General features: G+C 43.8%; 1 protein-coding gene and 1 non-coding gene across 10 annotated transcripts; both read left to right on the forward strand.

The window, feature by feature from the left end:
• Positions 1-5,409: 5,409 nt before the first annotated feature.
• Positions 5,410-88,069, forward strand: EIF4G2 (eukaryotic translation initiation factor 4 gamma 2). Of its 9 annotated transcripts, none has more exons than XM_053264722.1 (22): positions 5,410-5,436; positions 75,381-75,488; positions 76,366-76,431; positions 77,312-77,437; positions 78,404-78,506; positions 79,665-79,796; positions 79,886-79,952; positions 80,039-80,190; positions 80,996-81,106; positions 81,459-81,542; positions 81,647-81,745; positions 81,869-82,037; positions 82,152-82,312; positions 82,722-82,835; positions 83,337-83,462; positions 84,038-84,142; positions 84,226-84,441; positions 84,665-84,923; positions 85,457-85,661; positions 85,942-86,153; positions 86,882-87,003; positions 87,258-88,069. In XM_053264722.1, exons 8-22 carry the CDS (start codon positions 80,107-80,109, stop codon positions 87,321-87,323), a joined length of 2,133 nt encoding a protein of 710 aa, XP_053120697.1. In that variant the 5' UTR covers positions 5,410-5,436; positions 75,381-75,488; positions 76,366-76,431; positions 77,312-77,437; positions 78,404-78,506; positions 79,665-79,796; positions 79,886-79,952; positions 80,039-80,106; the 3' UTR covers positions 87,324-88,069. The 9 variants fall into 9 exon arrangements, with proteins under 9 accessions (XP_053120697.1, XP_053120658.1, XP_053120661.1 ...); XM_053264683.1 differs by lacking the exon at positions 5,410-5,436 and adding an exon at positions 48,083-48,165; XM_053264686.1 differs by lacking the exon at positions 5,410-5,436 and adding an exon at positions 48,083-48,165 and having other exon boundaries at positions 81,896-82,037.
• Positions 82,875-83,059, forward strand: LOC128341395 (small nucleolar RNA SNORD97). Its single transcript, XR_008314399.1, has one exon. It is a non-coding gene; the product is annotated as a small nucleolar RNA SNORD97 (small nucleolar RNA).
• Positions 88,070-144,179: the final 56,110 nt, after the last annotated feature.

Here is a 144,179-nt window from a genome sequence, read left to right on the forward strand (position 1 = left end):
CTTGTCTTTAAAAAGACAAGTCTTTTAAGCAAAAGATTTTGCTTAAAAAGCAAAGTAGGAAGTAATGGTGTAGAACAGGGTTTCTTAACCTTTGGACCTCAGGTGTTGTTGGACTACAACTCCCATCATCCTCATCCACAAAGGCTATGTCTGGGGATGATGGGAGTTGTAGTCCAACAACATCTGGGGGCCCAAGGTTAAGAAACCCTGGTGTAGAAGACACATACTAGATAGGACAGCTTTCCCTCTTACTTCAGTGAACAGCTGGGTACAGCTGCTGGGTAGGATGGAGCCCTCCTGCCCAGCGGGAACCTTGCACACCATCTCTTCCTTGTGTCCTACCTTGCTTTTTACTCAAACATGTTTGCAAAACAAGAGCGCACACAGCTCCTGAACATGGGTAGGATACTTATTTTACCCACCTACCATATATGGCTTGCTCCTCAGTTAGATAGCAAACATGTTCAGCATTTCAATACACACACTTCCTCAATTATTTTCAAATGTGATGAGGTGCACTCCATTCCTGACCACCAGAGCCATGACAGAAAACTATTTATTCCTTCTTCACATGGGCTTCCAAAGAAAGCATCTCTACTGATCACAGACACACAAGACAATGTACAAACCCAGCATCCAAAGAATTTTGCCCTTACATCCCAGCATGTACACAGCAGAAGAAGAAAAAACATCAGATTTGGTCTGGCATTACTTAGTGTAATATAGAACCTTGCTAAGGTTACAGTATAAACATCAAAGCAATATTTAAAATTTCAGCATATTTGGCATACCAACAAGCAACTAGCTATGCCTCCCTTGACACAATAGAACACTCTCTCAGACACATGCTTGTGTGACTATGGCAAATGTGACTGTGAGATGTACTCAAAAGAAATGGGACAAGAGGGGGTGCTCCCTTCTGACCCAAACTCTAGGTCACAACAGCAATATTGAGGATATGGAGGTTATTCCACATCAGCTTTGGTTCCGTTCTGAGCCCAGGAGATGAGCTATGTTAAATTCTACTGTATCTATGTTTATCTTTAACCTATTACTCCAACTGCACACAAGGTGCAGTTGGAGGACTCTATATTGGAGCTCCTGCTTAACACAATCTGGTTTTAAAAGACGCAACAGCATCTGCTGGCAAATTTTGAAAAGCCTTTTTGCTCAGCTACTGAAAGAAGCAGGGACAGCTATTGGGACTGTCTACCACTGTCCTGGGAACACGCCATCAGAGAAAACCAATGGGTAAATATTGGGGAGAGAATTTGTTGGATTGGAATGGAATCATTTGTTGGATGATTTAGGACATGGTCTCCAGAAGATGATTGTGGGATTTAATGAGCTAAAACACGCCTATGAGGTATCTCTGAAGGTGGCCAAAGCCTGTACTGCAACTGATATTATGTGCTTTATTTACAATATTAAGAAATACAACCATTATTATGTATTAGGCTTAGCAATTGTATGTACTAGCTTGCTCGTTTTTGTTATTGGCATTTGCTGTATGTTCAGGAAGAGGCAGCAGGGGCCAGCCACCATTGTCATGACACCTCCACCCCCTCCTCCTCACACTCCAGTAAAAGCTCAGAGTGTGTGCCTTGACCCCAGGATCAAAAGCCCATGAGAAGGGGATTATGTTACGGCCAGCATGGCCAAAGTTAGTGGACTGGACACAGAATTTGGTTCAGAACTCAGGCCTATTTCCAAGAGCAATGTTCCTTCCGCTCAGAGAAACACTGATGCAAGGCCTCACTCAACTCTGAGTGAAATGATTAACTCCTAGGAGACAAGCTGGAAGCTAATCTTTTACTTCCTGTGACAGAATGCTTACCATGTTGATGTCACCTATATTGTTTTGCCTTAGTCAAATGCATTGATTAACGAGCCTCAAACATGTATCCTTTTGCTGTTGCTTTGAACATTCTTTTTTATAATTACACACTAGGTAGATGTACAATAGAAGTAATTTAATTGCCGTCTCACACATATAGCTTCACTTCTTCCTTCTTAAACAAACCTTTTTGACCTAACACTTTTTGGAGCAAGAGGCGCTAGAAGCCTGCCTCTTAGGCAAAGACAGACCAACAACTTAAGAAATGCAGATGTTTGGAGAACAAATGGAGGAACCAATTGCTTCCTGACAACAAAAAGACAGTATGCAGAGGATGTCACTCTGAACTAAAGACTAACAAAGAAACAGTCTTTGTCATGAGAAGGATGTTTTATGACGTTTTATGATAAGAGTGACTGAGACATTTGAGATCCATGATGGAAACTGCTATCTTTAAAGAACTCCTAGTGCAGATCTATAGGATCCAGCTGCTATAAAAAGGGGTCCGAGACATGGCAAATCAGCAAGCTTTGCTTAACCAGCAGATCTTTGCTTAAGAGCGATCCCCAGAGTTAGCTGCAAAAGCCGCGAGGCTAAAGCAGGAATTGGACATGGACAAGGGACTGTCTGTGACTTCTGCTGTGTAGTGAGAAGTCAAGACTACCCAGCCATGGTGCTCGCTCGCTCTCTGCCTTGCTCTGAGTATCTACCACCAGCCTGATTGACTGCTTGAAGGCTGCATCATTCCCAAGCCTAGCAACGAACAAGTCCTTTGAAGCCTTCTCCATGAAACTGGTGAGATGCCTATTCAACAGCTCAGTCTGCTCCCTCCTCCCTACTAATCACTGCCATCCACTTTCCTAAGCCCTCCCTTCTTTCTTCTCTCTGTTTCTCTCTAGAATGTTTTTATTAGGATTTGCTAAACAGCTGTAATTACTGACTGCACATGCATGCCAACACATTGGATAGTCAGGCACATTGCACTACCCTTTGAATCAGAAACATATTTAATTTGGATGATCTGTTTGAATTTTGTCTGGATGAGCAACTTTCTATAATAAAGCCCATTGAACTTTCTGAGTGTGTTTTCCTCTGTCTCTGTTTGCGTGCTCAGATCATACATGGTCTCCATCTCCAAGAACCAATTCAGTTTATGTATTATGACTTTGCCTCTTTCCCTCGCACTCGCATATACAGAGTGCGAAACCAGGTGTAGTTCACAACACAGTATGGTGTGTTAGGAGTTAGGAATGTTTCTTGAGACTTGTCCAGAACTTAGAACCAATGTGTGGTTATTTCTATATCCCTTGGTTATTACTTTATTCCCTGATATAGGAATAAGACAGGTGAAAACTGGATCTACACCCAGAGGCGCTCTTACCCCTATGCTTTGGGGCTGAAGTCCAGGGCCTCCACAGTCTCTGGGGGTCCCCAAATCATCTTTAGCCTGTCCCAGGTGGTGTGGTCACCCAGCAGAGTATGATGATACTTAATTTGTGGGGGCGGGGTGGTGGTGGTGGTCCAAAAGCCTTTAAGTCCAGTCTCCAAAATTACCTAGGTGCACCTCTGTCTCTACCATCTCATCCCAAATGGTGGCAATCCCTGTACTGTGGATGCGAGTTAAACAATTAACTAGAACAAGGAATTGTCTCATTTCAGATCCTTCTAATGTTTAATAAAGTTGTGACTCTTACTAAACCCAAGATCTTCTGACTTATCTCCTTATTTCTGGGTCCATGCACAACTACATTTTCTAAATACAACCTGTTTGTTTTTCAATGTGAAGAAGTTTTAAATCATGCAATAAATTGTTACTGACGGCTAATTATTAATTTTTGTCATAGCTATAGGACATTTAAGTTATAGTTGTCATTGCAACAACCTTGTAGTAGGTTAAACTAAGGTGAGTAAGACTAAGGAATAATGTCCTTGCTGAAAGCTAATGACCAAGCTTCAACATGACAACATTCTACATGGAAGTCACTTTCATGTAGTAATTTGCAGGAATTTCATATGTCGATTGTCTTGCCTGCAGGTTGGTTAAGGCTTCCCAGCATGTGTACAAGCAGCAATTTATACAAATGTAGGATCATCATGCATGATAATCTGTATGCATGGTCCATGCAAAGTTCTTAACACATAATTTACTTCCAATTTACTTCTATTTAAGAATTATATCTTATATGAATGAATCCTCCTGAGTAGGGATTTGTATTGAGTTTCAAATATTAAAATCCAGCACTCTAACCAATGTGCCATTTACATCATTAGGATAATTTGTGTTTGTTATATGGGTTTATCCTGTTCCAACGAAGGAACAGAGGAGAGCCACCCACAACCATGAAAACACAGCAGTTCTGCATTTCCAGACCAGCCACACACAACTGAGTAGGTGTGCTATTCTGTGTGTATGAAAGCAGGACACTCTAGAGAAAACTTGGGCTTGTTTTATTTTTTAATGGAAGGCACATCAAATGTGATTTGGATTGTTTGAAACAGCTTCTGCTTCCTCTTTGACACTCCAGTGAACAGTCTGAAGATAGTGACTTCATAATTTGTGACACCATGGCAGTGACTATGATGTCAAGAATACCTCACTGCTGAGTTAACCAGGAAGAGAGGATAGGCTGGAAAGGAAAGATTAAGACATTCATGGGAATTAGCCTAAGTGGCTGGAGAGAAATCAGAGTGAAGCATAACTGAACGGTAAGCTGCCATAACATCATTACATTTGAATGACAGTTGCTTCCTGTGTTATGTTTCAGCTGTGATATACTGATTAATCATGTGCAGTATGAGCAGACTAACAGCTTCTGGGGATCTGATTATTTACAACATGAAGCTAAAAATATAGGTTGAGAGGAGACATGTTAAGGCTGTTCACATGAGCATACCCAAGGCCTAAGAGGGCTGCTTGTGTGAAGCACAGGGACCATGGTCAAGCCCGGCGCTGCCCCAACAGGAACCCAGGAATTTTCACTGGGCTGTAACCCTTCCACTGGGGCTCCCAGTCATGTGAATGCTCCAACTGCCAGCAGCCTGAGCAGACGCAGATCTTGAGGGAGAATCCCTCAATGCACTGCGCTTCTTGCATGGTGTATTGTGGAATTTCTGGAGCCCAGACAGCGTTTCCCCAGCCTCCAGAATGCTGCACCACTCGCTGCTTCAGCAAGTGTATGTATGTGGTGGCACATGAATGGGAGCAAGAGGATTGTGCAGGGGTCATGTGCACAAGCTTATTGAGTGGTGGGGTTTTTTGTGTGTATGTGTGTTTTTAAAATCTGTTTCCAGCAGTCTTTCAGTAGGTACAGAAGTGTCATTCTGCCACTTATCAAGGAACATCGGAACTAATTAAGATAAATGCAAATTGCTTTGGCTTGCCAGAAATGGCACGCATTCAGCATGTTTTCTAGCATACGCAGGAAGACTCATGCAGTTTTCAGATAAAGATGAAGCCCTAGTTTTATTTACACAAAATTGTCCTATGAAACTGGGTCAGGAATAGCATAAACAAGCAAGCATACATAAATATTATTTCCCCTCACTGCTCCCTATGGCCCTTAGGACTACCTGCCCAGGCCAGAAGAGTACCTTCAAAGGTAAGGAAAATGACAGTGTTTTTTCTAATGTTGCCACCATTGTGCTCTCTTCTCCTTTGTCATTCCAATCTTTAAAGTATACTTGCTATTTGCATACAGAGCCTAAGAAAATACGTAACTGCACAACTCCACTACAGACCAAAGACTTTCTGTGCTATCCCCTTGTAGGGATGTGCAATTCAATTCATGTGAGGATTGATTCATCCCAAATCGGGGCAGTTTGCATGATTCTAACATGAATCAAAATAAATAAATAGAATAGAAGTCTATTATATAGTAGCCCTGATTCGACACAAATCAATTTGTAAGATTCGAGCAGCCATTTTGGTGGGCTTTTCCTCCATGTTGGGGTTGGTTTTGTGGCACTGGCTTCCAATTGGCTTGAGATCTCCTTGCTTCTTGGTTGGCTGTTATCATTCAAACCAAGTGTTGTCATGGGCAACTGTGCCCTCATTGGCTGGGGGGAGGGGGAATAAAAAGGAGGGAATTTCAACATATTTTCAAAGGTTCTGGGAGGCAAAGAGAGCTCTTAGTGTGTCATCAGGAAAGGAGGAAGGAAGCATTCAAGGAAGCTTTGATTTTGTGGTTTTCTTTTTTCTGTGCTGAGTATAATATGCTCTGCTATTGCTGCAGTATTAACTGTCTGGTTTTGCTGGATCTCAGATTGTCAGAGGCAGAACTTAGCTGCCTGCCTTCCCTGAGCTGTGGTTTGGACTGTTTGAGATACTGTGCTGTGGCGAGAAATGGACAGTGGCAGCTCAGCTTGCTCACTCTCTTTGTAATATTTTCTTGGTGATCACTGTGAGATGAGCTCCATGTCTGGCCTTGAGAGACCAACTTGTGCTTCACACTGCTCTGATCTGCTCTGCAATCTGCATTGCAAGGTGTACTCACTCAGTCAAATGTGGCTGAAAATGTTGATGTAGTTGAGATTATGGCTATGCTTGCTGCTGCTAAAAGTGCTGCTGTGGCAGCTGTCGCAATGTTAGACAGTAAGGATGGAGTTCATAATTGTGTGAGAGAGAGCATATTGTGACAATAATGTTACTGCAGCACAGACACTGTGGCTGGCAGTAGATTCTGGGTCAGTGATCCTTTTTTGTTGGTTTTTTTGGCTATCTTTGGACTGTGTGTTTGGCAAAATGTGTTGTTCTGTGTTGAGAGTCACAGTGTGTGCTTCTGTTCTGCAGTCTTGTTTTTCAAGGCAAGGTTGCAAAATGTTTCCACTCTGTTTGTTTCACCTATAGGGGACAATGGAGAACTCAAATAACCCCATTGTTACTTATGGGTAGGTCCTAGGGACACCAAAGTGGGTTGGGTGGTGCAGCATGATGGGTACTATCTACTACCCAACCCACAAAAGAAATGGGCAAGTGGGCAAAAATTTAAATTGCCCACTTGCCCATTTCTTTTGTGGGTTGGTGGTAGGTAGCAACCATCATGCCCTACCACCCAACCCACTTTGGTGTCCCTAGAATCCACCCATGGGGAACAATGAGTGATTAGAGTTCTCCATTGTTCCCAAAGGGTGAATCATGAATGTTTTGTAAATTTTCAAATTGATTCTTCAGATCAGCCAACCACTGCTGGCTGGTTTGATGAATCAATTCAAAAATCTGGTTCAAGGAAACAATTCAAATTTTTGTGATTTAATTTAAGGTTGAATCAAATTGTGCACACATCTATCCCCTTGCAGTGGAACCTGGCCCTCTTGCGCAATGTGCAAGAACTCTTTCACTGCCTCAAACAAAATCCAGTTCTGATGACTGGAGCACTAATTTCCAGATTCCAGGATGTAGGACTATTTCAATAAGGAATGTGCTTATATCAGTTTATGAAATGAAAGAAGCATCCTTGACAGGAGAGAGGAGGCTCTTTTTAGTATGTTTCATAGATCTTTCCCTGAAAATTTGTGCAGAAAGCCATTGCTTTATCTATGGGTTTTTTCTCCCTTTGACGGGTTGATTGAAATGCCAACCTCTTGATTCTGATGTAGTTTGGGTAATGTATTCCTGCTGTTGCTTGAGAATTACTGAGTGGCCTCTGTAGAAATAACTCAACATGAAAACACATTTTCCTTCTCATTTTTTAACATAGCTGTGCCAAGCAAGAAGTGTCCATTATGGAAGGTTTCTGGCAACATTCTTATCAGTAGACTGCTACATGATATAACAGAGCATGCCTTCGGGCAGAACTATAACAGACGTGCTCAACAGACGGCAAATGTGATTAAGTCCTTCTATTACTCTAGAGGTGCCTTTTTCGTACCTGCGGCTATAAAATTGTTGAAGGCCAAGATATATCCCCAAATTCTTTATGGGGCGCAGATTGGTCCTCTGGAAAATTTCTCTCAGCTTGAAACAGTACAAACTAAATTCCTGAGGGCTATTTTTCAAGTACCCAGGGGTACAGCAAATGCCGTCCTTCGTAGAGAAGCAGGGATCACCACTCTGAAAGCAAAAGTATGGTTTTGCATAATTAAATTTTGGTTAAGCCTGGTCTTCTTTCCGGCTGGTCTTGCCCCTTTAGTGTTATAAGACAGTTTCATTTCCAAATGGAAATCAGCTCTGAAATTAAAATTGCATCACTTGGGCACGTCTCAAGAAGATCTTATTGGGCGAGGATTCGAGCAGGCGCTTTGCTTTGTGAAGCAACAGTTCCAAGATATAGATTTGCAGGAGGAGATTGACTGAAGTGCTGTCAAGTCGGTGTCGACTCAGTGACCACATAGATAGATTCTCTCCAGAATGATCTGTCTTCAACTTGGCCTTTAAGGTCTCTCAGTGGTGCATTCATTGTTGTCATAATCGAGTCCATCCACCTTGCTGCTGGTTGTCCTCTTCTTCTCGTTCCTTCAACTTTCCCCAGCATTATGGACTTCTCAAGGGAGCTGGGTTTTCGCATAATGTGTCCAAAATATGATAGTTTGAGCCTAGTCATTTGTGCCTCAAATGAAAATACTGGATTGATTTGTTCTATGATCCATTTGTTTGTTTTCCTGTCTGTCCATGGTATCCTCAAAAGTCTTCTCCAGCACCAAAGTTAAAGACATCAAGTAAAAGACATCAAGTAAAAACACATAAAACCAAGTAAAAAGCATAAAGTAAAAATACATAAAACACATGAAATCACAACACACCAAAAATAAACTAAAAATTCAAAAAAAGTACAAAACAAAACTTAAATTAAAAAATGAGTCAGTTTTAAAAATCAAATTTAAAAAACAAATTTAACAGGTCTGTGTGAACAGATGAGGTCTTTACCTGGCATCTAAAAGAACAAAGAGTTGATGCCAGGTGAACCTCACTGGAGAGGCTGTTCCGTAAGTGGAATGCAACCACTAAAAATGCCCTCTCCTATAGTTTGAAAGGTGATTTTCACATACCTTATAGGCTCTTCTGTCGACTATAATTTATCTCCATACAACTAAATTAATTACTGGACCTTCTAAAATAGCCCAGAAATGTGTGCTCAAGTTTCAAGTTTTATTAGAATGATTTCAGATTATAAATGTCATGCAATTAAAATGATGACAGCATAATAAAAATAGATTTGAGATTTTTTTTAACACAGACACTATTTTGAGCATTACTCTGTGGAGAAGCTAGGTAAAATGGGATGGTGGAAGATATGTTTTCAGAAGGAATGCAAAGCCTGGCACAGGAAGAGGGATTTTTAAAAGTTAGGGAGATGTAGAGAGGATGGGTTCAGAGTGAGAGAGAAAGTAGCTTGGGAATGACAGAGTGATGAAACCATGCGTGAATGTGCAAAGTGTTTGCTATCCTCTATAATTATATGGTAGAGTGTGATCCCATGCCGCCCGTGTCTTTCTTGCCCGTTCTGGGCATGCGCGGAGCGCATGCCCAGAATGGACGAGAAAGATACGGCCGCCCAGACACGGCGGCCATGATGAGCGGGGAGAAGCAGCGGCCGAGGAGAAGCGGCCGCCACGAAGCCGGGCGGAGGAAAGAGGCGGAGGGGGAAGCTGGCTGAGGCAGCGGCAAAGCCGCGGCCTCGAGCCAAAGCTGGACGGGGTGGAGGCCGACATGTGGGAACCAGGAGGGGGCCAGGAGGGGAAGTCGCCGGAGGCAAGCCGGCAGCCGCTTCGGCAGCAGACATGAGCCAGCAGCCGCAGCGCCGACGGAGGCCAGCCGGGGAGGCGGGAAGCCGGAAAGGGGAGGCCGGCGGTGGAGGGGGGCCCTTGCCCGGCCGGGGAGACCAGCCGCGGCATGGAGGCTGGCGGCGGCGGGAGGGGGAATGACAACAGGGGGCCCGGAGCACACAACTCCCCTAGCACCCATTAATTTAATGGGCCAAAAATAACTAGTATGTTATAAAGACAGACAGAGGTCATTCACATGACTGGGGTGGTGGGCGGAGGGGAAAGGCTTACCTTCTCCCCAGACAAGCAAGTGGTCTTGCTAGGAACGCAGATTGCGCTCACAGATGATCCATGCTGCATGGTGCAGTGTGGAGGCCGGGATGATGCATCCCACTCTCCAGATATCCCATAATGTGCGCTGCATTGGGGGATTCCCCCAGGAGATGGGTGCTTGAGGTGCCCATCTCTGTGTCCAATGGGGCTCAACATAGCCAGTGGACACACAATCCCAGAGCCTGGGTTAAGGGCTCACACAAGCCCTTAACCCCGGCTAAAAGCCAAGTTTCAAAGAGGGGCTAGGCAGCACTGCCCAGCGGGGATCGGGTCTAATCCCAGCAGTTCTCATGTGCAGTTTAACCCAGGCTGAGCTTCCCTAGGCTGCACATGAGAACAGTCTCAGCATATAAAAGCAGTGTATATACAATGTCGTCCATTCTTGTGGATAGAACACTGGCTGTACTAGACTAGAGGATATAAGTTTTCCCACAGCCCTATTCAGACATTGTGTTGCACTAGATGTTTGTACAATTGTACATATTTTTGTGTGAATGGCTGTGCCTGCATTAATTTTAAACGTGAACCTGGGTATAGGCCCTTCAAATGCAGAGGTGTAACGGGGGGAAACGGCGCCCAGGGCAAGCTCTGCCCCTGTAATTGCACCCGCCCCGCCCCCACCCACCCCACATACCTGCGCCCCCCTGGGCTGGCCGGAGTGAGTGCGTTGGTGGCGGGCGGCGGCAGGAGTGAGCGCGGCGGTGGCGCCTCGCAGTTGGGAAGCGACGCCGGGCCAGGCAGCAGGCCTCGGCGTCGCTCTGCTGCACTGGGCGATCCGCCACTGCCCGCCACCGCTGCACTTGGCAAACCACCACCTGCCACTGCTGCACTCGGCAATCCGCCGCCGTCCGCCACCGCCGCACTCGGCGATCCGCCACCACCCACCACCGCTGCGCTCACTCCCGCCGCTGCCCGCCACCGCAACGCACGATCTGGGGGGGGAGGTCGGGGGGCATGCCACTTTTTGGCGCCCCCCATGTGACCCACCAGAGTGGCGCCCAGGGCACGTGCCCTGCCTGCCCCCCCTATCGTTATGCCCCTGTTCAAATGCATGGTACAGGCAGGAACTGTAACGTGAATTACTGAACCTGTGTACAGAGCTGTACCTGTGTGCACTGTACACTTGTATGAGTGTTCAACATAATGTCTGAATAGGGCTTATGTTGAAGCATATTTTGGGAGCCCCACACCAGGAGATAGGTTTCCTAAAACTTTATTTATTTATTTATTTATTCATTCATTCATTCATTCATTCATTCTATTTCTATACCACCCTTCCAAAAATGGCTCAAAGCGGTTTACACAGAGAAATAAAAAATAAATAAGATGGATCCCTGTCCCCAAAGGGCTCACAGAAACATAAGATAGACACCAGCAACATGTTATTTCTTTGTGTGGAGTGTGATCCAGTTTTTTAATGTACTGGTTTTTTAGTGATTTGTGGAACTTCAGTCATAATTATAGCATAATGCTTACAGGGGTAAACTGATATAGCACTATTGTATCACTTGGTTTGGAGGAGTGACTTGTTATATGATCAGGGATGGTATACAGCCCGCCCCAGCCCTTATTCTCATTACTGGCTACCTTTCCGCCATCCTCTGTTTCAAAAAACCATCTCTTTGCTAGGGAGTTCCAAGAGTTAGGTCAGCCCCATTATAGTTTCATGACAAAATGAGGTGATATTAATAAAATGTTTTATCCAATTATGTCTTGGAAATTATAGCAAGACTATAGTTTAGAGAGCCTGGAGGGGAGATTTCTTTATCTACCCCAGCCGCAGCAGGTAAGGAGAGCACTGCTAATCAATATTGTCTGGAAACATGGAGTTAATATTGTCTGGAAACATAGAGTTTCTCAATAAAGTAGTTTATTTAGGGAATCCATCAGGGAGATAGATAAGGCCTACATGCCTTGCTGCTAGCTACATACAGGAAGAGGGGAAGGGAAAAGATGGAAGTCTTTCTCTCCAGGTGAGAGAATAAAAACTGAGACTATCAGTCTAACAAAGGGAAAGTAGAGTAGAGAAAGCATAGTCAAAGAGGGAATTTCCTTGCTCAGTATCTCTACCCCAGTGCCCCTAGTGGTCAATAAGGTTGCTGATGCTAAGAGTCAATGGCATCAGGAGCTGCATCTCCAACAAGACTGTAGTTTCATAAGGGAAAACTTGAAAAATTCATGTTTTTAACTGAAATACAGAGTACTAGCCAACCCCGCACAGAGCATCTGTGCGCTCTTTGGGGCCAGCAGTTACCTCTTCCCCCCTACCTTCTGTCCCAGTCTCCACTTCCAGACCCAGCCACCTTCTTCCCCCCTTTCTCCCCCCACCTCTTGAGCCTTGCTTCTGCAGCTGGGCCCACCGCTGCCTCTGGCCTCTGCAGCCAGGCCTGCCGCTGCCGCGGCAACCAATCCTCCTGGGTGTGCCTCAGCCAATCAGGCCCATCCGCCACCCAGCCACTCAGCTGTGCGCTGGGATGCACATTCCAAGGCACACCCAGGAGAATTAATATAATAGATGTGCAGCTTGATGCCCACATTTTGCTTTTGATGGGGAAACAAGTTAAATTGACAAGACTTTCCTCCCTTCACCCAAAGTGGCATTGACCAAAAAAGGTCAATTTCACCTTCATATTTATTTGTTTCTTTTGCATTAGGCAAAGTTATACACCCGTAACAATTGTACTTTTATGGGGGACGGGGGGAGTGGGCTGTCAAAGTAGTGGAGGGATCATCAGTGGCCACTTAAAGGGGGGTGATTTGGGACATAAAAATGGCAGTGTTTCACCCACCCAACCCAGTGTCACACTCCTGGTACAAATTGGAGACCCCTGCAGTTAATAATCATTGATAAAAAAAATACCACTTTCAGGTTAAGCGTCTTCTAAAAAGGGGTTTAATGACACATGAAAGTTTGGCCCTCACTTTCATTTTTAATGGGAACGTCCTGCCAGCCATTGATGATGTCCACCACTGTCCATGGCAGTAAGCACTCTTTGTAGGGAAAGGGGTGGCTGATTGAAATTCCCCTGGCAGTTGCAGTGGCAACAGGTACTCTGGTTGTGTGGAGGGTATACTTTCCCCAGCACAGCAATCTCTTCTAGATGAAGTAATGTATTCAAGGGACTACATATCACACAATCAGAATTTGTATAGCATTAGCAAAAGAAAGTGTGTTTTGTGTTATCCACAAGAATATATAAACAGCCATCCATGCATATTTCATTTGTCCACCTAATCCCAGACATGCCAGCTTTTATTTGTCCCATTTGTCCCAGCTTTTTACCATGAAATTTGTTTTCTTGCCTAGCTGAATTGTTCAACATCAGCTGAGAAAGGCCCATAAGAGTTTTCCAGGGGGGAACAATGTGTAAATCCTAGATGTAACCAATAAAAATAATCCTACCAGTGCATGCCCATTCCTTTCCTCATGCTATTCCACACTGTTTTAAGTATATTGCTTATAGTAAAGCTTTTATTTTTGTATTTTTATTGAGGTGCTTAATGTCATTACAAATTAACTAATGTTATGTTATATCTTGTAATATTTGAAGATAAACTATGAGCAGTCTAATCCTATACATGTGCATTCAGAAGTCAATCCGACTTTGTTCAATGGGACTTCTTCCCAGCTATAAGGATGTGCGAACCAGCTTGAGGTTGAGCCGGTTCACCATCAAACTGGGCCAGCTTGGAGACAGTTCAAGGTTCAAATAGTAAAAATAAATACATTTTAAAACAAAAACAAAAACCCCTCACCAGTGGCTTCCAGTGGGTGCTGCTGCAGCCGCAGGGAGTCTCCAAAGGTTCCCTTTCCCCCTGCTGGCCTCCCCCCCAGTTTTCTTCAGGTCATTTAGGCCCATTTTCGGGCCTTTGGGGGCCTCTCCCAGCTCGCAGCGGCCGTTTTAAAGGCCACTGCACATGTACACTGGTTATTTACGAGCCCAGACTTGAACCAAACCAGCCAAACTGGTTTTGTGCACACCCCTACCCCATCTAAGCATGTGTAGTAGGATTGGAGCATAAGTAAGTCAAGTGTCACAGCTGCTATGAACTAGTACTGGTTGTCTTCTTGAATTTCCTCTTCTGGAATTTAAACAGCACAATCTGTATTTCTTTTGCTTGTAAACCCAGGAATGAAAATGTTTAGAGCAAGTACTTGTAGGTTCCAGTATGCACCTACAATTATTTAATTCAGTGATGGCAAGCTTCTGAATGCTCAAGGGACAGAGTTGCAGTCTTCCATTGCACATGAGCAAAGGGGAATAAGATGACATGTGTGAAGCTGCAGAGAAGAGGATGGTGCAGGGCCCTTAAAATTGTGGCGAGGGGGAGCGGATCTGGCTTGGTTCACCAGCTGACCACCCTGACTTGCATCCTCAGCCTCCTAGGGCTGGCAGGTTGCAGTCCAGTGGATTTGCATGTCCCGTCAACAGTTTCAGTCAATGGACAGCATGACTTATATGCCTCCATTTCTCTCCTAAATTCTTTCCCAAATGCTGTGCATTAAATTGCTCCAGTAACTGGAATCAATTTGATGTATGTCCTACCAGACATTTTTCATCAGATTGAGTCCAGTGAAAAAATTGCCCTATCATGCCTGATTGGCACAATCCAATCAGATTCAATAAAAGGGTGGCTGATATACCCTATATCTTCAAAAACCTGCCTTCTTAATAGGCAGCAGGAGGAGTACTGTTTATACACACGGCTTTGTTCCCCAGCAGCTGACCAATAAGGCACAATTGCATTACATTCTGTTATGGAATGACCTAGTGCATTACTAGGAGAAATAATAGCCAGCTCCAAAGTCAGGCTGATGCACTTCTTAGTAATTGATTTTGCCAATGCACAGCCATACCAGTTACATCATCCATCCTTTCTTCTCACAAGTTATGGGGCAAAACAAGAGTCCTGCTTGCTCCATGAGAAAGAATAATGGTGAGTCAAGACACCAGGAGGAGATGTGGGGAAAGCTCTAGCTTTTTTTGCTCAGACCTGAGAGAGACAGAGGCAGAGGCAGAGAGAAATGTTCTCTGGATTTTGTCCAGGCTGCTATTCAGACTAAAGTTTGTTTGTTTTTTTCAAATGGCTGTCAGGCTTATAGCATTTGCTTTTTGGCTAGTCCAGGAAATTCATCCCCTTTACTTTGCAGTCCACAAGTGACAAAAGCAAACTGATGCTGGTAGAAAAACATAAGGAAGGGTGTAGCCATTAATGGTTTTGAGGACATTGGCAGAGAGAGATGCATTTGTTATCCAAGAGGCTTTTGTATGTTATGCTGTGTGACACCCAACAACACAAAATGCCTACATGATGGAACATCATATTTCCAGTGAATTCCCAGGACACATATTGTCATCTTGAGTAGCTCCAGTCAGTTCAAATATCTACCATAGTATAAGACAGCAAATTGGTGTGGCATAAATGGGCAAAATGTCCACACTCATTATATACAACAAGCAGAGCAGTGGGAGTTATTTGGTCCTGGAAATGTAGATCAAATTGTTTTTCTCTTTCCTCCTCCCTGTCATATCCCCCATCTCTTCTCTATATAACCCTAACTGCTAGCCTGCCTTCCTCTCCCCATTCCCAATCTGACCTCCTAGTGTCCTACCCATAACCTTTGCTCCTGCTCCAAGAATGTAGAATATCCAAATTTTACAGCAGGTTTATGCAACTTATGATCTCTCAAGCTTAACACACCCCACTAGTTAATAACTGTGAACAGCCAATCTCCCTATTGTTGAAATACTGGTCATACAGCAAAAACAAAAGGATTATCAAGCCCCTGTTAGACCACCATACAAGACTGGTGGACTACATTTAGTGTAGTAAGTTAAAGTAAAGTATGCTGTTGAGTTGGTGTCAACTCCTGGTGACCACAGAGCCCTGTGGTTATCTTTGGTAGGAGGGGTTTACCATTGCCATCTCCCATGCAGTATGAGATTATGAGGTGTTTCCCTATATTGTCTGGGATATATATATATATATATATATATATATATATATATATATATATATATATACACACACACACACACACACACACACACACACACACACACACACATATATATATATATATATATATATATATATATATGGAGAGAGAGAGAGAGAGCGCCTGGGAAACATACCAGCAGGAATTCAAGCCAGCAACCTCTGGCTTGCTAGTCAAGTCATTTCCCTGCTGCACCAGTTGTAAAAATCTGTTCTACAAACAAAATGAAGAGTTTTTGCTCCTGAATTGTTCATAAACACAAACCCACAGCACACACTCTCTCTTGCTCTCACACACACCCCAATTCAGTTTAAGTCCATGAGTTCATTAGATCCTAAGCACTATGAAAAATGTCAGGAATAAGGCTATTAAGGTTTTTCCATCCTCTGTTCGGTAGAACAGCATATAACAGCATCTCATGCAGACTTGGCTCTCTCCTGTCAGAAGAAGAAGCAGGGCTGTCCTTAGCGTGGGGTGACCGGGGCAATTGCCCCGAGCCCCACACTAGCACAGGCCCCATTCTGGGCACACCACAGTGCAGCCTGCCCTTCTCTCTCCCCAGTCCCAGCCACTTATCTTTCCCATGCGCAGCCCAGCCGGAGCCAATCTTTTGTGTCTGTGTGCAGCTTGAAAGGCTCCCAGGCAAGCTGCTAGAGCTCCCTCTCTTCCCGCCTCTCAGCTGTTCGGTGGGTGGAGCTTCCAGAGGGGCCTACCTGAAGCCTGAAGCTTAGGAAAGAAACAAGAAGGCAGGCAGGCAGGCAGTGTCCAGCACCAGAGCTCTCTGTAGACCCTCTGCCCAGCCCAGCCCTAGTAATGGAGGTATGATGTGATTTCCTTTTTGTGGTTATCTCCCCCCGCCTTGAATATTTAGGGATTGGCTTGCCATAGGGCTTTGGTATTGAGTTGAGATGTAGGTCAGGGTGGGAGGAATATGTATATTTAAATTGAAGTGGATTGGACAAATTGTTGGTTTTTAATTTTTTCTTTAATTTTAAAAACCCATCCAAAAAGTCCTATAATTGGCTTGTTTCATGGCAGAAAATTACAAAAATGTCTGGAACGGAAGCCCCCCCCCCCCTCCAACCATAGACCATCATTCCACCCCCATATGGAAGAATCTGCCCTTTGCCTTCATTTAAAAAGGGTAAAACGCCCCTTTCTGCCCCAGCCTTTAGATCACCTGTCCTGGAATGACTTGGCATAGGGGGTTGGTATTGAGCAGAGATGTAGGGCAGGGTGGGAGGAATATGTATATTTAAATTGAAGTGGATTGGCCAAATTGCTAGTTTTTTTAAAAAAACACCCATACAAAAAGTCCTATAAGTGGCTTGTTTCATGGCAGAAAATTACAAAAACTTCTGGAACAAACAAAATATTGTTTGTTTGTTTGTTTGTTTGTTTATGAATGCACTATGCTCAAGTTGATTTGCAACCCAGAAGTTCTGAGAACTGTGAAGCATGTGTTGTGCTTTTTTATTTTTATTTATTTAGAAATGCATTATATGTCCAAGCTGGTTGGATGTGTCCAAAAACCACACTCACACGATTTACACTGTATGTCAACAATCAGTATGATTCTGTAATGGTATGAAATGTTAAGGAGGCCCCTCACATGCTGATTCACCCCCAGCCCCACACACCCCTAGGGATGGCCCTGACCAGTGACCATATTCTATCATTATTGATGATACAAGCTATTGAAATGCATCAGGGCCAGTTCCAGGCTTCAAGGGCCCTTTATAAATTGACCTTCCTCAGGCCTCCTGCCTGAGAGGGCCTTGAGAGAGTCACTCCACCACCAAATTCCACTCATATGCAAGCACTTGAAAATACAGGAAAACTACCATGAATGCTGAATGCAAATATGTTAACTGTTCCAGCATAATATTTGGAGCATTTAAAGAAAGGCCTCTTATTACCTGCTGTTGTAGTGTAGATTTGCAAATGGGAGACCCAAATTGAAACTAGTAATGAGCAATCTCCACATCTCGCTGCGATACATTTGGCTTGGCACACAGAGCTATTTTTTTTAAAATGGAAAATAGCTTGATTAATTCCATGCCACAGCCTATCACAGGGCCCATTCATAGTAGTAACTTTGAGTCAGAGAAAAACATAAACTGAGGAGGCAGGGCCAGCACTAACCCCAGCTCTGGATCATGAAAGCAAGCCAGAATCAGAGGAGGAAGGACCCTGCATCATGACACCAGCTCTAGATCATAACATCCAAGAGAACCCCAGGGCTGGGGTCCTTCAAAGAGGCTCTCTCGGGGCCTGGGCTCCCTAGGGCAGTACCTGTAGAATCTGAGCCCACTACACAGCTGGCCTCTTCCATACCACCTACCTACCCCTCCCTCTTGCTCGCTCTCTCGTACATGCACACGCACACACACACACACCAGTGTCTATATGCCAGCCAGAGGCACTCTTACCCCTGGACTTTGGGGCATATGCCAGAACCAACAAGCTTGGTGGGAGCAGGCAGAGTGGAGGAGGAGGTGTCAGACTCCAGAAGACTGCCTCTTTCAGAGTTCCCCACTCCAGTCAAGAAAGTGGAGCCCAGGAGGGGCAGTCAGCGTTCAGAAGTACTTAGGGGCTCACTGAACAGTGTTGAGTCAACGTGTTCTGTTGGACCTCTCCAAGTTCCTGCAGTCCTACCTTGCTTGGAACCTGGAAAGGACACCAGCTTATACACTGATATGCTCCTCCAAATCACATCACTGTGAGCACAGTGGGGCTTTCAGTCCATTATCCCATCCTCCTTGAGCCTGCATGGTTGGAGGCAGGCAACTTTTGCTGCTGCTGCTGCTTTTCAGTTCAGTTTATTGCGGTCTTTGATCAAATACACAATCCAGATCAAATAAATCTACCCTGAGGGTAGATACCAATATAAACACATATATGCATATACATATAAAAATCAGTTACATAGAAGATTGAGATAAAAAAAATAGGATAAAACAAAATTTAAAAGAAAAAAAGGGACGATTAAAATTGACCGTTTCTGACACACCATGAGCGGATTTTAATCGCAGCCATACAGAATGTGCCTACTGAGTTCAAGACATAAGTGTGTTTATCAGAAAGAAATAAGTTTATATCAGATTTATCCAAATTGTCCCTGCCTCTCTTTTGCTCCACCTGTATCTTTGCTTGCTCCCTCTCCCACCTTCTCTCCCTCCCTGGCACTTGAAACCCTGGTATGGCAGGACTGCAAGCAGCAAGGATGCTGGGAAATACAGTTCTTCAGCATCTCTGACACCTACAACATTGCTGTAGCAGCACTTCATGTGTTAAAGAAAGAGAGACTGTTCCTGCCATTGGCACAGCCACAAATAGATATGTGGAAGTGAGATCCTTTTTGAAGTATCTGTGCTACTGCTTTTCCCATGGCTGTGCATAAGGTTCAGTACCTGCATATGTTCAAATTGGGTCAATACCTTGTAATCTATGCTATCAGGCAGGTTGGAAGAAGGAAAGTATAGACACAACCTTAGTAAGAGTGCATAGGCAGAGCTTAACTCCTGAAAAATAATGATCTCTGAGTTCAAAGTATGACATAGAACTGTGACAGTTATATGGTTTGTTATAGGCAGCAATTTAGAAATACTGAACGTATGGTGGAGTATGGGTTTAGCATCTGTACAATGTAATATGTGACACTAGGAAAAGGCAGACTTGTTAGGTATCCTGTAATATAAAGCATCCTTCAATAAAAATGCATCTTGCAAGTGGTGCTATGGCAATGTCATAGTGTTACCACCTTCCACAGTGATAACATCCCATGAAAGGTTATATTGAAACTGGCTTTGAGGTAATCATGTTATTGGATTGTGCTTCTCTATTTGAATTGCATTACTTCAGCAAAATTTGCACAATAGGGGCATATCTCTCCCTTGAAGTAGGAAAACTTATTAATTACTTTCAATCAAGTGTTTTCATGACTCATCACAATAATACTCTGTAAATATATCCAAGCAAATCCAAGTCAAACCTAAATCACCTCCAAGGAATTACGGAACATTATTATCTGAAACTAATTAGCACTTGGTTTTGTAGCCTTCTGGTGCTAGAATTCTGATGAGCATTCCTCTGAGGCAGAGGGGTTGGGGATTTCTTGCTAGATGCCTCCGTCTCTAAACAGAAACAAGACTTTAAATGATTAACCATTTACGTCTGTGCCCAATGTAGCTCGATTCCTTTCATGAATCTGTACACCACAGGGATAATGAGCTGCCTGGAAACGCCTGAGGCATTTCACATATAACAACATTTCCTCATTTTTATTTATTTATTGTGGTTGAGAGACTAGGGCACAATGGTTACAGTGTACTGTAATTGGAATCTTTCTTATTTCGTTCATAATGGCTCAGTTGTTACATTAAAACAAAACTTCACACACACACACACGGAGCAGATCAGTGCTATTTTTCTTTCTTGGATGGAATATAAATTGGGCCATGAGTATCGAGAAAAGCCCAACAACAACAATAACAACACTCAACATACCTTCAAGAATTTCTCCTTCAGAAGATGATCTCATTTATAACAGTACTCATTTTTAATATCTTTACTGTGTGTTTTTTCAACTCCTAAAACTATCTCACTTGGTGCCTAACGCACAAATTGTATTCTCTGCAAGACAATTATCTGCATGCTTCAGGAGTAAGTCCCATTGTGTTCTATGGGGCTTGCTTCCAAATGGGTGAGTGTACATAGGAATGCTGACTTAGATCACTGCGAGCGCTCCGCAAACCCGGACTATCTGCTCATGAGTAGCTGTGGTGCGGCTCCACACCACGGCTACTCACAAGTAGACCCCCGACTGGGAGGCGAAAAACCACCTCCCGGCTCCGGGGGTCTCCCCAATATGCCCTGTGCGCTCGCGGCCCCCGCTCCCCCCAGCCCCTGCCGGCTCCATCAACTGTGTGGGAGGCCAATCCGGCCGCCCAGGGCTCCCTGCTCGGTCGTCTGCGGGGAGAGTGGGCTGAGCCCGCTCTCCCCGCAGTTTTGCAGAAAGCGGGTCTCACGGATCATGAGACCTGCCTCATTAACTTTCTGGACACTGCCAGGAAACCATTGGACAACCAAATAAAGCCACCAGGTACATTAAGCCTACTGATCATTATACCCTGCCCCCAGGCACCTTGCTAGAACCCACAGTATGATCCATTATCTAAAATCAAGCCCTGCAATTATATATCTCCAATCCCTCAGACAGAGAAACACTCCTGAAGGGCTTACCAGAGGTATTCTTGAACCTATTGGGGTTCAATGGTAGATAACAGTCAGGCTAATACCCAGAGTAGTTCTACTATAATACAGACACAGAAGGTTAGAACTAGGGATGTGCATGAAATGGATTTTGTGTTCTGTTTTGAACTCAAGATGAAATGCAAACAGCTGAAACAATTCATCGAAAACAGCAGTCGAGCCGGCTGTTTCGATGAAGCAAACTCAAAATTGTTTCAAGTGTTTTGGAATAGGGAACAATGGGGAGACTCAAAACACCCCATTGTTCCCCATGGGTAGCTCCTAGGAACAAAGCAGGTGGTGTGTTTGGGCATGATGGGTGCTACCTACCACCCAACCCACAAAAGAAAAGGTAAAGCAAGTAATTTTAAACATATTTTAACCTTTCCCCCAACCTCAATTTTTAACCTTAACCCCAAACCCACAAAGTTACATTTTTAACCTTTCTCCCATCCCCAAATCCTATGGGAGTTTGGAGAAAAGGTTGAAAACTTGGTTAAAATCAGAGGGGAAGGGCCAAGATGGTGACAACTCATGAGCTCCAGCTTCAAAACTGGATTTCCACCACAGAAGCGGAAATTCTCAAGCAGAAATTTCACAAATCTCAACCATGAGCAAGAAAAGGAAAAATAGGAACAGCTCAAATGACCAGCCAGCCAAGGCAGGGAAGCAGATGAGGATTGACTCCTTTCTTTCCACCAACGGAGCTGCGACTACAACCTTCACAATCCCTATGAAGAACAGATATAAATCTGTTAAATAGATTGTAGTCACAGCTCCATTGGTGGGAAGGAAGGAGCTGCTTCCCTGGGCATGGAGAACCCTCCCTTATCCCCCAAGGATTCTCGTACAAGGAAAACTGCATTACATCAGGCATCTCTCTTGCCATCTAAGAACTCTGGCCCAGAAAACCCCCAGGAGCAGAGAGACAGGAAATCCAAGAGGGCCAGACATCCCCCTCAGCACCTCTGTGAACTGCTACAAGAATACTTAGGCAATGCCTGCCTCCTAACTGCAAAAACCGTAATTCAAATTTTGGAACACCTAAACACAATAAGAATGAAGTATATAAGCTTAGCCATACCTTTGATGCACTAATAATAAGAGGCAACAGTGGAGAGGAAAGCCTAAGTATGACCCAGAAAGCTATGCTCTGCAACACATAGCAAAAAAGAACTGAAGAAGAAGAAGGACAAGAACAACAACAACAACAACTGCCCAGGGACTTCTTTGAATGGGACAGTATATAATAAATAAATAAATAGGCAGCTCCCTCTCCAGCTCTTGATGGGGTCCCAACCGAATCTCTGCATAAGACGCAACACCCCAAGAGCTGCAGTTGTCACACGCAAGCCCCAAGGACTTGAGGAAAGGGGATTCATGCCAACCATTTACCTCACTACCTCAAGATACAGATACAGCTATGCCAAAGATAGAGATCCCTACATCACACACCCAATCTCAAGAGCCCCAGCTGCCACATGGATTCCCCAAGGACCCTACGGTGGTGCCTGTATGCCCACCATCATCCTCACTGTCATGAGAGCAGCAGTCGCCCAATGCATCCCCCAGAGTTCTGTCAGAACTGCAAGACCAGCAGTTGGCCAACATGTCCCCTGAAAGATCTTCAGAGCTGTCTGCACCAGAAACCACCAGAGATATTTCCCACCCTGGCTCCACAGCCTCAGGCATCCAACCTATCACACCCCAAGACCCCCCACTGGGAATCTTTACACAGATCTCTGCCAACATAACTACAGAATGACGCTCAAAAGACCAACATAAGGTCTCCTTCCTGACCTGGAATGTGGTAGGTGGGCACTCCAGCTGCAAGGACATCTCCTTCAAAGACTTCAACTCCAGATAAGATATCATAGTGGTATAGGAAACCTCAGGCCTGTAGCCAGCCTCAAAATTTAGGGGAGGGAGGATTGCAGAAGTTGGAGGAGGCAGGTTATAAAATGTTCAGTTAAAATAGTCAGTGAGGCTGGGGAGGAAAGAGAATTTTTTGATGTGGCACGTACACACCATGCCACCAGCTGGCTATGGGCCTGGGAAACCTGGACAGCTGAGGATTTCACACTCAACTTCAGGCTTCAGTTCATACTCATTGGGAGCAGAAGCCAGTGTGGTAAAAGGCAAACCTAAAGGTGGACTGGGAGTACTAGTCTCCAGCACTCTGTGCACAATATCAACAAGATTCTCCTCATTTGATCAACACACTATTGCTGTAACAATCCACTTTAGTCACTGTACCCTGCTAGTAATCAACATCTACCTACCTACTGGCCCAAATGGCCAACTGACTGAACCTCCACATCCTAAACAGCTCCCTCGAAAATGACCAACCTGCTGAATTTTCCTTCTGGGCCAGAAGCAGGATGAGTGTCACCAATTATGTACTCATCTCTAGAAATCCAATTCACAGACTGTTTTGAGGTCATCCCCCAATTTGACAGTGACCATTTCCCAATCTCCCTGTGACTAAATCCTTTCATTCAGCAGCCCCACACTGAGACTCTATACCACCCACAAATCTTACCAGCAAGAAGAGCTTGCTACATCAGATGGTCCCCCCAACTGGACAAAGCAATAGCAGAACAATTCACTTCAGAACATTTCCAGTGCATCTGCCTCTCCCTGCTCTCGGCAGAATCCTCCAACTGAATCCTAGAGAGCTACAGCTACCTAGTGCAAGAACTACAAAAGTATCTCACGAAAACACTCCTCACCTCAAGCAGCACCTGCGCCACTTGAAACCATGGTTTGACTCTGAATGCATTGAAGCAAAAGAAAAGGGGAAAAAACATGCTCATTACCAACGACAATGCCTACAAAGCAAATGCAGGATCTTTGTCTGCACAAGACCTCCTTAAGCAGAAGAGGCAATACAAACAACTTCTAAAACACAAGAAAAGAGACTCCATGAAAGACACCTGGACATGTCTCATCCAAGCAGTCAGAACCAACAACTCGGCCATATTCTGGTGCATTACCACAGATAACCACAGGAAAGGACTGACGCACTTGGACAGCTGCATTCCACCAGAGATCTGCAAAAGATATTTCAGCGAACTATAAAGAGATTAAGGAGGAGAACTTGGATGCCTTTAGTGCGATATAGAGGAGCTGCCTGCCTGGCTGCTGGTGATGCCTGCAGAGGTCAAGAACCTGATCTCCCAACTTAGACCTAGGAAGGCACCTAGAGATGACCTAATCCCACCTAAGCTAATTTAATTTAAAAAAAAAAACCCCTCAGCATAGTGGGCCTGCATTCTGGCCTCGCTGTTCACATTCATTGACAAGCACAGTCATATCCCTAGGGACTGGGGGTTAGCAGTCTTTGTTCCCATCTTCTAAACAAGGTAAGTGGGATGACCCAGCTAACTATAGACCCATCAGCCTGCTCAGCACAATCAGCAAGCTCTATGCCAGATATCTATACTGGAAACTAAGAGACTGGCTCAAACTAGAAAACCTCCTAGCGAAGGAGCAGGCCAGATTCAGGGATGGATAATCCACCATTGTTCAGTGATTAGTGCTCCAGCACCTAACTGAGATATATTCCACCCACAACACAGTCTCCCTATATGCTGCCTTCATAGACCTCAAGTCTGCATCTGATTCCATCTCGTGAGCTAAACTGTGGGGAAAATTGAAAGTCTGATCGATTGATCAGTGCTTGCTATTTCTCATTTGTACCCTTCATGACAGCATGAGCCTGAAAGTCAGATGCAACCACCAAGGTCATCTGACAAGCACTGTACCTAGCTGTAAGGGTATTAATCAAGGCTGGTTAATCAAGCAGTTAATCAAGCCCCACTGCAATTCAATGTCTACATAAATGCCATGGTGGGCCACCTAAACAACCTGGACTTTCACCCCACCCCTGCCCCCAAGCTGGCAGAGAAACACATTTCCATCCTGCTTTATGCAGGGAATCCTGGCGATTCTCTCCAGTACTCCAATAGGTCTCAGAAGAGCACTGAAGACTCCAGTGGCATAGGGAGAATGCCAGTGGCCCCTGTCCAGCCCAGGAGCAGCAGCCCCTTGCCACCCAAGCTGCACTTGGTGGTTTTCCTCGCATCCCGCACCAGGAAGGCCCATGGCAGCTATGTCACCTCAAACACCCAGAGGACACCTTCACAATCCTAAAATCCTTCCAATGGCCACTATATAGGTGCAGCCCTCAACTATTTGAAGCCATGTTGCTGGCACAACTTCTCTATGGAGTCCAACTGGGCCCCTTCTCCAACATCGCCCCTCTGGAGTTCATCCAGTCCAAATTCCTAAAGGCAGTATTCCAGGTACCCTGCTATGTCTCCAAAGCTGGCTTGCAACTGGAGGTAGGCCTGGTGAAAGTGAAAGCTAGAGTATGGCTATCCATACTCAACTACTGGCTAAGACTATCCTTCCTCCCAATAGGCTTAGCCACCTTAATACTGAAGAATGGATACCAATCCACCTGGAAGTGAACCATGCAGGCAAAACTAACATCTTTCAGACTCTCCCCGCTCCCAACTACTCTGCTTGGGCCATGAGCAGGCCAGGACACTTCACAAGCAGTGCATAATGGACACAGAGTGCCAAACTGATCTAAGCAGGGCCCCAAACCTCCCTATCGCTGAAAGCTTAAGGTATATAGTGGCACCCACTACGTACCTAGTGCAGTTAGAGGCCTTTAACCACCTTCACCTTAGCTTGCTGCAGTGGCCTTCGATCAGCTGTGTGATACAAAAAGATACCTTCCCAGAATGACTGTGCCTCTGTGACACTGCACAAGTTGAAACCATCAAGCACATCCTGCTACACTGCCTATTCTACAGAGACATCTGCAGTACCCTCATTCTCCCTCTTGCCAGGCTGCACAAGCCAATTCTACTTTTCTCTACTACTTTCCCACAGCAACCCTTTTATGACACATAATATAGCCAAGTTCTGCACAGCAGCTTACAAAATTTGCTGAGACCTGACCGCTAGCAAGAACTAACCTGGCCCGACACAGCCCATAGTACATGAACTGCCGCCCCTGCTCTTCAGACACACAGCTCTCATCTTACCATACTTTGATTAAATCTACTTTATCATATTTTAATTAAATTTTTAATCCTAATTCTTTAACTATTGTATAGCTCTTATAGACATGTTATAGATTTTACAGATCTTGTAGCTTTTATAGAGTTAGCTTTAACTATTTAACATCTATCCATCTATTTTTATTACAACTTTAAATCTAATTTTTAAAAAATATATAGCTTCTTATAGATTTTAGCTCTATGCTCAGTTTATATTCTGGCAACAATAAGATTTTAGCAATAATTTTACAGTTACTGTCTTCATAGGCTTTGACTGCTCTTGACACCATTTTTGTCATGTTTTACCTTATGCTGGTCAAAGACCATAATAAAGATTGATTAGTTGGTTGGTTGGTTAAAATTTGCCCACCTAGCCATTTCTTTTGTGGGCTGTGTGGTAGGTAGCACCTATCTTGCCCTACCACATAATCCACTTTGGTGTCCCTAGGAGCTACCCATAGGGAACAAAGGGGTCTGTCACATTACCCCATTGATCCCTATGGCCGGAACAAGCTGTACGCATAAAGTACATGCACACAAGGTTTGCATTGCAATTTGCAATGCATTTTGCAATCCTGCCTTGAAAAACACTGCAGAAGCACACAGTAGAAGGGGATCTGTCCCTCCCAACACAGAACACACATTTCAAACATGTGACCAAAAATGGCCAAAAGAAATGAATCACCGGCCCAGAATCCACTGCCAGTCACAGTGCCTGTGCTACAGTAACATCAATGGCACAAGTGGCTCTCACACACACAATTATGACTCCTTACATTACTTCCTAGCATTGCAACAACTGCCACAGTAGCACCCTTACTTAGCAGTTAGCATAGCCATAAGCTCAACTAGAGCAACTTCAGACACATTTTTTGACTGAGTACACCTTGCAATGCAGATTGCAGAGGAGACCAGAAATAGTGAGTGAAATAACAACAACAACAACAACATAGCAATACCAGGTGATAGCAGAATAGAAGAAAAAGAAATAGAAAAAAATAACAAAATACAAAGATCTACAAATTGAAATTGAAAGACTGTGGCAGAAGAAGACCAAAATAATCCCAGTGGTAATTGACGCCCTGGATGCAGTTCCAAAAGACCTTGAAGAGCACCTCAACACCATAGGGGCCACAGAAATCACCATCAGCCAATTACAAAAAGCAACTTTACTGGGAACAGCCTATATTCTGTGACGATGTCTATAATAATAACAGCAAGAACACTGATAATAAAATTCAGCCATCCTAGGTCTTTGGGAAGGACTCGATGTCTGGATAAAACAAACCAGTCAATAACACCTGTCTGACTGTATAAACAATAATAATAATAATAATAATAATAACTGATATTATTATTTTTACCTTTATATCCCGCCCTTCCTCCAAGGAGCCCAGAGCGGTGTACTACATACTTGAGTTTCTCTTTCACAACAACCCTGTGAAGTAGGGTAGACTGAGAGAGAGGTGACTGGCCCAGAGTCACCCAGCTAGTTTCATGGCTGAATGGGGATTTGAACTTGGATCTCCCCGGACATAGTCCAGCACTCTAACCACTACACCACACACACACTATCGCCAGGCTGATAACATTGCACACACTGAAGTTAAAAGAAAAATTGGAAGTGAATACATCAGGAGAGTTAGAAAAATCCTAAAGTCCAAACTCAATGATGGGAACACCATACAAGCCATAAACACTTGGGCTATACCTATTATCGGATACAGTGCAGGAATAATAGACTGGACCCAGGCAGAGCTAGAGATACTAGATCGTAAGACCAGGAAAATAATGACCATCAATCATGCTCTGCACCCCCCACAGTGACGTAGATAGGCTATACCTCCCACGCAGCTCTGGTGGAAGAGGAATGCTGCAAGTCCATCAAACAGTAGAGGAGGAGAAAAGAGGCCTTGAAGAATATATAAAGAACAGTGAAGAAGATGCACTTCAAATGGTCAACAACGAGGAACTATTCAACACCAATGAAACAAAGCAGGCCTACAAGAAAGAACAAGTCAAGAACTGAGCAGAAAAATGGAAAAATAAGTCACTGCATGGTCTATATTTGCACAATATAAGTGGAAAATCAGACATCACCAAGACCTGGAAATGGCTTAAGAATCGCAACTTGAAAAAGAAACAGAGGGTCTAATATTGGCGGTACAAGAACAGGCACTAAGAACAAATGCAATAAGAGCAAAAGTCGAAAAATCAACAACAGACAGCAAGTGCCACCTTTGTAAAGAAGCAAATGAAACTGTGGACCACCTAATCAGCTGTTGTAAAAAGATCGCACAGACTGACTACAAACAAAGGCATGACAAGGTAGCAGGGATGATACACTGGAACACCTGCAAAAAATACAAGCTACCTGTAGCCAAAAATTGGTGGGACCATAAAACTGAAAAAGTTGTAGAAAACAAAGATGCAAAAATATTATGGGACTTCCAACTACAGACAGACAAACATCTGCCACACAATACACCAGATATAACTGTAGTTGAGAAGAAAGAAAAACAAGTTAAAATAATCGACATAGCAATACCAGGGGATAGCAGAATAGAAGAAAAAGAAATAGAAAAAAATAAGAAAATACAAAGATCTACAAATTGAAATTGAAAGGCTGTGGCAGAAAAAGACCAAAATAATCCCAGTGGTAATTGGCGCCCAAGGTGCAATTCCAAAACAACTTGAAGAGCACCTCAATACCATAAGGGCCACAGAAATCATCATCAGCCAATTACAAAAGGCAACTTTACTGGGAACAGCCTATATTCTGCGACAATATCTATAACAACAGCAACAATATTGATGATAAAATTCAGCCATCCCAGGTCCTTGGGAAGGACTCGATGTCTGGATAAAACAAACCAGTCAATAACACCTATCCTATGTAAACAGCAATAATAATAATAATAATAAAATTTCTATACCACCCTTCCAAAAATGGCTCAGGGCAGTTTACACATAGAAATAATAAATAAAAACGATGGATCCCTGTCCCCAAAGGGCTCACAATCTAAAAGGAACACAAATTAGTCTAAAGGCCAGACATGGAGCTCATCACAGCAATCACCAAGAAATATTACACACAGAGAGAGAGAGACAGAGAGAACTGCAACTGTGCAACTTTTTAACTTCCTGGCAAAATTTTCAAGCAGGCCCTAAGGAGAATGTCTCTCATATAGATAAACCCCCCAATTCCAATTAGAAGTAGCTCACTACCAACAGAATATGACCATGTTGAGATACAGACCAAAAGAACCAAGTATTGCAGCAAACTCTGGTACCAGTTCTGTTCTTTCATCTATTTGCCACACTTAACTTCATCAACTGGTTCTATACTCATTCACCTGCCCTTTGTCTGATGCCCTTTATCAATGACCAAGTAACCTCCAGTGAGTGCAGAATTACAGCCACCCCCAGGGGTGGGGGACAACTCATCTGATATATCAGTAGAATTTAACTGAAGCATTAAGATCCAAGAAGGAGATATTAAATTGAGTGGTTCCTGCCCTGAATAAACACAGTATCCTTAACTCTGCACAGCAGCATGAGAGAAAAGTAAATTATGCCTGTAACTAGCTAGTCCTATAAGCTATTATATGGGAATTAAATTTAAAGTTCACAATAATAATTTCATGATATGCAAGTAGTACTCCATTTCTTGTATTTTGCCTTCCTACAAAATATTAATAATGTAGGTTGTGTATAAAGTGTATCTACTACCTGCATACTTCCATAGCTCTCGTTTAGCTAGGCACATGCCTTCTTTTAAATGCACAGAGATTACTCTTTTACTCCATTACATTGTTGCTTCAGTAACCAGGCACTCCTTCAGTGGCATGCCAGCAAGTGCAGAAATACAAAATGAAATCAATGAGGCAGAGATTAGACACAGACATAGACCGAGGCCACATTCAGATGTAACACAAAACTGGAGTTGAAGGGGCGTCCGGTTTCAATTTGTGTATATCTGAATGCATGCAACCGCAGTTTCACCCTGAAAAATGGACCCACTGTTTCCCTCTGCAGACTCCAATTTGTAGCTTCAGTTTCTTTTGAGTTTCACCACCTGTATCTCTGGTTCTGCCGGTACCAGCATTATGTCCAAACGCAGCACTGCAGTCTTACTATCTGGCAACCAGAGTTGAGGGAGAAAGCTCCTCCCTCACTCTGACTGCTATTGGCTGCCAAGCCTGTCCTTCAATCAAGAAGGAAGCCCAGACAGCCAGTCCCCCCTCTTCTCTGCAGTCTTGATGACTGCAGAGAGAGAGCTCTCCATTATGTCCGGAATTGGATGTGAGGAGAGGAGCAGAACTGCTGATCCATTGGACTTGGTTCCATTGGACCCGCGGTTCTGCTTTACATGCGAATGTGGCCAGAGTGTGTGGAGCCATTTTCCCATGGTTCAAACTCACACCACCTGGGAATATGTTTGAATTGAATAACCATGTATGCAGGGCCAAGCATACATCCCTCTGGCAGGCATTCAGATGGAAAAGAGCCATGCAGCTGGCCCCACCCATGTGATTGCAATATGCACCTAGAGCAACATAGGATCGCACCATGTGGTTCCTACATGTTTCTGAGGGGCCTTACTTGCAAGGAAGTACTTGCTGTTGTCAGATATCTGATTTAGGTCTCTGTGCCATATATAGTCAAACTTCTAACATAGTTTTCTGCTGTCACCATGCTCACCAAATTAAAAGTATTCACCACTGCTCTTCAGCTTTGTGCTCTCAGTGTTTGGCATCATGTTTAGCTATAGCAAATGTGGGCTGACTCAGATGGCAGACTCTGCTGCTCCTGCTTCAGCGTTGTACATTATCAGGAGTGCAAGAAGCATTCTAGAGGAAAGCCTCTCCTCCCTTTATGGAAAGTGTGTACGGAAACTAGCTTTCTGTCTTGCAGGTGAACTGGCAAGAGAAAGTATTTGCTGTTGCATACTGGACATTTGCACTGAAGGGATCATAGCTGCTGAAATGGCAGCCTCCCTACTCCCCACCATGAGAACCATCTGGATGAGCCCTATAAAATAAAAGAACAAACTCATTGTCTAAAGCAGAGGAGGAAAATTGCACCTTCTGGTACAGTTAGACATTCAGTTCTTTCATGCTAAAATACCAACCTAAAAATAAAAAATTAGAGTACTGCACACATGTTGCTCAAAATCAGGTTTTGCAAGACACTTTAAAACTTAGGTTAGGAGGACACCACGTGGCAGGATGGTATATGACCAAAAACTGAAATCAAAGGTCCTTTGCAAGATTTCTCCATCACTGTCCCACCGTTTAAAAACTAAATAATCAGGGTTCAAATAAATGTAACATGTTAATACAAATTAAAAAATAGTGTCAGGGCCAAGCTTATTCAAATAGTATTGTTAACTCTGAATTCAGATTCAAATAATAATTCTATTGTTTTCTCCTTTTTAAAAAAATCTGCTGGGGTTATTCAAATATAACAACAACAACAACAACTTTATTTGTTAGCCTTCCCATAACAAATTGTTCTCTAGGCGGCTCACAACAGAGGTAATAAATACAATAAAAACACATAACACATTAAATCATAACAGACCTAAAAAGGTAAAAAGAAAAAAGAAAATACAATATAAAGTAGCTTAAAAACTCATTTTAAAATTAGTTAAAAATCAGAGCAAATCTGAAAACCTGAATTTAAAAATCCAAATTTATAAAGCCTGTGTGAACAAAAAGGTCTTTACTTGGCGTCTAAAAGAACAGAGTGATGAAGCCAGGTGAACCTCACTGGGGAAGCTATTCCATAAATGGGGTGGAACCCCTGAAAAGGCCCTCTCCCTGGTAGCCACCTACCTCACCTCATTTGGCAGGGGCACCTGAAGGAGGGCCTCCAAAGAAGATCTTAAGGTATGGGTAGGAACATATCAAGCAAGGCATATGGTAACCCGGTCGCAAGCCATCCAGGGCTTTAAAGGTTAAAACCAACACTTTTAATTGGGCCTGGAAATGAACTGGGAGTCAGTGCAGCTGACGAAGCACTGGAATAATATGATCAAAACGTCCAGTCCCAGTTAATAACCTTGCAGCTCGATTTTGTACCAGCTGCATTTTCAAAGGCAGCCCCACATACAGCACTTAGCAGTAATCTAAGCGAGAGGTTACCAGAGCATGAGTAACTTTGGCTAAGCTTTCTCTGTCCAGGTAAGGTCGCAGTTGGTGTATCAGCAGAAGGTGGTAAAAGGCGCTCCAAGCCACAGAGGCCACTTGAGCCTCTAGTGACAGTGGATCAATGAGCACCCCCAGCAGGGGCGTAACTACTATTAGGCAAGGGGAGGCGGCTGCCTGGGGGGCCCCACGCCTTGAGGGCCCCCCCAGAGGCAAGTCACGTGTGAAGTAAGTGTGTGTGTGTATGTATGTGTGTGTCTGCAAGGGGGCCATTTTAAAATTTTGTCTCTGGGCCCACTCCAGCCTTGTTACACCCCTGACCCCCAGACTGCAAACCTGGTCCTTCAGGGGGAGTGCAACCCCGTCTAGAGCAGGCTGAACATCATTCACCCGGGCAGAGGAACCACTAACCAATAGTACTTCAGTCTTGTCTGTATTGTGTCTCAGCTTATTCATCCTCATCCAGTCCATTACAGTGTCCAAGCACCAATATAGGACAGTCACCACTTCACCTGCATCTGATGAAAAAGAGATACAACTAAGTGTCATCTGCATATTGATGACACCTCAAGCCAAATTTCATGATGACCTCTCCCAGCGGTTTCATGCAGATGTTAAACAGCATAGGGGAAAGAATGGAATCTTGCGGAACCCCATAGCATAACTGCCAAGGGGTTGAGCAGTAGTCCCCCAGCACCACCTTTTGGGAACAAGCCTCGAGGGAGGAATGGAACCACCTCCAAGCAGTGCCTCCCACACCCAACTCGGCCAGCCTATCGAAAAGGATACCATGGCCAATGGTATCAAAAGCCGCTGAGAGATCCAAGAGAATGAACAGGGTTGCACTTCTCCTGTCTCTCTCTCTCTCTCTCTACACAGATCATCCCACAGGGCAACAAAACAGTTTCTGTTCCAAAGCTGGGCCTGAAGCTTGATTGAAATGGATCTAGATAGTCTGTTTCCTCCAAGAGTGTCTGGAGCTGGTCAGCCATGACATGCTCAAACACCTTGCCCAGAAAGGGAATATTGGCCACAGACCTATAGCTGTTTACATCCTCTGGATCCAGACTGGGCTTTTTTAGGAGTGGAGGAATAATAGCTTGCTTCAATGACTCTTTTTTTTTTTTTTTTTTTTTGCTTTTGTGGTTTTGAAGTCTGAAAGTTTCAGAACCCAGAAAGCAAAGGAAGAAACTTAAACCTTATAAAAAGTTACTTTATGGGTGTACAAGGCTACACACCCTAATTCAGGGTTTCCCAACCTTGGAGCCTCAGATGTTGTTGGACTACAATTCCCATCATCCCCATCTGGGGGTGATGGAAGTTGCAATCCAATAACTTCTGAGGACCCAAGGTTGGGGGAAAGTAGAGGTAAAGTGTGCCATCAAGTCGATGTCGACTCCTGGCATCCACAGAGCCCTGTGGTTTTTCTATGGTAGAATACAGAAGGGGGTTTACCATTGCCAACCCTGCCCTAATTTCACCCTTCTGTGAACCTTGTTTCAGATAAAGAGACAGGATTTGGAACAAACTTTCTCTTTATTAGTGGCTCCTTTCCTACAGCCCCTGCCCTTCTTTCTCCTTCTCTTTCCTCTTTGAGCGTAGTAGGAAATGCTAGTTCCAAGAAGTAGACTACAGAAACTGCAAAGGCAGTGACGCACTTAGGTAATTTTGCCCCCCACCACCATGAGGCCCCCCTACCACAAAGCCCCCATCATAAAAAAACAACAAACCTGTGACCGCTGCACCGAATCGCTGATATTTCCCCATAATTTTAGCTGAATGTGCAAGGCAGGGGGTGGAGTTGAGCCAAGCAGAGCTCCCCCCCCGCCCCCATGGCAGTGGCAGCAGCAGGCAGAGTGGCCTCTGGGTCTGTCCATCTGGCCCGGTGGCCCTTGAGAACAGTGAGGCGCTCCAGGGCACCTGTACAGTTAGAATAGATTGTCGTAAGCCCGTGATGTCGCAGGCTTGCAATGATCTATTCCAGCAGCACAGGCGCCCTGGAGCTCCTCACAATTCTCAAGGGCCTCTAGGCTGGAGAGACAAGCCCAGTGGCTGTTCTGCCCACCATGGGGGAGGGAGGGAGGGAGGCCTGCTGCCTTGCTTAGCACACACACCACCCCCTGGTCACGCACACAGCAGGTAAAATTATGGGGGAAAGATCATGGTTTGGCACAACAGGAGAGCGGCTAGGCGGTGCAGGGTGGCAGCAGGAGGCCTCCACCCAGACCTTGGAGGCCACAGACCGGGGCCCCAAGGTCCGGGGGTAAGAGTGCCTCTGTGCAAAGGGACAAACTTCTAAAAACAAGCAACCCTAATGAGGATATACCTGCATGCTGTACTTTGGTATCTGTACCCAAGTATAAAATGTACTAGGAGAATCCACCTCAGGGGACATCTTCAAGGAACTTGTAAAGGGGAGCAGATGTTCTCATACAATGCACCTTGTTCCCATGGTCAATATGTTAGCTCATCAGTCCTTGCTGGTCCCATGCCAATACATCTGCTCCTCTGGAGTCATGTAGCCTGCAGAGCAGGATTCTCAGGTGCAACTTCGGGTGTGGGGGGGGGGCTGCTTTCTCCAGGGCCTTCCCCTGACAGCAGGCTTTACCACGGGATTAAGAGGGGTGAAATACTGTGAGTTATGGGGCATATCAGCTATTTCAAATTTGCCCAAAAACCCAACACCAAAAGTGGAACTTTTTTACCCCAGACATAAATAGGGCTAAGCGCCAATGTGCAATCAAAAACCCGGATCGTGTATGGAGTGCTCCCTGATAGCTTGCAGGGACTTAGACGTAAATCTAGACAATATGTGGACATTCACCTGCCCTTCCAAAGTAAAATTGCTGTCTGGCAGGGCTCCAGATATTTTCATATTTCACTTTCCACACTTGTGCTTTAGAAATAAAATGACAAACCAGGAGTATAGGAAGTTTCCACACAGACATGGCCAGAGGCTATCAGGTGGGAGAGAGAAACAGCAAAACATTTTCATGGAAGAAGGAAGCAGCACAAACCCAGATATCTATCTATCCATCTAGCCTGTGTGTTCACAGGTGAAAAGACTTTGGAAGAAACAAAAACCTTCCTCCTATCTAATGGCCTGATACTTAACTACACTAAAAGAGACTAAAGGTTCAAAACACCCACCACCCTGATTTTAGTGGAATGGTTCATTCTCCTTTTAAAAAAAAACTTAAAAGCAGCCACTGGGCAGGAGGGAGGTTTGGCGGGGGTGAGGCCATTTAACCATTTCTCTTGCACCATTACCAGTAGCAGTCCATACCGGTGGAGCAGGGTGGTGGTAAACAATCTGCAGGTATGGATTGTTCCCACTCACCTCTCCCCACCCCAGCTGCCATGTTATGCCTCTCTTCCTTCACTGCTGTGTTAATCCCAGGCATACGGGCTACACATTCGCTCGGGTTGGGGAACTGGGCGCATGAGCAGCCCTCACATCTGGGGATTACATGGAAGGGAGGAGGAGAAGCAGAACAAGGCAGCTGGGGTGGGGGAAAGGTAAGTGGGAATAAGCAGCACCTGCGACTGTTTACCACCACTTCCCTGCTATGGGTGCTAGCAGCCATAGTTTAAAACTTTCTCCCCAAAATTGTGGGAGGGCTTGTTCCTTCCCTTGGTATATCCTGAATATGGAGGGTCTCCTTAATTCATTTTCTGTTAGTGTGGGGTGACACTGGCATTTCACAGGTGGAATAGGGACACCTGAAACACATAGTTTGTGAAGATGCTATCCACTCCAATTCAAGTTGGCAGACGCATGAACATTTGAGGCACAAGCGGGCTAGCTTGTGAACTCCCTAACTGATTTGGACCAAATTTAGTCCAGTTATAGGACTAATAGTGATGAGTTCTCACTAGAACAACTTGTTGCTTAATTCCTTTGGTTTCACCAGAGTTTATTTTTCTGGCAGGGGCTGTATAGCCCTTTGATCAGAAGTGTGCAGTGTAAATGTGAGCATTTAGGGTCTTGCCTCTTCTATTTGTGGATGAGGGGAAGCTTGGAGTCCACCTCCTCTCCTGTCTATTTGCTCCTCTAAGTCAGTGGCGGCACCAGGAAAAAAATTGAGGGAGGGCACAGCAGGGGCAAATTCATGAACCCTCTAGGCTTCCAGGGTGGCCAACATAGACATCAGTTCCAGGAAAGCAACCTCCCAGAGTCAGGATAAATAACCTCCCAGTGGGCTTATTTATTGACCTCATCTCAGCAGCTTCCCAAAAGATATTGTGCTTTACCCCCTCTCTTTCAAGTATGAAGCTTCTTTGACTAAATTGGCTTTATTCTAAGTAAAGTATAGCACAAAAAAGTAATCTCAGCCAAAAGAGTAATAATACGTACAGTGGGCCTTATGCTGGCTGGTGGTAAATGAACTTTACTGTGAAAAATCCATGGTACCCCAGAATCCTAATTTATCTTCCCCCAGTTCTAAATATACATATATTGCTGACATATATATTTTTAACGGAGATATTAAATTCTTAACTGCTGCTGAATACATATATCAACATAGAAATGGAAAGATACAAGAAGTCAGACTGGGAGTTGATAAGGCTGCAAAGAACTGCAGGGAATTAATTAATGCTTGTAAAGGAAAGCTTAAGTATGTACAAACAAGCTTGTTGTTCCAAAGTGATCAGGTAATAGTTAGGATTGAAATAATAAGGCTAAAAGGTCTGATGAAGAAGAAATTGCTCACTGCTGAGAAAGGAGGACGACAGCACAATAAGGCAGTTCTCATGATGGTAAACTGCGTAGAACAAGTGTCCTACCCAGCAAATGCTCCCCATTTTTGATCATCTGTTAACAAAAGCTTAGGCAGGGAGAGGGGAAAGTGTGGGAGGCGAGCACAGACTCCAATGGCATTGTCCTACCCAGTCCTTTTATCCAGCATATTATCAAGGGTGGAGGAAACTCCACACAAGTGCTTCCCCCTCCTCCCATCTATGTTTTTGGTGACAGGCAACCAAAAACCGGGAACATGCACAGCTCCCAAAGCTGGGCTTGTCCCACACAGTCCACCATCACTAGAACCAACCGAATGTGTATGGAGAATCGGTAACTACGTGTTTTGGAGAGGTCATCAGTACAATTCTTTGTGGAAAGGTGCAGTGGAGCTGAGATGTACTTTATATTCATTTTGGTATCCTGTTAACAGTCATGCCACCATGTAGTCTCTCCATCACCCAGAAGTGTATGGTATAGATCCCACATCCAATCTCATCTGCCAGACATCCACTGGAGAACATGAATCAACTTCATTTGGGCAGCTGTTCACCTCCAGCTGTCACAATGACTTATTGTAAAAGACTCTTCATACTTGAACCTGTTGCAGAGCAGCACATGGGATCACTCTCACCCACAGTCCTCACCCGCTATCTGCATTTCGCATAATTTGTGACAGAGTCTATGTACATATAGAAAGTGTGGGTGCGTATGCTCTGTACGCACAATCTAGGATCCTTGAACAGACAGGGCCCCAGATCACATATACAAATCCTATGATTTTGCATGTTGTACATATGTTGGCTTTTTCTGAAATTATGCTGAATACACATAAGGGCAAGTGAGGGGCAACAGGCAGTATCCCACACACCCCTCAACATCCATGCAACATACAAGTGGATAGTCCTTTAAGTCTTTTATTCAGTTTGAAATGGGCTGCAACAACTAAAACTCGTCCAACAGCACCAAACTAGATGGAGCTCTTGATATGTCCCTAGACTGAGCTGTCACAATAGCAGGATCAAAGTTGCAGCATATGTGAGCAATTTTGCTCTCAAAGTGCTAAGCAATTATAGTGCAGCATGCCTCCAAGGGTTCCATTATTTCTCCATTAGAGCCAGGTTGGAGCAGATCCTGAACCAATCAAGAAAACCTAGCTGGATGGCATTGGGATGGTAACAGAGAAATAATGATTTCATCACTGTCATTACTGCCATAGAGTAGGCGCAGTAATATACTCTTACCCTGTGTTTGGTCAGATCCACAGTGAATTTCTGCCACTTGTCCTTGAGTTGTCTCCCTACCTGCTTCTTAGCTCTCAAATTTCTAATATATAATGGAGCTGAATGGACTCTGCCCAGAAGGAGAGGGTACTTAGGAGAGGTCATGTCAATCACTCATGCCACCACTGTGTTCCAGAGAGTGACTAAAGTATCAACAAGAACATCTGTCATGTAAGCCAGAAGCTTCCCAATCAGCCTCTGAGAGTAGACCATTCAGACAGACCCACTACCCCTGAAGAGGGAGATGGCTGCTGCCAGTCTGAACTGCAACAGGAAGTGATCCGGCCATGACAAAGGAGTCAAGAATAAATTCTCCACAACCAGAGCATCATCCTTTGAGCAAACAAACCAAGACTGTTGTGTGTCAGGCTGATGATATGACAGAGAGCCCTATAGTCACAGTGGCTACAAAGTTCTGAACTTCCTAATCAAGGCAGCCTGGCATGGATGTTGGAGACTCCCAGGATGGTGGTTCTAGGGGTCTCCAACATCGTCCAAGTCCATTTCCATCAGCTCAGGTAGAGAGATGCTCTAGACTATAGGGAAGGATGCACTGGCAGATTCCCTAATCTCTCGCAAATGCCCTACACAAAGTGCAGACACTCAAAACTGGAACCCAATTGGACAGGAAACAGAGAGGCAGATGCAATCCCTGTAGTGACCACCCCACCCCCACTTCCCTAGCCCTTTGGTCTACGCTGGTTCTTCACGGAATACCCAGATGGGTACAGCTGAGAGAAGCCAAGGCCTCCCAGCTTGTCCCCCAGGTTTCAAGCAGATCATCTTGCTTTTGACCTGTATATTGAGAAACATTATCAACATTCTTTGCCCTTCTTCCTGCCTGAGTGTCACAAGTTACAGCCTTTGCTATATATTTTCACTTTGAATCAGAGCCATCTCTGCATTTCTGCCAGAGGCGCTCTTTACCCTGGACCTCTGGGCCAAAGTGCAGGGCCTCCACAGCCCTTGGGACCCCTAAAATCCTCTTTAGTCTGTCCCAGGTGGTGTGGTCACCCCACCAAGCATGATGATGCTTAATTTGCAGAGGAGGGGGACATCCAAAGGCCTTTAGGTCCAGGCTCCAAAATTACCTAGGTGCACCTCTGCATCCCTGCACATATATCCTTTCCTCTGATTAGGGGAGACTCAGTATGCAAAACTGAAGCTGAATAGGTGATATTCATCTGCGGCACACACACAACCTACAATTATACACACAAACAGGTAGCCCAGAGAAGCCCCTTATCCCCTTCTGTACCATTATATACAATACAAATTAAACTACTCAAAAACTGACCATTTTCAGTTAATGCAAATTTTTACTGAGCAGAAAACAGCTGGAAGCTATTTGCCAAATCCTTCAGATTAGATCAGTGATGCAGGAAACCTCCTAACAATGTAAACTGAAGGGAGAGGTTCAAGAGTGCAGCTACTGTATGGATTAATGGCACAGCATGCCTAAAATAATCCCACAGAACAAAATATACTTCCAAAGAAGTTGTTATTACGGCTTGGTCTACTCAGACACCTCAGCAATAGATGTGAGCACACTAGGGCACCATTGATTGATTTACTCTAAGCTGACCCTACTGGATAAAATTCACTTCTCAAAGGATGTGTCTGCATGGGGCATTCCTAGGTGCCCAGAGACATTTATTCAGCTCTTCTGATAACTTAGTCACATGCATGCTGATCTTGGCTGACATTCATCCCCCATTCATCTACATGGCAGCTGGGGAAAATACAGGGCTGGCAAGGGCAGTACCCACTGTGTCATCCAAAGGATGCTAGGGCGCATGGCACAGTATAGTGCCATATTCTAGCTAGCATCCCTGCCTTTACAAGAGAAAACCATGTGTTTCAGCTTTAAAGCCAAAGTATTCAATTGCAAGAGAGAAACATTCCTGTGCGGACATATCCTCTGATTGCTGCTGAGCAAGCTACAGCAGCAGCAGTTCCCCTTGATGCAGGATTGTACATCTGCTGCAGGATTGCACTACATATTTGTATGCTCCCTTAGAGAGAGATATTACATAACAAGACTACACATGCAAAACTAGCATGTCAAGGAGGCTAGAACTTTTCTTCCTAATTAGATGTGTATGTATAGTGAGTTCTTATATGGAGAAATATTCAAACATTACTCCCAACTACAGCCCAAAGTGGCAGAGATGGGCAGTATCTAAAATACAAGTATTTAAAATATGTATTTTCAATACATTTACTCAGGTATTTTGTATTTTTAAAATACATTGCCGAAACCAAAATACATATCAGCCAATCTTTGCTTTGCTTTCTTGCTTCAGGAGCTGCCATTTTATTGCAAGCAGGCAGCCCATTGTCTTCCAGGCATCTTTGAGTGTGTGTGTGTATTCTGTTCTTCCCTCTCTGCCCCCTGAAGTTTGAATAGTTTTACTCGGTTGCTTACTGGTCAGCCAGCCAAGTTTGAAAATCAAAAGGAAAAGAGAGAGACTGTCCCTGTTAGTAAAATGGGAAATGAGGTGTGAGGGTGGCATGGGAGTCCGGGGGGGAGGAAGAGGGAGCAGGGGGCCCCCCACCACATTTTGGATGCAATAGAACTCCCTACCTCACAGCAAATCTGCTTTAAAGTTTCTCTGTCCTTCTAGCTGCAATGCTGTAACTAGAAACCTGACCTGACCTGAAGAGGCTGAAGTTCTTCTGGCCCAGTCTCTGTAAAATTTGCAAATTGCCTAAGGCTTAGGCAGGTCATTTTGCCGAGTAGTTTACAAATATCTCTCTATCTGTGTCCCCTATTGTTTACTGTGGCTGATGAATGGTAAAGTGTGCCATCAAGTCGATTTTGATTCCTGGTGCCCACAGAGCCCTGTGGTTTTCTTTGGTAGAATACAGGAGGGGTTTACTATTGCCTCTTCCCACGCAGTATGAGATTGTGCCTTTCAGCATCTTTCTATATCGCTGCTGCCCGATATAGTACCAGCGAGGATTTGAACCAGCAATCTTCTGCTTGTTAGTCAAGCATTTCCCCACTGCATCACTTACAGTGACTTACCTGACAAATGGTAGCAAATGTCAGTTTCTTTCCTCTCTGTGAAACAAAGCATCAGCAAGTTTATTTTTTAGAAAACTTTGTATTCAGATTGCTGGAGGTCATGCAGAGTGCTTAGCTGGCTTTCCAGTTACCTGGCTGTGGTGCAACACATTGAGGCGATTCTCATGATCACCAAGAGTGGGCAAGGAGGGCCCGGGAGGAAGGCTGCTTTTAACCTACCTTCTGCCCAGACAACCAAGCCCCATATGCAGCCAGAACTCGTTTTTCCAATCGGCTGCCACATATCCCACAATGCTTGCGCGCGGTGCATTCCCCCATCTCTATGTCTCCCCATCTCAGGATCCCCCCATCTCTCTGTCTCCATGGGCTGAACAATACCCAGCAGACACACAATACCCGGCAGCTGGGTTAAGAGTGCACTTGTACCCTTAACCTCAGCTAACAGCCGGGTTTAGTAAGAGGGTCAGGCTGCACAGGAGCACCGGGATCCGTGAGGATCCCAACACTTCACACAACCAGCCTAACCCAGGCTGGACTGCCATAGCCTGGGTTAGACTGGTTGTGAGAACAACCTCAGTATCACTGTGGGACACACAGAACAATACAGGACATCAAGCAGCCGTGCCTGCTTAGACTGGATTAAAAGCTTCTAAAGTTTTAAAAGCCATCTTTTTTCCTCACAACAGCCAGTAAAGTTGGTCACATTGAGAAAGAAAGAGACTGCCTCACAGGAGCAGATGACTCCATGTACAGTATCCCAAGTTTGCTTTCCTCCATTTTATCCTCACAACAATCCTTTGAAGCCAAAGGAGGCACGGCAGCAGGCTCTCCTTCCTAGTACTCCATTTGCTCCTCAATCTCCCACCCCACTCTGCCCCAGGGCTAATGAGAGCCACACTGCCTGCGTTGCCACAGGGGCAGCATGGCTGGCTGTAGAATGTATGCAAAGTAGAAATGTTATGTGATTGCTGTGTGGTCCAGCCACAATCCTGTGTAGTTGTCTAGAGCAGGATTTCTTAACCTGGCATTCCCAGATGTTGGACTACAACTCCCATCATCCCCAACCACAAAGACCATGGCTGGGGATGATGGAAGTTGTAGTTTAACAACATCTGGGGACTCAATGTTAGGAAACCCTGGTCTAGAGCATTTAGTCCAGGCCTGCTCAATTTAGCCCCACAGCTGTTCTTGGATTACAGCTCCCATAATCCCCAGCCACAGCAGTCAATACCCAGGTATTATGGGAGTTGTAAGCCAACATTTGCAGGAGTTGAGCAGCCCTGCTTTAGTCTATGATCTCTAAGATTACCCAGAAGCAGGGAGCTTCCTCTCTCTCTCAGCCAGTCCAAAGTAAGCAGTTCTCCCATTTGTTTTTAGTTTCCCAGTACTGCAGCCATGGGACAGCAGCTCTCTATGATGGGTTCTTGTAGTCAGATAAAAGTAACATAGCCTGGCTTTTCTAGTTAGGAAAAGCCCACATGTCTTTTCACCTAACAATCATCTTTCCCTAATTCATCAAGAAACCCTCTCCTGGAGTTTGAACAGCAATTTTGCAGTTCTCCACTTGAACTGCAAAACCCCTACAAGCTGATGAATCTCTGAGATGTCAGTTATCTTGCATGCTTGGAAGAAAAAGAAAACCTTTATAAGCCAGTGGGAATTTGGTTGTTTGAGTGACACTAGCTGGGTCCAGTTCCTGGTCCAGAACACTGCTTGCAGGCTGGCCATTTGCCAGGCAGTGCTGTGCTGGCTCGTTAACAATTATCTAGCCAGCATAGCTCTAATTGTCAAATGGCCAGTCTTCAGGCAGTGTGGTTCTCCTTAATGCTGGAGCAAGGTGGGATGGGAGAGAGAGAGAAGCAAATGGAGCTCTGGGAAGGAGAGGCAGCTGTGCCTCCCTTGGCATCTCCCCCCCCCCCCAATTAGGATGAGCTGCTCCTGCACCTGAGGCTACTGACCATGTGCTTTGTCTCCAGTGCTTTGATCATATGCTGTGAGGTGTTTTCTTATGTGAGTTTAAACTGGTTATTTCGGACCAGTTTGGAGACCAGTTTAAAATCCCATAATCCCCAGCCACAATGGCCTTCAGTCACTGTGGCTGGGTTTATGCGAATTGTACTCCAACAACATCTGGGGTACTATGTTTGAGAACCCCTGAATTATTTAATTCAAAATTGTAATCTTATGTGAGCTTGATCAGTGGTTTGATCACAAGACCTATGTGCTTTGATCACATGCTTTGGGGTGTTCTCTGACATGAGTGTACATTGGCTGTGCTAATCAGCTCCTAACATGGAAGGAAAACATCTGTCAGCTGCAGTTTACTTTAGATTTCTCTTCTGAATTATCTCTTGCATTCACAATGTTCATACATGAATACTGTCATGAGAGGGGTTTGGGGAGTTCATGTTAGTGCTTTTTCTCTTTCTCCCAGCATTACCTTTCTTCACTGCCATTGTAATGAGGTCTCTGTATAAATAAGATCTGCCTAAGTATGGATCTTCTCTACTGGAAGCATAGTATTGTACCGGGGGCGGGATGGACAAAGTCACTCTTGGGTTTTTTGAAGTTGAATAAAAATAGTTTATTAATAACAAATTCTGAAGGTCACTTAGAAAATAGGATCATTTGATTGCTTAGTTACAGGATTGTTACAGTATCATCCTCTATAATAAAAGCCTTGAGTGTGATCCCATTTCCCTGTGCCCGTGTCTTTCTCGGCCGTTCTGGGCATGCGCAGAGCGCATGCCCAGAACGTCTGAGAAAGATACGGCTGCAGAGACACGGCGGCCATGTTGGAGGAGGAGAAGCAGTGGCCGAGGCGGCGGCGGCGGAGCCTCGGCCGGAGGACACGACGCGGCCAAGAAGGCGGCGGAGCCGTGGCCGAGGCCTGGCCGCGCCGCCAAAGCCAGGCGGGGGGAAGAGGCAGCGGGGGAAGCCGGCCGAGGTGGCGGTGGAGCCGCGGCCGAGGCCTGGTGGCGCCGCCGAAGCCGGGCAAGGGGAAAAGGACCCCCCCACCCAAAACCACCACCGACGGACGGGGTGAGGAGGCGGCGGGGGAATCCGGAAAGGGGAGGCCGGCAGTGGCGGGGGCCCTTGCCCGGCCGGGGAGACCGGCCGTGGCATGGAGGCTGGCGGCAGCACGAGGGGGAATGGCGACGGGGGGCCCGGAGCGCACAACTCTCCTAGCGCCCGTTAATTTAACGGGCCTAAAATAACTAGTTACATATAACTTGGCTTTAAGACAGTTTTGGCTTTCCAGCAGTTTCCTTTCCAAACTCATATAACTAAGTTTGGAAACTCACCCCACCCCAGTGCCTCAAACCTGATCTGGTTCCCTTTACTTCCCAGCCTTCCTACCAGGCTGTGTGACAGACACCTTATCACTGTCAACCACTAGTTCTGATTGTCGCTCTCCAAAGGAGTGGCATAGGGCGAATGCCGTCGCCCCCTGTCCAGTCCGCCGCAGCTGCTGCCTCCTCCCTCACTCTGGCTGCTATTGGCCATGTGGGCTGTCCTTCAGGAAAGAAGGAAGCCTGCACAGCCAGCTCCCCCACCCTCACTGACTACAGAGAGGCTCCTCTCCCCAACATCCGAATGCAGATGGGAGAGGGAGGCGCAGAACCGATGTGGCTTTACTGGTGATTAAGGGCGTATCGCTACTCATAAGTTGATAGCCTTAGTTCATGCTACTGTGTGGGTTCTACTTATGAGTAAGGAGTCAGGGTCTATTCATGAGTAAGTGGCTGGCCTGCTCATGAGTAAGGATGAGGTCTACTCGCAACCAAGGATGCAAGATTTCTCCAAGTAAGGTTGTGGGTCTACTCACAAGTAAGAGAATGGGATGTACTTGCAAATAAAGGTGAGGTCTACTCATATGTAAGTAGGTGCATGGAGCCTCATTTCTACAGCAGCATAATATAGGAGATGATGATGATAATGATGATGATGATGATTTGATTTCTATACCACCCTTCAAAAAATGGCTCAGGGAGGTTTACATAGAGAAATAATAAATAAATAAGATGGAACCCTGTCCCCAAAGGGCTCACAATCTAAAATACAAAGTGTTTACAGCTTATATGGCACAAAAGTGAAGATGGACATCTTAACTTTCAGTTTTCACACATTAAAACTCAAAGCATCTTAATTCTCATCTTAAATCAAAGGTTTGAGAATGAATTTATGAATAATACTCAGAACTGCCGTGCTGGGCCAGAATAATAGTCTATGTGGAAGTTCAGCATTTTTGCACTTTACAACCGCAAATCAGATTACCTGGGAAGTTCACAGGCAGGCAAAGATTGCAACATTATCCCATATTAGCCCTATTCAGATCTTATTCACAGATGCTATACATACACACACACACTATGTGTATCTCCCTCTCTCTCTCTCTCTCTCTCTCCAGCGTTCTACATTCTGACAGCAGTGTACTAAAACAACAAGAAGGTCCAGGTACTGCAAGATCCATAGCAAGAAACTCTGTAGTGGGGGGATGCAGCAGATGGGAGAGATTATATGCCCGATACACAGAAAAAGCAGAGTTTGGGGAGATCTTGGAGTGGGGTCGAGTAGCCCATGTTGTTCCCTTACACTTGGTTATCTCATATATATATATATATATATATATATATATATATATATATATAAAATATAAACATACACACACACACCCCTCCATAGTGTTCTTGTGCAAGAACACTAGTACACCAGAGCAGTCTCCTTTCATAAATGGAGAAAGTAGTAGTAATAGTTCTGTGGTGTCTGGGGTAGGGGTGGTTGTGCCCTGCTGTCCTTTGAGATATCATTTTCAATGAGTTAGTGATGTGGTAGATTTCCACTAGTATTACTGCAAGAGTAACATAAGACTATCATTGGGAAATTATTATTAAAAAAAAAAAATCTCTAGGCAACAGTAAGAATGGAAAGCACTTTCATTCCAGAGGGAAGTTTCCAACCTCCAGCCCCACCTCCAATGAGACTGCAAAATGTGGTTTGGGGTTAGTGCTCCATTATAGGAGCTGGAGTTTCCCATTAATCTAGCATGCAGTTATTGTTGTGCAGGAACATTGGGATTTTAAAAAAAATATTGTGAGGGGAGGAATCTGCAGGCACCACACATGAGTACACACATACAGTATGTACTCCCCCATTCTACCTGGGGCACAGGTGAATGCACGAATTAGAAGCAGGAGACAAGATGCTCTACAACCCTATTGGCCAGAAATGAGCGTGATGGATTGGAGAGAGCCGGTTGTGTGAACAAACCAATGCTTGAAAAACCATAATCAACCATAATAAAAAGCAGCAATTTGAACAGCCCCAGTTTACTCCTATTTATGCTTATTTACATTTGCACACACATATACATGCTATATATACTCTCGTCCTAACTTACACCACTTCCTCCAACAGTTATGCCCCCAGTCTGGGAAACCTCCTGCACAATTTCCCTTTGTCTCTGTAAGTAACAAAGTTAAATGAAATATGAAAATTCAGAGAGCACCCTAAAATGCCCCTGTGGCTACAGACTTCATTCTGTAACTGGCCTACACTTCAACCTGTTCCCCAACTTGTGAATGCAAGTGCTCTAGCCCTGCATTGGGCTTGCTAGGTGCTTGGGGAAAAACTCTGTTTCTGAAGTCCTAGGCAAGTAGCAAACCCAGCTGGTTTATTTTCTAATGCTAGTGGCCTGTGTCTGGTTTGGTGAGTCAAATGCTCATCTGTTTTACAGACTATTTCTTCTTCTCCTTCCTTTCATCTCAAGAACCTGACCGAACTCACTAACTTCATTCTCCAAGTCACAAATTTCAAGATAGAGAACTAAAATTTCTCCATAAACTCTTTGTTCAAACCTTCAAATGGCCACTTCTGTGTACATACTTTATACATATTCTAATAGACAGACAACTGTGTGCACAATCTAGATGGCCAAAGCTGAAACTTCATCGTTCACAATCAAGAGCACTGACAGAACATTCAAATTCCTCTTTCCTTCCAGTTTTGTTAATCATCCTGTTTAGTTTTTATTAGATGAGCTGTGTGCAACACTGAGCAAAATACTCCTACGTCTGATATAAAAAGAGATCTGTAAAAAACACCTTTGCATAGACAAATATGGTTACATAGTCAGATATTCTACCCTTGTTAGAGTCACACTTTATCACTCAGAGCAATGATTCAACATTTGTTCCTGAATAGGCCAGAATCCCATACAGATGGCATCTCTTGAAGCAAGCATCTGTCAGCAGTGCCAGTGGAATTCACAAGTGTTTGCTCCAGACCACCCTTGTCATTTTAATAACAAATTCAGCAGCCCCAGCTGAATTGTTGTGGCGAGCAGTTCACTTTAAAAGAAGGAAGGCAGGTTTTACCTGCCCCTCCGTTGCTCCTCCACCGCCCCAGCGCGGTGCTGTTCCTATTAAGCAGCCGGGCTGTCTGTTGTGAAAAGCCACGCTGCCCAGCTGCATCTTGCTTGGGAACAGGAAGTTCCCTGTTCACAGCAGCCTGTGGGAGGCGTCGGGAAGGAAATGGCTCCTGAGCATGTGCAAACGCCATCTTGAGTGGTTAGGATAGTGTTGGTCATTCAAATGGCCTCTGCACATGTGTGGAGGCCATTTTATTGACCTTCATGCACATGCAGAGGCTCAAAACGGGCCCCAAATGGCCCTGCCTACTCCAACAGGGATGGGGCGAGTCCCTGCTACTGCCGCAGCCACCACAACCACACAGCCACCAACAGCAGCAACTTTAAGGTAAAATTTAACTCGCTTCCTGCCCTAGCTTTCTTTAGCTAAACCCCCTGGTCCCGTCCCCCCCCACCTTTACTGGTAAAGGGGAATCCTTACTGGTTTCCCCTTTACCACTATGTTCCAAGCTGGTTCAGCTCAACCCAAACCCTATTGTGTTGGCTCGCACACCCCTACTTGAGAATGCTATATGTCAAATCTCTTTTTTACCCATTAATAATTATTTTATTATTCCAGCAACGTATTTTTGAAATGAGGAAATAGAACATGCTTTACAAATAACTCCTTCAGTTTAAACAAAGTAAAATCTAGCTGCAAAATAACATCTAACTGCATGTCCCCCCAGTATCTGGTGATTGTTCCCTTCCTGTTATATGGCTGCCAATAGATCTAGCCTGGCAAGATGACTGCTGTTTTGCTATTTAGCCTCCAGGAAAGGAGCGCATATAGTTTTTCAGTCTTGATCATTAGCAGGCAGCGTTGTGTTATGACAGTGATTAACTTCATTTGCCCCCTTTGATTATTGTTGTTTTGTTTAACAGAGATCTATCAAACCAGATAATGTGCTTGCTTAAATGTTTAAAAAGAATAAACACATTATGTATCTAGGTAACCAATTCCAAGACATAATGGGAAAGCACAGTCCTGATAAATATAGTACAGCATAATTATAAAGTTTCTTAAACAGGAAAAAGAAGAAGCCCAATACATATTATAAACAAGCTTAGGGTAGTAGAAATGACAAGAAGCGGCTTCTCCACTTCCCTCTGCCTCCTTTTAACTTCCAGTTTTAACTGGGGATGTGCAAACCAGCTCAAAATTGAGCCAGTTCGGGTTTGAGCCAGTTTGGTTCGAAGGCTCAACCTTGAGCCAAACCGGACCCAGTTTGGTTCAAGCTTGAACTCAACCGGATTCAGACGATTCAGACCGGCTCGAGGCCCTACTAGTAAAGGGGAATCCACTAAGGATTCCCCTTTACAAGTAAAGGAGCAGGGGGCTTCCCTAAGCAGAGAGGGGAGTTAAAAGGACTTACAACTCATGGCGCCGGTGGCAGCACTGGCCATGGGTAGGGGTGGCGGTGGCTCCCCCTACGCCTGCTGGCCTCCTCCTGAGTCTCCAGGGCTGGCTTAGGCCCAGTTTGGGCCCTGTTTAGGCCTTCTCCTGTCCTTTTCAGGCCTCTGTGCAGGCATGGAGGCCGTTTTAGAGACCTTCGCACATGGGCTATGTGTGTGACCAGTACCTGTGTGAGTTGTACATTTTACTTCTCTCTACACTTAGGAAAGCCCCCCTGCCCCTCACCGGATTCCCCTTTACTGGCAGGGCTTCGAGCCGATCTGAACCAGTTTGATTCAAGCTCGAACCAGGGGCCAGTTTGGAGGGGGCCAAACCGAGCTGGCCCAGTTTGGGTCAGATTTAAACTGGGGGAACTGATTTTGTGCACAAACCTAGTTTTAACACAGCTGGTGACATGATACCAGTGCAATGTGCATTGCTGTTCCCCACTCACATCACTGGCTTTTGACAGCAGAGCCAGATTATGACATGCTTAGGCCCTAAACTATGTCAAGCTTGAGAGGCCCCACAGCATTACAAAACAGGTTGGAAGTTGTCCCATCACTGCGCATCACTCACACCTCTCCCTTGCTTGTCACACTGCTCATGGTTACATCTGAAGAGACAAACACTGCTTGTAACCTTGATGGCTGGTGTTGGTCTAAACTGGGCCCTGGTTTAACAAAATCTTGATATATTTTACAGTTATTTCTGCACAGGTTTATAAACTCAATATGATAAATAATTGTGCAGCCATATATGTATATTTTGTCTTATCAGAGTGATGTCTGTGTTAGATTATTTCCTCCCCTTTCTCCTTTATCTTTCAACCAATTATGTAAAACTTGAAATTTAGTCATTTTTTGGTATTCAGAGACCCCTCAAAGTGAGGCCCTAAGCTGTAGCTTAATTAGTGCCTTCTTCTTCTTTTTGTTGTTATTTGCATTTATTTTCCGCTCTTCCTCCAAGGAGCCCAGAGCAGTGTACTACATACTTACGTTTCTCCTCACAACAACCCTGTGAAGTAGGTTAGGCTGAGAGAGAAGTGACTGGCCCAGAGTCACCCAGCAAGTATTATTCCAGCACTAGTTGACAACAGCGGATGGGCAATGCACAGTGCAAGGATGTCACATGATGTGCTGCTTTATAAGGAAGAGGGGGGAAACGGGGGTAGAATAGTGGCAACCCTGTGTCTTTAGTTTAGCTCTAATAAGTGAATGCACTGGTGGGGAGGCGGAGAAGCTCCACTATTATATATGCTGCCCTATATTTTTCAAATAGTTACGCTGCTAAGCCAGAATACCACTACCAAGGGCACTATACCTGTTACTCTTAGGGATGTGCCCAAACCGGTTCGGAGGCCATGCTGAAGGCCTCCAAACCGGTCTGGTTCCGAGCCAGTCCGGCGGTCCGGCACGGAGGGGGGTTGTAGCTTTAAGGGTGGGGGAGTGGTACTTACCCCCCTCCGCCGCTCTTCCTCCTCCGGCGCTGTGGTTTGTGCAAAAGTTTCTGGGGCGGCAGCGTTCCTCCCTGCCGCCCCTGCCCCCGTCGTTAGCCTGCAAGTGCCGAAGTTAGTAACACGCATGCGCCCATTCTGCCGCGTGTGTGCACTCACCACCGCGAGCGCGCACTCCACAGACATCACACGTCGACGTGTGACGACTGTGGAGCGCGCGCGGCGGCGAATGCACACGCGCGGCAGAACGGGCACATGCGTGTTACTAACTTCGGCACTTGCAGGCTAACGACAGGGGCAGGGGCGGCAGGGAGGAACGCTGCCGCCCCAGAATCTTTATCTAAAAACACAGCCCCGGAGGGGGAAGAGCGGCGGGGGGGGGTAAGTACCACCACCCCCGCCCTTAAAGCTACAACCCCCTCCCCGTGCCAGACCGGACCAGTTCAGAGCCTTGCACATCCCTAGTCACTCTCATAGCGGAGGAAGAAGACTCATGTCTACTAGCCATGCCACCCATTGCCAACACACTCATTGGCCATGCCCCCAGACCTTGTGTATTCAGCATTTGTCTGCAAAAGGAAGTGCCAAATGTGGGGAAGACTCCATATTGCATGCTGCCTTCTGCAGACAAACAAATGTGCAGAGGCTTTGGCTTGTGACCAGTGTTCACACTGACACAGAATGGGTGGCTAGTCCCACCAAAAGATATGGTGACAGCCAATAGCCTGAATGGCTTTAAGAGAGGATTGGATGGATTTGTGGAGGACAGGTCTCTCAATGGCTGCTAGTCTGAGGGCTATAGGCCATGTCCAGCCTCAGAGGCAAGATGCCTCTAAAAATCCTTTGCAGGGGAGCAATGATGGGAGAGAGAGCATGCCCTCAGCTCTTGCTTGTGGCATCTTTCCCAGAGGCATCTGGCGGGCCACTGTGTGAATCAGGATGCTGGACTAGATGGGCCTTGGGCCTGATCCAGCAGGGCTGTTCTTATATTAGCCAATGCATTCCCATTTCCCTTCTCTCCTGCATTCAGTGAACTACAGGTACCAACTGAGTAGGGCTTCTGCTTCATGCATTTCATGCCCACTTGGACCCACTGTTTACATTTTCCCCCTTTTTTCAAAGTATACCCATGTATATATGCTAAATGGGAATAATTCTTCAAGCATCTAAGTGGGTCGTAGTCTATGAAACCTTATGCTACAATAAATGTGCTGGCTGATAGGAATGTGCATGAATCGGGTTTTGTTTTTTGTTTTTTTAAATTGATTTGTGCCTGAATCAAATCACCCTTGATTTGTTTTGCATCCAAATCTGTCCCGCCGAATCACCACAGATTTGATTTGGATTTGGATTTGAATCAATTTGGACCTCTTATAAAGGTCCTATGGGCACCAAATTTGAATAGTGGGTAGGTTCCCATGGGTGCCACTTACCACCCAAATATCAAGGCAGTGGGGCACTTGTTTTATTTTTAATGAATTTTTAGTTTTTAGTGATTTTTTATATTTCCAGCATAGGAAATAATGGGGATTCAAAGTCGCCTTATCTTAACCCTAACATGGATCCCCAGCTTTAATTTTAAAAAGGGAGGGGAGCTAATCTCTAGCCCTTTTAGAAGTGGAGTTATGGAGCAAAATGTGCAGTCACTATTTTTCAAATGTTTGGATTCTTTGGTGTATAATAACTTTTCCTCAGAATGAATCCCTATGAGCATTCATTGCACACCTTCATTTCTTCTGTTCATTTTGACTATCACTGGACAGTGCCAACTGTCAACTGCCATGTGTCAACTACACCACCATGCCCCCCCCCACACACACACTGGGTTATTCAGTTTATTTTTTAGGAATTTTTGAAGTGTTTAGATTCTTTGGTGTCTTCATCACACTCCTTCATTTCTTCTGTTCATTTTGACCCCACTGCTTTTCAGGTGGGTGTGGGCAATTAGTGGCATCCCATGTGCCAACTACCACCACTCACCTGCAAGCCACTGGATACTCAGTTTATATTTTAGGATTTTTTTAGGTGTTTAGACTCTTTGGTGTGTAATGAATCCCTATGAGGCTTCATTGAGGAAAGGTTATTAGGCACCAAAGAGTCTAAACAGTTGAAAAAATTCCTGGAACATAAACTGAATAGTACTCCCACTGCCTTGTGGGTGGGAGGGAGGTGTAGTTGGCACATGGCAGTTGACAGTTGGCACTGTCCAAAAACAATCAAAATGAATAGAAGAAATGAAGGTGTGTAATGAATCCTCATGGGGATTCATTGAGGAAATGTTATTATACACCAAAGAATCCAAACACTTGAAAAATAGTGACCACACATTTTGCTCCATAACTCCACTTCTACAAGCGCTAGAGCTTAGCTTTTTTAAAAAAAAGAAAGAAAGAAAGCTGGGAATCTGGGGAAATTAACAGGAGGAATTCAAATCTCGAATTGATTTGAATCGTATCTGGCGCAATTTTATTTGGACCCAAATCCAGCCAATGGACCACAGGGGTGATTTGTTCTGTCTTCAAATTGCCTGAATCAGCTTCATTTGGGTGCAAATCGATTTGTACTAAAATTGATTCGCACATCCCTACTGGCTGACATCCTAATTCAGAATATTGCACTAACACAAGCCTGTTGAGCTAAGTAGTTGTGCCAAGACTGGCGCTTGCATTCCAGACTTAGTGCATATTTAGCGCATTCCAAACATGTTTGTGTTTGCGCAACAACGTGTGCAACCTGTGGCATGTCTCATACATTTTGCAGCAACCTTTGTGCAAGCATGCAGTTCCAAAAGTTTCTTGATTTAGTGCAACTACCCGATTGCCTTGCACTGGTGCAACTTTGCTGTGCAAGCACAGCATTAGGGAATCAGCTGATAGTCTTTAAGGTACTACAAGACTCTTCGTTGTTTTGACACAGACACAGCTATCTCTTTGGAGGTGGCTTCTATTCTACAATCATTGATAAAGGTCTGATATAGTATCAAAACAATAAAACTTACTTGTTACATTTGAAAAAGAGAAGGCAGACAAAAATATGGAACATCTAAAAGGATTTAGTCAACTCTTGTTAATTTCAAGATAAATTATAATGGTAGAAAGTTCCAAAATGTTTCACTATAATAAATTAAATAAAAGTTTCTTAAATGGAACGGGATTTAATTGACTTAATTGTGGTTACTAACTTTAAATGCTTGTCTGAAAACAGGTTTTATTTTATCTATCTATCTATCATATTTCTATACCACCCAAAACTTGCATCTCTGGGTGGTTTAAAATGGTGTTGTCTGAGATGTATATTTGTACATTGCCTAGTTAGGGCAGGGGCACAGGTATATGCTTTACATGCAGGAGATCCCAGGTTCAGTCCCTGGCATCTCCAGGGAGGACAGTGGCAGCTGGTGGTTCCTGGGACGGGCGGGGGGGCTCTAGTGATGGGTGGAGCCACAGGTAGTGAGAGATGGAACCAATTGTGGGCAGCTGTGGACGTGGAGCCAGGACTAGGCGGGTGCCTTAGCAATAACTGGCAAAGTGCAAATTTGTAGCTAATGAGTGGGATCAAAATACAAATACACATACTAACACATAAGTTTCAACTGCTCATCAGCAGATACAGAGAAATAAGGAAAACAGTTGCTTTATACTGCTTAACAGGACTACAGTAGTGTATAGATTTGTATCTAACATGGCAGGATCAAAACACAAGTTCACATCCACAGGAAAAGAACTGTACAAGGTAAAGCACAGACCAGATACAAAAGGCTGCTTCTGTGGAGAGTAAATGCATTCTGAAGTCTCCAGGGCAGCTCTGTCTGATTATTTCAGGAAATGACTACTACTAATAATAAATAACAACAAGAAATAACTCTGAGCCAGAATGGTAAAACGGTTAGTATGCTGGACTGGACTGGGGAAATCTATGTTCAAATCCCCATGCAGCCATGAAACTCACTAGGTGGCTCTGTGACAGACACTCAGCATAACCTTCCTCATAGGGCTGTTGGGAGAATAAATGTAACAATATGTTTATTCTGGGCATAGACTATACATGTAAAAGTAAATACATGTATATAAGCCATAGGAAAAGCAGAGGCCAGCTACAAAAGTGAAGAACAAATACAAGGGCAGCTCTGCCTGCCTATTTCAAAAATCCATACATAAATAATAGAAAAAATACAGGTTTTTCAGTTATGCTTGTTGCAGCTATGAACCATCTGCTGTAACTTAGAGAATACCATGGGAAGCAAGAATGCATGGGGACACCCTCTCCCTACTCCATGCCTGCTGAACAGCTGGGTACCACTCTCTGCCCGCCTTGGGTGCCCACCGCTTAGCCTGTGTGTCCATCCTAGCAATCAGTGAATGCTTTTAATAGAGATTATTTCTTTTATCCTTGCCCAATGAACCATAACCCCCAGTGGACATATGAATGTTACAGATACTGGCCACAATCCAGAGAAAAACATGGTTATCTCTCTGAATAGCAAATGGATTTTTAACATTATTTTCCTTCCAACAGAAACCATTCCTGCACTATACCACATCCACATGGAAAGCCAATTCTGCAATTATTTGAAAAGCAGTTTTGACTCAGAAATCCATGCATATGCCCTAAAAGAACTTTCTGCCTTTTTATGCCAGTTTCTAATTTAATTAGTCCAGTCTTAAAGTTTGCTATTCTTGCCAATTTTTTATGGCACGTCATTTTGGGAATGGGCCATAATGCTTTGCATATATATCAGTTCAGAAGGCAAGGGAGAGAAAACAGAGGTTGCATTCTTCCCCTCCTAACAAACAAGCCAGCAAAAGATCAGACTTATCAACAGACAGACAGACAGGTTATCTGCTCTCTAAGCAAAATGGTGACTGGATTCTTCTGAGTAGCTAAAAGAAAAAGACTTCCCACCCTCTGGGCACTCTGATCAGCTGCCTGAGGAGTCACTCAGCCTAGTCCCTCTCTGATTGGTTTATAGGGTGGTCCTAGGACCATGTACTTTGCAAAATCAAAAGTGAGCATGCTGATTGGCTCCTGCCTTGGTAATATTAATATTTTAAAAGATTTGGGACTTTTCATTTGTTCTGTGCTACTGTTGACCACCCTCACAACTCTTAAAGCAGCAGCAAGCTGCAGACAAGAGTAGCAGGGAACAACAAAGGGAGGCAGTAGGCACACAAAATGGAGGCAGAGACAACATGGCTGACTGAGAAATTTAAGGTGAGCATCACCCATAGATAAGATCCACCCTGAGGTAGGACTATGAAAGACCCTTGTCTGAAACCCTGAAGAGGCACTGCCAGTCAGTGTAGACAATAATTGAACTAGATAGGCCAATGGTCCCGCTAATTATAATGCAGCTGCATATGCTCAATGTGATGATATGCAAGTCTGCCATTCCAGTTAGAAAACTAGACTTATTCTTCAGCTGAGAGCTCTTATTTTCTGTTACACCTGTCTTCACTTTAAGATCAAAACTGCAAAATGAAACGAGTAATGAGAATCGTTTCAACAAGCCATATGAACATCTGTGGTTGAGGTCTCCTAATTACCCATCCCCCACTTCTCCTCATTAAGATAGTGCTCAATATGCAATGGTGATCAAATTTTCCTTTCATCAGACCGGCTCCTCTTCTTCCTTTCTGCCTATTATTTCTAGCAGTTCTGTCATCATATGATGGAGCCAGATGGACTGCACAATTGTGATTTTTAAAACACACACACACACACACACACACTTTAATCACTCAAGTCCCTTTTCATAATCTTTACAGTTCAATTTTTGTTGGAGACATTTCTGTATTTAATTATTCTAATAAAGGCAATATGTGAGACAAAGCAACTCACACAAATTATATAGATAGACTTCAAAGGAAGAGTATTCTCTATTTAGGTCAAATATGTTTACTGTACATAGATCATTTAGATCAGGGAATAGCAGGTAATAGAAAATACTAGCTCGACCAGACACAGAGCATCTGCGCCTCTAGTTCTTGGCCCCTCGTTCTCAGCATTTCCCCCTCCAATGTTTTTTTTCTCTCTCGCCAGCCGCCTGGCCAACCACTTTTTCTGCCCTACCCCCACCACTTTCTTCTCCTGCTGACCACCACCACCTTCTTCACACACACCCCTACCGCTTTCCCCAGTGTTGCTTTCTTCAACCTGCACCACCACCATTTTCTTTACCCACCCAACCACCGCTTTCCCTGGTGCCGCTTTCTTCACCACCACCCCGCCACCATCTTCTTGCTTTCCCCAGCACCGCTCTCTTGCCCTTCCATCCATTTCTGACCGTTCCCCCACCCCACGGCAGCTCACTCACAAACTCTTGTCAGAGCTGCCACGCATGGGATTAGTGACAGGTACATTTAAGATAGATAGATAGATAGACTAGCTTTAACCTGCGCAGAGTATCTGCACGCTAGTATTTGATTGTTTTCCCCCCCTGCCACAACCCCCCCCCCTTAGAGATCTCCCCACCCTCACCTGAGCTGCACTGCTCCTCCTCCTCTTCTTCCTCCTCCTCCTCCAGCCCGTTGCTTCCATCCCCCTCACCCTCTTGGTCACTCCTCCATCCATTACTCCATCTTCCTCACCTCTTTTTGTCATGGCTTCAGCATTGCTGGTGCCTATTGGCCAAGCTGCAGTCTCCTGTCCCCAGAGACCTCCCCACTCGAGCCCCGCTCCTGCTCCTCCCCACAGGAGCAGCAGCAGCAGCAGTGGTTGACCAGGCCCTTTCTTGCTGCCACCACTGCCATGGCCACTCGTTCCCCTTGATGTGAATTTGGCTCGTCCCTGGGCCCGCCTTAAACCAATCAAACAGACTCAGTGGGAATCAATTAGAGGTATTTAATTGCTACTGCAGATAGCAAGGTAATTCAATGGGCTATCGCTCTGCATTGAATACAAATTGGTTATAGGTGCATCTTACATTTATACAAACAATCTGAATGATGCTGACACCCCAGACATAGCATACGTGGCAACAAAATGGTGGACTAAGTATCTAGTACACATGCGAATGATTCATTGTTCATCTGGTGGTCACTCCTTATTTGGTTACATCCTGTTTTCTAAACTGTCCTGTGAGAACCAAGTTTCTTTAGATACATTTTAGTGGAGAGAGATAATGACGGTGATCATGAGAGGCCTTGATGGCTCTGAGCCAAGCTGGGCTGGGGTTACTTTAAGTTAGAATTAGGTTTTCTAAGTAAAATGGAGTTGCTTTGGTTTTCTAAAACACATCAGTTCCCCCCTGAAATACTGTATCATCCTGAATCTTCAGGATATATGGGCTTGTAAAGGTACAGCTATATGTATGGGTCTTACATTATGGCAAGGTTTAAAGGTTCTCATAAACATTTAGATTGAAGCTAGAATGCATTATAAGCAGCAACATGTGATTAACAATAAAAGGAAATACATGCTATAACTAGAATTACCTTGCCCATAAATCAATAGGCTCTCCATATTAGTTAGATGAAAGTTCTAACTGTTTGGAAATATTAATAATAGCTCTTTCTTAACACATAAACTCTTAGATGGAACTCTGTGTTTCGTGTGGCTAAAGGGTTTGGGACACATGTGGTTTTGGGATGCCTTAAACATTACAGAAATAGTAGGTGCTGAATGGGCTGTACATATGGCAATAAAACTAGATACATTGCATACAACATCCTAGAGCTACAAACATAATTATTATAATTCTATACATCACCCACACATATCCTTAACCACCCATATCTGGCATGATTTGATATAGAAAAAAAGTTTTATACATAACAGTAAGGTGTACATATAAAGATCATACAGCTTATAGCAAGCAACATTGTTTTAACCCATCTTTATCCCAAATAAGTATCAATAACAGTCTAGCAATGTGGAACCAGGTGCTTCTGGCAATTAATGGGTTATCAGCTTGTGGAAAGCGATAGCAATGACAAGTCATGTACAATCACATTGATTAAATACAAGTGTCTATAAAATTAGCAGGTAAAGCTTGGGATGGCTTAATGTCTTAGAGCACAAAAGGGACCAGTAACTTGGTGATAGGTGCAGACTTTCAGGTAAATGCTTTGGTTGAAAACAATGAGATGATTGGCACAATATGTAAGTGAAACAAGTGAGGTCTATGTCATTACAGCACAGGAGATAACAGGGTTTTCAACATAATGATAGCACATAGTTACTACAAGAAAGAAATATAAGAAGGTGGTGTAAATCATCAACTCCCACCCTCCTTAGTGTCCTCTAAAGTCTGTCATGTCCAAAAAGGAAGCCATGGAGAGCTTTAGAATTCAAAATCTAAAAGTCCTTGGTAAGAAAAACATTTTAGTCCTTCAGTTGAGAACCAAATACTCTTGTAAAACATTGCAGGATTTTGGCTATCCTGGATGTTCTCTGAATCTGAAATAGTGTCTTTGGCAGAATTTGAAATAGTGTCCTTGGCAAGGTATCTTACCCAGGTAGGATGGTTCCAGGGCTTCACAGCTTAGGGAAATGCTGTTGCATGTATGACTCCAGAGAAAAGTGAACAATTTGGCTTGCTTGTTTGTTGTCTATTCCTCTCCTACAGCACTTAGGAGCAGGAAGATGAACTGTGCATTAGGCCCTCTTCTTTGAACACAGGACAGGGTAGCAGATGAACGTCCTGTCACCATTGGGTTGGACTGGAAATGCAGATAGGGACTGCCCTCTGGTAGCTTCTGCTGGTGGTGGTTAGTTTCCCTGGGTCACTGTTGATGGAGACTCCCTTGGGATCACATTCTGGCGATGGATCCAGGTATTCCTTCGATCTGGGGAGGACCAATCCTTCTTGGAAAGATAGTTCAAGGCACTGTTGGTTGCAAACCTGTTTACTTGAGAGAAAGACAGGCAAGTGAGTTGCCAATTCCACCCCCCACCCCCCCATGTAGGGACAGCATCCTGAGACTAAGTCTCTGGGTGCTAACCATCAGCACAAAAGGAAATCAAGTTTTCAAGGCAAATAATACAAAGGATGGATAAAACCTGAGGCTATTTTCAATTTGGTCTTTTGGCATTTTTTTTCTTTTTCCAATTTATATTTTTGTTTCCCTGCTTTCCCTGGGCCCCCACTTCTTCAAAGACCAGAACAGGGGATGATGTCTTCATTTAAGGCTTGATGGCTTGTGTTGTAGGCTGGTGTCTGATCACGAGAACAAAACAGCAATCCTGGGCAAAAGCAAAGCAATAAAGTCAAAAAGAAAAAGGCATTCACATTTTTCACCCCCCTTGTGAGTTTGGGGCTTTGAGGAGGCATTAAAGCCTTTCAGGTCAAGCATAGTCACTGCTAACAAAGTCCAGTTTCCACGTGGCATCTCACATTCTCTTCTGCATCCTGTTCTTCCTCTTTACAACAACCCTGTGAGGCAGGCCAAATCATTTGAGTGGCAGGCTCTGTGTCGCCCAGCAAGTGTCATGGCTGAATGAGGTTTTTGAACTCAGGTTTCCCCGGTCTTAGTCCAGCACTCTAACCACTGCACCACGCTGGCTGACAATCATACTTACAGGCCTTTGTCAGGGCAATCAATCTCCATAGTTGTGGTGTCCCAGTTCTCCATCTTTAGCCTCATAATTAACAAGTCACTGATGGATACAAGTTTGGGTTTGACATTTCTGTAAAGCGAAAACAACCTCTCGAGACAAGGAAAAAGGATAGCCCACACAGGTAAAGTCAATCCCTGCCCTCTGTTTACCCACAGCTTAGGCATTACCTGACTTGGCATGTCCAGTGAGATACTATACCTTGGTAAAGTAGGATTGTTTACTACACAAATTACACAGGCTGTTGCCACATGTTTTGCAAAAGGGTACATCCAAGAGGCACAAAAGTGTCTTTGTATTGACTAGGAAAAACCAAAGGATTGGTTCTGCAAGAATTCCACATCCATCTGCTGTTCTTTACCAGCCATCCTCTTCTAAGTGCGCCCCCCTGCTGTGGTGCAAAGTCAATGTCCTTTTTCTGAATATGTGGGGGGAGGTTTGCCAAGATAGTTAGCACAGGAATCAAAGATGCTTGGAAACAGGAATAGAAGGAGCAGCGGTTTTAACTGCAGCATCTGCCATCCAATTACCCTTTGTCACTGGGTCATTTACCTCTGGTGACCTCTGCTATGGATGACTGCAACCTCTTCTAGTAGTGTAACAGCAGTCTAGAGTTCTGATATCTGTGTCCCATACTTTACTTCCTTGTTTCCCACTGTTAAAATCTTCTTTCTTTCCAAGTGGCCCCATGAGTTGTGTAAAAATTACCTTGAAGGTGATGAGCTCTGCAAGCTGTGCTGAGATACCTGGAGAAAGAGATTTCACCGCCAGAACTTCATGGTCAGTCACTACTCCATAGCCAGCTTACGTTGTCCATCTTACATGAAGCTGCCTCCATCTGTGTACAGATCAATGTCTGCATTTTGGAGAGGTTCATCTTTAAGATCAGGACGGCTTGGCATAGATGCAGTCCACAGCTTGCAAGCAATTATGTTCTTGGTCTTCTGTAGGCTCAAAAGGAAGTAGAGTAGCTGGATTAAGAACAAAAGTAGTAGCCATGGAAACCCTAGGATTCCCCACCAAAGTCAAATGATATTTGGTCATGTGTGAGGGAATCAGCCATCTATTGCCCCAGACTAATCCCCTTTAGCTGGGAAGTTTATAAGGTGAATTGCAAACCAGTACTTTGGAACTCCCTGCCACTTGCAGGAGTGATAAAACCAAAATTTCTCATTTCTTCAAATCCTCCGTCTGGGTTCTGGAATTTGAAGGTTCAACTACTGTGAAGGCAAAGCAGGGCTGCTGGATGAGACAAATTTAAAACTTAAGCCGTAGACCATTTGACAATACTCTTAGTTTACATCAAATTCAGCTAGCAGAAATATTGCATAGATTTTGCAAAAACATGACAGTAATACAATTAGACTAATTTATCTCAGGCCACTGACAGACTCGGATGGCCTCGGTAGCCCCAAACAGCAGCAGCAGTTGACTGGACCCTTCCTTGCTGCCAGTGCTGCCATGACCACTCATTCCCCTCAGGCTGCTGACAGTCTCAGGACGTCCCTCACCCTTCCTTCTGTCTCTCTTCCCCTCTTTTCTTTTTTTCACTTTCTCTCTCCTCCACTCGCTCTTCCCCGCTCTTTCTTCCCCCTCCCTTCATGTTCTCTCTCTCTCTCTCTCTCCCTCCCTAAGTTAACAGATCTTGTTCATCTTGTTTCCTCATCTAATTCACACAATGGCAGCCTCCTTCTCCTGAAAGGGCTCTTTCCTCCCTCATGAGCCCTCTCTTCGCATACCCCCCTGCCTTCTATCACATATATATATATATATATATATATATATATATATATATATATATATATATTCCTGTACTCTACAATCAAGAACATCCTCTGACCAGTAACAGTTGCTTTCCAACTGACCTTAACCATCACAGGCTCCTCCCCCATCTGCATATGGAATCCCCACTGCCCAATCACCATGGTGCTTCTGCTCTCACAGGCTCCTTCTCCCTATCTGCATATGGAATCCCCACTGCCCAATCAGGTGCTTCTGCTTGCAAACTCTTGTAGGTATAAACTCTCCATTTATACCTACCCTATGTTTCCTGACTTTGAACCAGTTGGCAATCCACACATGTACTTGTCCCCTTATCCCATGACCGCTAAGTTTCCTCATCAAAGACTCCTGAGGAAACTTAGCAGTCATGGGGTAAGGGGACAAGAACATGCGTGGATTGTTAACTGGTTGAAAGACAGGAAACAGAGGGTAAGTATAAATGGAGAGTTTTCACAATGGAGGAAAGTAAGAAGTGGGGTCCCCCAGGGATCTGTACTGGGACCGGTGCTTTTTAATTTTTTCATAAATGATCTAGAAGCAGGAGTAAGCAGTGAGGTGGCCAAATTTGCAGATGATACCAAACTCTTTTGGGTAGTGAAATCCAAAACGGATTGTGAGTAGCTCCAAAAGGATCTCTCCAAACTGGGGGACTGGGCAACAAAGTGGCAAATGTGGTTCACTCTTGGCAAGTATAAAGTGATGCACATTGGGATGAAAACCCCCAATTTCAAGTATATGCTGATGGGATCTGCGCTTTCGGTGACTGACCAGGAGAGGGATCTTGGGGTCATGGTGGACAGCTCGCTGAAAGTGTCAACTCAATGTGCGGCAGCTGTGGAAAAGGCCAATTGCATGCTAGGGATCATTAGGAAGGGGACTGAAAATAAAATGGCCAATATTATAATGCCCTTATACAAAACTATGGTGCGACCACACTTGGAGTACTGCATACAATTCTGGTCACCACATCTAAAAAAGGACATTGTTGAACTGGAAAAGGTGCAGAAGAGGGCAACCAAGATGATCACGGGCTTAGAGCACCTTTCTTATGAGGCAAGACTACAACACCTGGGGCTTTTTAGTTTAGAAAAAAGACGACTGTGGGGAGACATGATAGAGGTCTATAAAATCATGCATGGTGTGGAGAAAGTGGATAGAGAGAAATTCTTCTCCCTCTCCCATAACAATAGAACCAGGGGTCACTCCATGAAATTGATTGCCGGGAAATCTAGGACCAACAAACGGAAGTACTTTTTCACACAACGCATAATCCACTTGTGGAATTCTCTGCCACAAGATGTGGTGACAGCCAACAACCTGGATGGCTTTAAGAAGGGTTTGGATAACTTCATGGAGGACAGGTCTATCAATGGCTACTAGTCGGAGGGCTGTGGGCCACCTCAAGCCTCAAAGGCAGGATGCCTCTGAGTACCAGTTGCAGGGGATTAACAGCAGGAGAGAGGGCATACCCTCAACTCCTGCCTGTGGCTTCTAGCGGCATCTGGTGGGCCACTGTGTGAAACAGGATGCTGGACTAGATGGTCCTTGGGCCTGATCCAGCAAGGCTGTTCTTATGTTCTTATGAGCTGCCACGCATGAGATTAGCCACGGGTATGCCTTAGAGAATTAAATATATAGAAGATAGATACTGATGAGAGTTCTTAGCCACAGGATTTTAAATCGGAGGCTGAATTCAGAGTGATGAAAGTGGGATCTACCATGCCACAGCTGGTCAAACACTCTGGGCTTAACCTACCAATCCTTCCCCAGAGCTATACTTTCAATCCATAGAGACAACCAAACTACCCCGGGTAAGCTCTTCAATCCTGGAAGGGATAGCTGGGTCCTCTGCCTCATCCTGAAAATGTGGTTAGAAGAAGGTTACCATAAATCAGGTGCAAAGACATGGTTAAATGTGTAGTAAAGTGATGGTCTGTGATCACCCTCTGTCACAAGCTCAAAGTTAAGTATACCAGAGTCTTCTATAGGTCTGAAACTAGTAATTCCATAAACATTTAGAACCCCTTTTCACATTGTGTAAAGTACTTTTTCACACAACATATAATCAACCTATGGAATTCTCCGCCATGAGTTGTGATGACAGCCAGCAGCCTGGATGGCTTTAAGAGGGGTTTAGATAAATTCATGGAGGACAGGTCTATCTGCGACTACTAGTCTGAGGACTATAGGCCATCTCCAGCCTCAGAGGCAAGATGCCTCTAAATACCAGTTGCAGGGGAATAACAGGAGAGAAGAGGGCATGCCCTCAGCTCTTGCCTGTGGGCTTCCAAGAAGCATCTGGTGGCCACTGTGTGAAACAGGATGCTGGACTAGATGGACCTTGTGCCTGATCCAGCAAGGCTGTTCTTATATTCTTATGACAACCAATGGCATGAAAACTGAAGTAAACTGCTTTCCACAGGGCTGGCTCTTCCATGAGGCAAGGGGAGACTGCCACCTCAGGCACAAGGAAGGGTACAGAGGCCACCACCCTTCCTCACCCCACTGAAGCATGTGGTTTGTTTTCCCACTGGGAGCTGCTCTTCTTTCCCTTTTTCCTCCCGCCACTAACACAAGCTAGCAATATCCCTGCTGCTGTTCTGTGGCTTGGTGACATAGTCCACGAGTACTTCTGTGCCACTGATGCTGCCTCAGCAGCATAGCCTGAGCGATGCTGAGCACCCGCCCATAGCTAGCTACCTGGTCCTTCACTTCAGGCAGCAAAATGTATGGGACCACCCCTAACCTTCCAGACCACCACTAGGGTGGTGTGAGAAGCATCAGGGTTTGTGGAAGAAGCTCACATTGTGACTCCTTCCCCCTGCCGGGCCTGCAGCAGTCAACAAGTTTGCAGCCAAGCTGGTTGGCTGCAGCAGATCCGACGCCAACTTCATAATGTGGGAAAGTGATCTCAGTTCTGCTATATTCCCCCATATCCTCTGCCACTTTCTCTGGTTTCATTATAGATACATGCTTTCGAAATGGCTGTTCAGGCAACTTATTTTTACTGTATATCCTATTTACCAGTCTCACAGATATCAGTTTAGAACCATCTATATAAATGGTTTTGAATGCATTGATTTCACAGATAGCCAGTGCTTAATATCTAAAATGTGGGGTGCCAGGACTTGAAGTCTTCATGCAAGTCTGCATGTTCTCTTAGCCCCAGAAGATCATATTTGTGATCCCAGAATTATGGGAGCTAGTTCTGTGATTAATCAACAACAAAGAAAATGTAGTCTGATTATGCTCCAAATCCCTCATTATTTCACATGCTGGTCAACCCCTCTAAAAGATTGCCTGATGATGATGATGATGATGATGTTGATGTTGATAACAGTTTCCCACCCTTCCTCCAGGATACATAAAGATACTAGATGAGCCCTGTCTCAAATTAAATTCTGCAAACAAGATTCTAAATCAACATATTCTGATGTCATTAAAAGTATTGATTACTAGAGGGGGGAATGGTCAGTATTATCAATATTAAATATTATTGATATTTGTGGCGCAGTGGTAAAACTGCTGCCCTGTAACCAGAAGGTTACAAGTTCAATCCTGACCAGGGGCTCAAGGTTGACTCAGCCTTCCATCCTTCCGAGGTCGGTAAAATGAGTACCCAGAATGTTGGGGGCAATATGCTAAATCATTGTAAACCGCTTAGAGAGCTCCGGCTATAGAGCGGTATATAAATGTAAGTGCTATTGCTATTGCTAAATACTGATAGAGGAAAATGATCAATATTTAGGGTTACCCACTGCTAAATGATCAAAGAGGCACTTTTAAAAGTGGTGATTCTCTTATATTTAGCAGGGGGAGAGCAATTGTCCCTATCAAATCCCTCCAATGGCTGTTGCTGCTTCCTACCTTATGTTTCTTTTTAGATTGGGAACCATCTTATTTATTAGTTCTTCTGTCTAAACCACTTTGAGAACTTTTGCTGAAAACTTGTGTGTGTGTGTTGTTGTTGTATAGTTTTCCTGTCCCGGCATCACCTGGAGGCTTTACACACAGGACTTCTGCCCCGAATCTCCTTCAGAAGAGTGTATGTACATTCACACATCAGCCAAACTTACCTCGAAGTTCCTTCAAGATCCTTGGACCCACTCCACACACAAACCGGGCTTTGTGATGTGAATTCTAATTTATCTCAACTATGTCTAGGTTTTTAAAATGCTGGTTTTAAGCTACTTTTTCTGAAAACACCAGAGCAAATGGGAGAGGCACTGACGTAGAATCATTAGCATGATAAGAAGGGTACTCTCTTTACAAATGCAGATCTATCTCTGCAGCAGCTTCCTCTCTCCCCCCACAATTGACTAGAAGGAAAACACGGAGCATGCCATGTGGACTTGTTTCAAAAGAAAACTGAGAGCAAAGGGGAGGGGCTGCTTCCCTCAATGCAGTGAGTGCACTTCGAAGTGGCTTCGCGCAACATTTACCCCGAAGCCAAGTGCAAATAACTCCCTGCTAAATTTCTGCGTATCATAGTTGTAAAGACACAAAACATGCCAGAAAAAAGTTGGCAAATCCTACTGAAGCCACATGTGAATTATGCTTCTGATGATGTTGTTGTTGTAGGTACCTATGCACAAGAAGTTTGTAGCTCAGCTATCTATCTTTCACACATATGGCAGGGGAGCCTATATAGTGGTAGCAGGGGCGTAACTATAATAGGGCAAGGGGAGACAGTTGTCTGGGGGCCCACTGCCTTTGGGGGGGCAGAGGCAAGTCACATGACTGACTCCCCCAGCCGCACACCCACCTGGGCTTCCTTCAGTTGTATTCATCCTACGAAATTGATGTGAGTGTTAAGACCTGGAGCTACCAGAACAGCATGTCTTTCTCTAGGACCGTTAAATGATTTTCCTCATCCACAATTTACAAAACCTTTAAAAAAATAATTTAGGATAATGTTCTATTGTGGCACATGGGAGATATCTCCCATGTGCCACAAGAGAACATCATCTTAAATTATTTTTAAAAGGTTTTAAAAAATCTCTCTCTCTCTCTCTCTCTCTCTCTGCTTTTTGTTACCACTATTCAGCCTCATTTAAGATTTCTTTACTTCATGAGCTGAGCTTCTATGGGGAGGGGCATTTTTAAAATCTTGTCTCTGGGCCCACTCCAATCTTGCTATGCCCCTGACTGGTAGATACGTGAAAGAAAGGTAGGAAACTTATTAGGAACTGCCAATTTCATACTGGATAGTTTTAAAAGGGAGAGGAGTACATTGGTCTGCTTGTTAGACCTTTAAACATAATAATAATAAATGTCTTTTGAAGGAGAACAATCTTGATGGCTGCAAGTGTTCTGCTGAGTCATTCTAGCAGCTTAATGTTGTGTAAGTATTTTGAATGTTAAATAACCAGGGTTTAAAAATATGTATAAATATCCCCCAACTGCTATGCTTTTCATAGTGTAGGCAACTAAAGCTTATATTGGTACACAATTTCTACTACTTATTGTGCATTTATTCAAGAGTATACCCTTTATGAGGATTAGCTACTGTAGATTAGGGCTGGGGCTGACGCAGACTGGTATTCTTCCATTCTTACACTAGTCAGGAAATTGGATCCTGCTTTTACTGTCATGAGACTATAAACGGGGCTAGAAGAACAACTAAAAACGAATGCTGACTATGGCAGACACTCCACTCCAAAAAGTGTCAGCCTGTGAAAAAACATCCTTAATGCATCACGTTTGGTAGATGTGTTTTCCTCATCTCTCTGTTCCTTCCTATAGTTCTTTTTGTACAATATTTCATGGATGGCCTACATTTAATCATTTTCTAAATAAACTTTACGTCCAGGACCTTAGGGGTGGGTGAGCCAAGCAGGCACCCAAGGCACCTGCTGTTTGTTGAGTGTACTGCCTGCAGTGAAGCTGCAGAAAGCCTGGGAGACTTCAGTGGGATCCCTGAACTGGAGCAGAAGAGCGTTGACAGCAAATCATTGAGAGGAAGCTCTAGGCAGAGTAGAGGAACTTTACTTTTCTGCCACCACCTATGGCAATAGGGGAGAATTGCAACAACAACAACCCCTGCTCCCCCCCCCCAGCCACCACAAGGCCCTGGTAAGCAAGGCTCACCCATGAAGGAGAAGCGCAAAGAGGACACTTGGCTGAGGGCCTGCTCAGAATGATCTCCTTTGGAAAGGAAGTCTTCATGCAGCAGCACCTTGTTTACTCCTGCTCTAGAGTGCATGAGTCAAGTTTTAGGATATTAATATGGGATGGGATGTGCAGCGCAAGCCTAAGCACGTTTACTCCGATGTCTCAATGAGCTCAACAGGGCTAACTCCCTAGAAAGTATGATTAGAATGGTAGCTTTGGTGATAATGCACACAGAATTTCATTTTATAACTAGAGATTAGGGGTGTGCATGAACTGGTTTGGCGGTCTATTCACAGATCGGCGAACTGGTTAGAAAGACCAGCGTTTGAGCCAGTTCAAAGGTTGCTTTAAGGCACAGGAAGGGTGTGCTTACCTCCCCCCGCCATGTTTATCTCTCCAGCACTGCTTCCAAAACCGCTGTTGCGGGGTGGCTGTATACCCTCTTGCCACCCCAGTCAGCATAATACCAGAAGCTGACCGGGACAGCAAGAGAGTATACAGCTGCCCCATGACAGCAGTTTTGGAAGCAGCTCCGGAGGGGGAAATGTGGTGGGGGAAGTAAGGATACCCTCCCCACACCTTAAAACTAACCCACACACACACACACGTCCCAGGTGTGCACAGAACCAGTTCTGTGCACATCCGTACTGGAGACTGAGTGCTTATTTGGTTTTTTCTGATATTGATACAATTCACTTGCACATCTAATTTCTGAAAATCCAGATGATATTTCTCCCCAAAGAGATGCTTTCCTGTTCCCTGTCCCCTTTTGGAGGAGGTGGTTATTTAATATTTTATTTTAGAACATGTTAAGTATCACTTTTCAACAACAAAAATTCACAAAGCACAGAATTTGTGGGGTGGGGGAGGGGTGTGTGTGTAGTGCCTTGTCCCAGATGGGCTCACAATCCTTAAAACAGAAAAAGACACAAGAAGAGATTCCAGCAACAGCCCACTGGAAGAGTCACTTTCTTTGAATGAACAGGGATAGTTGCTTTCTCCCTGCTAAACATAAGAGGACCAACACGGAAAGGTGCCTCTTTGCAAATTAGCAGGGTTAGTGTATAGTATACCCATGCTCCTTTCTGTTAACTGGCCATTACTCTACCACTAGCTATACATGTGGTCCCTCACTTCATCCCTCAGTTATGTAGTTTCTGGCATTAAAACTGTACTGAGTCCTGCTGGGGCTTTAAGGCAATACTCAGAGGCCCTCTTACCCCTGGACTTTGGGGGCAAGGTCCAAGGCCTCCACACCTCCTGGGGGCCCCCAAATCCTCTTTAGTCTGTCCTGGGTAGTGTGGTCCCCGTGCTGCTGTGCCAGGCAGCTGAGTGTGATTGTGATCTGTGCCGGGTGCTTTAGAGATAGCGCAGGGGAGTGGGGAAAGAAATATGTGGGATGAGAAAATGTTAAGTTGCATGTTGAAATGTTTCTGCTAATGCATATTTATATCTTTTTAAAATATTCTTACATTCTTGTGAGTTCAGTTGCTGTTTGTGCCTTGAAGAACCCACGTGTTAAAAATACTGTGTGTGTCATGGTGTGTGTGTGTGTGTGTGTGTGTGTGTGTGTGTGTGTGTGTGTGTATTTGTGTAGGGGGATGATGCTTAACTTGCAGGGGATGAGGGCTCCAAAGGCCTTTAGGTCCAGGCTACAAAATTACCTAGGTGCACCTCTGGCAATACTAAGATGAAGTTGACAGAGAAGTTGTCAACCTAAGCCTCTCCCCTTTTGCTTTGACCCTGTGGACTGCAGAGGTGAAGGGTGGAAAGTCTGTCAGTTGTAAAATTAAAATATGTAATATGGCTCAGAGCTGGAACACACAGGCAACTTCTGATTTGCAGGGGAGGGAGTGAAGTTGACATGGCTTTTCACTATGAACCTTTGCAGGGAGTCCTGCTCGGCAAAAGACAAAATTGACAAAGATCTTTCCAGCTTTGCCTCACCTTTGCCCTCTCTCTTCTCACAGAATGGCAACAGCAATGGTGGGGGGGGGACTCTTATGGGGAGAGATTTGGGCAAGCAAAGTTACCCCAGCAGTAGGTGGTAAACTCTAGATGAGGAGATAGTGACCAGTGTTCCTTCTAAGGCATGTGCGTGTGTGTGCGCTCACATGGTTTTTTATGTCTGCTCAGTTAATTTTAGATCCCACTCAGGTTTAATCAGGAAGGTCCCACTCTGAATGCACGTGCATGCACACTGCCTTGATACTACCACCCAGAACAAAACTCATTCCATACACAGATGAAAAAAATTAGAGAGAACATTGATATTGACCCTTATCTCCCTAAAGGAGCAGCAGAGGCAAGATCAGCAGTGGGTGGCCTTTACAGGTAATGGGATGTCTGCACTACAAGTGAACAGATTGTGTCTCCGGGCCCTATCACTTCTAAAGAAGCCGATCCATTGTGTGGGAGGGGGATACATATTGCACAACTGCACTAAGCAGGATGGTCCTTGTATAACACATTAGACCAATCTGTATAACATTAGGGCCAACAAAACACCTTGCTTCTTGTCATCTGGAAGCATCTACCAATGTGGTGAAGTCTGTTCCACCTACCTAACCTTTTGAAGAGCCCCCCTAACATCAAAGATCTGACACAGCAAGAGAGAGATGACAAGACCCAGAGATGGCACAATAGGAATAGGAACACAGGAAGCTGCCTTATACATCTCACTCAGTATTGTCTACAATGACTGGCAGCAGCTCTCTGAAATTTCAGGCAGGAGTCTTTCTCAGCCCTACCTGGAGTGTCAGGGACTGAATCTGGGGTCTTTTGCATGCCCAACAGATGCTCTACTACTGAGCTTCGGCTTCATTCCCTCTTTTATAGAGTGAATATAAAGTTCATAGATAGGTGTCTCATGAAATTGCAGATCCAGTGATGGCCAACGTCTGTACTAAAGCCCCACAGTGCCTTCATATGGTTTCTTCTGCCTCTAATCTACACAGCTGGGGAGCCGGCAGTAACATAACACAGGATATGTGCAGGAGTGCAGGCTCAGCATTATGCCATTGCCAAGCCTACAAAGCCTCCTGCCCAAGTGGGCCACAAGGCCCCTGTGCAATGTGTGGCATCTGTGTCCCATAGTCATAGCTTTAAAAGGCAAGAAATTCAGTTGATAGACCTATATCATACAGTATTTGATTCATCTAACATGTAATTGATGAAATTTAAAGTACTGGGTGAAAAGTGGATTAATTTTATAAAAGAAATATATCAAATTGAGACAACACAGGAGAAGAATGTACTGAGTAGGTGTTAGCCCATCAGTGTTGAGTCATGCAGAATGCTATATTGCTAATGATCCAGAAGCAAACCGAATTATATCGAAACCTGTCCAAGTAAACCATGTTGTAGGTTCCTGCTTGACTGGGCTGAGACTCATGGCAGGAGTGTTGTGCCTTCCGTGTTAGCTGATGATGTGATTATGGCAATTACATGAACCCTGTATGAGAAAGAAGAAGCTGGGGAAAAGGACAACCAAGTACACTGTATATATCACTAAGTGGTGGGATGTTTTAGGAGCAGCCTTTTAGAGAGTCGGTACCCTTGTGATGAAAGGTGTTGCGTTTTTGTAATATCTGCTTATTTACAAACAGCATGGGAGAAGAGGCAATTACTCCAATGGATAGTAAAGTGTCAAGTCGACTCCTGGCGAGCACAGAGCCATGTGGTTGGCTTTGATAGAATACAGGAGGGGTTTACCATTGGCTCCTCCAGCGCAGTATGAGATGATGCCTTTCAGCACATTCCTATATTGCTGCTGCCCAATATAGGTGTTTCCCATAGTCTGGGAATTGGGAAATATAACAATGGGGATCCGCACCTCTTGCTCACTAGGCAAGTTACTTCCCTCACTGTGGCATTAGGTAGCTTGGCCAGACAGATTGTAATGCATCCATCTTCCACAAAAGCAAACGGCATGCCCTTGGGGCTCCTCTAAGGCTCCTTCTACCCAGGCAGCTCCAAAAGCCTAGACTGCTGTTTCCTTTACTAGTGTCTGCATTCCAACCCCCACCCGGGCAAATAAGGTAGAGCCACTTTCTAGTAAATGTGAGCCTTCACAGACCATCCATATCTAATGAAACATTATCTGGCCACCAAAGAGGCACCGAGCTATTGCAACATGTAGGAGAGAGAGAGAGAAGGTTGCCTTTGGCTCGTGAGCTGTTGTTGAACTACAAATCTGTTCATCTGCAGCCACACATTTTTATGACTGAGCACAATGGGAGTTGTAGTTCACAAAACCTGGAGAGCCAAGGCTGCCTACCCCTGCCTTACAGGACAGAAGCTTCTAAACAGAAGTTTCTCCAAAACTCTTTCTGCACTGTCATATGAAATTAAAATTTGTGTTTCACAACTGCAGTTTACTGGTGTTATAAACATTTTACATTTCATGTCTGCTGGAGTCACATGAGCTCTGAAGTCACTCACAATTATTGCACAAGGGTGATTTGCATGATTGTGTAACTGTGGTTAGGGTGGACAGGGCCATATGCTGCATTAGGAGAAATGCAATATTTAAATATATGTTCTGTCTAAATACTTGGGTCATGTGCTAAATGGCTGCTGTGTGGGGTAATGCAATGACTCGGGGTTTACACACCTTGACAGTATCAATGTGCACAGTCTGACTGAAATCAGTTGCAAGAATCATGTAGTACTGAGTACTTTTGTGATCAGGGCCAAGTTACCTTGACTCAGACTTAAGAGATAGAGCCTTGGGCTTTTTTCTAGAACGTTGTGAACCTCTATACCAACAAAATGGCTTTAGATTTGTTTGGACAGGCTCTGGGGCATAGGGGGGAAAATGTGAACCAGAACAATGATAGCTTTTCAATCACAAAAGTGAAAATCGCTGTACTCCCCCCGCCGCCCCCACACACACCCCTCTTTCAACGCCAAACCTGGTTATCCATCCCTGAAAACTAATACCGTGCAGCTGGGATTTAAAATCCTAGTTGCACGATATCGCACCTTGACCAGAGCAGGCATAAAACCAGCGCATCCGCAATGACCATCGGAGTTCCTCACGTAGCATCCTGATTTATTTATTTATTTATTTATTTAGTAATCTAGCAGAACAAAGCCGTTGAACCATTTCCAACAAATTCAAGCAAATTCAGAACAATCCCACTGGGAGCTGGATGGACTGGGAGAACGGAACACAGTTAGAACGGGTTAAGCAAATTAGGGCTGGGTGAAGTAAATCCTCTTGCCGGGCGGGGTGTGTGGGGTGCATCTACCATTGTAATTCATTGGGACCTATCTCCCAGTTTCCGTCCCTGGGAAACACGCGGCACGCTGGATGAGGAAGGAAAGAAAGACGTCTAGGCAGCCCCAGTTGACCTGGTGCGGCATTTGCGCGAGCTATCATCCCAGACTAGTTTCTACGCAAGCCAGAGGCTGGGTCTGTGTTTGTGAATACGGTGCTGCACTGCGGCGATGCTTCCCATCAACCAACCTTTCCTCCTCCCCCTCCTTAGCTCTGTTCCCACCCCCTTTGCTTCCTGTGATTGGCCTGCCAGTCAGACTCTGTGTCAGCGATTGGTAGTCGGCATGTTGAGGAGGGTTTGGTTGTGCGCCGTGTAATAAAGTTAGTGGGGCTGTCTCAGTACGCGTTAGAAGCGGCGGCGAGTTCGTCCGATCTCTATGGAGGTGGCTGAGAGAGGCGCTCGGTGGCTGTTGTGGTGACTCGGAGGCCCGTCCTGACATTCACGCTTCCCCCCCTCCCTACCCCAGCCCCGATCCCCAGCTCCCTCTCCCCCTCCCTTCTCTCGTCTCCCCCCAGCCCTCGCTGCCGCCGGTCCCAGGGACGCTGACAAGGCTCTAGGGAAGGTGAGGGGATCGCCGTCGTCGTCGGTTGAGGTGATAAGTGCTGATGGCGGCCGCGGGGTCGTTTCTTTCAGAAGCCGGGAATATTTCGAGCCGTGGCAGCGGGTGGAGCGGGAGGCAGGCGGAGGGGACAGGCTGCCGATAGGAAAAATGGCCGCTGCCTAAAACGGCCGCCATCTTGTCCTCGCTGCCGCACGTTTGTTCTGAGACACAAAATGGCGGCGGTCGCGGGGACCCGGTATTCCCCGGCCCGGCGTTTGGGAAGGCGAAGTGGGCCGGGGGGGGGTCTCCCGGCGTGGAAATGTTTCTACACCTCGCTCTGCCCTTCTTGTTCCCCCCCCAGGGGAGGGGGCTGGGGGCTGCCGCCGCCGCCTCTAGGACGCCGAGCCCCAGTGTGCCGCAAGGTAGAGAAGCGAATGGTTGCGCCCGCCTGACACGAAGAGGCGGCCCCCTTCACTTGGCCGCCCTCCCGAGAAGCTTCGAGCTCTTCTCTGGAGCGAACGAGCGGCCTGCGGGGGTGGCGCGGTCTGGCTGAGACCGCCGGCCGGCCGGCTGCCTGGCTGGGCCCTCTAGCCACAGCCGAGGTAGAACAAAGGCCGGGCCTGGTCTTGGGGTGGTGCGGCTGAGACAGTGAGCGGGCGGCGCCCAAAGGCCGAGAGGGAGGGACGAGGGCGGGCTGCGGAAGGTGATGATGCTTGCGGCGGGCGAGTGCCTGTCCGGGGATGGGGCGAGAGCGCTTCCGGAGCCCTTTTGTTTGGCGGTGGCCATGCCGTCTCCCCTCCCTTCTCACCTCTCCGGTGCGTAATTCTGGGGAGAGGCCGCCGCCGCCACCGTAGAGGACCAAGAGCCACGTGCGTTGCTGATGTGGCGCTGTTTGGTGAAGGGGAGGCTCCCATCCCAGCCGCGCTTCCTGGGGAGTAAGGCCCGCCGAAGTAGGTGGCATTATGCGAGTAAAAGTGCGTGGGATCGGACTCTTCCCGAAGGCATTTGCTCAGATTATCTTGAGCTCCCCTTGTTTGTTTCGTCCATTTCATGCTAGACTGGTATCTTTAAAAAAAAAAAATCCCCGATTGAACCGTGTGATAACCTGTGCGGATGATTTGGTGTTGGATTAGCGCACAAAAGCATGAAACAGACGCTTCACGTTTTTAACAAAACCTGAGTGTGCCATATGTGTGAGACATAAAGTATGGTTCTTGATTTTAAAGAGCCTGTAATGCAACTTGATCTCCTCTTAAGTTAGTGTTTTCTAAGTGCTTTGAATTAATGCTAAATGCAGTGTATAGATAGTGAAAAGTTCTATGGGGGTCAAAAGAGTGCAAGTTACCTAGGAACTAGTCTAGACTAACCTTTAAGTGATGTTGCCAGTGGAGTCTTTGTCAAATAATTACAGTGCAAACTCCTGATTGTCTCCTAGGTTTTGTTTTTCCCTATCCTGTCAATTTATTATTCTTTTGAAGATTCTTCGTTGTCAAGCCGCCAAAGTGGAGAGTGCGATTGCAGAAGGGGGTGCTTCTCGTTTCAGGTATTCCTTTCCCCCTCTTCTTGTGAGAAGTTGGATTTTAATGATGAAGCATATGGGAGGGATGGGCACAAAGCAGCTTTGTTTAAAGCGTATGACATGCCAGTCAGTTAACACATTAATCTGCTGTTTGAGACAAAAGGTAAGATCAAGCATGCGACAGTTCTGTGTAGCAAATCATGGTATTGCTCTGGTGCAGCAACTTGTGACAATGCAATTTCACTGTGGAAAGCCTTGTACAGGTTGGTTGGAGGCAGGGGTATGGAAGCAAGTTTGTATGTGTTAGTGGGACTATCACTATGTATATATTTACAGTCTCGGAGCTTGAGTGAAGACATGAGTATCGAAGGTCATGATCCCATAGCCTACAGAGCTTATGTGGATAAACTAGTTACAGTGCTCTGCTATGCACACATTGATAAATGCACTGATGTGAAAGGGCACAAGCAGGCAGTACTCCCTTTCACACAAGCCAACCTACAGAATGCTAACTTGCTTGCACCAGTGCAGGTGCTGGATGCACACATGGAATTTAACTGCAAATCCTTACACAATGAAGGATGAACTTCCACACTAAAACATCTATTGTTTGCTTAGATTCTTGTCCCAACTCTCAAAACTTATAAAAAGGTATGGACAGTCCAGAAAGATTAATGACCGAAAAACAAATGTACTAGCCCACCTCTCTCATACACCAAGGAAAAGACCAATCTTGTTTGGCAGCTTCTCTGCCTAGAGGTCATTTTTATATGTCACGGATGTTCAGGCATATAGCTGTTTGAGAGTGGCTTGGCTAATGTAGCACACATTTCTGCTCTTGCTTCAGAAAAAGTCTCAGCTTAAATCTCTAACTTAAATGTGGGGATTTTGTTTTTAATAGTGCTTCTTCAGGCGGAGGAGGAGGTAGGGGTGCACCTCAGCACTATCCCAAGACTGCCGGCAACAGGTATGTCTCCTTATAACTTAAAATATTTCCTTTTTTGATTGTATGAATCGCAGTCTGCATTGTGAGATGTCTCAAAACTTAAACCAGTACTGACTTTGAGATGCTTGGGCTTTAATTTGCAAATATATTACATTCTCCCTCAGAAGAGGATGGCATCCGAAAGGCATGATGGGTTGACACGACCTCCTGCTCCGAGACAGGGCCAATCAGAGAGCTTTTCCTCCTGTAGCAGGAGGGAGGGGCAATCCCCTCAGGCTCCAGTCTTCGCCCTGTCTCGCTCCGGCAGGGTCGTGTTGTGTTTTGCTCTGGCTAGTATCCTGCTTTTCCAGCCTTTCTAAACTATATTTCTTTCCTGAGCTGTGCCAGTCAGGACTTAGTATCCTGGGCTGTACCAGTCAGGACTCTGTTATTACCTATCCTGAGCTGTTCCAGTCAGGTTCGAGGGCTAAAAGGCTGACTGCCTGCGCTGACCGCTCGTGGCGCTTCTCCCACAGCGGGCTGAGTTTCGGGGTGATAATGAGCTCTGAATTGGCGCATACCGAGAGGGGGGCTTCCCCCTCCCTCTCGGAGGATTCTGTTGCACCGGCGGTGTGTTGTGACGAGTGGGCGGCGGCTACTGCATAGGCTAGCCCATCATAGGCTAAAGTGAGCATGAAATTGGTTGATAGCAAGCACCATCTAAACGTATCCCAGAATTGTTTAAATGGTGCCCAGGTTCCTTTACATGCTCTTGATATGTTCACATCTTAACATAACTAGGCTAATTCCACAAAAGCTGAACTACTGAAATGTTGTTCAGTCTTCTGAATCCCATTGTAGACTTTAAGCAATGTATAAAGTAGTAGTGCTAACCTTGGATTCTTGTATTTCCAAAATAAAGCGAGTTCCTGGGGAAAACCCCAGGGCAAAACGCTCAGAAATGGATTCCTTCACGAAGCACTAGACGAGATGACGACTCCGCAAATGACAAAGAACGACACGATGCAATCTTCAGGAAAGTGAGAGGGTAAGATTCTGATAATCTAATATTACTGCATTTTAGCCTTCAATCCTCTGCCTTTTCCCTTAGGATTTCTTAAGTCACAGTGCTGCAGTGGAAGACACCACAAGCAGTAGAATCCCCTTCCTAGTTACTCAGGCCTTCCCAAATTGTGGCCCATTTGTCCTTTGTTCCTGGCAAAAAGCAAAGCCATAAGATTTATTGAGCCATTAGTGGGCTGCCATACATGGCTGATGGGCTTCTTCAAATTGTGCTGGAAACAATATGCTCCCTTGCCTTCCTGGTCAACAGTCCTCAAATGTCCTGGCTTGCTCACTTACTGTTTTCCAATAGTATGTGGTGCCAAGCCTGTGTGTGTTTGGGGTTTTTTTTGTCCTCCATTCTCCTTTTATCCATCCTTCAGCTCTTTGTTTCTTGGCTTTCAGCTTTTCAGAACATGGCCTGCTTTGCCTCACTTTTCTTAGTCATTCTGTCTCTTGATCCATTCACTTCTTTCTCTCTCTCTCTCTCTTTCCCTATTTCACTTCTCTTTCTATTAAATCTCATAGACACTTGAACACCCCTCTCTGATCAACCCTTTCTTGCTTCATCCCTGCTGGTTGTGCTTTCTTCTTCAGTCTCCATCTATACTTCCTTCTGGGTCCTTTCTGCCCCAGGCTGTGGCCTGCTCTGTACGTTTTCATATCATCATCACTGGTCTCCCTGCCCCTTAACTTTGTATCCTGGGATCTTCTCAGCTTGCCATTGTAAAGTTTTCATCCCAGTCAAACTGACATGCGCTGGATTGCAGCTTCTTCCATTTCTTGAGCAACTCAACATTCTTTGCCATCTCGCCCATTCAGTATTGGAGGCTTCACTACCACAAGCTCAGTGCGACACAGGTTAAAACAGGAAAGCCTTGACTACAATACACCAGCAAATTGAATCTTGGAAGGGAAGTTTGACAGTTTCCTTGTTGTGGTTTTTTTGCAGCATATTAAATAAGCTTACTCCTGAAAAGTTTGACAAGCTATGCCTTGAGCTCCTCAATGTGGGTGTAGAGTCTAAGCTCATCCTAAAGGGGATCATACTGCTGGTAAGCGAAAATGCACTTACATTAACTACCTACAAGTATGTGGGTTCTGCAGTGTAATGGGGTATAGCAGGATTTTGGTGTAGTAAGTAGGAACAAGATTGAATTAGCCATGTAACTGGAACTGAATATAGATACTAGGGTGGAGCTGCAAAGCTAATCTCTCCTCCCGCCCCCCAGTATAACAGAAACATTCCTCATGGCAGACTCTTGTTTCAAGGGCTTCATAATATTGATGCATCCCAAATACTGTACTGACTTTGGGAAAAGGGCACTGACTATCTATTTTGCACTCTGCAAAAATAATTAACTAGCAAAATCCTGTTTGTGTAGTAATTCTATCAGTGTGTATAAGTGTTTATGATGATCTGAAATAATAGTTGTACCACTGTATCATAGCAAATAGCATTGCACCAATATGAACTGGACATGGCTACTTCAGCTTGAGTAGGTTGGTATCCTTGTAGTGGCCACTGCAGTCCAGGCAACCAATACCCAGACTTTGAGTTTTATTTTGTGTAGAAATCCATGCTTATAGCTGCAGCTTTTGTGTTTGAGATGCAGTGAGGTGGGGTTGGTGACTGACTAGATAGCAAATTTATGCACAGTGATTTAGACTGGCATAGTTCCTTCTAAAGGTCATCAGTGTGGGATGCACTTGTTATAGCTGTTGTCGGACTTGATTGAATGCAGGTCAAATCTCAGCCGACAGTATCCTAAATATATTTCTGTTGCCCCACGGTTTTTAGCTTGGAAGCAGTCAGACAGATTTGCCGAGTGCTGTTACAAGCAGTCTTGCAAACAAATTAACAAAAGCTTTTTCACTGTTCCGCCTGTCTCTGCATTAATGGTTTGTGGCAGATCAATACCCTAAGCAGAATAAAAGCCACCTCTTTACTTTTAATATGACACGTCTGTGCTACAGTCATATAAATGCAAGTTAGTGTTTGGATTCTAGTAAATAAAATGTGGTCAGTTTGTGCTTGTGGTTATAAGTTCATAAAGCAGCTGTAACATTGGAAAGGAATGCTCAGAGATGTTGAACTTGCAGATATGAACATTGGTCTTTGATGTGCTAACTAAACAACATGGAATTTGCCATTAAAGTACTTAGATATGTATTCTGCTCCTCTGAAATTGCTTACAAAAATACTTCTCTAGATCGTAGACAAAGCCCTTGAAGAGCCAAAATATAGCTCGCTATATGCTCAACTATGTCTGCGACTGGCAGAAGATGCACCCAACTTTGATGGCCCATCAGCAGAGAGTCATCCAGGACAGAAGCAAAGCACAGTGAGTACTACCTCTTATCTGAAGCAAAGGTTAATGAGAACTGGTATTGTGCTGTGACAAGACTTAAGTTATTGCCTTCTTGCTCCTAGACATTCAGACGCCTCTTAATTTCTAAACTTCAGGATGAATTTGAAAACCGCACCAGAAATGTTGATAGTAAGATTTCCAAATTTTTACATAATTTCCATTCCGTCTTGTATGTAATAAGCAGAGCAACAGCTTTTTTTTCCTCTTATGTTTAGTCTATGATAAGCATGACGGCCCCCTCCTCCCCGAGGAGGAGGAACAGAGAGCCATTGCTAAGATCAAGATGCTGGGAAACATCAAATTCATTGGAGAACTTGGCAAGCTTGATCTTATTCATGAATCTATCCTTCATAAGTGCATCAAAACAGTAAGTTTTTCTTTTAAGCTTCATATAAGCTACAGAACTTCATTCTTGAGCAATGTGGCAAGGTTTTAGTTTGCTTTGTACCACAACATGTGATGAAGACGTGCATGTGTTGCCAGTGAAAATTGCCTAGTGTAGAGGTTTTCAAGTGTGTGTGACTATTATTATTATTATTATTACTACTACTACATCATTTATATCCCGCTCTTCCTCCAAGGAGCCCAGAGCGGTGTACTACATACTTGAGTTTCTCCTCACAACAACCCTGTGAAGTAGGTTAGGCTGAGACACACATGACTGGCCCAGAGTCACCCAGCTAGTATGGCTGAATGGGGATTTGGTCAGGGGGAGGGGTCTCCCCGGTCCTAGTCCAGCACTCTAACCACTACACCACGCTGGCTCTCATATAAGCGTGGCACATAGCTTGAGATCCCGGATTATATTCTTGGGTAAGTGAGAAGTGTTTGCGGTACTAGCCAGACTTGTTAGGTCCTGCCTCTGTTCCATATGAACCAAGTATGGCTGTAGATCTCAAGATAACACTACTTCTGGAGGAAAGCTTGCCTGCTGCTGGTAATCTCATTGAGAAATGTCCAAGGAACCCTAATATTTTCCAGAACGTAATTTGATAGGAATTGGTTTATTATATTTCAATGATACCTTAAATTAAGGAACATGTAAAATACAGTAATTAACTTTTGAATGCATTCATAATATAAAACAGCAATATCATGGTGAGCAGAAGCTATTGAATACCCCCTCCCCCAAAATCCCTTTTGTTAATATAAGTGTTGTCTTAAAATTTCAGCTTTTGGAAAAGAAGAAGAGAGTTCAACTCAAGGATATGGGAGAGGATTTGGAGTGCCTCTGTCAGATAATGAGGACAGTAGGACCTCGACTAGACCATGCAAAAGCCAAGGCAAGCATTTTCCTAATCACATTTATGTAGTCGCTGTGTTGATGTTCATGTTTAGTGTGCATGCGCAGAACTATATAGCAATATAGGGGAAGACCATGTATCACAATTTTAAATGATACTATTTTAAAGTCCTATAATTTATAGCAGAGCTGTTGTATAGCAAATAAAAATTTGGAACAAAGGTACACTTAAGAGTACCTATTTAGACTTGTAGGTGGAAGCATCCAGTTTAAGTCCCCTGCAATACCTATAAGGAGCTGGGTGGCAGTCTGGCCAGCTTGCTTATTTCTGATTATCTGTTATTCTCTTAAGTCCTTCACCCAGCTGAATTTAGACCTTATTCTCTCCACAGTCCTTAATGGATCAGTACTTTGCCCGTATGCGCTCCTTGATGATGAGTAAGGAATTGCCGGCAAGGATTCGTTTCCTGCTGCAGGTAAGAGTATGCATTTGCTTATTTTGGCAAGATGGGTGTGCTCAGGATTTGGTCTTTGCTCCTGAATTCAAATTCCATTTTTTGTTTTTTTTTAATGCTTGAAGGATACTGTGGAGTTGAGAGAACACCATTGGGTTCCTCGCAAAGCTTTTCTTGACAATGGACCAAAGACTATCAATCAAATCCGTCAAGATGCAGTGAAAGTAAGTATTGACTTGACTGTATGACATAGTAACACATGGATAAAACCTTGAAGTTGAGATCTCGTTCATATTCTAATATGACAAGGTGAGTAGAACTAGGATCTGCCACACCTTAACTCAAAGTATGCTGTTGGACATTTTGTCTTTAAGGATCTGGGAGTTTTTATTCCTCCTCCTATGTCTCAAGGGATGAGAAGTGACTTCTTTCTGGAGGGACCGTTTATGCCACCCAGGATGAAACTTGACAGGGACCCACTTGGAGGGCTTGCTGATATGTTTGGACAAATGCCTGGTAATGCTTTCACTTTAGGAAGTGACAATATATTTTGTCAAGGTATGTTTAATACTTGGGTTAAGATGCTCTGACTTGGCCTCTGTTTCATGGCTTTGTATGTCTCTTCAATAGGTAGCGGAATTGGTACTGGTCCAGGAGTTATCCAAGATAGATTTTCACCCACCATGGGGCGACATCGGTCAAATCAACTTTTCAATGGCCATGGGGGACACCTCATGGCTCCTGCTCAATCCCAGTTTGGAGAACTAGGCAAATCCTTCTTGAAAAATCCGGTAAGTGACCTTAGTGAACACAGGTACTGGCTTGTCTCTTAAATTCCTCTAGGAAGGAACTTCCAGGAAAGAAATGTGTTCAGTATTAAGCAAGACATTTGGGTTGCAAACTCTACATGAAGGATCTTCAACTGCTTCCTTCTGCTCTCTAGTCAAGTCAGCCTTCTCCATCACAGATACATTATCTCTGAAGCAACTACCATAGTTCATGCATGAGTGCTACGATGGTGAGGGTTCTGCCATTAACACACTTAGGTGGCCTTCAGCAAGCAGTCTCAAGGGATAATACTGACCTTTATAGGGTGGTGGTGGATGTAAAGAGTAGTGGGAATGTATGTGGAGTACTTGAAGTACAAGTGCAACAACTGATGTGTTGTGCTTCACCTCCCTCATGCTTTCTTGACCATAGGGGCAAAGCCAGCTGTATCATAACCAGAATCAGGGACTTCTGTCCCAGCAACAAGGGCAGTCCAAGGATATGCCACCACGGTTTTCTAAGAAAGGACAGCTTAATGCAGATGAGGTATACGCTTTACTCTGAACAGTCTTGGTTCTAAACAGAATGCCCGATGATTATAACAAGACGCGTTATTACGAGGACCAATGCTGGAACTCTTCTTGCCTTCTATCAGAACTTTCTCTCATATCTTTTTTCCCTCCCCTTATCTTCTTTCCCACCCCTTCCCTTTGCCTTCCTCCTTGGAGTTGCCAGTGTCCTGTGAGCAAGATTATGAGATATGAGGGCAGTATCCTATTGAGTTAAAAAGGAGCAGTTGAAATTTTTTTCTTGAAAATGTGAAGTATTGGATGGGGTGTAAAAAGCTATGATAACTGATATCTTCTCTCTTATCCTCTCCCCACCCCCCAGCCTAAAACATCCATAATTTCTCTAGTAATCATGTTGTTACTGAGGCAGTTAATGTATTTGTGGGTAAGATGCAGCCTCACTCTGGCCAGGTAAAACTTTCACTGCTACGGCAACTGAACCCTGCTAAAGAATTCTGACATCTTCCTCTATTCACAGATTAGCCTGAGGCCTGCTCAATCTTTCCTCATAAACAAAAACCAAGTGCCAAAGCTTCAGCCCCAGATAACTATGATTCCTCCCAGTGCACAGCCACCACGTACTCAGACACCACCTTTGGGACAGGTAGGTATTTAATTAACCAGCTCTTTAAACACAGTTCTCAATCCAGTTACAATTGTAGTTGGTGTTTCTAGCTTGGTTTTGATGGAGTACTGAAAGCTTGAGGAACTGTGAGCATGTGGAGAAAGCATGTTGTCTTGCTGCCCATGGTTAAAAGACCTGAAGGCACTATACTCTCTAGACTCTTCAAGAATCCGCAGTAGCTCATCCTCTTCAATACATCATTTTGACCTACTTAAGAGCAAGACCAAGTAAACTTAGTGAGATTTGCTTTTGTGTAAATATGCTTAGGATTGGCCAGTCAGTCTTCTGAAAGTAACAACCTTCAAGCATCCTTAGAAGCAATATTTCACCAGTAGAATTTTGCTTTTGTTTGAGAATTTGAAATGTTTGTGTGTTCCAACCCACCATTGTTGGCAGCCTACTGGTCCAGTCTTCAGCCATCATAAGAACTGTTCAGTACAAAATAGTGAACAATGCACCAGCACCTATAACTCCCAATTCTGCTGGTTTCTCTAAGTAAACGTACTTTCATGCTACTTGTGTTCATTTTCTAATGAGGACTTTCACTCTTCAAGCCACCTCAGCTTGGTCTCAAGACAAATCCACCGCTAATCCAGGAAAAGCCTGCAAAGACGAGCAAAAAACCGCCACCTTCTAAGGAAGAGTTGCTCAAGTTAACAGTAAGTTTTACAAAATCTTAAAACATCAGGATTTTAAGTACTGTGTAAGGTTATTGGAAACAGTAAACCTTTTCCCTTTTCAGGAAGCTGTTGTGACTGAGTATCTGAACAATGGAAATGCCAATGATGCTGTCAATGGTGTGAGAGAAATGAGGGCACCAAAACACTTTCTTCCTGAGATGCTAAGCAAAATAATACTTCAATCGCTAGACCGCTCAGATGAAGATAAAGAGAAAGCAAGTGCACTAATCAGTTTACTTAAGCAGGAGGGGATAGCCACTAGTGACAGCTTCATGCAGGTACTGTATATAAATCTAATCATGGTTCAATGTTAAGTGGCCTAAGAATACTTGGTGTGTAATTTGGAATCTCATTGTTTAGTCATAGATGTTTTCCTGCCCTAGTTTTCTATAACTAAGATGTCTCTCAGATGTATGAGATCTGAAATATTATTAAGCTCAAGATGTTTGCGCTTAAGGAATTGTCATATATAACGAATGTTCTTTTTTTGCCCCCCTTCAGGCATTCCTAAATGTATTGGACCAGTGTCCTAAACTGGAGGTGGACATCCCTCTGGTAAAATCCTACCTAGCACAGTTTGCAGCCCGTGCCATAATTTCGGAACTAGTGAGCATTTCAGAACTGGCTCAACCATTGGAAAGTGGCACCCATTTCCCCCTCTTTTTGCTTTGCCTTCAACAATTAGCTAAGCTACAGGACCGTGAATGGTTAACAGAACTCTTCCAGCAGAGCAAAGTCAATATGCAGAAGATGCTACCAGGTAAGGAAACAAAATACAGATTATTTTAACAAAATTTCAATTGTCCAAATGTATAAATAGTTGGGAGGTATGTTCTATAGTTAAATAGTCTGAAATTAAGTGTTTGAATTCTACTATTTGACACTTGTGGGAGGCATGATTTCTCTCAGATGGTGAGCTAAAGCAAGAATACCACAACAGTAGTTCAGTTCACAAATGGGGAGAATTGCTGGTCTTGTGGTAGCAAGCATGAATTGTCCCCTCTGTTAAGCAAGGTTTGTCTTGGTTGTGTTTGGATGAGAGACTACATGTGTGAGCACTGTAAAGTATTTGCCTTAGGGGATGGGGCATCTGCATGCAGACGATCCCAAGCTCTCTTTCTGCCATCTCCAAGTAGGCCGGGGAGAGACTTCTGCCTGAGACCTTGGAAAGCTGCTGTCAGTCAGTGTAGATAGACCAGTGGTCAGTCAGTGTCTCTCTGTGTAAATGTAAGCTAAATAAATAAATATGGCATCTTCCTATGTTCCCGTGACTCTGGAAACTCTTTGTTGCAGAGATTGACCAGAATAAAGATCGTATGCTGGAGATCTTGGAAGGAAAAGGACTTAGCTTCTTGTTTCCACTTCTAAAACTGGAAAAAGAGCTATTAAAGCAAATAAAGTTGGATCCATCCCCTCAAGCTATCTATAAATGGATTAAAGACAACATTTCACCAAAACTTCATGTAGATAAGGGATTTGTTAATATTTTGATGACCAGGTAAGATGTCCAGTTTGCTTGCTTGAACTGGTTGGGTTAGGGTAATGTGAATAAGCCCACATGTAGCCTGCAGTAATGAGTTAATGCCTAGATTCTCTTGAATCTTGAGTAGCTTCCATTGTGCATTCTGCTCCTGAATACATGAAGAGATCCTTAGTGTCCTTTTGCAGGCTAAGACCTTTGCAAGGTCTTAGCTTGCTCTTTAAAGGGAGGGGGAGGTACTTGACAAACAGCTTATCCAAATCTCTACTACTGTGTTAAATTCCCATTCTTATTTCAGTTTCTTGCAGTATATCTCTAGTGAAGTAAACCCACCTAATGATGAGCCGGATTCTTCATCTGCTCCTTCTAAAGAGCAGTTAGAGCAAGAAAAACAGCTGCTTCTTTCCTTTAAGCCAGTAATGCAGAAGTTCCTTCATGACCATGTTGATCTACAAGTGAGTGCCCTCTATGCGCTCCAAGTGCACTGCTACAACAACAACTTTCCAAAAGGTAGGAATAAACTTCACCTGCACCACCAGCTCCCCCATTCTGTATCTAGGGAAGAAACAGAAGTTTGATCTTGTCAATAGACAGTTACTTGTTTAAAGAAACTACTTCTTGCCTAACACATGGCCTCTGCACAGTGACTAGAGGTATTTGCAAGATACCACATTTTAGATGCATTGTTGAAACTAAACAAGGTGTCTTCTCCTTCTAGTAAATTGGGGTGGTTTCATAATATTGTTGCTGTGGAAGGCAACCAGAGAATAGGAGTGTGCACGGAACTTCCAAACTGTGGTCCAGCACTGGGGTGGGGGGTGGCTTTAAGAGTGGGTGGAGGGTTTACTTACCCCACCCGCCTCTTTCCTGTTCTGGTGCTGTAAGTTAGTAGTAATTGAGGTGGCAGGATATCTCCCTGCTGCCCCTCCCCTGCTGCTGCTCTGCAAAACTCCCAGAAGTCCTTTGCACGCACATCGTGCGCGCGCTTCACGTCTCTGACGTACACACGCACAAAGGACTTCTGGGAGTTTTGCTGAGCAGCAGCGGGGAAAGGGCGGTATCCTGCCGCCCCAATTACTACTAAACTTATGGCACCAGAATGAGAAAGAGGCGGGAGGGGTAAGTAAACCCTCCACCCGCTCTTAAAGCCCCCCAACCGGACCGCCCAGGTCCAGGCCGTTCCGGAGGCCTATCCCTACCAGAGAAGATTACTATATTTTTTTGTTGTTCCTCTTCAGGCATGTTACTGCGCTTCTTTGTTCATTTCTATGATATGGAAATAATTGAAGAAGAAGCTTTTCTGGCATGGAAAGAAGATATTACTCAAGAGTTTCCAGGGAAGGGCAAAGCTTTGTTCCAGGTAGATTTGTCTTGCTGTTATAACAAGCTCTATACTTCGAGTTGCTTAATCACCTGATTTCTGAAAGTTTGGAAATGAGCCCATTTGACCCTTCTTAAAAATTCACACCTAAAGTGAGCAAACTAAATACTTTCTACAAGTTGGTCAGTATAAGTCAGAATTTTGAAAATGGCACATGGAGGACCAAATAAATTTGGCGTATACTCCCTCTTTCCGACTTTACATATGCTAATATTGTAATGGCCTAATTGCAGGTAAACCAGTGGCTGACCTGGCTGGAAACTGCTGAGGAAGAAGAATCTGAAGAAGAAGCTGACTAAACCAGCCAAAGCCTTAAATTGTGCAAACATACTGTTGCTATGATGTAACTGCATTTGACCTAACCACTGCGAAAACTCATTCCGCTGTAATGTTTTCACAATATTTAAAGCAGCAGTAGGTCAATAGGACTTGCTTCTGCATAAGGGTTTTTGTAGTACGTCTTAATCATAGTCTACCATAAAAATATTTTAGAGTATCTTTAATGTTTAGATAACAGTGTATTAGCAGCATGCAATAATTACATCATAAGTTCAGAAGCAGTCTGTGTAAGGATCTTCTTTGATGCCAGTTACCATAGGCTGTCTGTTAGAAAACTGAATAGCAACACTGAATACTGTAGAAATGCACTTTGCTCAGTGTAATACTTGAGTTGTTGCAATATTTGATTATCCATTTGGTTGTTACAGAGAATCCTTAACTGTAATCGATGGTGGTTGCCGTAATAGTATATTGCCTGTATTTCTACCTCTAGTAATGGGCTTTATGTGCTAGATTTTAATATCTTTGAGCCTGGGCAAGTGCACAAGTCTTTTAAAAAAGAAACATGGTTTACTTGCACAAAAATGATCAGTTTAAGGAGGTGGATAAATGCCCTTGGAAGTGGTCTTTGTGGGTGCGAAGCAAAATGGTGAGAAACTGAATTGGTCCCTATAGTATTGAAATTAAGTCTACTTAATTTATCAAGACATGTTCATGCCCTGATTTTATATACTTGTATCTATCAATAAACATTGTGATACTTGAATGTCTGTCTAAAATGGCTCTTATCTTAATACCTTGCAAAGAAAAATACTGAAATGGAAAGTTCTGGCAGGCCTTCTGGATCCCTCTTGTCCAATCTTGATACACACAGAAAATCCAAATACTTCTGAGTGTAGATTGGCTTTTTCTGGTAATTGGGGGAGGGCGCAGACCTTAATAGCCTTTTGGTTCAATGGAGATTGGTGTTGAACCATCTACTTTTTCATGCTTCCAGAATCAGAATTCTTTTGAGATGTGTCCAAATTTTAGGCCTGTGCAGTTGGAAAGTTCTGACAGGCGTGCTGGGACTCTTGGAATTGAATTCTATAAATTATGGGAGGGAACCCAACAGTTAGAGCTTCCCTCCACGGTTCAGAAATCTCCAAGCCTGTTGGAACTACCCACCTGTCTTTCTCCCCTATACCCCTTTACACAAGTCCTCTTCACTCTCCCTGGAGCACTGGAACCAGCTGCATCTAGGTCTTGGTTGCTGCTGGGCTTCCAGGCCTCCATAACTGCTACCACAAATATTCCAGCTTAAAAGGGGTGGGGGGTATTTTTTTAAAAAGCCTAGTAAATAGAGTTCTAGTCTCTAATGAAATGGCAGTGCTTTGCGTGTATTGAGTTCTCAATCAGCGTTCTTAATATCTCACAAAAAGAACATGCTTTCTAAAACTATGAACTGTGCTACATCTCCAATGAAATCTGCAGTTGGTTAAGACTGACAAAACTGAGTACTATGATGTAGTGATAGCTACCAGCTTAGATTCTAAGCCTTAAAACATTCTACCTAACCTACACAATCTTTTTCTATATCATTTTTATGACAGACTCAATTGCATGCCTTCACAATTGAAAAGTTTTGCCTGATGGATGGAGCTTTTGACATTTCTTACTAAGAGGAGAGCGAACTGAGGTGATGACTCAGTTCCAGTCATCTTGTTTGTTCTTTAAACTCTTTTGGGGATGCTATATTGGATCTCCAGTATCTAAACTGCTTTGGTTGCTGCCACAAGCTCAAGATGAAAACTGCTCCATCATAGAAGCACCACAGGCTCTGTGTTGTTTCTCTATAAATCTTAAGGAAGCATGCTTACACATCCTTATTCTCAATATCCTCAATTCCCCAGCACCCCCCCCCCCACACACACACACACTTCATATACAACAGCTGCCATTTACAATTCAAGATGCTCTTTGGTCTCTCCTCAGCTCTCAGGACACTCACCAGCTGATGGCATCACTGGTGGCACAGCTGCATCTCAAGGGAATTCACATACTTTTTAGGACAACCTACTTCTTTGTCACCCCATTATCATGGTTTCCTGGACCTGCAGATCACACTCAACTGTCTACAAAGAAAAAGTTTCTGGCAAACTCTTTATCAAGAGTAATCTTCTGTAAAGCCACATGTTTCCTGTAAACTCGGTCAAGAGCCATTGTCTGCCATCTCAAAAATCAATCCACCTGGAGGCACTCAATTGAGTCAGTTTCACTTTCCTCAAGTTGTATATGCAGGATATTACACTATGTCCATCTGTAATAGGAAATTGATTGTTTGTCTTCTAACTCTAGTGTACCTCTTAGGCCTTCTGGTAGCCTGCACTGATACAATTCCATGAGCACTTCAGTAAATGAGCGCTCCAATAGTTCCTCAGGATCCAGAGACAAAATTCACACTCTGACTCACATCAGCTCTTCCTTGGTGGTGGTGGGCCATTCCTAATCGTTTCAGAGGCTGGACCCTCCTGAACCCAAGCAGAGTACTAGTAGCCATAGACACCAGTCTTACAAGTTGGGGAGCTCACTGCTTCCGCCAGTTGACCCAGGGCAAGTGGTCAGAAAACTAATTTTGCACGGCATAAGCTGACTAAAACAAATTGCAATTTGATTTACTCCCATAGTAGAATTCCAACCCCAGTTTTAGGAAAGGATGTGTTTATCTAAGAAGATGATACATGGCAAACACACACATTACCCACCAGGTGGACACCTGCCCTCATTCATTCCATCAGGTAGTGCTTCTTCACTATCAGCTATATTTGATTGCCCACTACATCAGAGACATTTTCATTGCAAGGTTTGGACCTTGGGATCTCTTACCCAGAATGGAGTCTAAGCCTTCCCAAGGGAAGAGAGCTGGTCTTGTGGTAGCAAGCATGACTTGTCCCCTTAAGCTAAGCAGGGTCCACCCTGGTTGCATACAAAAGGGAGACTAGAAGTGTTTGCACTGTAAGATATCCCCCTTAGGGAATGGAGCCGCTCTGGGAAGAGCACCTACAGTAGGTTCCAAGTTCTCTCCCTGGCATCTCCAAGACAGAGCTGAGAGAGATTCCTGCCTACAACTTTGGAGAAGCCACTGCCAGTCTGTGTAGACAATACTGAGCTAGATGGACCTATGGTCTGACTCAGTATATGGCAGCTTCCTATGTTCCTGTGTTCATAGTAATTCATACATACTTTGGCAAATCTTCAGCACACCTTTTCGCTTCTCCACCAGTTCACAAGTTGGAGACTGTTAGTTAACATGTTTACTCAGATGCGTGGTTGTTTCCATGCCTTGTGATTATGCTTTTGACTTGTATGGGGGAATTAGTTCAAATGGGGTGCATACAGCAATGTTGTATTATAAAATAGCTGGAAAACTGGTCATGGACAAAGGCAAAATCAGAGTTAGAGTACCCAAAAGGGAATAATTGAGTCAAGATCTCTTTGAAAAATGATTAAATTCATTAAAGAAGAGTAATGCAAGCGGTAGTTGTCTATCTCGTGGGGAACCAATGACAGCGATCCCAACTACAGGATGCTGGTCCTTCAGGAAAATACCAATTTCCAACAGATACAAACTTGAGAGGATCTTAGCACAGAGGGACAGGTGAGAGAAATGAGGGGGTGACTGATAGAGTCACAATCAAATACCTATCCTAAGTTGTCTGTGAAACTGAAGAGCATAGATGGCAAGGTTGTAGTTGGTCTCTGGATGGAAGGAAGTGGATTGGCTGCTTCTTTGGGTTATGGCGGGGCAAAAGTAAAACTCACACTAGCATACTTCAGAAGAACCTCAGTGATGGGAGTTGCAGGGAAATGACCGAATCAGTGAGGTTTCTGGTACACTGTGGCCTTAAGCTACCAGAAACACTCACTCCTATTCAGTTATAGCCCAGGACAAAAGGCGATCATGTAGTTCCTCCTAATTAGAGTTCTTTTGTTCCTAATGAACAGCAATTCTCATACATTACTCATAGGGTGTTGTTTTTTATTTCTGTAAAAGGGAGTCATCTGATTGATCTTGGCTACTCCCCCTATGAGGGCTGAGAAGCTAAGTTTGTACTGATATGCTACCAATCTATATTAGTTATGCAGCTGGCTATCCCAGTGCTGCTTCTCTAGATTACCTCCTGACCCACTGCAATCTTTTGTTAGATCTAGGGCATCAGGAATGCCAAATCAAAAGAATGATTGCATTCCCACATTTGACAGCCAGATCCTAGGCACAATAGGAGTGTCCTGGGGAGAGAAATGCAGAGGTGAAGGCAGTTATGCTAACAAGACACTTCTCCACATTTATTTATTCATTCATTCATTCATACATACATACATATTTTTATACCACCTTAAAAAGTTCTCTTGGTGGTTTACAAGAGAATAAAAGCAATCAATAAAAAGATTAAAACATTTCAACAATTAAAAGTTAAAACTATTAAAACACAATTAAAACAGTATCTAATTAAAAGCCTGGGTGAACAAATGTGTCCTGACTGCCCTATTAAAAGTTGTAAGAGATGGCTCTTATTTCAGCAGGAAGTGTGTTCCAAAGCCTTGGGGCAGCAATGGAGAAGGCCTGTGGAATTTGCCATGGAAGGTCCATGGATTTCCCATGGAAGGAGCAGAGGAAGTATACGCAGTCACTGCTCCATAGTCTTGGGTTTTCTCTTCACCTTGTCTCAGACTCCTCTAGTCCTCTGCTCACCTTTCTCCTCAGAAAAGTTCACCTGGAGAGATAGTCATATATCTACACCTGCCACACCACTCATTTTTCTCATACATCCATCAGGCATAGTCTGCTGGACATATCATTCCAGATATGTCACAACCTGCACATTCAAGACCCCTTTATCTGTCTCAGTGTGATGTGGCCACCCTTGCCACTGAACGCAGGCTGAATGCAGATTGCTAGGGGTGTGTGGCTATTCCTGGAAGTATAAGGCACAACCATTCTTCCCCCACACCCCCAGTAATGCACCAGAAAAAGGAGGCAACATCATGAGACTGTTTCAATTCCTGGTGCATTATAAGATGAGACCAGAAAAGGAAAGGTGTTTAAAATACTCCAGGAGCCAGCCAATTTCTTCAGAGTCAAGCCAAATCTTCATTCAAAGGTAAGTTTCCCCACCCCCCACCCCACTGCAACAAGCCAATACTGATTATTGGCTTGATGCATGCACAATGCAAGAATGGCCTGGAGTGTTATCAGAATCTGACTGATAATTCAGCCTGTGCATAGCCCTACTGAAATATATACCAACAAGTCATACTTATACAGTCTTATGCAGGAGTGCTCCAGGTGACTCGATCCGACTTGCACAACATAAGTCCTGTAGGCTGACTGTGGCCCACACCCTGATTAATTGCAGCCTTAAGCAGAAATTCTAAATACCCATCATGTATAGCCCCTTTCCACCTCTTTGTGGTAACATGTAAGGCGTATCCAAACCCAGAGAAAGAGGAACTCGGAGAATGTCTGCACTACTACTGCCGTATGTGTTTTTCTTCTGTCTGCATTTGGAGGAGATCTGTGAGAGAGTGGGCACCAGTTTTCATAGCCTACTGAAGCTAACTGACCAACCATGCTGCACATTCTACCTGCATCTGAGAGTCCTTCAAATGTGTGAATTGCTGGGAAAGTGAAAGTCTTGTGTGCTGTTGTCACTGAACCTGCAAGAAATATAGCTTGAGAGAGGGAACCAGGCAGGGCCGGATTAAGGGCAACTGATGCCCTAAGCACAGCCCAACAATGGTGCCCCCCCCGCCCCCATTGCTTAACTGACAAGACATTAAGACTCAAGCAAATTATTTACTTGTACCTCAATAGTTCTTTAAATTTTAAAAAGTTTTCTTCTAGATTTTTTAAGGTAAGACAAAACAGTTCCACTGCCTATAATTTCTTATAAATAGCCACAACAGAAGGAATGATTGACAAAAACATTTCATCTTCAAGGTCAGACATCATAACATACGGCCATCTTTTACATGAAGTTTTATCAGTATTTTGTACTACTCTTTACAGTAATCTTTTGCAAATCAATGACTTTTTACTTCAGTTACATCGTTTAGTAGTTTCTTGAGAATTTAGTCACTCACCGAGCTAAAGAAAATGTTTTTTTTAAACGATGCAGAGTAAAGTCGAACATGGAAGATAAAAACAATTACAAAAAATTGACTAAAGTTGAGTGTGGCAATGAAATGCAAGGTGGCAAAAGAAATGCAAGGTGACAATAAGGGAGGCGAAAAGAGAGTTTGAGGAACATAAAAACTTCTTTAAATAAATCAGAAGCAGGAAAACTACCAGGGAAGCTGTTGGACCATTAGACAATGAGGGAGTGAAAGGCATTATTAAGAAGGATATGGAGGTTGCAGAGAAGCGAAATGAATTCTTTGTGTCCATCTTCACGGCAGAGGATACAGAGCACATACCTGTTCCTGAACCAGCCTTTTCAGAGATGGAGGCTAAAGAACTGAGACAGATAGAAGTGACAAGAGGTGATGTTCTAAACTGTCTGGAAAAACTGAAAACTAACAAATCGCCAGGGCCAGATGGCTTCTAACCAAGAGCCGTCAAAGAATTTAAGTGAGAAATTGCCTACCTCCTTGCCAAAATATATAACTTATCCGGGCAAACAGGCTCTGTACCGGAGGACTGGAAGGTAGAAAATGTAACACCGATTTTCAAAAAGGGATCCAGGGGCGAAAAAGGGATCCAGGAGCGATCTGGGAAATTACAGGCCGGTTAGCTTAACATCTGTTCCAGGCAAATTGATGGAAAACATCCTCAAGGATAAAATTGTAAAGCACATAGAATTACAGGCCCTGCTGGGAGAGAACCAGCATGGCTTCTGTAACAGTAAATCTTGCCTCACCAACCTTTTGGAGTTCTTTGAGAGTGTCAACAAGTGTGTGGATCAAGGCGATCCAGTTGACATAGTATACCTGGACTTCCAAAAAGCTTTTGACAAAGTTCCTCATCAAAGTCTCCTGAGGAAACTTAGCAGTCATGGGAAAAGGGGAAAAGTACATGTGTGGATTGTTAACTGGTTGAAAGACAGAAAACAGAGGGTAGGTATAAATGGAGAGATTTCACAATGGAGGGAAGTAAGAAGTGGGGTCCCTCAGGGATCTGTACTGGGACCGGTGCTTATTAATTTATTGATAAATGATCTAGAAGCAGGGGTAAGCAGTGTGGTGGCCAAATTTGCAGATGATACCAAACTCTTTTGGGTAGTGAAATCCAAAACGGATTGTGAGGAGCTCCAAAAGGATCTCTCCAAACTGCGGGAGTGGGTGACAAAGTGACAAATGCGGTTCAATGTTGGCAAGTGTAAAGTGATGCACATTGGGATGAAAAACCCCAACTTCAAGTATATGCTGATGGGATCTGAGCTGTCGGTGACTGACCAGGAGAGGGATCTTGGGCTCATGGTGGACAGCTCGCTGAAAGTGACAACTCAATGTGTGGCAGCTGTGAAAAGGGCCAATTCCATGCTAGAGAGCATTAGGAAGGGGATTGAAAATAAAAAAGCCAATATTATAATGCCCTTATACAAAATGATTCTGCGGCCACACCTGGAGTACTGCATACAATTCTGGTCACCACATCTCAAAAAGGACATTGTAGAACTGGAAAAGGTACAGAAGAGGGCAACCAAGATGATCAGGGGCCTAGAGCACCTTTCTTATGAGGCAAGGCTACAACACCTGGGGCTTTTTAGTTTAGAAAAAAGACAACTGTGGGGAGACATGATAGAGGTCTATAAAATCATGCATGGAGTGGACTAAGTAGATAGAGAGAAATTCTTCTCCCTCTCCCATAACACTAGAACCAGGGGTCATCCCATGAAATTGATTGCCAGGAAATCTAGGACCAACAAACGGAATACTTTTTCACACAATGCATAATCCACTTGTGGAATTCTATGCCACAAGATGTGGTGACAGCCAACAACCTGGATGGCTTTAAGAGGAGTTTGGATAATTTCATGGAGGAGATATCTATCATCGACTACTAGTTGGAGGGCTATAGGACACCTCAGCCTCAAAGGCAGGATGCCTCTCAGTACCAGATGCAGGGGAGTAACAGCAGGAGAGAGGGCATGCCTTCAACTCCTGCCTGTGGCTTCTAGCGGCATCTGGTGGGCCACTGTGTGAAACAGGATGCTGGACTAGATGGGGCTTGGGCCTGATCGAGCAGGGCTGTTCTTATGTTCCATGAGAGAGTTAAGGGCATGATATCTAGGGGGGGAACTCTGTGGTGCCCCCCTTCCCTTCATGCCCTAAGCACGTGCTTGTTTTGCCTTATGGTTAATCCGGGGCTGGAGCCGGGGAAGTGGAAAGAGGATATAGCAAAAAAAAAAACCTATGGGACAGAGAGTTGCTGCAGAAATACTGTTCCAGGAAAGAGAAAAAGAATGGGGTAACAGAGATGGGGGTGCAGAAAACTACTGCTGTAGTGAGCAGGTGGCCATGGAGTACAGACACCAATGAGATGGGAAAACTAAAGGTTCATATTACAAACTGCTTTTTAAGCCCACCATTGTTCTAAAAGCAAATCCTCTCAGCCATTTGTGTTTGAGAGACACATGACCAAAGGTCCCCAGAGTGCATGGATCTAATTACACAAGAAAGGGGGATTCAGAAAGAATCCCCTTTTCTCTCTACAACCCTTTTTGTTGTACAACAGACTCATGCACATGAGTAAAGAAAGATAAAAGCGGGATAGCAGAGTGCTACAAATAAACATTCTTCTGAGAGTAAATATGTTCTGTTAGAGCAAAAAGCCAGTTTCTAACACCGGTAAAAACACGTGACCATGTTAGAAACTGGCTTTTTGTGCTAACAGATCATGTTTATTCTCAGGAGAATGTTTAGTTTTTAAAAAATCTTTTCATGTTCTCTTAGCTATATAAAACTGACATTTGTGGAGAATTTTTAAAAAATCATTTAAAACAAACCTAGAATTATTATATTTTTGAATTGCTTATCCTGAATGTTGTTTACCTCTCCTCCCTGAGACAAATGAAACTTACTTAGTTTCCATCAGCCTAAATTTTTCCATTGTTGAGAGAGAATTCTAGAATCAATACATATTCAAATGTTTTATGCATTAACAAAATCACTTCTGAGAAAACAGTGCACACTTCATTTTGAAGAGCAGTAAATTGCTTATATGTGCAATGCAAATTTGGTTCCCTTTTTTATATTACATTGAAGCTCTTCTCCCAAGTGAATGTGTAGCTCTTGGATATATTTTTGTATTTTGCTATATGTAATTCTCCTATGCTTTTATCTGTTCACCAAACTTGGTCTTCATTAGTTAGAAATATTTTCACATTAAAATATAATCAATCATTATGCAGTATTATTTTTGTGTATGTAGACTTTTCTGTGGGTTTTAATTGTCCATTGTCCATTTTATTTTTATCTTTAATTTTAATGTTTATATTTATAAATAATTTTTTATTTTTATATTTAACTTCCTATTTTACTTTCATTTTACAATCTTTTAACAGGTGCTCTAGAAATAAAGATTTAGCTTACCTAAACCCTATCCATTATTCTCTTAAAAGTGAATTCTGGCAATGAGGAAAAACACTGCAAATGCTCTGAAATCACTTTTAGTTTCATCTCCCACTCTGGATGGCAATCATGTAGCGATGACCTACATCTCAGAGAAAACACAATTAATTAACATGTATATGTAGTTAATCCCCGTGTATGTTTCCTGGGGTACAGAACGTAACAAATTGTTTCTGAATCCTTCTGAAGCTTGTTATACCTTGAATACTCTGTAGCAAGACCTAATCATTTACAGTCAAAGAATGAAAATGGCTATTTTCTCTGCGGATTTAGATGAGTGAGTGTACTTGACTATATGTTTCTACCAATATTTTGGAAACAGTTGGAGCAGATCTGCAAAACAAACAAACCAAATCAAAACAAAAAATGGAGGGGGGGGACAGCAGCAGTTACCGGATTGCTTTTCCTTATATGTATATTTACACTTCCTGATAAAGCATTCTTACAGATAGGAATGTTGAAGGGATCTTTTGCCAGGACAGCGGGGTAAACTTGGGTAGATAGAGCTCTGAATACAGAATATAAGCTTCTGGAAACAATATCAGGGAAGATCTATGACCTTCAAGCATGTTTGGGGCTTCCCAGGGACATCTGGTTTGCCCCTGTGGGGAGCAGGATACTGGACTAGATGAATGGCTCTTTTCAGCAGGGCTCTTTTTATGTTCTTAACCCCACCACTAGGTTACAGCTGGCTCAGCTATAATGAACAATATTCTACTGGAGTTGATAATAATCGGTACTGCATTGCAGTGGTTCCGGTCCTTTCTTGGAGGAAGGGTCCAGAAGGTGGTGCTGGGGGACTACTGCTCGGCTCCGTGGCCATTGGCCTGTGGGGTCCCACAGGGTTCGGTCTTGTCCCTCGTGCTGTTTAACATCTACATGAAACCACTGGGATTGGTCATCTGGGGACTTGGACTGAGTTGTCAGTAATATGCAGATGACACTCAGCTCTATCTCTCCTTGTCACCTGATCCTAGGGAGACAGTGGACATCCTGAATTGGAGGCTGGAGGCTGTGATGGGTTGGATGTGGGCTAATAAACAGAAATTGAATCTGGACAAGACGGAGGTAATGTTGGTCAGTAGGAGAGCCAATCGGGATGAGGAGATTTTACCTGTTCTGGATGGGGTTGCACTCCCCTTGAAGGAGCAAGTATGCAGCTTGGGGGTATTACTGCTTTTGGAAGCTTAGGTGGAGGCAGTGGCTAGATGTACCTTTGCACGGCTTTGGCTAGTGCGCCAGCTGTGTCCCTTTCTTGAGAAGGCAGATCTTGCCACAGTTACCCATGCTTTAGTCACGTCAAGGCTGGATTACTGTAACGCGCTCTTACGTGGGGCTGCCCTTGAAGAATATCCGGAAACTACAGCTAGTGCAAAATGCGGCAGCTAGGGTTTTATCTGGAGCTGCCCGGTGGGAGCACATCACACCCATTTTGAAAGAGCTGCACTGGCTACCAGTTTGTTTCCGGGTCCAATTCAAGGTGCTGGTTTTGACCTTTAAAGCCCTTAATGGTTTGGGCCCGGGATACCTGAGGGACCGCCTGCTCCCAAGGGTTGCTGCCCGCTTGATGAGGTCATCTGAGGGGGCTCTGCTCCGGGTGCCGACAATGAGGGAGGCCTGGTTGTCATGCACACGGGACAGGGCCTTCTCTGTTGCTGCCCCCAGACTCTGGAATGCTCTCCCAGTTGGCTATTCGCTCCTCGGTCTCCATCACAGCTTTTAGAAAAAGTGTAAAATCTTGGCTTTTTGCCCAGGCATTTATTTGATTATCTGCTGCTGCTCTTTATAGTCTGTACTGCTTTTATGCCTTTGTTTTAAATTTTTAATCAGATTTGTTTAATACTTTTTTCACATAATATTTTAATTGTGTCTTTTTTACCATCTTGTGTTTAATTTTTTTTTTTTTTTTGCTGTAAACCGTCTTGGGATTGCTTTAATGAAAGGCGGTATATAAATTTAACAATAAATAAATAAATGGCAGACGTATTTAAATGAAATCTTCAGTAATAAGCTGTCAGCATTCATGCAGGGATAGTTTACATTAGCTTGCCAGTGTTGGCCATCTCCACCAGTTAAAAAACAAAACAAAAAACTCTCACCACAACTAGTTTGAATTTAAACTAAATGAAATTTGAAGGAACTGCAATGATTGAAATAGAAGTTTCTTGTGAATTCAGTATTGCTCAAGCCTGCTACTTCCTCTTATTTTCCAAAAATCTATGAAAATAAAGAAATTCAAATAGTAAATGATTGGACTTTCAGATCATGCATTTCAGGATCAGGGTAATACTGTTTATTTTTATATTATTATTTTGAGAATTAAGAACCATATTTAAAAAATAATAGTAAACAATAGTGAACAAGATGCCTTATTTACTATTAATAGGGGAGGAATATGAATACAACTACTATTTATATACTGCTTTTCAATCAAAGTTCTCAGAGCAGTTTACATACAGAAATATGATTAATTAATTAAATGGCTGCTTGTCCCGAAAGGGCTCACAGTCTAAAAAAGAAACACAAGAAAGACACCAGCAACAACCAATTGAGGGATGACAATGAGCAGAGTAGTTGTGTGAATCAGCCCTTATTTCCCATAAATATACAGTGGGTATAGGAAAGAATCACCCCTTTTGATAGACCTTAAATTCTGGTTCCCTTATATCCTGAAATGAAAACACAAAGAAAATTCCCTTCACCAGCTGTACTTATCCAATGCAACCTATAACATCCAACTGAAAAACATCACAATTACAGTCCAGAAAAAGTGTCAGAAATAAAAAACAAGAATTACTGAGATTGAAAAAGGATCACCCCCCCCCCCGCCGCCAATGTCAATATTTTGTTGAACCACCTTTTGCTTTAATAACAGCCTTGAGTCTGTTGGGATACTTCTCTATCAACCTTGCACATCTAGACGGAGCAATATTTGCCCACTCCTCCATACAGAACTGTTCAAGTTTGGTCACATTGGATGGTAGGTGTTGGTGGACTGCTATCCTCCCTGGATCCGGTCGGCCCTCCAAACTGGATGGAAGAGCAAGGAGGAAACTGGTAAGAGAGGTTACCAAGAGGCCAATGGCCACTCTGAAGGAGTTAAAGGACTTCATGGCAAAGAGTGGTTGTTCTGTGCATGTGACAACAATTTCATGAGCGCTCCACAGATGTGGCTTGTTTGGGAGGGTCACAAGGAGAAAGCCACTTCTCAAGAAAGGCCACATTAAAGCTCGTTTGAGCTTTGCCAGAAGGCACCTTGAAGATTCTGATGTCAAATGGGAAAAGGTCTTATGGTCAGATGAGACCAAGATTGAACTATTTGGCCTCAACACCAAACAGTACACCTGGCGTAAATCCAATGCAGCTCACCATCCACAACACACCATACCTACAGTGAAGCATGGAGGTGGCAGCATCCTGTTGTGGGGGTGTTTCTCTGCCTCAGGGACTGGGGCTCTCGTTAGGGTAGAAGGAAAAATGGATGGGGCAAAATACCGTCAGATTCTGGAAGAAAACCTGCTACCCTTTTCCAGACAGTTGAGGATGGGCAGAAGATTCACCTTTCAACATGACAACGATCCGAAGCACACAGCAAAATTGACCACACAGTGGCTGAAGGAGAAAAAAGTGAACGTCCTCATGTGGCCCAGTCAGAGCCCAGACCTAAATCCCATAGAAAATCTGTGGAGAGATTTGAAGATAGCAGTCCACCAACACCTACCATCCAATGTGACCGAACTTGAACAGTTCTGTATGGAGGAGTGGGCAAATATTGCTCCGTCTAGATGTGCAAGGTTGATAGAGAAGTATCCCAACAGACTCAAGGCTGTTATTAAAGCAAAAGGTGGTTCAACAAAATATTGACATTGGGGGTGTGTGTGATCCTTTTTCAATCTCAGTAATTCTTGTTTTTTATTTCTGACACTTTTTCTGGACTGTAATTGTGATGTTTTTCAGTTGGATGTTATAGGTTGCATTGGATAAGTACAGCTGGTGAAGGGAATTTTCTTTGTGTTTTCATTCCAGGATGTAAGGGAACCAGAATTTAAGGTCTATCAAAGGGGGTGATTCTTTCCTATACCCACTGTATATGTTTTTAGGATCAGTGTGCAAGTCATCATACTGACCACTGCATCACTTCAGAACCATAAGCCATAATAGCTGCCATTTCATGCACATTATCCAAGTTTTGCAGGTAGATATGCAGACACAAATGTTTAGGGCTGTGTATCCATTCATCTTGCTTAATTTAAATATCTTCCCATTCTCTTTTTTACATAGTCACTCTGCTCTTACTCTTCATTATCCCCATCAACCGGAAACCAGAAATATTCAACAATTTTCTTGCCTCTTCTACATGGCATTTTCTCTTGCAGTTCAACAGGACAAAGTCCACATGCCTGAGCATGTCCTGGATTTGAACTAGGTGCAGTAACCCTGTACAAAACGCTGAGAGAAATATAGAAAATATTAACGTAACTATGTTGCCTATTGCAAAGACTCTCAAAGGTATGTCTGCCCCCAGAGTTCCTCTGTTACATTGTGCTTGTTGTTATGGTCTTGATTTGTAACTGTGTTGATTTTTATGCCTGGAAGAATGAAGAATAAGAGACAACTGAGGTCCTTCAGAAAGACAGCTGAGTATCCACCCAATATGAGGGTTAAACTAGTAGTGCAAGGGAGAAGCTGAAGGGAGAAGCCACTACTAGTTTAACCCTCATATTGGGTGGATACTACTAGAAGCAAGAATTTTTCAAACAGCAAGTATCCTAGATGGTTTCCGGGAGAATTTATATTTTGAGGGAGTAGTAGAATACCATATTGCCACTGAAGAAGACTCGACATAGTCAAAACACGTCTGGCAAAAGCATAAGACAGATCAGCAGACAGCAAAATTTTGATAGAATATTTCATCCTTCAATTAAAATGGTACATTGTGACCAGATGAGAATACTGTATCTATCTACACTTCTCCTATCTTATCGGCAACCCAACATTTTTGAAACGACCTATTGGATTTTATTCTTCTAGTTATTTAATTAAATTTAAATTTATTTATTTAACATATGTTTATACCACCCAGAACTCATGTCTCTCAATTTAGTGGGACACTTTGACTATTTAAATGATTACCTTTTATCATTTTTATTGAGATGTATAGATATATGTTTTCTAATTGGTTTAGATGTACTTAATACAGTTGGACAGTTTTTCAGCTACACTAGCTAATCCCGCACAGAGCATCTGTGCGGCAGTACACTCCTCCCACCTTCTGCCCCAGTTTGCTCCCTCCTCCATTTCCCCCTCTTTCTCTCTCTTTTTCTCTCTCTCATTCGTGTCCCCCCCCCGCCGCTTTTTAGCCTGCTTGTGTTTTCCTCACTGGCAGTTGCCACCTCCTCCTTCCGCCCCAGCAGCCAAACATTCAGCCAGCTCCTTCCTGCACAGCCCTCCCTCTAGCGAGCATCTTCTGAAGCAGCCAGCTATTTGTCTCTGCTCAGCCAGGCTCCACTGCTTTCTCTCCCCACAGCTTCCCCCCTCCCTTCTGCCTCAGTCCATTCAGTTCTCCTCTCCGCTTGCCTGCTTTCCTTCCTTTCCTTTCCTCCTCAAGCGGCCACTTCCCTAAGCAGCCAACCACTGCCCAGCCAATCCGCTGGGTTGCCGGGACGCATCCCCACAGAGGCACGTCTACGAGAATTAATATAATGGATAATTTTATGACTATTGTACTGAATTATTAGTATGCAGTACTTGGATTCCCTCTTGATGTGTTGATATATTGTTGAATCCATATAGGGTTTTGTTTTCTGTTGAAAATCAACAGACCATGGTGGTAGGGCATGATGGATGCTACCTACCACCAAACCCACAAAAGCAATGGGCAAGTGGACAATTTGTAACTTTCCCTAAAAGCCCTATAAGACAAACCCTGATTCAATTACGTCCTCATACATTCATCAGTTAATCCGTCATGCTTCTTCTGATGAGTGGGGCAGGATTTATTTTTCCTGACACCTCCCTCTCTGCCAAAGAACTGAACAGCAATTATCTAACAACCTTCCTGACTTTTTCACTAATACTCTTATCTGGCCTATACAAGACGAAAAGCAAGCATTTTCACTTCACCTGTTTAATGAGAACCTTATGAAAACCTGATTTCTTATTGTAAAGCCATGCAAATGGAGAGCCATGTAATGGGGTCCCCAAATTCTTGTCTATGGTATTTTCTACAAACCTGGATGCATTTCTTCCATTTCTCAGTTATGTTCAAACAAGAACAAGTCTAGATAGGCTGTTTCTTCATATAAATTGTATGGAGTTTTTTAAAAAAATGAAATTGGAAGAATGTGCTTTGACTTTAATAATAAAACATCTGTATATCTAAGATTTGTGAGAAATGTTATTTTTACTCAGTTTATTAAGCAACTATGACAACAAAATTGCATTTGGGATAAAGAATGTCAGTGGCGGGAGTAGAGTGAGACAGGAAAATTAATGTACCATTTTTGACTATGTTTAGCCTTTGTTTATGCTGGCAGAAAGCTGAACTATAGAGAGTATAGACCAATAACTGACTATTCAAGGTACCTGAGGAGAAACCTTGTTCTGGTTTTTCATGAAGAAGGATATGTTGATACCATTTAAATTGTCCCAAAACAGCAACAATATTCTTTATTAACAAAAGTACCATCAGTTTATAGGGGCTTTTACGGAGTAACATAAACAAGACCAGTCTCTGTTCCCAGGAACTTATAATCTAAATTTAGACAGGGAAGGGTAAACAACAGTGGAAGAGTAACAAGGGATCAATGTGAACAAAAGGATCTACATGTTCTTAGACTCTGTTTGGAATCTAAATGAGACTGAGGGGTTAAGCCAAGACTCCATAGTAAAGTGGAGTTTCAAAGTAGTAAGTGAAAGAAGAAAGAGCTGTGGACGGAGTTTCAAGGGCTCCGCTCCTGGTATGTCTCAGGCTCTGAAAAGCCCCTAGGAATAAAGCCAAAGTTGGCCAGCCATCTTCATAGAATTGAGCCCTAGGAAACTTGACAATCAGTCCAAGATCATAACTCCAGGCAACCATTGGATGACTGATTAACGCCATTCTAGCTCTCTAGGTTAGATCTGCAAGCAGGTAAAGCAGATCGAGCAGGTGAGGGGAAGGATGAATGGAGGGCCAGGCAGTAAGAACAGCCTAGAGGGACTACACCAACCAGGTTCAGACTGGCCCACAGGGCAACAGGGCATATTCCTGGTGTGCTCCACCTGTGGAGCGCCCCAACACCCCACTGCACTTGGCAGCAATGAATACTCCCACCCTTAAGTACCCATTCTGTTCAAAACCTGGCAGCCTCCCCACATACATTCCACTGCCCTCTCAGTGCCCCCAGTCCAGCCCTGACACCAACAGCAGAGCGCTTGGGACTCCTGATGCAGCTTGTTAAGTTTCCTGCCTGGCTGTAACCACACACACAGGACCAGCCTTAGGGTTCAATCTTGTGAGGGGGCTGATTAGGATTCTCTCACATGCGAGAGCGATAGGGATGTGGAACTAATAACAGAGTCTGAAGTTTTTGTGTATGATGTAATTTCTAATACAACAAGTAAAGGAATGCAATCAGCCACAAAGTGGGGAAAGGATGGCTACTGATGTGGGTGGGCAAGGACTGCGGCAAGAAGGATCAGCAGCTAGCCTCCTGGCCCAGTCTGATGAGAGCTTATTCATTCAATTTCTATACTGCCCTTCCAAAAATGGCTCAGGGCAGTTTACACAGAGAAATAATAAATAAATCAGTTGGATGGAAGTATTTGCTTATATCTCATGAGCTGTTCCTGCATCTCTTCCCCCATTCTGTTCTTTCTCTTTCTGCCTCTCTTACACTATTGCTACCTTATTTTCAATTGATTTCTCCCTTTAAACCCAACTCCCTTCAAAGTGTAATTCCTTATGAAGTTGGGCAGGTGCTGAACGCTTATATGCATCTAGTGCTCCCTCCATTTCTGCACAGAAGCTATTTTCCCTTCTTCTCAATAAAAGGAGGAAAGAAGAAAGGTAAACAATTTTGTGTTCTCAGAGGATACCAGAAAAGCAGAAGAGGCTTTTCGAGAAGAGAAGTGTGCCTTTACATCGGCTTATTTCCTGTTCAGCTAGGAAGTATGCCAGGGAATATATTACATTTATTACCTGCCAGAACCTTTCCACAGATGTGAAGGGTGAGGTTAAGAGATGTCCAAGATTATAAAACTCCTACCTGTCAATGCTCTTAGTCTTTTCCTCATTTTCAGCAGTGGGAATTGAAAAACAGACCTGCTCTCCTTCCTGGAACATATGCAAAAGCAAGAAATCAGAGCAGCCTTATTGACGTGAGGACCTATCCTCTAAGTGACAATTACTTAAGAGGTTGTATAGGCCACCCATAGCTCAAATCTGGTTCAGGCATTTGTTGCATGCATGTGCCTAACCCTCGAAGTCCTGCCAAATTACGAGCAACACCTGTTCACCTGCAGTTAATGTAGGTACCCATTTTGACTCAGATGTTAATTTCTCCAGCATTGCAAACACACAAAAATCAAATTTTATTGATAGTAATTACTGCAACATAGCACTCAAATGGGGCCGGGGGTGCTATGGCACAACTGCACAAAGCCCAGGAAAATATCACAAAGGAGTACTGAAAAGTATGTCCTTATGCAAAAGCACTAATTCCTTTCCTCGGCACACTAGGAATATGTACTTGTGCAAAAGTACAAATAATTGAGCAAAAGTGCAATTGTACAAAAGTACAAATAACTGATCCCTCCCTTCTGCACACTATTCTGAGCCAGATAAAATAATATAGATATCACTGGTGCACAATGGTCTTCTCTGTGTCTTTGTATAATAATACTGGCTGACATCTAGAGCAGCATACCGAGGATGCAGTCAGAAGCTTCCCAAGTAGCAACCAGGTGTGGGGGCAAAAGAGGGAGACATTTTCACTGACTTGCCCTAGCTTCCAGCCCTCGGGGATATACTTCCAGAAGGTCCAGAGCGCTTCCGGAGTCCAGAGCCCTACCAGGCTTAATCTGACTCTCTGGGACTCACGTGCCTCCCTTTCTACTGCTCCTGATAACCTTCCGTCTGACTGTCTCCCAGTTTTACTACCCAGGATTTTATATATTTCTGTTTTCTTACGTCTTTTAACCTTATTACCATTTTATGCCCGCTTTTTATACCATTTATGCATTGTTACGGCCTTTACTATTTCTCAGGGGTTTAGGCCTTCATGCATTTGGTGTATTATTTTTAGTCCTTTTAGTCTTTCTATGATGTTCTTAATTTTGTTTCTACTCCTGATTTTTTAATAGCTTTTTAGTATATGTTTGTGTTGTTATGCACCCACAGGCTTTTAATACTCACTCTTTTATAACCATAGTTTTATTTTGAATTTTATTTCTATTTTTGGTCCCTTGTAGCCTCTAGATAGATTTGTATCTAGTACGTAGTCGCTTTTAATATTTGTTCTTTTATGTAATCGCCCTTTTACTTTATGCTAGTCTAAGACCGTAATAAAGATTGATTGATTGAGTTCAGAAGATTGGTGAAAATAACTCCCCTCTGCTCCATGTGTGTGCTCTACTGCTTGGGAAGCTTCTGGCTCCTCCTGCTGCATCCTCAGTACATTGCTCTGGATGTCAGCCACTCAGGACTTACTTTAGCAGCCGTAGAGGCAGTGAGGCAGAAATGCACCTAGGTAATTTTGGAGCCCGGACCTAAAGGCCTTTGGAGGCCTCCCCCAGCAAGTTAAGCATCATCCCCCTACACACAAACACATACACACACACACATGGGCTATTCTCACGATCGGGAAAATTTGGTCTAGGAAAGCCTAGCCCAATTTTTCCCGATCGTGAGAACCACCGGGCTCAGCTGTGAGCCCGGTGGTTCTTGAGCGGATAACCCGCTCAAGTACCCCTCCTCTTAGCCCGGGTTTGCGGAGCAAGCGTTCTGCAAACCCAGGCTATCTGGTCATGAGTAGCCATGGCGCAGCTCTGCGGCGTGGCTACTCATGAGTAGACCCCCATAGGGGAGGCGAAAAGCTGCTTCCTGGCTCCGGGGGTCTCCCCAGTATGCCCTGCGTACTCGTGCAGGGCATACTGGGGCTTCCGGGGGCCACGCTGCCCCCGAGGTCCCCAGCCCATGCCAGCTCCATCACGGAGCTGGCAATTGTGTGGGTGGCCGATACGGCTGCCCAGGGCTTCTGCAGAGATCGTCTGCAGGGAGAGCGGACTTAGCCCGCTCTCCCCACAGTTTCGGCAAAAGCGGGTCTCACTGATCATGAGACCCGCCTCACAGTATTTTTAACACATGAATTATTGAGGGCACAAGCAGCAGCTGAACTCACAAGAATGTAAATATAAAACAGGTGTATTTATTATTATTATTTTATTTTTTTATTTAACACATTTGTATACTGCCCAAAACGCAAGTCTCCAGGCGGTTTACAACAAATCAGTAAAAACAACAGATAAAAAGAGCATTACAACAATTGAAATTTAAAACATTAAAACTACTAAAAACACAATTAAAATAATATCTAATTCTCTAATTAGATATTGTTTTAATTGTGTTTTTAATAGTTTTAATGTTTTAAATTATTTATATTAATTTTAAATATAAATTATTTAAATTAATTATTTATGCAAATATGCATTAGCAGAAACATTTCCCAGTGTAGTGTGGGCTAGCGGCATGGCACGACCACATCACCCGGGACAGACTAAAGAGGATTTGGGGGGCCCCAGGAGGTGTGGAGGCCCTGGACTTCAGCCCAGAAGTCCAGAGGTAAGAGCACCTCTGCAGTCAGGAACTGGATAAAGGCACTTGGAAAAAAGGCCAAGGAAGGATGAAAAAAAGGTCAGCTTTTCCAAAACATGCTAACCATGATAGCTGAGTATGGAGTTTGGCTTAAAAGCAGTGCTATTTGAACCACACACAAAAGTCCTCTGATAGAGCATCTACCAGTTCTAAGGGGTTCTCAGTCCAAATAATCAACTTCATCTGCTGCTTAAACTATCATTAAACTCTTTTTCTAATCTCAAATATGTCCTATCAGATATTTTTAAAAGTTTATACACACTACTACTACTACTATGAATATTTATATACCGCTCTTCAACCAAAGTCCACAAAGCGGCTTACAAAGAAAAATACACAAATAAGATGGTCCCTTGTTCCCAAAGAGCTCACAATCTAAAAAGAAATATAAGGCAGATACCAGCAACAGCCACTGGAGGGATGCTGTGCTGGGGCTGGATAGGGCCAGTTGCTCTTCCCCGGCTAAATCTTAAAGAAACACCACTTTAAAAGGTGCCTTTTTGCTCAATTAGCAGGGGTTTTGTATATCACACACACACACAAATATACCTACACACACACACGCACGCACCTCTAAGCAAAAGTAGCTGTTGTTGCGAATGGCACTTGGATAGCAAAGACTATCCAGCTCAAGTAAATTATAAACTTTGTCCAGCTGCAATTTCCATGATAATAAGCTCTTTACAATATATCAGGGACCTCCAAGAGGCATGTAATTAAAACCTCCTCCCAGTAATTAAAAATATATTTAAATTAAATTCTGAACTTGTTATTTCATTTAGAGGTTCTAAAAGTAAAATGTCATAAGATACCCAAATTCTAATTCATGGTAATTTAATCTTGAGTTTTACATACTGAGTGAATTAACAAGTCAGATTGCCCAAACTGATTTGGTTGTGACAGCATACATATATTTGGTAAATATATTAACAGCTTGGCTGCCTCTTTATAGGAGTTGAATCCCACAGCAGAAGATAAACTGATCTCTCTTATGAAAGGCAAAGTAGGCATGAATGGTTTGTCCATTTCTTCCCATTCCAGCCTTGCATGAAGCAAAGCTGTTCCATCCAATGAAACAATGTTTCATTTATATACGATTTCCAAAAGAGCTGGAAACATTACAGTCCTTTTGGATGGACAACCAGAGTGCCTGTGAGCAAGTGGGTGGTGCCAGCAGACTTGGGGTGGCCCATAGATATGTCAATTATGTCTCTTTTCAGAAAGCAGTGAAAGGAGGATGCAGAAAACAGAGGGCAGAAAGCAGAGGGGGAACCCCCTGCCTTCTCCCTCTCTGCTTTCTCCTTTCTTTCTTCTGCTTTCTCCCCCCTTCTGCTTTCCGCCACCTACTGCCTGCTTTCTGCCCCTCTGCTTTCTCCCCCTCTGCTTTTCTCTGCACCAATGGGCTTGAGTATTTAAATATTCAAGCTGTCACAGAGGAAAGTGGGGGTGGGGGGGAGTATCCTGTCTCAGTGATAGGGCTCTCCCCTGCAATGCCCATCAGCCACTACCTCTTCCGCAACCTCTTCCAGAAATAAGTGCAGCAGTGGAGGCACCTGCAGAGAGTGTGGGAGAGAGCACCTAGCCTCTCTGCTGCTTCCACCGTAAAGTCTCAGTATTGGAGACTTTTAAAAATATTTTAAATTATTTGGGGGAGGTACAATTTAATTTAATTACCAAAAGGAAGGCTGTGGGCTACTGCTTCAGACAAACACTGCAATCAGGCCAAGCCGGCAGGAGGGGAGCTTTATTATTTATTATTATTATTTTACACAGTCAGACAGGTGTTATTGACTGGTTTGTTTTATCCAGACATCAAGTCCTTCCCAAGGACCTGGGATGCCAGAATTTTATTGTCAGTGTTGTTGCTGTTGTTATAGATATCGTCGCAGAATATAGGCTGTTCCCAGTAAAGCTGCTTTTTGTAATTGGCTGATGGTGATTTCTGTGGCCCCTATGGTGTTGAGGTGCTCTTCAAGGTCTTTTGGAACTGCACCCAGGGCGCCAATTACCACTGGGATTATTTGGGTCTTCTTCTGCCACAGCCTTTCAATTTCAATTTGTAGATCTTTGTATTTGGTGATTTTTTCTATTTCTTTTTCTTCTATTCTGCTATTCCCTGGTATTGCTATGTCGGTTATTTTGACTTGTTTTTCTTTCTTCTCAACTACAGTTATATCTGGTGTATTGTGTTGCAGATGTTTGTCTGTTTGTAGTCGGAAGTCCCATAATATTTTTACATCTTCATTTTCTTCAACTTTTTCAGTTTTATGGTCCCACCAATTTTTGGCTACAGGTAGCTTGTATTTTTTGCAGATGTTCCAGTGTATCATCCCTGCTACTTTGTCATGCCTTTGTTTGTAGTCAGTCTGTGCGATCTTTTTACGACAGCTGATTAGGTGGTCCACGGTTTCATCTGCTTCTTTACAAAGGCGGCACTTGCTGTTTGTGGTTGATTTTTCGACTTTTGCTCTTATTGCATTTGTTCTTAGTGCCTGTTCTTGTGTAGCCAGTATGAAACCATCTGTTTCTTTCTTCAAGTTGCCATTCTTAAGCCATTGCCAGGTCTTGCTGATGTCTGATTTTCCACTTATATTGTGCAAATATTGACCATGCAGTGACTTATTTTTCTGCTCTTTTCTGACTTGTTCTTTCTTGTAGGCCTGCTTTGTTTCATTGGTATTGAATAGTTTCGCATTATTGACCATTTGAAGTGCATCTTCTTCACTGTCCTTGATATATTCTTCGAGGCCTCTTTTCTCCTCCTCTACTGTTTGATGGACTTGCAGCATTCCTCTTCCACCTGAGCTGCGAGGGAGGTATAGCCTATCTACATCACGGCGGGGGTGCAGAGCATGATTGATGGTCATTATTTTCCTGGTCTTACGATCTAGCGTTTCTAGCTCTGCCTGGGTCCAGTCTATTATTCCTGCAGTGTATCTGATAACAGTTATAGCCCAGGTGTTTATAGCTTGTATGGTGTTCCTGCCATTGAGTTTGGACTTTAGGATTTTTCTAACTCTCCTGATGTATTCACTTCCCATTTTTCTTTTAACTTCAGCATGTGCGATGTTATCAGCCTGGAGAATGCCCAGGTATTTGTAATGTTCTTTCTCTTCCAGGTTCTTGATGTTGCTTCCATTGGCAGTTCTGTTCCTTCTGTTTTTGTTATTTTCCCTCTGTTCATTATTAATGCAGCACACTTGTCTAGTCCAAACTCCATTGCTATATCGCTACTGAATATACGGACAGTGTTTAGCAGTGATTCGATTTCTGACTGGGACTTTCCATACAACTTTAGATCGTCCATGTACAGCAGATGGTTGATTTGACTTGATGTTTTAGATGTTTGTTTTGTTTAGTATTTGTGAAAGTGGGGTCATGGCGATTACAAACAACAGAGGGGATAGTGAGTCCCCTTGGAAAATGCCTCTTCTAATGCTAACCTGTTCAATAATAGTAGTAGTAATAATAATAATAATAATAATAATAATAATAATAATAATATTTCAATTTCTACACCACCCTTCCAAAAATAGCTCAGGGCGGTTTACAAAGAGAAACAACAAATAAATAAGATGGCTCCCTGTCCCCAAAGGGCTCACATTCTAAAATGAAACATAAGTCTGTGTCATGGCAGGGGTAGGGCCTGGCTTGCCAGCACACTGTCTGAGAAGCTGTAACCATGTAAAAAGTCCCCACTTGAATCGTACCTGACCAGGGCTTAGATGTCCATGCAATTGTGAACATGGTTGCAGTCCATGTGTTTTTCATCCTAGCCAACGAAGTTAGTTGGAACCACTATTTACTGTGGATGTGATGCCCTTTTCTGTTCACTGTCAAATGGTGCCTGAATGTGTCATGCCTTGCTGGACGTATCTGGTAGGCCACTGTTAGAAACAGGATACTGAACTAGATGGGCCTTTGCGCTAATTTGGCAAGGCTCGTTTTATTGCTTTAACTCTCAACAAAAAGACCTTTTATTGCTCAAAAAAAGAAAAACTAAAAGCTGGTAAACATAAAAACACAAGACGTTTTGGTGAAGCACACCATCCTCAGTTAAATAAACACAGATGAAAACCTCCTCCGTTCACCAGCTGTTAAATTCCTTAGACCTGATAACACTCTGCTCCATGACTGTTAGAGAGATAATGAGCCGGGGGGGGGGGGTGGCGGGGAGAAAAGGGGAATCACCTGATTCTTCTCAGAGGCTAATAAACTTTATGGCATCAGCCAATGCCTCCAGAGTATTAATGTCAGGTCTCAATTACTCCAAAAATAATGCTTCCTTGCTTTTCCTTCTAGGTATTGTAGGTTCCTTTCAATCAGGAACCTACATAGAAGGAAAAACAGAGGGAATAAGGGGAAGGAAACTGTGGAAAGAAATGTACAATATATAAAATTCAGTGTTTAGGTTGCACTTCATTCTATATTGGGGGATCTGGTAGATCATTGAGATATAAAGAAGATCTAGCAGATATGAGGCATTGTGCACAGAGAATGAAACCCTGGTCTCTGCACATGAGGATTAAGCATGAAGGCCAAATGGTGCCTACTAAAATATCTATTTTGGGGATTGAGAGGAACCTACATAGAAGGAAAATCGAGGAAACATTATTTTTGGAGAAACTGAGACCTGACATTAATGCTTGGGAGCTGTTGGCCAGTGCCAAAAGTTCATTAGCCTCTAAGAAGAATCAGGTGATTCCCCTTTTCTCTCCCCCATTAACTCTCCACCAGTCAAGGAACAGAGTATTATCACGTCTGAGGGATTTAATAGCTGGGGAACGGAGGAGGTTTTCATCTGTGCACATTTGTTTATTTAACTGGGGATAGTGTGTTACACTGAAATGTCTGATGTTTTTATGTTTACCAGCTTTTAGTTTTTCTTTTTTTGCACAATAAAAGGTCTTTTTGTTGAGAATTGGAGTTAATATGCGCACTGCATCGCTGACATATTGACATTGCTTTAATGCCTAAAATATAAGAAAGCTGTTCTCATTCTGCTGGAGGAGAATTAGTTTCTCTCTAGAGGGAAGGGAAAACAAAATCAGCATGAAAATGTTGCTGCTCCCGGGGGTATGCCTTTGCCATTCTATTATATATACACAATCCCATCAGATGTATTTTCCCTTTCCTGGTTCAGAATTCTAATTATACTTTTGTTTTGAGGCTCACTTTTTAAAAAACATTTTTTCACAAATACCTACACTGTACTTTTCTTCCTTTCTGCTCCTTCATCCATCAAGCAACCGTTTAGGTACTTCAAGCAGTAATGCTAGTCCAGCATAGATATTCCATAGTTAAATCTGATAACTTTTTCTGTAAAGGCTGGTAAAGGGCTTTTTATAACTTTTGTACTATGTTTAAGGCAAAATCAGGTTTTTTGTATAACCTTGTGTACATATGTGTATGATCTCATTGTATTTTTTGGTGTGAATTTCACTCTGAAAGCATAACCTGCTAGATTAATATGTCATTAATTTGATTAACCTGTTACTATTGGATGGACGTTTCCAAAAGGCACATGTGTGGCAGTGATACAGTGGGTGGCATCTAGACTAATTTTGCAGTTTGTACTAGCTGAAGTGCTATTGTGCTAGCATAAGATCATAAGTGCAAGGTCGTTACATTTAGACTGTAACCTCTGTTCTAGACTATTTGCTGTGCTAGCAAAGGATGTTGCATTAGTGATAGCACAACATGATACTGTTGTACAGTACATTGCACTACCTCTTGCACAAGTTCCTATCTGTCACTGTGAAGGTTACTCTTCCACCAGCAGAACTAGTGGAAGGGCAACTTTGCAGAGCAGTGCAACTGCACAGAGTTCTGCGAGTGTCACTGTGAATGCTACCCAGCCCTGATTTTTACGGAATATTGTAGAAACAAAAAGCAGATCCATGGCAGTTATACTAGCATTAGATTGAAACAACAGGCTTTTTTCTAATTGTCTTCAAGCCAAATCATTGATTGATTAAGTGCTGTCAAGTCAGTGTCGACTCTTAGCGACCACATAGATAGATTCTCTCCAGGATGATTTGTCTTCAACTTGGCCTTTCAGGTTTCTCAGTGGTGCATTCATTGATGTTGTAATCGAGTCCATCCACCTTGCTGCTGCTCGTCATCCTCTTCTTCTCTTTTCTTCAACATTTCCCAGCATTATGGACTTCTCAAGGGAGCTGGGTCTTTGCATAATGTGTCCGAAATATGATAGTTTGAGCCTGGTCATTTGTGCCTTGAGTGAAAATTATGGATTGATTTGTTCTATGATCCATTTCGTTGTTTTCCTGGCTGTCCATGGTATCTTCAAAAGTCTTCACCAGCACCAAGGTTCAAAAGCATCAATACTTTTTTTCTCCTCCTTCTTCAAAGTCCAGCTTTTGCATCCATAGAGTGTTAAGGGAAAAACCACTGTCCGAACTATTCTAATCTTTGTAGGTATAGACACGTCATGGCATCTAAATATCCTTTCCAAGGCCTTCATTGCAACCCTACCAAGTGCTAGTCTGCAGCATATTTCTTGACTGCTGGATCCTTTACTGTTGATAATCGATCCTAAAAGGCAGAAGCTATCCACCACTTCAATGTCTTCATTGTCAGTTCTGAGGCTGGTTGCTGTACCCGTTGTCATTAGTTTAATCTTCTTTACATTTTGTCGTAGTCCCATTTTTTCACTGTGCTGCTTGACTTTCATTACTAGAGCTTGCAGATCATCCACATTCACAGCTATCAGAGTGGTGTCATCAGGTTATTGTTGTTTCTTTCGCCAGCTTTAAAACCACACTCATCTTCTTTCAGTCCAGCTTCTCTCAGTATATGTTATGTTCAGAATATAAGTTGAATAAATAAGGAGAAGGTATACAGCCTTGTCTTACTTCTTTGCCAATCTGGAACCTGTCTGTTTCCCCACGTTCTGTCTGGACTGTGGCTTCCTGTCCTGTGTAGAGGTTTCTCATGAGAACAATGAAATGTTCTGGAATGTCCATTTTCTGAAGCATATTCCACAACTTGACATGGTTGACACAATTGAAGGCTTTTCTGTAGTCAATAAAGCACATATTGAATTCTTTTTGGTATTTTTTGGCTTTCTCAGTTATCCAGCATGCATCAGCAATTATGTGTCTTGTTCCTGGGCCTTTTCTGAAACCAGCTTGAACATCTGGCATTTCCCTTTCCACGTAGGGCTCTAATCTGCATTGGATGATCCTGAGCATTATTTTGCTAGCATGTGAAATTAAGGATATTGTGTGATGGTTTGAGCAATCTGTTAAATCTCCTTTCTTTGGTATGGGTATGTAGACTGATCTCTTCTAATCTGTTGGCCATTGTGTCATTCTCCAAATTTGCTGGCATAGTTTGATTAGAGCTATGACTGATTCTTCTTCTGTTGCTTACCATATTTCTGTAGCTATTCCATCAATTCCTGTAGCCTTCCGACTTGGTAATGACTGAAGTGATGATCTAACTTCATCTTCCCATACTACTTGCAAGAAGTAGATATTCTCTACTTCTTGCAAGTAGGGAATATCTTCTAGAGTATCTTGGATGTTGACGTCCCTGCTGTACAGATTTTCAGTCTACTCCTACCACTATCTGTCCTTTGGCATCCCTTAACATACCAATTAAAGGTTGGAACCTCCTGAGTTCAGAGATCTTTTGGAAAACTTGCCTTGTTTTTCCATGTCTATTTCCATTCTCAAGGTCTTTACAGATGTCATTGAAGTACTGCTCCTTGTCTCTTCTAACAACTTTCTGAAATTCCTTATTAAGTTCCTTTCTGAGATCTTTATCTTTCTTGACTTTGTTGGGGACACCCTGACCACGACATTAAACCCAGAGTTACCAACCCAGAATTATGTAGAATCCAGGCTTGTGTCTGACTCCATTTTATTAAGGAATCAATTAATGCACTGACCAGGGCATGACACCCAGGTCTCATGACTGCCTCTGCTAATTTCTTTGTGAAGGAAGAGGCAATCCAGCATTGTATTCTCAATGTTTGTGAAATGGGTGCTCAAAAGAGACACAATGGCCAAGCTCCTATCCAAATGCTAAAATTTAACTTGCTCTCAGGTAATGTCTTTGGGGGAAACTAGGAGTTGAGCTTGCATTTCCTCCTGCAAAAAAGTCTATGTTAATCATTGGCGATTGCTCTGTTTTGCCCAAAGGGGATAATCCTGTGTCTCTCTCTCTGAGAGTCATTTGTTATGTAGAATTAGAAGTATTGTTACACCTGTTTGCTGTCCTTAGGAATTCCACCCTAGGTAGATATACACAAAAGAAAATGATGTACACCTATAGCTTTGATTCTTCTTTGCTAACACCTTTTAACACTCTCTGGGACCAGGCGCCAGAAATCTGAAGACAAGAGATGATGCCCATTTGCAAGCTCAGAGATGCAGATTTGCTTTGGGCAAATCTCAATAGAAAAATCTCCTCCCCAAAACAGCAGCTAACAGGAGATGGAGCTTACCCTGGACTGAGCTAATATCCTGAACTAATATTAATAATTAAAGGACAATGGAGATCAAAAGGAAGAAACAACTATAAAGAATGGAGCTCACTGAACAGAGAGCTAGCCAGCTTTGCCTAACCAGCAGATTTTACTCAAGAACAACCCTAGGGTTTGCTGCTCCAAGCTGTGGGGCTAAAGCAGGAACTCTTTCTAGGGAGAAGGGGCTTTCTGTGACCTCTGCTGTGCATTGAGAAGTCAAGACTTCTCCCAACCATGCTACTCTCGCTCCCCACTTTGCTCTGAGCATCTGCGCCCAACCTGCTTGACTGCTTGAAGCTTGCACCCCAGGCTCCTGTTCTCCAGCACCCATGTTTCTCCTCCATCTGAAGCCTGCATCATTTCCAAGCTCCAGCAACAAACAAGTCCTTTGAAGCCTTCTTCGTGAACCTGGTGAGATGCCTATTCAATGCACAGCACAGCCTGCTCGCCCACTTCCCTCTTCCCTACTAATGACTGCCATCCCTCTCCTAAGCCCTCCCTTCTTTCTTCTTTCTCTGCTTCTCTCTGAATGTTTTATTAGGATTTGTTAGATAGCTGTATTTGCTGACTGCACACACACGTTAGCTAGGCACATTGCACTACACCTTGAATCGGAAACATGTTTTTAATTTGGATGACCTGTTTGAATTTTATCCTGATGAGCAACTTTCTATAATAAAGCCCATTGAACTTTCTGAGTGTGTCTCCCTCTTTCTCTGTTTGCGTGCCCAGGTCCTACATGGTCACCATCTCCAAGAACCAATTCAGTTTGTGTATGTTGTAACTTTCCCTCTTTCCCTCTGAGCATATACAGAGTGTGAAACCAGGTGTAGTTCACAACAACTTTGGCTTCTTTCTTCTTCTGGGCAATTCCCACCATCTGTTCTGACATCCATTTTGCTTTCTTCTGTTTCTTGGTCTTTGGCAGTCTCTTTTCACATTCATCCTTAACGACTTCTTAGATTTCATTCCACAGTTCCTCTGGCTTCCTATCAATGAGGTTCAGAACTTCAAAGCGGTTCCTGATGTTTTCCTTGAAAATGGTGGGTACATTCTCAAGATCATATCGTGGAAACTGGATAGCTTTGTTTTTCCACTTTAGCTTGACTTGGAACTTGCACATGAGCAGTTCGTGATCTGTTCCACAATAGGCCCCCGGCCACGTATTTGCTGTTATAACTGAGCTCTTCCACCTCCTTGCACCAATAACGTAATCAGATTGATTTCTGTGTATTCCGTCTGGTGATGTCCATGTGTATAGACTTCACTTTGGTTGTTTGAAGAATGTCTTAGCAATAAAGAGATCATTGGCTTGGCAGAAACTAATAAGTCATTCTCCTGCTTCATTCCTGTTTCCTAGGCCATACAGTCTGGCTGTGTTTTCCTCCTCACCATTTCCAACTTTGGCATTACAGTCTCCAACCACCAGCATCACATCTTACTTGCATGTTCTGTCAATTTCAGACTGAACTTGAGCATAGAACTCATCAACTTCCTCTTCTTCTGCATCAGTTGTTGGTGCATAGACTTGAAAAAACTGTCATGTTAAGGGGTTGTCCACGAAATCTAATTGATATTAGTTAGTCACTGACCACATTGTACCCAGGTACTGTCATTGCTATATCCTTCCTGACTATGAAAGCAACACCATTCCTTCTTTGTTTTTCATGTCCTGAGTAGTAAACAGTATGATTTTCTGAATGAAAGTGTCCCATTCCAGTCCATTTAATTCACTGATGCCCAAAAGATGTCAATCTGTAGTCGATTCATTTCATCTTTCACTGTGTCGAGCTTTCCCATATTCATGCTTCTTACGTTCCATGTTCCCATTGTAATTCTCTTTGCAGCTTCGGATTTTCTTTTCCTGCATGGCAACATCAACCGCTAGACGTTCAAAAAGCTTTAATCTAACTGTGTCATAAACACCATTAGTACTCTGAGAGATCCTCAGCTCTTCCTCAGTAGCATGTTGAGTACCATCCGACCTGAGGGGCCCATCATCCGGCACTACATCGACAATCATTCTATTGTGTCTGTCCATGTGGTTTTCTTGGTAAATGCAGGAGTGGTTTACCATTGCCTTCTCCCGCGCAATATGAAATGATGCCTTTATCGCTGTCACTGAACTGATTGTCCACCTCCATTATCTTCCTATATCACTGCTGCCCAATATTGGTGCCTGCTTGCTTTAGCAGGGCATCTGGGATGACCTTCACACTTTGGGTAACCCTACTGGGAGTATAATTCCCAGTGAACTTCGCTCATCCCTCCCAGGAACACACACACACCCCGCCATGATGAGGCAGCATAACAGGACTTGGTGGGGGGAGGGATCATTTATATATAAACTATTTCAGACATATTCATTCTGGCACATTTGCTTAGTTCTTTGCGGGGGAGGAATTGTAATCATCGGTGTCCTTTGTCTGCTGCATGGGATACAGTTTTGTTCAGTAAAACGTCACATGGTTACAGTTTTCACACTGGTGTATTCTCCACTATAATCTCAATGCCAGGTGATTCCACACTACTTACTGCAACTTTCTGTAGAGTGCCATCATCTTTTCTTAATATAGTTATCTGTTCGTTACTTTCGCTGATGCACAAGAAATAATTCTTCAGTTTCACCTGGCACTATGAAAGGGAGAAAAAATGCCATTAGCATGGCTAAAACACCATATGTGACAGATATATGTAACACATGAGCTTTGAAAAACATGAAACCAAGTACAGGGGAAAGGAATTTGGAGAACTGTGCTAACTGGACCCTGGGAGGTAAGCAGTTCCCAACAGCAGGAAAGACATCCTGCCTTTCACTTACTTTTTCATTTCCTCAGAGAAAAATTATAGCTAGGATTCTGTTGTACATGCCAAAGGATGCAATCCTACTTGTTCTTCATCCAGACAGCAGAGCGTGGCATAGTAGCTGCATTAGATGCAAAACTAGTCTGCCCTGCTGCTGTGGTGCCTATCTGCCAGTGTTCTCTACCCCTGAGCTCCATGGCAATCTGTTTTCGACAAGGAGAGGAGCTGAGGCTTGAGCTGTACGCTAGAAGTACAGAAGATGTTACTCTGTTAACCAGACAAAGGACTAAAGCAAGCCAGGCTCATATACTAGGCCTGGCCAATCCGAAGACTTCATACAGCCTGCCACTTCCAAAGGGCCATCTTGCAATGGCCTACGATCCTCTGTGTGTGGTCCAGTGTGTGCTGCTGTTTCCACACATTCAGTACCAAGCAGCTCTCCAGGCCAGGTCTCAACTTCGGGCCATGAAGTTCCCAGCTGGAACCCTGTAGTCTTTGGCAGAATCCTTAATAATAATATATAAACAGCCCATTAAAAATACATACAAAGTACATACAGATTTATTTTGTCTTTTGGACTTTTCCTCTTCTTGGGAGTGTACGAGATCTGCCAAGGCATTATATTTCTTCATCCATATCTCACACTGTTTTTCCTTCTCTTCTTTGTCATGTTCCAGCAAGCGCTTCCCCCTTTCAGCCTCATAATGAAGCAGGGTCGCTTTTTCCAGAGCCTCTTCGGCAGCTTCAGTTCTGCATCTTCGAGAGATTTCACTGTACAATCACAGATAAACAGCCAAATCCATTTAAGAATGATAATAAAGAAACAAGCTATCAAAAACTGTGCCAAGCACCATGCTGCAAATTTATTGTGGTATTTTCCTCTTGAAAGTTCAGAATAATGCACTTTATGGACCTCTTTCTAACCACATACACATTTAAGAAGTTAAAAGTGAAGAAGCTCTTTTTGGCCTAACAAAAGGACTACATGTTGGCTAAATATTCTCAAATACTACCAAATCACAGTTTAGCTAGATTACTCTCTTATATTACAGAGTGGGGAAATGTGTTTTCAGGAGTTCTCTGAGGGGGCAAAAAAAATAAATTGATGTTGTTTTAACCATGAAATTAGAGGTGTATACAAATCAATTTTTGTGCTTTAATTCTGCCTTGAATCAAATCCCAAAAATTGAAATAGATTCATCAAACCAGCTAGCCATTGCTAACTGGTTCAAAGAATCAAATCAAAAATTCACCAAAATAAATTGTGATATGCCCATAGGGAAAGCAAAATTCCCTATTGTTCCCCATGGGTAGGTACTAGGGACACAAACATGGGTTGGGTGGTAGGGCATGATGGGTGCAATCTACCACCCAACCCACAAAATAAATGGGCAAGCTTACAATCTTTTTTTAAAAAATTAAACTTTCCCCCCAAAAAACCATAGGATCCTATGAGGGGGTAGGTTTAAATAAGTTTTAAAATTGTCTGCTTGCCCATTTCTTTTGTGGGTTGTGTGGTAGGTAGCACCTATTATGCCTTACCACCTAACCCACTTTGGTGTCCCTAGTACCTACCCATGAGGAACAATGGGGTGATTTGAGTTCCCTATTGTTCCCTATGCATGAAACAAGCAGAGTGCTGTGCACAAATTTTGCAACCCTGCCTTGAAAAACAGCAGTGCAGAACAGAAGCAGCACACACAGTCCCTCCCAACACAGTACATATTTTGCCAAACACTCAGTCCAAAGATGCCCCCAAAAGAATCACTGATCCAGAATCCACTGCCAGCCACAGTGCCCGCACTACAGTGACATCATTGTCAGAGGTTGCTCTCTCACACACAATTATGACTCCGTCCTTACTTGCAACAGCTGCCACAGCACAGCAGCACCCTTAGCAGCCAGCAAGCATAGCCATAAGCTTAACCAGAACTACATCTTCAGCCACATTTTGACTGAGTACACCTTGCAATACAGAATGCAGATTGCAGAGTAGACCAGAGCTGCCAGTGAGTGAAGCACACGTTAGTCAAGGCCAGATATGGAGCTCATCACAGCAATCACCAAAAAATATTGCACACAGACACATAGCTGCCACTGTCCATTTCTCACCACACCATCTCACAAACAGACCAAACCACAACTCAAGGAAGGAAGGTACCCAAGTTCTGCCTTTGTCAATCTGAGATCCAGCAAAACCAGATTGTTATAGCAGCAAAATATAGCACAGCATTATACTCATTGCTGAGAAAAGAAAACCACACAATCAAACCTTCCTTGATTCCTTCCTTCTCTCCTGATGTAAGGGCTCTCTCTTCCTCCCAGGCCCTTTGAATACATTTTGAAATTACCTACATTTTTGTTCCCACTTGGTCAATCTGAGATCCAGTAAAACAGTTATAGCAGCAATAGGTAGCACAGCATATACTCAGCAATGAGAAAAGAAAACCACTAAATCAAACTTTCCTTCCTCCTGTCCTGATGTATCTTCTTCTTCATAAGGGCGCTCTCTCTCTCTGCCTCCCAGACCGTTTGAATACATTTTAAAATTCTCTCCACAAGTGTTTTCCCCCTCCATCCCCCATCCCCTCAGCCAATGGGGGCGTAGTTGCCCATGCCAAACTTGATTTGAATGACAACAAGACAACAAAGAAGCAAAGAAATCTCAAGCCAATCAGAAGCTAGTATGAGAAAACCAATCAGCAAGGGGTGGGGAATAAGCCCTCCTAAATGGCCACTCGAAACATGCAAATCAATTCGCATCCAATTGGGCCTGATTCATTCAACCTTGAATCAGCCCCTTCATTTGAGGGGTGACTTAATTCACTGGCAAATCTGCAAACAGCCCCCAATTCTGTGTGAATCAATTTGCACATGAATCAAATTGCACATCCCTACCTGAAACTGGTGCTAGAACAAGCAAATAGGACATCTCTATTAACCATGGTTATGGAAATTCTAATATAGTGGACCTGTTCTCACCATCATAATCGGGGTAGGAGGAACATCTAGTCCAGCTTCCAGAGCCCTGAGGACTTCCAAGAACGAGTCATATGTCAACAAAAATCAAAAGAAGAGGAGAGGAAAGTAATCATGCGATAGCTGCAATTTGGGTAGGAAGGTGGTGGCTAATGGACATTGTGTACACAGCATTGTACTGAGGGTGGAAGAGAAGCACATCCCACACCGCCCTACCCAGCCTAGCAGACAATCCTGGCTGGATGCTCCTATCCAGCTGCCAGTCATGAGAACAAATGCAATATGTTAGAGCACCTGTTCAAGTACCATTTTCAGCTACACTGGTAGTCCCTAGATTAATAGCAGCTGTTGAAGCTCAGATACCAGCATCACATGCATCCATTCCAACAGGAAAATATCTGTGTGCATTTAGACAGCACATACACCTCAGGATAAGGATGTACTTGGAGAGAATTTGACAATAGTTCATGTCTGAACTAGCCCAAAGGAACAATACTTTTGTAAGTCTATCCCATCCTGAAGGGCCAGGGTGGGTAACAAAATCAAAAATCAAAAAAGCAGAAAGATTTCATCTTAGGCAAAACTACAAATTACATTAAGCCTGTCGAGGCTGACATACTTATTTTCTTCTGTGTAAATAGGAGCAGCAAAGGATGTATTCTGGATCAGAACTATGGGATAGAGACTTTAAACCACCTCCACGGCCCAGATCCAAATTGGCCTTCTCATGGCTGCCATTAACCCTGGCCCTCCAGGGTAAATAGCCATGACAGGCTCAGTTTGGATTTGGACTGTGGCAGGTGTAAGGTTTAAAGCTCCTTCTTCCCACACCATGGTCCTGATCCAGATTCAGTTCTCATGGGTGTTATTTATTCAGGGCAGGAATCAAGCATGCCAACCCTAACAATGACCTTAATATAACTAAGTTTGGCCCTATGTCAATGAAACTCACCACTACCACGTTTCCTGACTTAACCCTGAGCCCCAAAGGTCAGCACAAGAACATCCTTACAACATTTCAAAAAGGTGCTCAGGCTTGGACTGGATAGTGCAGAGAGAGTGGCCCTCTTGTCATGTCCTTTCCGACTGAACCAGATGCACTGATAGTATCCTGAAGAGGCTGCTCTCAGTGGATCTCATAATTCACAAGCATAACAGAGTCTTAGTGGTGAAACATTTAATATGATATGATGCAAAACATTTATCCTTGTTTCTAAGAAGTATTAGGAAGGAATAAGAGATGATGGTGATATAATTCAACCTGACCCTACAGAACAGGATGAGGTATAAAGTAAAATAAATTTATCCTATATCAGAGTCACAATGTGAAACACCATGAAATACACAAGTATCCAGTATATCCAATATGAAAAACAATTGCTTGCTGAGATGGGAGGAGACAATGTGGTGTGTGTGTTTTTTTTTAAAGTCTAAATTAAAATCTTACTTTTCTTTACACTTAAAATTCTCTTCTATTGTCTCTTTCAGTCTCTGCTTTAGTTCATTCCTTTCATGCTCCAGACATCTTTTTTCCTGACTGATGACTTCTCTCTCCATAGTTATTCTCTCTAGCTTCATCTTACATTCAAAGTGACTTTTTTCCATTTGTGCTACAAGCTGCTGGATTTCTGTTAACTTAAAAAAGAGAGAAAGAAGAAAGCATTTTTTCCCTACCTCTGTAAGATAGAAAGTTACAGTGACAGCCTTTGAGATTATGACACCAAAAGCAAAGAGAATTTGGGAGCAGGAAAATTGTGTTCCCTGCGGCACGAATTCCCATTGTCCCATAGTAAAGATGATCCTAAACAATAGAAGGCTTCCTTCTGCATTATTTAGCACACTTCACACTATGATCCTTTCCGTGACTTATATCCTCTGGGTGCAGACAGGATTATAGCTAAATCTCCTTCCACCAGCATAGTAGGCAGCATCCAGTCATGACTAAGCACTAACTGAAATCAACGAAACAAGTTATTTTCAGTGTAATTTAATCGTGACTTATTCTGGATGTTAAGTGAAGCTATGCCAACATAGTGACACCATGGCATGTGAAACCATGGCACCAGGGGTAGACTACCACTGTCAGAATGACTGCACCACAAGGACATGGCTAGCTCAAGAAGGAACATTGGGCAGAGTGTGGGGCATGTGGGGAAGTAGCAGAGCTTGATTGCCATTCTCCGTGCATTCAAGTCTTATCCTGCCCCCTGGGCTAGCATAATGTTAGAGGTGGCATTAGAGAGGTAAACAGCTTATAATAAATTAAATGTTTAAACTGTTTAAACCATACAGTTTAATGTTAGCCTCATAGGAGCATTGGCAGCTGCCATTTCCTGAGTCAGACCATTAGTCCATCTAGCTCAGTATTGTCTACACAGACTGGCAGCGGCTTCTCCAAGGTTGCAGGTAGAAGACTCTCCCAGCCCTATCTTGGAGATGCCAAGGCGGAAACCCGGAACCTTCTGCTCTTCCTAGAGCAGCCCCATCCTCTAAGGGGGAATCTCTTACAGAGCTCACATGTGGTCTCCCATTCAAATGCAACTAGGGCAGACCCTGCTTAGTAAAGCAGACAATGCATGCTAGCTACCACAAGACCAGCTCTCCTCCCTCATGACTTAAGCCTCAGCTGAGAACCTTTATCACTAGGACAAGGGCAAAAATGTAGAGGGAGACAAACCAGCATACCATTTCTCCTGGTTGTTTTGGTTATTTTGCACTGCTGCTAGTTTCATGACAGAGGCAGCAACCCTCCATTCCCTGCCACTCCACAATCTCTTCTTCTTGCCATAGGCAACATGGCCGCTCAGGATATTCCCCACCTAGTGCCATGCCAACAAGGAGGCCTACAGCAGCAACAACACTAACCAATGGGAAGTCAAATGTTCCTTTATAAAGTCGCTCCCTTTTTCTTCCTAGGACTCCTGAATCTGTCCAGATGGCATAACAAATAACCAGCATGGTGTTGCAGTGACAGGTGAAACAGCACTTGTTGCCTGGCTGAATCTTATGCTCTTAGAGCACAGCTGCCCAACTTTGGCCCTCCTTCTGTTGTTGGACTACAACTTCCATCATACCCAGCCACAGTAGCCAATAGGGATGATGGGAGTTGTAGTCCAAGAACAGCTGGAGTGCCAAAGTTGTGCAGCCCTGGCTTAGACCACTGTCTGGGACCCAAAGGAAGGGGTGTGTGCCATAGATAAAGGCCCATCATGTGTCACTTTTCTGCCTGCTCTGGTGGGATTGTGTTCTAGGCTGAACCAGGGTCTCTGCTGAGACAGGGATTCAGGAACAACGCCAACCTTGGGCTCCTTCAAGGGGAAAGGAGTCAGAACCTTGGCTAGTGGTGAGCAAGAACATAAGAGCAGGCTATGACAACATACAAGAGATATTGCTCCAGAAGCTTGGCGTTTATTAAAAAATAAAAATAAAACAATAAAAGCACAGTTAAAGTCAAATAATTAAATAGTTTAAAATAAGTTTAAAACAGCATTAAAAACAACAAGGTCAAAGCCTTGATGAAATAAATGGATCTTAAAAACTCTTTTAAAGGCTACCAGAGACGGGGAAGCTCTTACAACAGCAAGGAGTTCATTTCAAAGTCTTGGGGCAGCTATAGAAAATACCCAGCCTGGTGGTAACCACAGGTGGACCTCTCCAAAGGATCTTGATAAGCAGTGGGAATCCTGAAGAAGACAGTGCTCTCTCAAATATCCTGGGCCCAAGCCATTTAGGGCTTTGTAGGTAATCACCAGGACTTTATATTTTACCCAGGAATGTATGGGCAGCCAGGGTAATGCTTTTAAAACAGGGGTAATATGATCTTTTGGAATTGTTGTTATTAACTATTATAATTAATTAATCAATCAATCAATCAATTAATTAGAAATATTTATACTCTGCCCTTCCAGTATACTATTGCTCAAGATGGGGCACAACATTGATAAGATTGTGTGATAATGCTTCTGGTCAATGACTGAAATAAAAATGACTGATTAATAAAATAGAGACAATATAAAATAAGACTAATAAAATTAAACAAGTTAAAAGACCAGACTAAAGCCACATTTAAAATCACATTTTTAAAAGTTTCAAATTAAAAGTTATAAATAAAAAGTTAAGAATTAAGACATATAAAAAATAACCTGCCAGGTATAAGCAGCAGAGAAAACATTAAAAAGCCTCTTTTAAAAGATGTATTTTAGATTGTTTTTTGAAAACACTGAGGGAGGCAGCATGACGAAGCTCTTCAGGGAGGGTGTTCCAAAGCCGGGGGGCCACCACCGAAAAGGCCCTCTCTCTAGTCCCTGCCAAACAGATCTCTTAGTGGCGGGACCATGAGCAGGGCCTGAGATGCCAAATGGAGGGCCCTGGCTGGTTCATATGGGTGAATGCAGTCCGACAGGTACCCAGGCCTCAACTTTTTCTTTAAAGTAGAACTTAAAAATCAAGACTTTAATCTAGCCCAGAAGTGAACTGGTAACCAATGAAGCTGCTGCAGAATGGGTGTGTCACTCCATGAAGTGACTTGCGCCCACAAGCATCCTTGTAGCAGCATTCTGGACCAGCTGAAGCTTCCAAACCATCTTCAAGGGCAGCCCCATGTAGAGCATGTTGCAGTAGTCCAATCTGTCCAGGAGACCAACCTCGCAGCCATATTTTATACCAACTGCAGTTTCTGGATTATGTATAAAGGCAGCTCCACATAGAGTGCATTATAGAAGTCAAGTCTGGAGGTTACCAGAATGATTATTTTTAAGTCATTCTCTTCCAAAAATGGCAGTAGCTGGTGTATCAGCCTAAGCTGATAAAAAGCATCTCTGGCTTCTGCGCCTCCACCTGAGAAACTATAGAGAGTCCTGGGTCAAGAAGTACTCCCAGACTACATACCTGTTTCTTCTGGGGGAGTGTAACTCCTTCCAGAACAGGCAGCTTTCACCTATCTTGCCTTGGGATTGTTTTAATGAAAGGCAGTATAAAAATTTAACAATAAAAATAAATAAAATCTCCCAAATAAGTAAAAAGTTCCTCACAATAAGTGCCTCCGTATTGCTTGGATTGAGTCTCAATTTGTTCTCTCTCATCCAGCCCATTACCACACGTTGGCAGGCATTTAGGGAAATTATGCTATTCCTCGATGAAGCTAACACAAAGAAATAGATTTGGGTGTCATCAGCACCCTAATAACAATCCACACCAAATCTCCTGATGATTTCCCCCAGCGATTTCATGTAGATATTGAAAAGCAAAGAAGACCATATGGAGCCTTGTGGAACACTATACAAAACATCCCATTTAGAGGAGGAGGAGTCTCCAAGTGACACCATCTGGAATCTCCCCAAAAGATAGGTATGAAACCACTGTAAAATAGTGCCTCCCACTCCCAACTCCCACAGATGATCCAGAAGGATACCTGATGGTATCAAAACCCACCAAGAGATCCAGAAGAACCTGCATTGTCACACTCCCTCTGATTCCCAACTGGAGAGAGCATTTAATTTAAATGTATGCATGTATTGTTAAGCCACCTAATGGTGCAGTGGGGAAATGACTTGATTAGCAAGCCAGAGGTTGCTGGTTCAAATCCCCGCTAGTATGTTCCCCAGACTATGGGAAACAACTATATCGGGCAGCAGCAATATAAGAAAGATGCTGAAAGGCATCATCTCATACTGCGCGGGAGATGACAGTGGTAAACCCCTTCTGTATTCTACCAAAAAAAACCCATAGGGCTCTGTGGTCACCAGGACACCGACTTTGACAGCACACTTTACTTTTATGTATTTTTAGATTAATATACTGCCTTTCATAAAATTATCCCAAAGTGGTTTACAAAAGTTAATACAATAAAATTCCATAAAATCACATTAAAATATTAAAATAAATGAAAACCATAAAAATACCAAAAGCAACAGCCATAAAAATAAAACAGCTGGAAAAAAGAGACTGGCAACCTCTAAGGGGTAAAAGCTCGAACCAATCAAAGCATTTTCAGTTGTCTTTGCCAGAGAATGGACATCTACCGGGAGAGCATTCCAGGGGAATTTCAACTGAGGTATCCAGATTGGACCAAAAGCAAGAGATTTTATCTGCAAAAAAATATCATTGCAAGTGTCACAGCAGGTAACTGAAGGATACAAATTGGAATTAATGGAAGTGGGCACCTGAGTTAGTTCCTTTACAACCTTAGACAACTCCACTGGACAAGAATATAATACAATATGAGCAGAAAGAACTTTTCTTGCTGTCTGTATTGCCAGGGCATAGAACTGCAAATGTGCTCTGTGTTGTAATCTGTCGTATTCAAGTCAAGTCTTTCTCGACTTCTGCACTAGTCTTCTGTCTTGCCACTTCAGCTTCCACAGTTCATCCATATACCAAGGAGCTAATTTTGAAGTGAGTTGGAAAGGACACATGGGTACAATAGTGTCTACCCTAGTGAGGTCCCTGTTCCAGGTCTCAACCAGGGCATCAACAGAATCGCTGGCTGAACCAACTATACACCCTTCCAAGGCTCTGTGGAATCCTATTAGATCCAAAAACCTTCCTGGGTAGACCATCCTAATAGGTCCATCACCCCTGGCAAAGCTGAGTTGTGGCAGCAAGCCAAACCTTAGCCAGGTGGTGGTCTGTCCATGACAATGAGGAGAGGTCATAGGAGTCCCCACCCATGAACCACCATCCTGATCAGAGAAAAAGACCAAATTAAGCATATGACCACCAGTGTGCATAGGTCCTGAGGCAATTTGGGATCGGTCCATAGTTGTCATGGCCCCTATGAATTCCTGACAAACTGGTCCCAAAATGAACACTGAAGTCACCCACCATCAGAAATCTGAGAGACTCCAACACCACCTCTGAGACCAGGTCAGTCAGCTCAGTTAGGGACTCTGTTGGGCAGCAGGGTGAATGCTGCCCAACAGAAGTCCCAATCTATGCCTGGTCCCTAGACTTAGGTATGTTGTATATAAAAACATGGAACTGATTAATGGCAATGGTAAAACCAAAACCAACATTACTGAAGTTGAAAGAATGGTCCCAAAGAATAAAAGGATTATAATAGATGGAGCTGAGATCAAATTGGAAGCCCCTCTAGTTCCGTAGATTTGCCCCAAGGGACCACTAAAGGGGCAATTGCATGAGTAATTGTATGAGGCAATTACTCCAAAGTAAAGTTTTCTTCAACTTTCGTTCAGTGGTTAGATGTTTTTGCTGCATCTGCAACCATAAACTGTATCATTATGTTGCTTCATTATATTTTAATTGCCAGCCATAAAAATTGAATTGCTCATCACTTGCTTTAAGGGGGAAAATATTTTTGTGACATGAAGCATCAGCATATGAAGCCCAAAACAGATCTGCCATAGATCTGTCATCAGATCACCTGCAAGTTTATTTGTTTTAAAAAATAAACACACTGGAGTGGGGAACACACCGTTATTAGAACAGTAAGGTGGGGTAGGATGATATTTAATCCTTTTTCCTATGCAATTTTTTCTCAGTTTGAACTGCCTCTTGAAACTACAATTAACCCTATTGGGGAAGGGGGCGGATACAGATTGCATTGTATTAGTCCAATATAGGGCTCATAGCAGCTTTCAATTTAGATTGGAGGAATGATGAGATAACAGTGGTTTAAATATCCCATGTTCCCATCATTATCAGAACCTCTCACAACTGCTTTGTGTATTTAGCAGTCTGGAGATATGTCCATGGTTCTCCAACATCAAGTATGTTTTGGTTTTCAGCAACCACAGAAACATGCAGTACAGGGAAAACAGTAAGCTTAACCAGAATGCAACTGACTGAGGCAGGCCTGTGACCTCTGCTCAGACCAGAGAACCTACACCTAGGTGGAGCTGGTAGCATTATACTATTGATAGGTTGCTACTAAACAAAAGATAGCATTAAAATTATCAAAATTTAAGCTATTGAGCTATTTGTCCAGCATCTCATATTAATGACCAGTACAGTATACTTACAAGGAAACAAAGTCACTGAGTAGCTAAAAATGAGACCCTGACATTCATTCTAACATGCAATCTAAGGAAAATCCCCAATTCTGTGTCCACCCCCACAAATGGCTAATTTGTGCTGTAATTTTCCAAAAGGCAAGTATTCGATCCAAAGCTAATACCTTTCTCTTTAGCTGCTGGGTTTCTTCTTTTAAGCTGCCATTCTCCAGTTGGAGGACTTCCTGTTGCTTTCGATACAACGTTTCCTGGGCCTCAGCCTCTGTTCGGCACTTCTCAGCCTCTGCCTGGGCCAAAGAAGCCTCCTCAGCAAGTTTGGAGTACTTTGTAGCTGACAGTTGAGAAGCGTTCAGCTTCTGCTGCAGCTGCATGAGATCCACAGGATGAGGATGAGAACACTTGAATACCACCCCCAGCTTCATGCACAAAGTTACCAACTGCTGCTTTTGTTAGAAAGTTGCCCCTTATTCCCCAATATCTGAGAGAGAGCTCTTGTTGGATAAAGGAAAGATTCCAGCCGCTGTAATGTTCAAAGGAAACAAATATAGTAGTTGTATCTTCTTCTACCAGCCTTGCAATATTGTGATGGGGGAAAACACGACTGGTGGATTTTTCTGTTCTCTGTTATTTTTCATGGCAGGGATTCCAGTGGTGTTTTTAAAGTGGGGTGGGAAACTCATGATGGCCAGGACATGATGAATCTTGCATATTTTTCATGTGCATTTTAAAATCTGCTTATTTAATAGGCAAATAATAAACTTATAATCTATCATATTAAATATAGTTAAAATGAATTTATCACAACTGCACATGCGTTTGATTTTTTTTAAAAAAGGAATGTAATCTAAGAACTAGTAATTCAAAATAAAAATTATGGAACACCAATCAAAGTAAAAATTGTTGAACACTAATGGGATTATAGAATTCAGTTATGGAACATCTTTTGTATGATAAAGTTAACCCTTTTAATTTGCTTCAGAGAAGGAAGTGAAGGACATAACAAAATAAGTTATTTTACAGAAAGCTAGAACATTTTCTAATTATAACATCAGGTGGCATTTTCCTACTTTGTGCTTGTTTGCTTTCCTTTTCTCCTCTCTCTCTCTCTCTCTCTCGTACACACACCACCCATACAAACAAATGTGCATTCTTGGGCCTACCTTGCTTTTCTCTAATCTGCAGACAGCACAATTTACTCAGCACTGCCAACATATACCGTCTTGAGATAAGTCGTATGAAAGGTGGTGCATAACAATAAAATAAAAAACAGTATTTCTTTAATAAACAGTTAGCCTATCCACACTTTCTCAGGAGTAAGCCACAATAAATTTAGTGAGACTTAACATGCATTGGACTATGCAGTCAGTTTGACTGTATCCTTGCTCTGTTTAAAATGGTGAAAGCAGACTGTAAATTAGTCCAATATTATATTAAATATTTAATTCAAAGAGAATCCCAACTGTACCGAACAGACATAGTTCAGGAAAATTAAAGAATGGCAGTGAGCTAGAAGTTCATTGCCATTCTATAATATAGACTGGCTTCCTCCACTCAGAACCTCAGCTACCTCAACACATTAGTTCTCTTCGGTTCAGTTTGGGTATTTCCTCTACTGCAAACAAAGCTCTGTAATCAGCCACGGAATCCTAGAGAATGGGATGCATCTCTCTTTCTCCTTTGCCAAACAGCTTTGACTACAGCAGCAGTGTCCCCCCCCCCTTCACCCACACACACACTTTGGAGCGGGGTTGGGGCCGATGATTACTGGAGGACAATCAGGTTCCCCTGGCCAATCTTAGGAGGGGCTCTAGTCCCTTGCCACCACCATGATAGAGGAGCCTTCTAGGGCCTGGGCTTGAGAATGCTCAGATCATCCAGAGAACAATAGGGGATATTCCTGAGTGACTGAAAAGGAAGATTATGCTTTCCTAGAAAGATACATCACGCTGTATTATGCTTTCACTGTAATATAGACAATGAATTGCAGTATGTTAAGTTTAGCTCTGGTGCTGCTCTTGCCACAGAATTTGGCTGCTAGCAGCAGAGGTGCGCCTAGGTAATTTTGGAGCCTGGACCTAAAGGCCTTTGGAGCCACACACACACCCGCCCTGCAGATTAAGCATCATCATGCACTGCCGGGTGACCACACCGCCCCAGGAGCTGTGGAGGCCCTAGTCTTTGGCCCAGCAGTCCAGGGGTAATTACGCCTCTGGCTAGCAGGCCTGCAGCAGGGACCTTGGCACAGGTGAGGCAGGCAAGGAGGACACCGTTATGATTTTATGCTTATCTTCAGCAGCTCAAGAGGGTTGTAACATTCGGAGGACTTATCTCTACATAAAGCTCCATTTTTTTTCACACCAGACTAGAAGCTTGTGAGAAATTGTCCAAAAAGCAGCAGAGGAGATCTAACAAAAGAGAACCAAATGGCAACATTGCTCTTCCAGACTGACTCCTGCCCTGCCCCTGATTGCTGCAATGTCCATGTGTTTTTAACTGTTAAAAAATACTTTCTTGCAAAAGTTTGGAAGGGGCATGTTGACTGAGACAGGAGTTTCAAATGAGTAAATGAGCCAGCGTGGTGTCGTGGTTAGAGTGCTGGACTAGGACTGGGGAGACCCGAGTTCAAATCCCATTCAGCCATGAGACTTGCGGGGTGACTCTGGGCCAGTCACTTCTTTCTCAGCCTAACCTACTTCACAGGGTTGTTGTGAGGAGAAACGTAAGTATGTAGTACTCCACTCTGGGCTCCTTGGAGGAAGAGCAGGATATAAAAAATGATTTTTAAAAAATTAAAAAAAATTAAAAAGGATGTTCATTAAATGGCTAAAAATGTCCCCTAACGAAACTACGTAGTAGTAGGAGGAGGAGGAGCAGCAGCAGCATGCTTGAGGCAGGGCACCAAATGCTGCCTCCTCTTTGTGTGCCTCGTTTGTTTGCTTGCAGCAGTGGCTGCCACTCCCCTAGGAGCAAACATGCACAAACAACACCCACACCCACCTCCTCCTCTGCAGCAGCAATACTTCCTGCTACTACTGTCTCTCACTACACCACTAATGGAACAGTATAAAAAGGAGGAAGCACAAAATGCCCTATTGTCCTCTACTGCCCTTTCATCATTTCCTCTTCCTCCTTTCCATGAATGGCAAAGGAAATAGGAAGCTGCATGCCAGACTGGGAGGAAGAGGAGGTGGCAGAGGACCATCTTGGGGGAGCTCATTGGGGAGTGGTGTCCGGGAGGGAAAGGGAGAGGTCGGGTGGCATCTTGTTACCCCCTAAAACCTGCTACTGGAGGCAGTGTCTCATCTTGCCTCACGGGAGGCTTGCCCCTGAGTCAATTTATAAATAAATTATAATATAATATAATATAATATAATATAATATAATATAATATAATATAATATAATATAATATAATAATTAGTGATAGACATGATAGATGGATGAAGTTCCCACTTTCCCTTCCTACTGTTCAGCCAAAGGGATGTGCTTGGCAGAAAAGATGTTGAGCTTGGCTCAAATCTAGCCCTGTGAAGAGACATGAGTAATATGGATTGTGTGAGGTGTGCCAGGGCCATTCGTGAAATGCCATCACTCCAGTTATTTTCCCACTTACGTGATAAGATGGGAGGGAGCCTTGCTTTTGGCTCCAAGCACCCAGCACTCTCTGAAAGTCACACCAGGTGAGATAGTAAACATTTTGTCTTTGCTTCTGTCTTTTTGTTCAATGAGCACAGCACTGCAGAGGGAGCAGGGAGCAGGATGGGACTGTCCATGAAGAGGGGGTATTTATTTCTCCTGACCACGGAGAAAGTTCTTCTCGATTTAGCTTAGATTCCAGCTTATTGTGTGGAGGAGGAGCTGTGGTCTGCCAACCCCCTGAGGATTCAGGGCAGTTGCCTGTGATTTCAGAAGATCCTTTGTGGATCACTCGAACCTTCGTTGAGTGTGCCTCCGTGGGTTCAGTGGTCTCGGATGATCCTGGGATGCACACTGGCTCTCCTGCCTCTTCTTGCTTCCCAGGAATCCCTTGTGCTAGAAGTCAGGGTGCCGCTTCATCGGGATCGTTTAGGGAGGTGACAGGGAGTAGGTATATGACAGGGGTGTCATCACCCAAGGCGATTAAACTGGGAGCAGTGGAAGATCTTCCCACTAGTGAACACTGTCTTTGGCTTCGGTTGAAGCGTGATCCCACCCTGATCCCTAGGTCATGTGGGGGTAAGCAAACCCCCTCTAATAACCGGCTGAATGGAGGGGCCTTGGTTGTTGATCGGAATATAGTTGCTCTTAGCAGGCTGGCGCTTATGGAGAATAACCAAATTCAACCCAACAATCTCCAGGGTTTTTTGACAGACCCCCACTTTACCTCAGCAGCCAGTCTCCTTGTTAACAATGATACAAGGCTGTTTTCTTGTGCAGAGGATGTACCCCCCCTTCAGCCATTGTCAGCGACTGGATCCTTGAGAACTACTTTGCTGCACGTGGAATGTGGCTGGCTGGCTCTCTAAGTCAGATGACAGCGCTGTGGCCCAATTCATCTCCAGTTTGAACATCCTCCTCTTACAAGAGACCTGGGCAATGAGGGATATTGTCCTGGAATGTTTTCGGTTAGTTTGTAATCCAGCCACCCCGAGTGAAAAAGGGGGATGGGCGAAAGGAGGTTTGGCAGTTTTGGTAGCCTCTCCTTACATCTTACACTGACCCCCCTACCCTCTCCTGCCCCTTGGGTGTTGGTGGTTCTCCTGCAGTTTGGGCCTTTTCAGGTACTGCTGTTTAATGTTTATTCTCCTTCTCAGCAGAGATACTCACATACAAGATCTATCTGGCATAACCTGCAAATGTACATAGAGGCTTGCGTTGAAATGTATCCCAGGGCCTCTTTACTTTTGGGAGGTGATTTTAATGCTAGGTTGGGCCAAGATGGTGTTACATTATACCATTATTTTAAGCAGGTCCAACCAGAGGAATGTGGGCTATCTGTGCTTCCCTCGCGACTCGCTAAGGATAGGGTTTGTATCCTGGCCGGTCTATGCCTTGTCCAGCTGGCAACCTGCCTTGATTTAAACATTTTGAATGGTACAGTTCCTGGGGATTGTCCTGCAGAATTTACCTTTGGGGCAGGCTGGGGTCTCTCTACTATTGGCTTTCTTCCCGTGATTTGGTACCATATGTGCAGCAGTTATCAGTACTTCCATACCCCGACAGTGATCATTTTCCTATTTTGTTAAGGACTAAGATCCCTTCTGGGAACATTCAATCTTGGGAGTGTCCCCGTACCAACTGTACTCCAGCTTTGGGTGGGATTTGGGTGAACTGGAATTCTAGATGGGCTGTTTCGCTTCATATCCTATTAAATACAAAGGAGATGAGGTGTAGTCGGGAAAAGCTTTTAGATGAAGCTGGCGGCTCTGGAGTTTTAGATAACTATCATCATTTGATACAACGTATCCAGGAGCATTTTCATCAGGGCAGCTTAGGGAGCTCCTCTCTTAAAACCAGGTCCAGAGAGTGGTTCGACCATGATTGCTGAGTGGCTAGAAAGGACCTGGTTACAGCTTTTAGAGCTTTTCAGCAGGACCCTAGGATGACATCCAAGGCCAACTTGCTGGCTGAGAAGAGGCAGTATCAAGGCCTTCTAAAGGAAAAGAAAGCATTGGCCTTAAGATCCCTGTGGAAGGACCTCTTTGAGGCAGTTAAAGGTGCCAATGACTAAGTTTTGGTGCTTAGTGAATGTACAGTGGCACACTCATCCTCTCAATGCCAGCTGTGCAGTACCTATGAACAACTGGGTGACTCACTTTAGTGATCTTGGGGAGTTCCCTTCAGCTTCTGGGAAGTTGGACTTTAGCTCTGTTCCGGAATGGCCTCCAGTTACGGTATTGGAGGTGGAAAAATTAATAGGTGAAATGAAAACTGGTAAGGCCCCAGGATTTGATGTTATTAACCCTGAGGCTATCCAATTGGATATTGAATGGTGGGCCCCTGTGCTGGCCAGGCTTTTCACCTATATAGACTCCACTGGACAAATTCCAAAAGAGTGGAGTATGGCTGTTATAGTGCCAATTTACAAGAAAGGGGAAAGAAATCTCCCCTCTATAGGCCTATTTCACTGTTAAGTGTAGTCAACAAGCTGTATGCCAGGCACCTCTTAGCCAAACTTCATGCCTGGATGGAGGATGAGAGTGTTTTGGGGGATGAGCAGGCCGGGTTTAGAACTGGACGATCTACCATTGATCAGGTCTTTATCCTCTGTCATCTGATCAGAAAATATGGAGATAAGCCTGGGTCGGCTTTGTATGTGGCCTTCATTTATTTTAAATCGGCATTCAACTCTATATCTAGAGGATTGCTTTGGAAGAAGCTAGCCCAAACAAATATTGACAAACGGCTTCTTTTTTTAATGCAACAGCTTCATGCAGGCTCGAACATCAGGGTTAGATGTCACCCTAAAGGTGAGCTTTCACAACCTATACCTACCTATAAAGGAGTGAGGCAAGGATGTATCCTTGCCCCCTCGCTATTTATGCTAAATCATTGTAAACCGCTTAGAGAGCTCCAGCTATAGAGCGGTATATAAATGTAAGTGCTATTGCTATTGCTATTGCTATTGCTATTTAATTTATATCTCAATGACTTGGCCCCTTGTTTAACCAATTCCAGCCTACATTCACCATCTGCAGCAGATGTGTGCATTCCTCTTCTTCTTTATGCAGACGATGCTGCTATTTTAGCTAGGACTCCAGTGGGCCTGAGGCGAGCATTGAAAAGATTGGCCCTCTACTGTAGAGCCAATCATCTTTTGATCGATTACTCGAAATCCAAAGTAATGATTTTTGCAAGGAGACCTAGGCAGTTAAGATGGTCGATTGAGGAACAACAGTTAGAACAGGTCTATACATATAGATATCTAGGTGTGATCCTGCAAGCAAGGGGTTCATGGAGGGCACATATAGATCAAGTTATTCTTATGACACGGAGAAGTTCTCTGGCTATCCAGAGATTTTTCTGTTCTAAAGGAGGTGAGATTATTTTGGCTGCCTTGAAATTATTTGCAGCCAAAGTTAGGAGCCAGCTTTTATATGGGGTGCAACTTGGTCCTTTTCATTCATACAAGTCTATGGATGTGGTTCAAAATGACTTCCTTAGGGCTCTACTTAGAGTACCTAGATGCATCCCCAATGTATTATTAAGGTCTGAGTTGGGTGTTCTGAAGATCAAGGTCTGGGCCTGGTTGTCCATTTTGACCTATTGGCTCAAAGTTAGATTCCCCGCCCCCGCGGATGGATTTCTCTTATCTTGGCTGATGTATTCCAGCCCACTTGGGCCCAGGCTATTCAGGACGAAATTGTGTCCTTGGGTCTGTCTATGGACTACCTGGTCCTGTTAAGTCACGACCAGGCTAGGCTGATCCTGAAACAAAGACTCTTGGACTCTGAAATCCAACAAGAATTCTCCTGAATCCCTGATTGTACTAAAAAGAGGCTGGGTTTGAGCAGTTCTAGTTGGGGCTCTGCTGCTTATTTGAATGCCTTCAGCATGACATGTTACTAGAGGGCCTTTTTCAGAACAAGACATGATATGTTACCTTCAGCTGTGCTCTTGGGGAGGTTTCTGGGGATTCCTAGGGCGGATAGATTATGTCCATGTAGTATGGGGGAAGTTGAATCCATTCAACATGTTTTGTTGCGCTGTCCTTTATATAGAGATTTAAGATGTTCCTTATTAACTCCTCTTCTGACACCCTTCCCATGTTGTTCAGGAGATTTTTATGTTTCCTGTCTTCTTGTGGATAGAACTTTAGATGTCACCTTTAAGGTGGCCAAATTGGATTGTTTTTAATGTTGTTTTAGAATATTGTTTTTTAAAAATTTAAATTGTGTTTAAATTTCTTGTTTTTGTTTTTAACTAATGTTTTAATGTTTTATCTTGTTGTAAACCTGGATTTTGTAAACCTGTAAAATTGGATTTGGGGCACACTAAACTGCTTTGGGGTCTCTTCAATGGTTGCTCAAAGGAAATACCTACCAGTTCTGTGCACTTGGGGTTCTCACCTGAATTGTTTTCAGTTGGTTTCCCCCGCTCTCTCCTCTCCACCCACTTTACACCTTTCCTGCCCAAAATGAGAAGAGTGTAGAGCTCTACCAAATGCAGCTAGCTTGACAGGCCTTGCTGCCAAAATGTTGCATCTGATCCAGCCAGACATAACGACCCATATAATGTACATCACAAAGGTTTACACTAGCGACATCCTTGGAACCCAAATATCCTGAGCTGAGCTTTTGCTTTTAATAAGTAAGTAATTCATAGGGGCCTTCCTCACAATCAAGCATGAGGGCAGCCATGGAGGTGGGGAGAAAGCCTGGGAAAGCTTACCTCCCCCGCAGACTATTATCCTGTTGGTGCTGGGCATGTGGATCGCATGCCCAGATGCTCCACTGCTGCCCCTGGCAGTGCAAAGGTACGGGGGCAGGGCTGTGTCATCCCAGCCCCTGGAAATCCCACAATGCACTTTGCCAGATCCTGGCAGTTCTCACTCACAGCCTAACCAGCCTGGACATCCCTAGCCTGGATTAGGCTGTGCGCAGGGGCAGAGCCACCATTGGGCAAACGGATTCAAAGAACCTGGGCTGCCACCCCCAAGGGCTGTGCCTCACAGTCCCTGACACTCCCCCTACATCTGACATCAGACACGGGGGGCGGGGTGTTATTTCACTCCCAAATGGGGCCTCCAAAGGCATTTAGGTCCAGGCTCCAAAACTACCTAGGTGAACCTCTGTGTACACTTAATAGAAACTGCTGGGCTCACCCTCACACACCAGCCGCACACATGGCGTGGCTAGAATTCTTGAAGTTTTTGGTGCCGTGGGGTGGGGTGGCGGCAGGAGCACCCCCTGGAACTTTTTAGGCCACGGACTGGGAGCAAGAGTGCCTCTGGCTCTTTTCAACAGCTGTGGCACAAGACAAGAAGGGCACGGAAGGGAATGGGGAGGGGGGTGAGGTGAAGAAGGGAAGGTGGAAATCTGCCTAGGGAATCTAGGCAGCCACTCTGCCCACTCTCCTCGCTCCATTTCATTGCGGTTTTCTTGTGCAAAGCCTTCCATGAAGCCTTCCCAGTCCCCATCTTCCTCCACATGCGGTGGCTGCCATGAGGATTGTGGCGGGAAATATTATTAGCTATATACTCGCAGCCCCAGATGAGGACAAGGGAGAGAACGGGAGGAGGGGAGAAGTACTACTTTTAGGTTTTGCCAAATGCTTGCTGGTCCGTCCTCCCTCTCCTCTCCTCTCCTCTTCCATCCTGTCCCTCATGCCTCATACTCTCTTTTTTGGATGGGTGCGGGTGGGAAAGATGTAATCACCTGCCCTGCACCATGGAATGCAGAGGCAGGTATAGAAGGCAGAAGCAGCTGCTCAGCAGACGGAAGCAGCTGATCAGGGGTCAGAAGCACAGCAGACTTCTTAGCTCGCAGCTTGCCCGGGGCTGGACAAGCAGGAAAATAAGAGAGGGCAACTCGTGGGCAAGGGGGGGGGACTGGCCTTTGGGGCCCCTCAGACACTGTGAGCCAGGGGACATTTGTCCCCCCTTGTCCAATGGATGCCACACCCATGCTAGAGAGGAAGCTGCTATTTCTGCTTTGAACCCCAAACTAGACAATGACACATTTAACACGTGATCTGCTGTGCCCCTTACAGTAGCTGCCCACCACCGCATTACAGAAGCAGAGTGCGGAATTTTTTTTTGCCATCTCATCATTTATGATGGTGAGATTTCCATTGGAGTACAAGAGGTTTTCCTCTTGTTGTTTGGAAGTGATTTTATTAGGAGAAGGGAATTGTAATCCTTGAGGTGCTGAGCAGCAGCAGCAGAATTCCAATAATGCTATCCAATTTTTTTGCCTACTTTTTTCTACCCAGTTTCCAAGCAGGGTAACTTTGGTGTTCAGCCCTGCACTCTCTCACAAAGGGAATATTTTACATTTAACTTGGTAAGGTTGTTCAGTTAAAGCAACAGCAAACAGATCAAGTGAATGTCGATACCTCTTTAACAGCAGCTTGTAGGCTGTGATTTACATTTCTGAGGTTTCTCATGCCCAGCTCACTTTCCGATTTCATAACAATTCTTTCCAAACGCAGCTCATTTGATAAGCATTTGTTGTGTTTCTTCAGTTCTTCACACTCCTGATAACAAAAATATTGTCCTTAATCGTATTCTGACAGTTCAGATTCACATAACTTACTTTATTTTATGTTTATATTTATTTTCCACTCTTCCTCCAAAAAGTTCAGAGCAGTGTACATGGTTATTTTTTAAATCTTCACAACAACCTTGTGAGATAGGTTAAACCAAGAAACAAGGGACTGGTCCAAAGTCACTCAGTGAGCTTCATGGCAGAATGGGGTTTTGAACCCAGATCTCCCTCATCCTACTCCAACATGCTAACCAGTACATCACACCACAGTGCAGTCATTTCTGTAAATGCAACTGTTTTGGAAATTGTAGATCTCTTTACTTAATGCCCCTGTCATGGGAGGGGAAGTACAACATAGTTTTGTTTTGTTTTGAACAACTTTCATCTGTCTTTGCATATACAACACAAAGAGTCTTACAACAAAAAACAAGAGAAGAAAAACAATTTAAAATTAACTAGTTAAACAGCAAGACAAAGCAACATTAACACACCCAGAGCAAATAAATAAAATAATAATTATGAAATAGTGGGTGGGAGACAGTAGAGATGTCCAGCCCCTGTTGCAGGGAAAGGGAGAGAGGAAGCAGAGGGGAAGCACCCTGCCTGCCTTTCAGCTCATCCGCACTGCCTCTCTGCCCACCAGAGCATGCCTCCAGTCTCTCCACCAGAACACATCTCCCTTCCACTCTCCACTTGCTCTTTTGGAAGGAAGAGGAACATGAAGACAGAGGAGTGAGTCACTGTAGCACTGATGGTGGTGGCAGTGGGCAAGTGCGACACCTATGTTGAGTATATCCTGTATGAGGAGAGGAGAGGAGGCATGCCCAGTCATGGGGAGAGAGAAAGAAAAAGAGGAGAGGAGGCATGCCCTGGACGTTTTTTACACGGGGCTTTTAAACTTTAACTTGCATCTCCTCTGGAATGGAGGTGTGCATGCACATATCAGCCAGATTACCCCAAAGTATCAACTCGCACACAATCCGGGTTTTTCACTGCATGTCAGAGTGTAGCCCGGTTTATATCCAGGGTTAGAAAAATCCACTTTATGCATTGGTTTTTTGGGACAACTTTGAGTTCACAGTGAAGCCTCCCAGTAAACTCTCAGTAAAGCCTGCTGTGTGTAAAAGTCCCTGGAGGTGAGGAGAAAGAGAGAGGAAAGGAAGCAGGACTATTCCCAGATGGCAAATTTACTTGGAAGTTCCCCCAACAGTGTGTTCACACATCAAGGGGTTGGGATTTATTTCAAAGTCACTGCAAGGTATCAGGGAGCACTCCATACATGATTCAGATTTTTCCCTGTGCTTTGGAGCTTAGCCCAAATTATACCCATGCTAAGAAGTTCCACTTTCTACAGCGGCTTTTTGGGATACTTTGAAGTAGCCCGACATTTCTTTTGAGATGAATGGAGGTGCCATAGTGATAAAGCAGTGACTTTTTTCTTTGCTTTTTATTTTTATTGTGATGGGTGATCTTGTGGGACACCAGTACTGGGACACCAGTTAGACCACTGTCTTTGCCAAGTCAGTGGTCAGTGGCAGCGTGAACAGGAGGTAATGGTGGGCCGGCCTGACCACTGGGAGGAGGCAGGCAGCTGTGGGCCAGGCCAACCCAGCCACTGGAAGGAGGTGGCCACGACCAGGAGTGGGCAGGAGGTGGCTACTTTTTGGCCAGCCCGCAAGCCAGAAACCTGGGCATGCCAGCAAGTTTGGGGGGGGGCGGGGGGACAGTGGCAGTGGGTGGGCCAGTCAGAGGTGGAGATGAGTGCCTGGCCCGAGGTGCAGATGCTCTGCGCCTGGCCCAGTTAGTTGTTATTATTTCGGCTTGGGGCTGTGGCTTCTATGCAGCTTCTATGTGACTAATGATTAATCACGTAATTCTGCAATGAAGCCTGCCATCTGGAAAAGCCCCAGGAGAGGAAGAGGGAGAGGGGAGAAGGGAAAATGCAGAATTTGTACCCCAGCAGGAAGGGAAGTGCACTCTGGCAGCAGTGGGGAGGGGAGGGGACAAGACAGGGTGGCATTTGGCACCTCAGTTCAGGCACCCAAAAACCTTGGCCTGTCCCTGACTCCTCCCTCTCAAGACCCTTCAGGGGGAGAGCAACCCTTTCTGGAGCAAGTTCAATACTTGTTCTTCTCACATGAATATATGAACCTGCATTATACTGAGCTGGTCCATCAAGCCCAATATGTTCTACTCTTGACTGGCAGAGGCTTTCTGAATTCTCAGTGTTTCTCCAAAAACACAAAGGTTTGTCTTTCAGTGGAAATAAGAATACAAAACAATCATCTGTGTTTAAAGTGTGTAAAGTTACAGCAGTTTCCTAGGAAAATGTGTGCCGCATAATGGGCAAAGATTGGCAAACCAACAGGATATGCTGTAGGCTCCAAAAAGCCTGCCTGCAATTGCACTCAAGTAAGCTGCACAAAAGCAGCTGGCATCGGCTGTACGCCCTTCTGCCAATCAGTTTCTGAGTGATTGTTCATTTATGATGGCTGTGCACAGTGACTAGTAATTGTATTTGTATCTTTTTAAATTGGAGGCAAGCAGTGTTGGGATGTACTATAGACAGGTAAGCAGCTTACCTATTGACAGGTAAGCTGGATCTCAAACAGTGGGAGAGGGAGAGAGAAAGAGAGATGTTCTGCCACACATTTTAATAGATGGCAAAGCTTAGGGGTTTTAAGGCTTCCCCTAATTTCACATGCATTTGGATGGTCACTTGCATGAATGATCTCTGACTAGTGACGTTGAGTGGGTAAAGTATCGCCCCAAACCATAGAGTTTCATGGCTAGTTTTTCAGAATGGATTGTCTTCCCTGCTTTTTCTCTATGGTTTTTAAATTTCACAATACTAAATGTTGCTCATCTCGTAGAAATTTTACTACTTATTGGATCAGATAGTCCAGATCAGCACTTCCTACAGCCACAAGTTGTCTTGGAAGGGAAGCTGCCATAGGTATTGGCTCTGCTCCCTCTTTCTTTACTGAGCATAGGAGGTGGGATTTTGTGAGAAGAGGGCTTTAATGCCCAGCAGCTCAAAATCAGGGAAATTCATGCATACTGCATGCATACTCCTATGATGCCCAGAAGGAATAAGTTCATTCCTTTTTAGATCTAAGATTCAAGGAGTGAAGGCTCAGGAAAGACGTTTTGATAGAGAAGGAGAGATGCGGGAGGAAGTTATTTTTCCAGTGTGGCAATGAGGCCATGCATAAGCCAGGGACCAGAAGGGAAAAAAGGGGGATGGTAATGAGGCCAACCTGAAGAAAGACACTTGAAAGCAATCAGGAACCTAGCAACAGAGCTGAAACAGAGATGAGGCATCAGGGTTCTCAGTATGTTTCCAGACCATTTCCAGCTGCAGTATGTATCACTGCCCATATATGGGCAAGAAAGTTTACAGAGCATGGGGTTTCTCTGCTTGGGTCTACAGTGCTTGGGAAGTGTAATCCTACACCCCTTTACAATGATTCTTAGAAGCCAAATCTATATCTTGTATGCACAATCCTATCATTTAGGTCTTTTCTTTCGAAGGGAAGAAAACAGGGTTTTTTTTTTAAATCAGGGGCAGGTGATTATGAGTAGGGGCACTTTCCAGATTACCCGCTACAACAGCGGTAAAATGCTTTTGCTTGGCAGATCACAGTCAAAACGTAAATATAGTCTTGAAGCTGTTTGTTGCGCAAAGCCACCAGCAGGGTGAGCAGTCTTTTCTAGTTTGCATAAAATTCCTACAATGGGAAAATAGTGTTTTGGGGTGGTTGTTGTTTTTTTTTTTGCACCACACCTGTGACGTTATAGGACAATAAAACAGCAGAAAGAAGGCATTGGAAATGTGAATGGCACCTTGCTGACAGCACTGGGACTGCAATGTCAAAACACAGGCAGTACAGAAGCACACTTGGAGGACACGTAGTGACACCGTTGTAGTGGGTAATCTGGAAAGTGCCAGGCACGAGTTTCATTTGGGTGACTTGA

The sequence above is a fragment of the Hemicordylus capensis genome, chromosome 1 (assembly GCF_027244095.1).
Source record: "Hemicordylus capensis ecotype Gifberg chromosome 1, rHemCap1.1.pri, whole genome shotgun sequence".
In the NCBI taxonomy this organism is placed as follows: Eukaryota; Metazoa; Chordata; class Lepidosauria; order Squamata; family Cordylidae; genus Hemicordylus; species Hemicordylus capensis.

Bases quoted from the DNA above. Each gene is read 5' to 3' on its own strand.
- EIF4G2 (XM_053264683.1), top strand. From the start codon at position 48,098: ATGGGGCGAGTCCCTGCTACTGCCGCAGCCACCACAACCACACAGCCA. The intron at 81,543-81,646 runs GTAAGAGTATGC...TAATGCTTGAAG, and splicing joins GGATTCGTTTCCTGCTGCAG to GATACTGTGGAGTTGAGAGA. The intron at 84,442-84,664 runs GTACTGTATATA...GCCCCCCTTCAG, and splicing joins CTAGTGACAGCTTCATGCAG to GCATTCCTAAATGTATTGGA.